The 143,627-nt window shown below is 36.8% G+C and overlaps 13 protein-coding genes and 2 non-coding genes across 25 annotated transcripts; 7 read left to right on the top strand and 8 right to left on the bottom strand.

The window, feature by feature from the left end:
* Positions 1-28,784: 28,784 nt before the first annotated feature.
* BDCG_16359 lies at positions 28,785-28,873 on the bottom strand. The gene has a single exon. It is a non-coding gene; the product is annotated as a tRNA-Asp (tRNA).
* A 1,760-nt stretch (positions 28,874-30,633) lies between these two features.
* Positions 30,634-34,654, top strand: BDCG_01437 (uncharacterized protein). Its single transcript, XM_045416939.1, has one exon. The coding sequence runs from the start codon at positions 31,530-31,532 to the stop codon at positions 33,801-33,803; it is 2,274 nt and encodes a 757-aa protein (XP_045273892.1). The 5' UTR covers positions 30,634-31,529; the 3' UTR covers positions 33,804-34,654.
* A 57-nt stretch (positions 34,655-34,711) lies between these two features.
* BDCG_01438 (small COPII coat GTPase sar1) lies at positions 34,712-36,913 on the top strand. The gene is made up of 5 exons (XM_045416940.1): positions 34,712-35,154; positions 35,411-35,514; positions 35,742-35,847; positions 35,966-36,265; positions 36,350-36,913. Exons 1-5 carry the CDS (start codon positions 35,136-35,138, stop codon positions 36,388-36,390), a joined length of 570 nt encoding a protein of 189 aa, XP_045273893.1. The 5' UTR covers positions 34,712-35,135; the 3' UTR covers positions 36,391-36,913.
* Positions 36,914-37,302: 389 nt separating this feature from the next.
* BDCG_01439 (serine/threonine-protein phosphatase PP1) lies at positions 37,303-41,271 on the bottom strand. 3 transcript variants are annotated; one of them, XM_045416943.1, is made up of 6 exons: positions 40,584-41,271; positions 40,079-40,449; positions 39,504-39,905; positions 39,078-39,377; positions 38,950-38,978; positions 37,303-38,847 (listed from the first exon to the last, which is right to left on the bottom strand). In XM_045416943.1, the coding sequence occupies exons 2-6, from the start codon at positions 40,256-40,258 to the stop codon at positions 38,832-38,834; spliced, it is 927 nt and encodes a 308-aa protein (XP_045279586.1). In that variant the 5' UTR covers positions 40,259-40,449; positions 40,584-41,271; the 3' UTR covers positions 37,303-38,831. The 3 variants fall into 3 exon arrangements, with proteins under 3 accessions (XP_045279586.1, XP_045279587.1, XP_045273894.1); XM_045416942.1 differs by having other exon boundaries at positions 37,389-38,850; XM_045416941.1 differs by having other exon boundaries at positions 37,389-38,978.
* Positions 41,272-41,994: 723 nt separating this feature from the next.
* On the bottom strand, positions 41,995-42,065 carry BDCG_16360. Its single transcript has one exon. It is a non-coding gene; the product is annotated as a tRNA-His (tRNA).
* Positions 42,066-42,316: 251 nt separating this feature from the next.
* Positions 42,317-48,906, bottom strand: BDCG_01440 (leucine Rich Repeat domain-containing protein). The gene is made up of 2 exons (XM_045416944.1): positions 46,269-48,906; positions 42,317-46,172 (listed from the first exon to the last, which is right to left on the bottom strand). Exons 1-2 carry the CDS (start codon positions 46,308-46,310, stop codon positions 43,791-43,793), a joined length of 2,424 nt encoding a protein of 807 aa, XP_045273895.1. The 5' UTR covers positions 46,311-48,906; the 3' UTR covers positions 42,317-43,790.
* On the top strand, positions 46,563-58,185 carry BDCG_01441 (patatin-like phospholipase domain-containing protein). 3 transcript variants are annotated; one of them, XM_045416945.1, is made up of 4 exons: positions 46,563-47,504; positions 47,590-51,608; positions 51,784-57,363; positions 57,422-58,185. In XM_045416945.1, the coding sequence occupies exons 3-4, from the start codon at positions 55,942-55,944 to the stop codon at positions 58,100-58,102; spliced, it is 2,103 nt and encodes a 700-aa protein (XP_045273896.1). In that variant the 5' UTR covers positions 46,563-47,504; positions 47,590-51,608; positions 51,784-55,941; the 3' UTR covers positions 58,103-58,185. The 3 variants fall into 3 exon arrangements, with proteins under 3 accessions (XP_045273896.1, XP_045279589.1, XP_045279588.1); XM_045416947.1 differs by lacking the exons at positions 46,563-47,504; positions 47,590-51,608 and adding an exon at positions 51,745-51,768 and having other exon boundaries at positions 51,892-53,580; positions 53,681-57,363; positions 57,422-58,184; XM_045416946.1 differs by lacking the exons at positions 46,563-47,504; positions 47,590-51,608 and adding an exon at positions 51,745-51,768 and having other exon boundaries at positions 51,836-57,363; positions 57,422-58,184.
* BDCG_01442 lies at positions 50,841-63,060 on the bottom strand. 3 transcript variants are annotated; one of them, XM_045416950.1, is made up of 6 exons: positions 61,697-63,060; positions 60,586-61,630; positions 59,664-60,531; positions 59,401-59,610; positions 53,703-59,339; positions 50,841-53,607 (listed from the first exon to the last, which is right to left on the bottom strand). In XM_045416950.1, the coding sequence occupies exons 1-5, from the start codon at positions 61,984-61,986 to the stop codon at positions 58,471-58,473; spliced, it is 3,282 nt and encodes a 1,093-aa protein (XP_045279592.1). In that variant the 5' UTR covers positions 61,987-63,060; the 3' UTR covers positions 50,841-53,607; positions 53,703-58,470. The 3 variants fall into 3 exon arrangements, with proteins under 3 accessions (XP_045279592.1, XP_045279591.1, XP_045279590.1); XM_045416949.1 differs by having other exon boundaries at positions 50,841-53,624; positions 61,697-63,058; XM_045416948.1 differs by having other exon boundaries at positions 50,841-59,339; positions 61,697-63,058.
* Positions 63,061-63,198: 138 nt separating this feature from the next.
* BDCG_01443 lies at positions 63,199-66,019 on the top strand. 2 transcript variants are annotated; one of them, XM_045416952.1, is made up of 3 exons: positions 63,199-63,504; positions 63,644-64,167; positions 64,235-66,019. In XM_045416952.1, exons 2-3 carry the CDS (start codon positions 64,048-64,050, stop codon positions 65,309-65,311), a joined length of 1,197 nt encoding a protein of 398 aa, XP_045279593.1. In that variant the 5' UTR covers positions 63,199-63,504; positions 63,644-64,047; the 3' UTR covers positions 65,312-66,019. The 2 variants fall into 2 exon arrangements, with proteins under 2 accessions (XP_045279593.1, XP_045273897.1); XM_045416951.1 differs by having other exon boundaries at positions 63,199-64,167.
* Positions 66,020-66,160: 141 nt separating this feature from the next.
* On the top strand, positions 66,161-69,766 carry BDCG_01444 (protein vts1). The gene is made up of 3 exons (XM_045416953.1): positions 66,161-67,301; positions 67,362-68,671; positions 68,731-69,766. The coding sequence occupies exons 1-3, from the start codon at positions 66,806-66,808 to the stop codon at positions 68,785-68,787; spliced, it is 1,863 nt and encodes a 620-aa protein (XP_045273898.1). The 5' UTR covers positions 66,161-66,805; the 3' UTR covers positions 68,788-69,766.
* Positions 69,767-69,890: 124 nt separating this feature from the next.
* On the top strand, positions 69,891-71,462 carry BDCG_01445. Of its 2 annotated transcripts, XM_045416955.1 has the most exons (3): positions 69,943-69,977; positions 70,048-70,317; positions 70,445-71,171. In XM_045416955.1, the coding sequence occupies exons 2-3, from the start codon at positions 70,243-70,245 to the stop codon at positions 70,799-70,801; spliced, it is 432 nt and encodes a 143-aa protein (XP_045279595.1). In that variant the 5' UTR covers positions 69,943-69,977; positions 70,048-70,242; the 3' UTR covers positions 70,802-71,171. The 2 variants fall into 2 exon arrangements, with proteins under 2 accessions (XP_045279594.1, XP_045279595.1); XM_045416954.1 differs by having other exon boundaries at positions 69,891-70,317; positions 70,445-71,462.
* On the bottom strand, positions 71,437-73,930 carry BDCG_01446 (MFS multidrug transporter; the record flags this gene model as incomplete). The annotated part of the gene is made up of 7 exons (XM_045416956.1): positions 71,437-71,565; positions 71,680-72,338; positions 72,496-72,886; positions 72,968-73,003; positions 73,065-73,077; positions 73,145-73,418; positions 73,549-73,930. The coding sequence occupies 7 exons, from the start codon at positions 73,928-73,930 to the stop codon at positions 71,437-71,439; spliced, it is 1,884 nt and encodes a 627-aa protein (XP_045273899.1).
* Positions 73,931-77,983: 4,053 nt separating this feature from the next.
* BDCG_01447 (SulP family sulfate permease) lies at positions 77,984-83,640 on the bottom strand. Its single transcript, XM_045416957.1, has 4 exons — positions 81,324-83,640; positions 81,112-81,257; positions 80,516-81,056; positions 77,984-80,409 (listed from the first exon to the last, which is right to left on the bottom strand). Exons 1-4 carry the CDS (start codon positions 81,625-81,627, stop codon positions 78,848-78,850), a joined length of 2,553 nt encoding a protein of 850 aa, XP_045273900.1. The 5' UTR covers positions 81,628-83,640; the 3' UTR covers positions 77,984-78,847.
* Positions 83,641-85,524: 1,884 nt separating this feature from the next.
* BDCG_01449 (DnaJ like subfamily A member 2) lies at positions 85,525-90,668 on the bottom strand. 3 transcript variants are annotated; one of them, XM_045416958.1, is made up of 6 exons: positions 89,887-90,668; positions 89,725-89,794; positions 88,831-89,646; positions 87,316-88,734; positions 86,622-87,246; positions 85,525-86,517 (listed from the first exon to the last, which is right to left on the bottom strand). In XM_045416958.1, exons 1-4 carry the CDS (start codon positions 89,920-89,922, stop codon positions 88,424-88,426), a joined length of 1,233 nt encoding a protein of 410 aa, XP_045273901.1. In that variant the 5' UTR covers positions 89,923-90,668; the 3' UTR covers positions 85,525-86,517; positions 86,622-87,246; positions 87,316-88,423. The 3 variants fall into 3 exon arrangements, with proteins under 3 accessions (XP_045273901.1, XP_045279597.1, XP_045279596.1); XM_045416960.1 differs by having other exon boundaries at positions 86,622-88,734; positions 89,887-90,557; XM_045416959.1 differs by having other exon boundaries at positions 85,525-86,523; positions 86,622-88,734; positions 89,887-90,557.
* Positions 90,669-133,167: 42,499 nt separating this feature from the next.
* Positions 133,168-133,458, top strand: BDCG_16361 (uncharacterized protein; the record flags this gene model as incomplete). The annotated part of the gene is made up of 1 exon (XM_045425604.1): positions 133,168-133,458. The coding sequence occupies one exon, from the start codon at positions 133,168-133,170 to the stop codon at positions 133,456-133,458; it is 291 nt and encodes a 96-aa protein (XP_045279598.1).
* Between the last annotated feature and the right edge of the window lie 10,169 nt (positions 133,459-143,627).

Here is a 143,627-nt window from a genome sequence, read left to right on the forward strand (position 1 = left end):
CAATATAGAGAGCTTTATAAGAACTATTAGCTAGAATCTGTAAGAAATTACTTATAAGAAGACTTACAGTAAAGAAAGAAACTGCACTACTTGAAGTCAGAGACTGATCTGAGAGAGACAGAGAGTTAATCACTGACCTGAAGATCAGATGTGATGATGAGACTGAAGAAGATGAAGATATAATTGTGAGTAGCAGCATCTCTGCTTCATCAGCCAGTAAAAAGTAATCAGAGAAGTTGTGAGAATACTTATAAGAAGCTTAGCAGTGATCAGACATTATTATAAAGATATTGAAATTGAAAAAATTTTTATTCTTGAGAAGTTCTTGAATCAATATGTGAATATTGTCAGAAACACTCTCTCTCTATTATCTGAGTGAAAACACTTCATGAATAGATGAGAATACTCACAGTTTGTAAGAATGAGAGTTATTACAGAAAAAGAGAAAAGAAGATGAGATTTTACAGACAGATCTGAGATATTTATACTACTCTAGAGAGGTTTACTTGCACTGTGAGTGATTCTGTGAAACAGTCAGATCACTCTAGTAAATAAGAGTGATTGTGAATTACAGGTCTGAATCTTTCTATATGACTACAAAGAGTGATTGCAGACTGTGAATATCTTGATTCTACAATTCTACAGTGTCAAAGAACAATGATTTGTGAGAATGAGTGAAAGATCAACTCGTGAATACTTCTCTTTAATGAAGATAATCTTACAGAGAGTGATTCATCTGTAAGATGAATCTATGTGATGATTATACAAGAACCTTGTGAAAATGATTGAGAGTTAACTGAAATTCTTCTATATGAAAGATGTGAGATGAATCTGCATGATAGTCAGAAAAGAATCTGTAGATTATAAAGAATTTCATAAAATAAGAAACTGAGTGACAGACTCTTTTCTCTTCATAGTAACAAGGGATTTTTCCTCACTGAGATTTTTTATAGATGTGAAGAGTTTTTAGTGAGTATTACTGCAGTGCTGAGCTGATTCTATGAAGTTACTCAGTGAAAGACTTCACAGACAAAGTCTTAGAGAGGGAAGAGTATATAAGAAATCTCACTTCTTATGAATTCTTTATCTCTATTTCTATCTCTTATATAATCAATAGAGCTAGCGGCCCTTGACTACACACAACTATATAGACTGAAGTTTGTGAATACTATTCATAACTCAGCTTGAATACTATTATACATTTAATCTCTACATTTTATCTTTCTACTGCAAATACTTCTAGTAGTTAACAGTACATATCACGCCAAGCTGCAAACACCTGAATAATCGCCTGCGAGCACTTATTCTTACACAAAGATAAAAACATTAAAGAAGGAAAGAAAGAGAAAGTGCAAGAATCAGTGATTGAGATGAATATTTATACATATATGTGATGGTGTACGCAGTGGAGCTTCAGAGTGAAAGAATATACATGCATTTATAGCAGCTAAGAATTGATGATTGAGAATGACTGAGAATCAGAGTATACACTGAATCTGTGAAGTGTAACAGAATAGTCTATATAATTGATTGAGATGGCGGCTGAGAATTGGCAATTGAGAATGGCTGAGAATCGGAGCATACATGAAATCTATGAAGTGTAACAGAATAGTCTATATAATTGATCAGATGCAGCCCGTCACATTAGCCCTCTCTTTCCAGAAGCAGTTCTCATCAGTCAAGAGCTGCTGTTTTGAATAACGCGGAACTCGGAGTTCAGATCAGTTGAGAAGGAAACAGATCAGTGACAGTGCAGCGGAGCAAGCTTGTGTAGAATACATTATGAATCTCTGATAATATGTCAAGACAGTAGTTGTGACAGATCTTCTATCTTATATTATTCAGTGAGGTCTCAGTGAACATTGATTTGATTCTCTTAATCTTGTTTCACAGTTGCCATGAAGGCCTCTGCTCAATCGCGGGTATCTCAGAGCTTCATTACTTTATTATCAGCAATCTGAATCAGACTGCAGAGATTCAGTGTGAAGTATTTAATAAGAGAATACACTGAAGATTATAATGTCTTACAACTGAAGATTTTATCATTGTATAGTAACATAGATCTCTGTCTATCATGACTTTCATATTATACATATTGTCAACTACAGTAGATGCAAGAATCACATTCATTATCATTTTCTCTTCAAATCATTGTTATTCAATCTCTTCAAGCTTCTGTTTACAAATTTGAATAGAAGCTAATCTTTTCTCTGTTTTATTGAGATATTCTTATAGTTATCTTCTGAATCTTTCTTCACTGCAATGTGGTTGACACTGACAGGCACTGATCTTTCTCTCAAGTGTGAAGACACATAGGTTAATCAGCAGTTGAAAGTAATGTATTCTAATCAGTTACAGTTAATGCACACTTTACATTAACATTAATCAGTGACTTCTTCAGAAGTGATTTCAGAGACTCAGAAGCCTGTTCAAATGACAGAGACTCTTACTTATGTATAGACATTTAAGTCTACTTAATTCATAACATCTGTATTATTATTATTTCTCAGTGCAGATGTATAAGTCACTGAAGTGTTTATCAGTATAGATATATAAATATAATATCTTCTATCACTGTTCTATATACTCTTGAGCTTGATAAGACAGTTATTTAATATTTATAGCTATGTGCAGAAATCTTTATAAGTTAAGTCTTTATTTATACTTATAAGAATCTGTAAGAGTTTAAAAGTTAATATCTTCTTAAGTATACTAATCTTTATTCAATTCTTTTAAGATTGATTATCTGCTTCTAAGATCTTAATATCAAAGTTAGAAATAAATGTTATAAGAGAAATATTTCTTTATCAGATACTCTGTAATTAATTTAATACTTTCTATTATATAACAGTATCTTAAAACAGAATATCAAGATATCTCATAATATTATCAGATATTTATAATGCTGATTTATATACTTTTATTCATAAATGAAACTTCTATTTTATATAATTTTTCAATTATTCATTAATATATCAATCTTGATTAATTAATAAATTAATAAAATCTTTATCTATACTCAGTTTTATAAGCATTTTCATTCTTCATAATGAGTAGAGAGTGAGATTAAAAGTATTGAAATATATAAAAGTATCTAAGTATTCTTTCAGTACTTTTATATTCAATTCTGTAGATATTGAAATTGTATGAGTTTCTTATTATAATAATTATTAAATCTCTTTATATTAGTATTATTAAGTTGCATGTATATTAGCTATTTATTATTATTATAGTTTCAATATTACTCAGAGTCACTGTGACACTGTATTTATACTTATATTCAGAGATTTCATATTATCATTAGATATAATTATATTAATTATTGAATGTGTAATTGTATTCTCATACATTTAAGTGTCAGAACTCTCAGATCTTTCACTGATATTCTCTTATAAGATTTTATTCTCTTCATAAGATCTTGTTATAAGATCAGAGTAACTGATGAGTAAGCTTCTATCTGAGAACTATCTAAGAACTCAGTGTCTGTTTAACTGTTTAACTGTTTCTCTATTTCTTATATATTATTACATATTCAGATATCTCTCAATAAATAATCATTTCTAATAAGAAGATAATATATGAATAATTATTTTTCAATAAGAAGACAATAAACATTTTTATAGTATAAGAGGCCTACACTGAATAGATTGATATAATATTATAGATCTTATATAACAAAGATAAAAATATTAAAGAAGAAAAGAAAGAGAAAGTGCAAGAATCAGTGACTAAGATGAATATTTATATGTGTATGTGATAGTGTACACAGTGAAGCTTCAGAGCAGAAGAATATACACATGTTTATAGCAGCTGAGAATTGATGATTGAGAATGACTGAGAATCAGAGTGTACACTGAATCTGTGAAGTGTAACAGAATAGTCTATATAATTGATGAAGATGACGGCCGAGGATCGGCGATTGAGAATGGCCGAGAATCGGAGCGTACGTGAAATCTGTGAAGTGTAATGGAATAGTCTATATAATTGATCGGGCGCAGCCCGCCACACTGTATTATTGATAACTATAAGAACAGTATTTGAAAATAAATTTTAAGACTTGTAGAAGTCTGAGTGTGATTGAGAGAATGTCTTATTAATCATTTAATAAGAATTGTCTTTGACATTTTCAACTGTTATAAGATGAGCAGCTCTGCATTTTTATATTCTGCAGTCTTCAATGATATTAGCTATATTAAAATCAGTACTGATATCATGAACTCTAGATATAATGTTCTATATTCAATTATCTATCATAGCTGAATGAGTATTAATATTAACATCAGAATCTGTTGACTCTGATGTTGAATCTAATACAGAAAGAATTGAAATGTTATAATGTTTATACTCATTATTTTTCTTCCTTATTTTTTCAGAGTTTTGAGCATTTTCTTCAGAGTAGAAAACATCAATATCTGCATCTATAATCTCTTTCAATTGATTAATAGAAGTCATCAATGAGTCTTAAACTTTCATATATAGAAGCTTCATCTTCTTAGATACTTAATCTCTTAGTTGTCTTTCAATGTAGAGATCTTCTAAGTTGAATTTTCTATTCTTATCAAACACTACATCTCTTACTCTTATTACTCATTCTAAGTATGAAATTCAAATTTGATAGATGTTTGTAGAATCATATTCAACTAGATATTTAATATATACTCAGAAATCTAGCTTCTGAGAGTGATTTCTATTTAGAACTTCATTCAGTATCTTTGCATAGATGTGATATCTGTAGATTCAAAGATAAGTGCAGAAGTGAGATTTAATTTGTAGAAATTCTTTCAATATATGTAGAGATAACTTTTAATCTAGAATTCTAGTAGAGATATAATTTACTAGATAGATAACAGTAAGTGCAATCTCAGAAAAAAGAGATTGTAACAGAAGAGATTCTATCTATAGAGTTCTTATCTTTATTATTAATATTACTTCTGCTCACTCTGCTGCATTATTTTATTCATGAATATACTCTGAAGAATACTTCATCTCTAGATCTTCATTATTCACTTAATTTATGAAGTCATCTACTTTCTTGACTGCAGTATCATTATTGATATGAATAATCTTTATAGTATAGTTGAATTGACATTTAATTCAATTAATAGCTTATCTAAGAGCTTTTCAGATTTCTGATTTTCAGATAACTGTTATAGCTATATGAAAACAGAGATAATCACACATGAAATGTATGAGATAACACTCATCATTATAGCACTGTGTAGAGCTATGTGTGATATCCGCGTGTAGATGTTTGAATGATATTTGAGATCTTGTAAGAAATCCCGCTTCTCGCGGATTCTTTACTTCTATTCCTATCTCTCATGTAACTAATAGAGCTAGCGGCCCTTGGCTACACACAACTATATAGACTGGAGTTTGCGAATACTATTCATAACTCAGCTTAAATGCAATTATACATTTAATCTCTACATTTTATCTTTCTACTGTGAATACTTCTAGTAGTTAACAGTATATATCATGTCAAGCTGCAAATACTTAAATAATTGTCTGTGAGCACTTATTCTTACATTTCAAGCTCAGACAGTCAGCAACTGCTCATTATAACTGAAAGAACTAGAAACTTGTATACTTCAATCTCTGCAAATTCTACTGCAGACACTCAGAAGCAGTCACTTGAATCATGAATAATTCTTATAAAAGAAGTCTCAGAGAACTTACTAATCACTTATAAGATATTATTCTCTACATCTGTGACAGAGAAACTCTCTGAATTCATGAATAAATCAATCTCAGTGAAAAACATTCTTGAGTATCTCTTATAAAACTAAGCTATTTTTCTATAAGAAATACTTACTATCTGTAAACACTCTTAAACTGAGTCTCTAGACATAATCTTTAGAGATATCTATAAACTGAAAAGAAACTTTCTTAAGCTGTGATTACTTAAGATCACTTATCAAATCACAATCTATAAAAGCTTTTATAAGTTTGTATTTGAAATTGACTTACAAGCTCAGCTGTGTGATATGAAAGATGAAGAAGCTGTTATCTATATAATAATAGATCTCTATTACACTGAAGTCAAGAACTGACTGAATTATCTAGAGAATAATTATGAGAGATCTCACTGATCTGTTCTCAAGATCTATCTAAAGAATAAGTTGAAAGACTCTGTAAGTCAGACAGAGAACACCTGAGCCATAATCATTAATATTAGAAAAAGAGATGAGAAATCTGATAAAGACTACTCACAGCACTTCATGAAATTATAATATGAATTAAAATCTGTGAAAACAGAGCTCTGAAACAAGATCTGAATAATGATATTTATAAAGAGACTGAATAAAGATATGCAGAATAAGTTTATTAAGTAAGACTCTAAGTTCTTAACTCTGAAGAAACTGATGACTCTTATTTATTACTTATAAATCACTGTGAGAGTTATAAACTTGTAGAGAGTGAATCACTGACTAGCTCTATAAGAGTCAGAACAACAGAGAATAGATTTATTAGAAAAAGATAATAAGATATAGAGAGATTTGTATCTGACTACTGAGTAGAGAGAGAGAGCTTTATAAGCTTCTGTGAATAGAGTGTATAATAGAGAGACTAAGAAAAAGAAACTCAACTTTATCTATTCTAAATCAGAATATCTCTGTGCAAACTGTCTGAATAAATCAAAATAGAAATTTGAAAAGTCATGAACAGAGTCAGTAACAGTCTTCTTAAGAGTCTTGAAGCTGACATCTGAATCTGTTACTTTCTCAATGAAAATACTTACTCATAGAGAGAGACTGTACTGTGATACTACTGCTCTGCAAGCATGAAAGTATTAATAAACTCAGAATCTCAGGTTACTATAATGTCTCTAAAGCTCACAGAGTGAATAAGCTGAAAGATAGAAACTGAGAATCTGCTCTTATAATAAGCAGAGTATGAGAACTCAGATCTGAGAGCTGAGAAACTTATAAGAGTCATCTTTGAATTACAAGATCTCTCTGAAATCTGAAGAAGATTTGCAGAAACTGTGATTATCACAGATATCACAGATGATATGTACTTAAAACTTATATAACTTCAAAGACACAATCTGTATATAGCTATTTATAAGTCAGGTTTATACTTCTGATCAGTGTTGACAGACTTACTTACAGAGATAGAATTAGTTAATACTGTAGAGTTGATTAGAGAAGATAAGCTCATCTATATAATAACTTTATAAGTATCTGAGAATCTCATGATCATGAAAACTGAGCTTCAGATATCAGAGAAATACTGAGATCTTGCAGAGATATTTAACTCAGTAAAGACAGCTGAGCTTCTCTCTCACTGTGAGAAGAATCTGATAATATTATTATTATTATTATTATTCTTCAATTATAGATGTATGCAGTCAGAGACTATGACATCTACCTGAGAATCTTTAGTTCTCAGGGTTTTTCCTATATCTATAGAGTCAACTATTATACATTTATCAATTTCAAATATGCAAAATCAGAAAATTCCAGCTCAGAATATAAAAACTGTTTACAAATTACAGTATTTCAACACCTTCTGATAGTTTGAAATCATTTGAAAATATTATGACAAAAGAAAAGAGAACATAGTCTTAAAGATAGACACATTAAATAGATAGAGAAAAGAACAGAAGGAAACAAGTACAGTAAAGAGAGACTATAACAAAACAAAATTATTAAAAGATGATGTATAGCTGTTTTAACAGACTATATCTAGTCAATTTCCATCTCTTCATATTCAGATACTTCTGAATTCAGCCATTTTCTTGTAGCTGCTCTAGTTTCTGATAGAAAGTCTATTAAGTATTTAGTTCCTGTCTCAGTTGAGAATAAGAACCTCATATTTAATTAATTTAAATCATACTTCTTCTTTAATCTGACTCTGAGACTAGACTGGCCGCCGGGACCATGAATTTCACATTTGATCCCATTTGGTCTGGTCCCATACATTTCTTGGCGTGAATCCCGCTGGGACTGGCTATCAAAAAAACATGTAAAGTGACTATATATCAGATCTTAAAATGAAACCATGACTTGAAAAAAATGAGAAAGTGGTCCCATTTGGTCCCATTTAGTCCCATTCTTGGCATAAAGTTACTATTTTTAGACGTTTTAAGGTTTTTTTTAGACTATTTTTAATTTTTTAAAAAGTAACGCTTTTTGGTAACGCTCAAATGAGATTTAAAGTCATTTAAAGCAATAAAAATAATTTAAATTGAGAAGTGGAAATCATGGTCTCATTTGGAAAATGTGACAAGAGTAGACAGTAAGTCTCACTGAGACAGTATGAAACCACTATCTAATGTTAAAACCGTGTAATGGGATCAGTCGAATTGGTAATGGGACTATCAAAAAATCTGGTCCTGGTCCCAGACACGGTCACACGGTCAGTCTATCTGAGACTATTGTATAATGCACAATGCATTACAATATGCTCAGGATTTTCATTCACACTGCAGAATGAGCACTCTGTTGAATCAAATCTATCATTAAATCTTTGTATATAAGATTTGAAATAACCATGTCCTAGTTTCAGCTGAATTATAGATGAGAATATTTTCTTTTTACATTTAATTGAACAAGATTTCCACTTTGGTTTTGTCTCAAATCTTGAATAATGTATACTCTTCTTTTATTTCTGCCAGCTTTCATTTCACTTGTTTAAACAAGATTCTTTTATCTTTCTCTTTATGAAAGACCAGAACACTGTTTTTTGAATAGATCTGCTTAATTCTGAACCCTTTTTTACAGCTGAATCAGCCAATTCATTGCCATGAATATTCATATGAGCAGGAACTCAATGCAGATGAATTATCAGTTTTGATATTCTTCTCTTTTGAATTTTCAAAACAGAGTTTAAAATCAGTTCAAGATTCATTTGATCATTATGAATCTGACTATTTCTAAGTCTTTTTAAAGCAGCTTGACTATCAGAGAATATTCATGTCTCTTTCAAATCATTTCCTCTTTTATAAGATTTTATTTCAATGAGTTTGAAAGCTTTCACTATTACAAATAGTTCAGCATCAAAGACTTCAGATTCACAGCCTAAATTTCAGAAATCTGAGATAAAATTAATATTATCTTCAGTATAAGCAATGCCTGCGCCTAATCTATTCAAATTCTCATTTTTTGAGCCATCTGAGTAGATCAGAATAGAGTCTTTTATATTAATTGTAGAGATCTTCTTCAAATGCTGTTCATATTCTCTCTCTTTAGATAGTTCACTTATTTGTAAGTCTATGAGAGATTTCAGCTTTTCTCTTCAGAGAGATATCTTCTCATGATCAATTTTCTCAATATTTAATGAAGAAAATTGATTCTTAATAAGTGAACATAGTCTATACAGTTGAGAGGGCATTTTCTTTAAAGTATTATTCTTATTTCAATCAAGAAATCTATTTCAATCCAGTTCATTTCCTGAGTTAACTGATGGAAATGAAGAAGAGACTCTTTCTCTGATTATATGATTTAAGCTCATCTTCATGACTCTCAGAGCAGAGTTCATACAGGCCTTTTCAAATTGAATAGCAGGAGATGGAATTGAAGCTTCAATTTCCATTGCTTTAATAGGAGATGACTTGAATGCACTCAGAATTCTTCTCAAAGCTCTGTTTTATAGACTTTGAAAGAGTTCAGTGAAGTTTCCTTGATTATTTCATCAAACTTGAACTCCATAATCAGCTACTGAGATAATACAGGCTATGTATAACTGTCTCATAGCCTGAAAGAATAGACCTCTCTCAGTATTTGATAGTCTGATTATACTATTCAGTAGTCACTCTGCCTTGATGATTCTTTGTTAAATATGATATTTAAAATTCAGCTTGGAGTTTAATCATACTTCTAGCCATTTGACATTTAAACCGGGTTTAATCTCTTTATTCAAAAGAGTTAGACTTAGTTCTTTCTCATTAAACCTGGGAAAAAAGTGAATTAACTCAGTTTTATTCATATCAAATTGAATTAGATTGATATCTGCTCTAACAAAGATTTTCTTTGCTGCTTTCTCAATCACTTCTAAGTTCTCTTTGATTGTCTTTGAACTGTAAAGTAGATCAATATCATCTATATAACTTGAAGATCTCACTATTTTCATCTCTCTATTCTTGAATAGATATGCAGTGTATATTGCAAATAAAACAGGTGAGATTGAAGATTCTTGTGATACTTCTATTTTTATCTCAGTTTTATCTTGTTTTCTTCCATCAAAGAATAGTTGTATAATTCTTTTAGACATGAAACAATTGACTCATTTTATTAGAGAAAGTGGCAGTTTTAACATCTTCAAAGTTTGAATCATCTTAGACTTTGACACATGATCAAATGCATCTTTTATATCAATAAAAACTGCAGTTGAGACCAGGCCTTCATGCTTTGCTACTTGAACATCATGAATAACTGAGAGAACAGTATCAATTGCAGAACATTGTTTTCTACCTCTCATTTATTCATTAAATAGAAGAGAATCACTAATAGAGCTTATAAAAGATAATCTAGTAGCTATTATCTTTTCTAGAATTTTTCTCAAACAGTTCAACAGAGATATTACTCTATATAACTTAGAAATTGAAGTCTTTCTATTAGGTTTTGCAAGGATTACTTCAGTAGCTTCTCTCCAGCATTCAGAATGATAACCATTTTTTAAGAGATTGAAAAAGAGCTCAAAATATTCATTCTTCAAGTAGGAATATGTGTTTTGAATAATTGAGTGATTAATTGAATCAGGCCCTGTAGCAGTTTTAATTGAACTTGAGAATATTGCTGACTCTAGTTCATCATATGTAAGCTCAGACCATTCCCAGTTATTTTCATCAACATATTCATGAAATGACATATTCTTCTCTTCTAAATGTGATGATGAGTTTTGGAAGAGAATTCTCATAAAAGCTTGACATTTTTCCTTAAAAGAATTTGCTGTATATAATTCATTCTGAAATTCATATTCTAAGGTTGGAAGCTTTGCTACACTTCTTGTTTTAGTATAGTTGAAGGCTTTGAAAACTTCTTTTTCTTATGCTTCTTCAAGAAATTTGTTTCAACAATCTGTTTTGGCTTTTTTAATATCTGAAAAATATTCATTTTGAATAGCTTTGAACTCTTCATCAGATATTAAGTGATTCTTTCAATCTCTCTTAGCAGTGGCTAATTACTTTCTTTTAGAAGTGATATTCTCATTTCATCAAGGTTTGAAATACTCAGAAGACTTTTTCTTTGAAATATTTTCTTCAATACTTGTTAGAAGAATAGATGTAATCAGCTTTGCTCTATTCTCAAGCATTTCATTTGATATATCTTGACTTTGATTTCAATAGAGCTCACTCTGTCTTTCAGATTTCAGCTGTTTTACTCTTTCTTCAACTGCTTTTCAATCAGCTTTTTCAAAGTTATACTGATTAGAGAGAAGAGGATTTTCACTTCTTTGTTTTTCACTCAGTTCAATATCAAATTGAATGATCTCATGACCCGATTCTGAGGTTTCATTTGAATCAATAAACCAGTTTATAAGTCTTTTTTCAATTAGATTTTGTGACATGAAAGTTAGATCTATAATAGATTTCTGTTTCATGTCTTTTCTAAAGAATGTTTGTTGATCAGACTTGTTAACTAAATCTATTGAATGCTCAAAAGTTCATTCAACCAGTTTATCTGCTCTTACTGCTCTTATGCACTCTGAGTTTCATCAGAGATGATGTGCATTGAAGTCTCCTGTAATTATAGAGTTTTTTAAGAGAGTTATATTCAAAAATCCTCTATCAATTGTCCAGATATTGTTGTTTTCTTTCAATGATTTTTCATTATAGATATTTATAAGTTGAATAGTATCAAACTCATTATCTTTATCTATAATGTCACTCACTAGAATGTCAGAGTCAGATATGATATCAAATCTCAGATTAAATTGATATCTTGATCTTTTTCTCTCATAGATTGCTACTCTTGATTTTATCTCAGATTTTTCAGGAAGAAAGCAGTAATAGCTTGAATGAGAAATGATGTACTTTTGCTCAGTATCAAAATTTAGTTCTTGAAGAAGTACAAAGTCAACTTTTTATGCAAATACAATCTGAAGACAAGAATAAATACAATTTGAGTTTCTATTCACATTATTTTGAATAAATGTGATTTTTGAAGAGTTTTTAAACTTTTTTTGTTGTTTTTGTTGTACATTCATACTAAAAGAGAGTGAAGATATAGTAGAATCTAATCACTATCACCAGATAGTAGATTATAACTATTTTGAAAAGCAGAAATCTTAACTGCTTACATTCTATCTAGTTTATTATCAGAGTCATTTCTCAATTCTCTAATCTTAACAGATGTTTGAGAATTCAAATTCTGTTTACATTTACCTGGAGAATTGAAGTTTGAAGATCTAGATAGTTGAGAGTTTCTTCTTTTTAAGCTTACAGTTGTGAATTTACTAGCTTGACTTTTCTCTTCAATTTTAGATTCACTTTGAGCTTCATCTTTTCTTCAGTTCTTCTGAGTTCTTGAAGTAAATACACATTCTTTTGAGCTAGATGCATGTTTTTCTTTGCAATTGAAGCACTTAAGCAGAGTATGTTGACATATTTCATCTCTTTTTGAGCATGTTTCACATTTATGCTCACTAGTTTTGTGATCTCTAGCACAGAATGCGCATTTTGAGTCTCTGAAACAAGAGATTGCAAAGTATTCATATCTTTGACAGTTTGAACACTGTGTTTGAGCTTTGAGATTCATTCTTGAATCTTTGTATTCATGAACTCTCATTTTCAAACCTGCTACTCTTACTTCAGAGATTCTTGATTGTTCAAGTGTCTTTGTATATACTAGAACAGAGGCATTTCTTCTGCTCTGTCTGAACTCAATTGAATTAAGTCATACAGGCTCTTTTCTCAGTTGAATAGAATTGTATTCTTCTAATTCATTTTTGAGAAGCAGCATTTCTTCCTCACAGTCAAAAATTTCAACTGGAATATCATGAAGAATGAATTTGTCTCACTTTTCATCTCTTTCAGATAGAATTGTTGTATTCAGTAGAGATTCTATTGCTGATTTCCAGAGATTCTCATTCTGAATGAGGAATTCTGCACTGAATTCAGGCATTGTAGTCAAAATAATAGAGTTTTCAAAGAAAGATGACTCAATTGAAGCTATAACTGGTTTTTGAACTTCAATATCAGTCATTAACTGAGAAAAGAACTGCTGATTAATTTCATTTCTAATTCTGAAAATGAGATTTGAGTTCAGCTTGTTTTTTTACAAGCTCTTCTGATTTGAGACTTTGAGAATAAGTCTTCTGTTTCTGAAGATTTGAAAGTTCTTCTCTTTTTGCATTTCTTTTTTTTCCTTTCTATGAACAGAGGTCTGAGAAATATTCTTCTCAGTTTTCTCAGAATTTTGAGCAGATTTTGAACTAGCAGGTTTGAAGACAGCAGATTCTGCTACTTGAGCATATGTTTTCTTCTGATTTGAAGAAGAAGATAAAGAAGTAGAAGATGAAAAAGAGTCAGTGACTGTACTGAAAGATTTCAATGTTTTTTGAATTGTGTTTGAAATTCCAAGTTTGAACTTGATCACTTCTTGTAGTTGTCTAGCCTGAGTATGAAGAATTAACAGAACTTCTTCATTCTCCTCACTCAGACACTGTTTTTCAAGAATTTTGCTTGCTTTTTTCAGTTTCTGTATTTCAAGAACTTGTTGTTTCTCTATTTCTTCCTTCTTTCTTCTCTTTAGAATTTCAATCTCAGGAATGGCATCTGGGAAAACATCTTTTTTCACATCAACTGAGTGTACTCTTGAACTTATTTTACTCACTGAATGAAAAGTTGATCAGACTGTTTCAATTGAGAGATTTATCAGTATATTTTCAAATGAAAAGTTGGTCAGACTGTTTCAATTGAGAGGTTTATTAATCTATTTTCAAATGAAAAGTTGGTCAGACTGTTTCAGTTGAGAGATTTATTAGTCTATTTTCAATTGAAAAGTTGGTCAGACTGTTTCAAAAGAAGAATGAAAGACTTTTATGTATAAAACATCTGATTTTTTTTCACACTAGTTCAGTAACTAGGTTAGATTTTTGAAGAGAATCTAATAAACTAAAAGTGATTTTTAAGATAAATCAATAAAATCTTTACAAACTCTTTCTTGGAATACAGTGAGGAAAAGTATGATATCAATTGATAATAAATCAGATAATATGACAGTTTTTGAGAGAAAAACTGACAAAAAATAAGTCAATTTTTTGCAGAGAAATTGATTAAAACTATTCAATTTTATTCTAAATCATTCAATTCTTCTCACACAATAAGTGTGCAACTCAAATCAGTCAATAAAGAGTGTAAAAGAGAATTAAGTATTAATGAAAGCTCTTCAGTTACTGAAAAAGTAATTCTTACTTAAAAGAATATGAAATTATGACAGAAAACAACTCTGTTTTTAATTCTTTGTAAGAATATTGTATAAAACTCAGAGAAAAACATCTTACTTTTTCAAGAGAAGTAAAAAACTATTTCTAAGATCTTTTTTTTTTGCATTAACTGCTGCAGAAGAATGAGATAGAAACTGCTAAGATATGCACTACTGTATATTCTCTATCAAGACTTTCCCTCTTCAGAGTCTTGATATTATAGAGAATATAAGTCTGTTTCTATATGATAATGTAAATATTGTCAGCAGGATGTAGAGAAACTGGTTATTTATATCTTAAAATAGAAGACTTTGTCAATGATTACATCAATATAGAGTTAATTCTCAAATTCAATAGAAACCTAGTATTGCTGTTCTCAATTTCTTGCAGAATCTATTGAATATTGAGGTATTAAAACTAGATTTAATATATCTCACTGTGCAGGGATCAAAGGCTCAGTCAGATCTTGAAGTATACTGATTTTATAGTTGTTGATGTGCTGTTGACTTGTTGTTCACTGATTATGTATTGAATGCTGTTGCTGAGGTATCTTTTTGTATCATTCTGCTGGGGATGGGCCAGATTGAGAGGGGTAGTACAAGGGTGAGACTTGGTGTTGAAGTCTAGATACACTGGCGACGGACTGTGGAGGTTGCACTTCAGAAGAGTCTGTTGATTATGTACTTGATATTATCACTGAGGTATCTTTTTGTATTTTTCTGCCGGGGATGGGCCAGATTGGGAAGGGCGGTACGAGGGTGAGACTTGGCGTTGGTGTTTTGGAACATCAAAGATGGACAGGGTTTTCGCGGAGGTCGCTCCTCGGATATCTCCACAACTACAGGTCGGGGATCTTCCAAAATCGAGAAGATTGGTGCATATGGCTAGGTCACTTCACCTTACAATTTGTATGGCACTCTGGCCCGGGGTTGTGGTGTGGTAGGGGAGAACGGGGGATAATCCCACACAGGAGCTTCGAACAACGTCCGGTTCACGTTTGGCTGGATAACTCCATCACCACACAGGGTATGCGGTCGGCGATGGGGTCAGAATGCTCGTATGATCGAGGGCTTTTCGATGGATCTATCGGCGGGTTCTTATTCGAAAAATCGAGCGAGTTCGTGATGGAGCGGTTTTTTGAGAATCTGATAATAGATTTAATAGAAGAATAGAAACTCTTCTGAGAATCAATCTATAAGCTCTCTTATTATAAGACAGAGATCTTGCAGATCTATGTGAAGAAGAATCTGAAGAATAACTTTATTCAATCTTCACAGATCTCTGTGAAAGTCTCTGTGATATTTATAAAGAAGAAGAATGAAGATCTCAGATTATATATAGACTACTATGACCTGAACTTCAAGATAATAAAGAGCTGCTATTCTCTATCTCTGATTGAGAATGTAATCAATCATCTCATGAAAGCTGTTATATTCACACAACTGAATATGATTAATATATATACACAGCTGTGAATACAGTCTGAAGATGAATAAAAGACTGTCTTTAGAACAGTACTGAGATTGTTTAAATATCTAGTAGTATCTTTTAATCTGACTAATACTTCTGTGACATTTCAGTCTTTTATTAATAAAATACTTTGTGTATATCTGAATATCTTTGTGATAATATATCTGAATAATGTGATAGTGTACTTTATAAAGAAGAAAGAACACACTGAGTATGTGTGAAGTATATTGAAGATCTTAGATAAGGCAGAACTGTATATTAAGCTTATAAAGTGCAACTTCAGTGTCTACTAAATTAATTTCCTAGAATATATAATCACTGAAGATGATATTCAGATGAAATCTTCACAGATTAAGACTATTCTATCATGACTGAAGTTAACTAGTATTCATAAGATTCAGATCTTTCTGAGCTTTATGAATTTCTATAGATGATTTATCTTTATATTTATAAGAATCTTCTTGACTCTTATAGATATACTGAAGAGTGAAAATAAGAAGAAGTTATTCTATGAATAGAGAATGAAAAGATTATTGAGAAGAGAGAACTATAAGAACTTTCTTATTTCAGAAGCTTATAAGATCTTTGTAAGATTAAAATAGATATTTATAGATACAGTGATAGTATTTTACTTTGATTTCTTACTTTTAATCAGATTGAAGATAGATGTCTTCTTCTTTATAATTTCAGAAATAGTCTTATAACTATAGTTAAATGAGAACTGAGTTTCAGTAATCTTTTTCTCACAGAAGATGTAATCTGTAGAGATTAACTATAATATCTATAATCAGAAGCTTCTTATAATAGTGAAATTCTTTCATCACTGATATCACTACTTTGAGAGCCTTGTGACAGTGATTACTGTTAGAACTGATTATAATAGCTTATAATAGTTTACTTTAATTAAGAAACTCTCATAGCAGCAGGTTTACTGAGTTTAGAGACTGAGTGAGTTCTGATTCAAGATAGAACATATTAAGAAAACTAAGAACTCAGCAGACAGACTCTCTTACAGATCAGACTATGTTAAGAAGATCAGAGTGATAGATATAGAGAGACTAGAGAAGATAGAAAAGCTTCACAGAATGCTCAGACTGAGTGTTATAAAGAGATTGACTGAAGAGTCTCTCAATTCTCTATGAGAGAAGAGAGAGAAGAGAGAGACAAAGTCTGTATAACTACTCTCTATAATACTGAGAGTTAACACTCTGAGAATCTTCATGAGAATTCTTGAAGAGAATATCTATAATCTAAAGAGTTTGCAGACTTTGAGAAGCACTGTGAAAGACCTGATGTAAGAGAAAACAGAGTATAAGTCTTTATAAGATCTTCTATTCAGATTGTCTGAACTGTAACTGAAGAATAAATATACTCAGTATATTCAGAAACTGCTCACAGCAGAGATTAATTCTACAGAAATAAAGAATTGAAGAGACTTAAATAATCTCTTACAAAGAGAGAACTGAATTTATATACCTGTAAATGAGTTTCTATACATAGAACTTATTAAAAGGTATTATGACTCTTCTCTAGTGAGTCATTTTACAGATACTAGAACTTATGAGTTGTTTGTAAGAAAATACTTCTAATCAAAGATATGAGAACTTGTGAAGAAGATAGTGAATTCTTGTACTATTTATCAGAGTTCATAGATAGTATAATTCAGACTATATAAAGAACTTACTTCTCTATTCATTCTGTGAGAATCTTGAGAATAGTTAGAAATAAATGCTCTCATAAGCCTCTCTGAAAGCAAGAATATATATAATGCCTGCTTTGATAGTATACTGATGATAGTGAATTACTTTATCAAGATAACATACTTTATACTCATCTGTAAGAACTTGAAGTTAAAGAATTTAACTTATATCTTTATCTGTGATATGATTCAGTTGTATAAGTTGTCTGTGAATATTATTTCAGACAGAAAATCAATCTTTATAGAAGAGTTCTGATCTGATCTGATAACTATACTGAAGATCTTGTGAGATCTAAGCATGACTTTTCATTAATAGACAGATGATCAGATAGAATATCTGATAAGTATATTAAAACAGTATCTGCAGTGCTTTGTTAATTACAATCAGAATGACTGAGTGTATTAATTATTATTTACAGAGTTTATATACAACAACTCAAAGCATATCAGTATAGATAAAACTCTCTTTGAGATACTTACTGAGACTCATCTGCAGATAATCTTGATGAATCTGTGAGAGTATACTATAGAGTGTAATAATATCTGTGAACAGGCTAAGAGAATTCAGAAGATTCAGAAGAAAGTCTGTGAATTCTTGAGAAAGACTTAAAAGTATCAGAAGAGATACTATGACTTTAAGTATATTATAAAGAGTTTTAAGAAAGATAATAGAGTCTGACTGAGTCTAGAAAATATTATTATATAAAGATCTAGTAAGAAGCTGAATCTCTTACAGACAGAGTCTTATAAGATTATGAAGAAAGTTAGTTTACAGTTCTATAGATTGAAACTGTTATCTGAGTTATAGATATATAATGTTTTTCATGTCTCTTTACTCTGTGAATATAAGAAATTCTTAGAAGAGAATTCTGTGACTCATCACTCTGTCTGTAAAGCATTAGAGAGTGAAAGAGAATATCAGATTAAAGAGATTATTGACTCAGAGAAGTGAGATTACAAGCTCTGATTCAAGATTCAGTGATAAGAGTATTCTGATAAGATGAATGAGTTCACTTGAAAATCATTCAGATAGATAAGATATCTGCAGAAGCTGAGATATGACTTTTATACTGTGAATTCTGATAAATCAGAATAATGTGATCTTCACTAAGAATCTGATTATAATAAAGATATTAACACTGTCATTTATAAACTCTAGTCTATAAGATGATGAGTTTCTACTGAAATGAACAGTCTGCAGTGTATATAAGAGAAGAAGAAATTATATTCTTATTAAAGTTAAAAAAAATAAGAAAATAAACAGGGCTGTGAACACAATTTAGAGATTAATAAAGAAAAAATAAAGAAAACTCACACTTATATTCTTAATATCTGTGACACTTAACTCTCTTTATAACTATCAATTTTCTTCTTCAAAGAAGCAGAGAGTATTATATCTGTGATACAGATAATTATTGTATTTGATATAAAGACTGTCAGAAATGCACAGACTTTAGAGAAGTCAGATATCAGAGTATATATAGTTATAGCAGAATCTTGAAGACTGATTATCTGTATGTGTGATCAGATACTTCTCACAAAGCTGTATCTACTCTCTCAGTTATACTGAAGTATTCAGTCTAGAAACAATTAAGATACAGAGAGAGAGCTTATCTACTCAGATTAACTTCTATTATAAATTCATAGCATTTGCATTGTCTTAATTATCTGAATTTTACAGATATCTGAAAACTCATCTCTCATTGATAATAGAATTGTGGAAATGCACTGCAGCGTGAGAATTATTGATAGAGAACCTAGGCATATTTGCATATATCTGATTAGAGATTGTGTGAGCAGAGAGAAGATGATTGTAGACTTATAGAACTATAGAAGACACTGATAACATCAGAAGCTTTATAAGAACTATCAGCTAGAGTCTGTAAGAAATTACTTATAAGAAGACTTACAGTAAAGAGAGAAACTGTACTGCTTGAAGTCAGAGACTGATCTGAGAGAGACAGAGAATTAATCACTGGCCTGAAGATCAGATGCAGTGATAAGGCTGAGAAGAATGAAGATACAGTTATGAACAGCAGCATCTCTGCTTCATCAGCTGATAAAAAGTGATTAGAGAAGTTACAGAAACACTTATAAGAAGCTTAACAGTAGTCAGATATTATTTATAAAGATATTAAAACTGAAAAAATTTTTTATTCTTAAGAAGTTCTTGAATTAATATATAAATATTATCAGAAACACTCTCTCTCTGTTATCTGAGTGAAAACACTTTGTAAATGAATGAGAATACTCACAGTTTGTAAGAATAAGAGCTGTTATAAAAAAAGAGAAAAGAAGATGAAGTTCTGTAGATAGATCTGAAGTATTTATACTACTCTAGAGAGGTTTGCTTACACTGTGAGTGATTTCACAGAACAGTCAGATCACTCTAGTAAATAAGAGTGATTGTAAATTACAGATCTGAATCTTTCTATATAACTATAAAGAGTGATTGCAGACTGCAGATATCTTGATTCTACAATTCTACAGAGTTAATGAAAGAATGAAAAATTCCTCATAATTCTACAGTGTCAAAGAACAATGATTTGTGAGAATGAGTAAAAGATCAACTTATAAATACTTCTCTTTGATAAGAATGATCTTACAGAGAGTGATTCATCTGTGAGATGAATCTATATAATGATTATATAAGAATCTTGTGAAAATAATTGAGAGTCAACTGAAACTCTTCTATATGAAAGATATGAGATGAATCTGTGTGATAGTTAGAGAAGAATCTGTAGATTATAAAGAATCTTACAGAATAAGAAACTGAGTAACAGACTCTTTTCTCTTTATAATAATAAGGGATTTTTTCTCACTGAGATTTTTTTATAGATGTGAAGAATTTTTAGTGAGTATCACTGCAGTACTGAGCTGATTCTATGAAGTCACTCAGTGAAAGGCTTCACAGATGAAGTCTTAGAGAGAGAGAAGTATATAAGAAATTCTGCTTCTTATGAATTCTTTATCTCTATTTCTATCTCTTGTGTAATTAATAGAGCTAGCAGCTCTTGACTACACACAACTATATAGACTGAAGTTTGTGAATACTATTCATAACTCAGCTTGAATACTATTATACATTTAATCTCTACATTTTATCTTTCTATCATGAATACTTCTAGTAGTTAACAGTACATATCACGCCAAGCTGCAAACATCTGAATAATTGCCTGCGAGCACTTATTCTTACAGATCTAATATAAAGATGTCTAGATATTTGATTTTTTGCATTAGATAGATGACAGAGTTTGCAAAGCTCAGTGATAAGCTTATTCACAATATCTTCTAGATTGATGATTTGAACACCAGTTGCATCATTTGTAAGCTTTTAAATGATGATTTTTAATGAATATTTCAATTTCTTATATCATGTAGACTGAGTAGCTATAGAGATCTTAGGTTTTTAAGAAGGTTTTATAGAAGTGCATTTTTACAGGTTGAAAGAATGATTTGTAGAAGTTGAAGAATTTGAAGATATTATTTTTTCAGATATAGTGATGTTAGAAGTGTGAGATGTAATAGCTGTATTAGCTTCAGTAGTGAATTTTTCTGATATAGTTGAGAAAACAGTTATATCACTATATTCTATAACTAGCAATTTCTCAAATACTTTAATATATGCAAAGATTGTATTATCTGCATGTTTTCACAATCTAAAGTCTTTTTCATCATAATAGATGCCTTCTATATAAAAACACAGTTTCCATGCAATGATATTTGTATGGAAATTTGAGATGTAAGCTGCATTGATGAGGTTGATATTGAACTGCTTTTCTGCTTCATTTATCATGATAGTTCTAACAGTTTCATAATCTTCAACTTTAGTGCTGGAATCGCCTGTATAGACTTCCGTGTTCGCAGGTGTAAAGAATAGAAAACATGTTTAATTATTACATATATGCTATTCCGCGCCAGTATCAAAGATTCAGAAGTTTCAGAGGTAGAAGTGTGAATTTGAAGAGTTCATTGATATTTTCCAGATCTGCTGATTGATGAATTGATGATTAAAGAATTAATGATTGAAGAATTGATAATTGATAGATTGATAATCAATAGATTGAGAAACTGATTACTTAAGAATTATTTCTTCTAGAACTGCTTCATTGACATCTATTATATCTGTATTTATGAATGAATCTCTACATATCACATGATTAACATATCTCTTCAATTCTTGATTTTTAAGAGCTTGATCAATCTGAGTTCTCTTCTTCTCATTTTTCTTTTATTCAGATGACTTTCTTGAAGAATTGAAATAGTAGCACCGAGTAGACTGGCCGCCGGGATCATGAATTTCACGTTTGATCTCATTTGATCTGATCTCATAGATTTCTTGATGTGAATTCTGCTGAGACTAATCATTAAACAAATATGCAAAGTGACTATATATCAGATCTTGAAATGAAACCATAACTTGAAAAAAATGAGAAAGTGATCTCATTTGATCTCATTTAGTTTCATTCTTAGTGTAAAGTTACTATTTTTAGACATTTTAAGGTTTTTTTTAGACTATTTTTAATTTTTTAAAAAGTAATGCTTTTTGATAATGCTTAAATGAGATTTAAAGTCATTTAAAGCAATAAAAATAATTTAAATTGAGAAGTGAAAATCATAGTCTCATTTGAAAAATATGACAAGAGTAGATAGTAAGTTTCACTGAAACAGTATGAGACTACTATTTAATATTAGAACTGTGTAATGAGATCTGTCAAATTGACAATGAGACTATCAAAAATTCTGGTTCTGATCTCAGACACGGTTACACGGTCAGTCTAGCACTGAGTGTATCAGTGACAGACTCTGCAGATGCAGTTTCTAAATATTACTAATAATAATTACTAAGATCTTTCATTAAGAATAGTGAAGTTTATAGATTTATCTTCTTTAAGAATACTTATTTCTCTATACTATTTCTTGAAGTTCTTAACTAACTTTATCAAAGATATGACATCTTTATCATATTGAATATTCTTAGCTTATACTTGTATATAATCTGCATCAATAGTGTGGCGGACTGCGTCTGATCAATTATATAGACTATTCAGTTACACTTCACAGATTCAGCATACACTTCGATTCTCAGTCATTCTCAATCATTAATTCTTAGCTGCTATAAACACACATATATTCTTTCACTCTGAAGCTTCACTGTGTACATTATCACATACATATATAAATATTTATCTTAATTGCTGATTCTTACACTTTCTCTTTCTTTTCTTCTTTAACATTTTTATCTTTGTTAAATAAGATCTATTAATATAATACTGATCTATTCAGTATAGATCTGTTACACTATAAAAATATTCATTATCTTCTTATTAGAAAATAATTATTCACACATTGTATTCTTATCAGAAATGATTATTTATTAAGAGATATTTAAATGTATAATAATATATAAGAAATAGAGAAACAGTTAAACAGTTAAGTGAATATTAAGTTCTTAAATAGTTCTTAGATAGAAGCTTGCTTATCAGTTACTCTGATTCTGTAATAAGATCTTATAAAAAGAATAAGATCTTATAAGAGAATATCAGTGAAAGATCTGAGAGTTCTGACACTCAGATATATAAGAATATAATTATACATCTGATAATTAATATAATTATATCTAATGATAATATAATAGAATCTCTGAACATAAGTATAGATACAGTATTACAGTAACTCTGAGTAATATTAAAACTATAATAACAATAAATAGCTGATATATATACAACTTAATAATACTAATATAAAGAGATTCAATAATTATTATAATAAGAAACTTATACAATTTCAACATCTATAGAATTAAATATAAAAGTATTGAAAGAATACTTAAATACTTCTATATATTTCAATACTTCTGATCTCACTCTCTACTTATTATGAAGAATGAAAATGCTTATAAAACTGAATATAGATAAATATTTCATCAGTTTATTAATTAATCAAGATTAGTATATTAATGAAAGATTAAAGAATTGTATAAAATAGAAGTTTTATTCATGAATAAAAGTATATGAATCAGTGTTATAAACATTTGATAATATTATAAAATATCTTAATATTCTGTTTTAAGACACTGTCATATAATAGAAAGTATTAAATTAATTATAGAGTACTTAACAGAGAAATATTTCTCTTATAATATTTATCTCTGACTTCAATATCAAGATCTTAGAAGTGAGTGATTAATCTTGAAAAAATTAAATAAAGATTAACATGCTTAAGAAGATATTAACTTTCAAACTCTTACAGACTCTTATAAGTATAAATAAAGACTTAACTTATGAAGATTTCTATATACAGCTTCAGATATTGAATGACTATCTTATTAAGCTCAAGAGTATATAGAACAGTGATAGAAGACATTACATTTATATATCTACACTAATAAATAATTCAGTTACTTATACACCTGCACTGAAGAATAATGATGCAGATATCATGAACTGAATAGATTTAAATATCTATACATAAGCAAGAGTTTCTGCTGTCTGAACAGACTTCTAAGTTCCTGAGATCACTTCTGAAGAAGTTATCAATTGATGTCAATATGAAGTGTGCATTAACTGTAACTGATCAGAATACATTGCTTTCAACTGCTGATTAATCTATGTGCCTTCACACACAAGAGAAAGATTAAAGGATGAATCAGTGCCTGTTCACACCAGCCATGTTATATTAGAGGAAGATTCAGAAGATAACTACAAGAATGCCTCAATGAAACAGGGAAAAGATTAGCTTCTGTTCAAATTTGTAAACAGAAGCTTGAAGAGATTGAACAATAACAATTTGAAGAGAAAATGACAATGAATGTGATTCTTGTATCTACTGTGATTGATAACAATGAAAGCCATGGTAGACAGCAGTCTATGTCACTATGCAATGATAAAATCTCCAGTTGTAAGACATCATAACCTCCAGTGTATCCTCTTATCAAATACTTCACACCAAACCCCCACAGTCCGATCCAGATCGCTGACAATATAGTAATGAAGCTCTGAGATGCCCGCGATTGAGCAGAGGCCTCCATGGCAACTGCGAAACAAGATCAAGAGGATCAAATCAATGTTCATGATGTATTCCACACAAGCTTGCTCCACCGCGCCGCCATCAATCCATTCCCTTCTCAACCAACCTGGACTCCGAGTTCCGCGTTATCCGAAACAGCGGCCCTTGACTGATGGGAACTGCTTCTGGAAAGGGGGGGCTAATGTGGCGGGCTGCGCCCGATCAATCATATAGACTATTCTGTTACACTCCACAGATTCAGCGTACGCTCCGATTCTCGGCCATTCTCGATTGCCGATCCTCGGCTGCTACAAACGCGCATATATTCTTCCGCCCTGAAGCTTCACTGCGTACACCACCACATACACATATAAATATCCATCTCAATTGCTGATTCTTGCACTTTCTCTTTCTTTTCTTCTTTAATGTTTTTATCTTTGTTAAATAAGACCTATCAATATAATACCGATCTATTCAGCGTAGGCCTCTTACAAATAGCTAGATTTGTATTTAAGAAATCTTTCTTTAAGTTGAACTGTTCAGCTATATCTGTCTCTTTGATATCATCTTTAATAAGAGATCAGTTATTTAATCACTTCTCTATATCTCTGTTTTTCAGTGCTTTGTAGAGATTATAATATCAGGTTCTCATATTATCTTGATAGTCTGTAGTTATAAGTGAGAGTTAATCTCTTAATGAATGAAGAATCTTCTTTATATTATTATTCTTACTGTGAATATGTTATAGTTCTGTGATATTTACTATTCTTTATATAACATCTTATATCTTTGTCATATCTTCATTTATTTTCTTATATTTCATATATTTGATTTTTCACACAGTGATCTTAATATTATATACTATCTTAATCTCTGTGATGACTTCTTCTGAATGCTCAGATTTCAGAGATTCTTTTAGTTCAGAGAAGATATCAGATTTGTCAAGATTAATAAAGTCTGATATCTTCTTATTCTTTGCATATTCTAGCATATGCTTGTATCAAAGTTTTCAATTTTCAGAAATGCTAAGATATACAGTTGCACTAGACATTGTTTTATCTGTTATATCAGTTATATTGAATGAGTTGAGAAATCAGTTCAAGTATTTGAGAATAGATATGATCAGAATTCAGAGTGTATAACAGTTAAGTATTTTAAAATGTATATAAGTCAAGATCTATCTTCTCAGTTTGAATGATAGTTATCAGTTCAAATAAGAATTGAAATTGATGATCAATTGTCTCAGTTTGAATAATAGTTATCAGTTTGAAAGAGAATTGAGATCAGTGTATCACACTTCTCTTCAGATGCTACTTACTGAGAATCAGATATGATATAATAGTTGAGTAGTTCAAACTGTATACAAATAAGAATCAATCATCTCAGTTTGAATGATTGTTGTTAAATTCAAATGAGAATTGAGATCAGTGTATCATGCTTCTCTTCAGATACTGCTTACTGAGCTTATAACTGTCAGAATAAGTGTCACAGATGAATATGTTGAAGACATATGAATCTTATATGTATCAAGATCTGCTTGTTATATTATTCATGCACTATCTAATATATCTATTTCATACAAAAGATAGAGCTATTTATAGTAAAATATATGTGCAAGCCAAGAGAGCTAGCATAAGCAAGTATTAGATGAGTATTGTAGTAAGCTAATAATGATGAGAAATATTGTAGTAATACGATGTTGATGGCGTTCAGTAGTGTATAACCTCTTTTTCCTGACAAATCCGTAACTGAGTGGATGAGAGATCTGCCGGTTTTCAGACCCTTTTTTGCCTTGTAGATGTATTGAGGTTACCTATCCTGTAGCATGTTCGCTGGAGAAGCAGGAAGCTTCGTCTCAGATGTATGCTGCTCCTCGGACGAAAATAATACCATACCCACGGAACTGACATCACTGCCTGCACTCGTTGGGCCCTGAAGGGAGAGTAAGTAAAAATCCTCCCTCCACCTGTTGAAAATATCACGGTGATGCGGAGAGCGGCAGCTCTACCGCATTCAAGATATCCAGAGGCACATGGTACTGTACCTTGGAATTGCTCCTGACTGTGCCATGCTCAGCAAAACAACGAGTAGAAGAACGGACCACGTTTCATGACCATCACCAATTCTAGCTGCATGACTGGCATATGGCCGGGTTAAAACCAGAGATGAACCAGTTTGGTCATGCCATGGCAGTTGTCGTCATGGTCGCCTTGAAGGCCAATATCTTCGGTGGTGAATCGGGATGGTTAGATCACCAAACCCCCTATTGATAGATTGCCAATGTTTTTATGGGAGGGTGGCTATCTTACTCCCCGCGGCCAGGGCTTTTTAACCACAAGCCACCAAGCCAACCCCGCGCTACATCAGTCGCGGGGTATGTAAGGCAAGGCAAAGGCAAGATTAGTTTCTCGTCAGAAACACTACTCCGTAACAGCTCGTGAACAAAAATCCCTCATACAAGAGCAACACTACCTAGGTATGGTATTATCTCAGCGGGCTCAGACCCTCTGGCTCGGTTTGAACGGGTTGCAGCATTATTATTAACTAATCCAGCATGACACTAACCTACTTTTGATACAAGTCATATGCTCAGAGCAATTCTCACCAGAGAGTCTGAGAAGAAACAGTTCTATCTTCAATGAAGATTTCTGAGATTTATAAGAATTTTTCAGATTCTTTAACTTTGACTTTCTATTACTATATACTCACATATCTTTGAGATTTGAAAATCACCTTATCTTATAACTAAAGAGAAGAAGAATAGAAATATTTCTTTAATATTTCAAAAAAATCTATATTTAAGATAGATATATACTCTTGAAAATAATCATATTTTTTAATCTCAGAATTTCTAAGAGCTTTTTTTTATATGAGAAATTGAATTAAAATTTCTGTATTTAAAAATATACTGATTAACTTTGAAATGATACTTCTATTCTAAGAACTTAAAATATGAATATAAAAATCAGATATATTATAAGAATATTATTATTCTAAGATTCTAAGATAATATAGAAATAATAAATCTATAAAGTTAAGTTGAAATTCTCTTTTATACTCACAGTACTGAGTAAATTATTTCTGTATTATTAATAATCAGAAATTATTTCTTCTCAGACACTTTATAAGATATTATTACTTATATAATCTGATTTTACTATTTAAGTTAGCTTATTGCTTATTTGAGATTAGCTTATAATATAATTATTAATTTAGTATTAAAATAGTAATAAATATCTGAAAAAGTATCTGAGCTTGCTGAGATAAGTATAATATAAAATAATCTCTTCTTATATATAATTTAATCTTAAATCTAGACTGACTGTCAGAATTATGAATTTCATATTTAATTTTATTTAATCTGATCTTATACATTTCTTGATATGAATCTCACTGAGATTAATTATTAAATAAATATGTAAAGTGACTATATATCAGATCTTAAAATGAAATCATAACTTGAAAAAAATAAGAAAGTGATCTCATTTAATCTTATTTAGTCTCATTCTTAATATAAAGTTACTATTTTTAGACTATTTTTAATTTTTTAAAAAGTAATGCTTTTTAATAACACTTAAATGAGATTTAAAGTTATTTAAAGTAATAAAAATAATTTAAATTAAGAAGTGAAAATTATAATCTTATTTGAAAAATGTGATAAGAGTAGACAGTAAGTCTCACTGAGATAGTATGAAACTACTATTTAATATTAGAACTGTGTAATGAGATCTGTTAAATTAATAATAAGACTATTAAAAATTCTGATTCTAATTTCAGACACAGTTACATAGTCAGTCTACTTAAACCAGCTCTGAAATACTTATTCAATAGGCTTTAAATTCATAGTCTGGTATCAGCATCTCACTTATACATTTTATATAAATTTGACTTTATACATATCACATAATCACGGAATAGAAGAAAAGAAATCTCGCGTAATAATATTAGTAAGAGTAGAATAGTAACAGCTAAGCAAGATACAAGCAGAGCTCAGAATTTCTAGTCTTATTATAAAAGAATTAATGTTGAAATATATGTATATATTTACTCTTATACAATACTTAATGAAGATAGAAGAAACTATACTCTGTTAATTCTCTCTATACAATATCAAAGTGACTGAAGCTTGGTCTAGATTAATTGTCACTGAACTGAAAGTATTAACATGAAAAAATGAAAAGTGAAAAAGAAAAAAAAAAGAAAAAAGAAAAAAAAAGAAACAATGAAGAAAGATCTCCCCGACAGGGAATCGAACCCTGGTCTCCCGCGCTTGGCAAATTTTCAATTGACAAGCGGAAATCATCACCACTAGACCATCGAGGATGAATTTCTGCTTTCCCGGCCCAGAGGCCAATCTGTTAAGTCTGCTAAGTTACAAGCTTAATACAGCTTTGTAGTAAAAAGTCTGAATGAGTTGATTTGAAGTAGAGATAATATATATCTATCATCAGGCTGCGAATCAATGACTGTTTCAAAGGGATTGACTGAATATCAAGCCTAGTTTGATCTCAATGCTTTTGCTTTGCTTTTGTAATTAGTTTTATTCTCTAGTCTGGCTAATTTAGTACTTGCTTTCAAACTCGTTTCCTCTCTTTCTCTTTCTCTCTCTCCCCCTCTTTTATTTTTTATTTTATTTTTTGTCCAATTAAGGTTATTTGTTTTGGCAAATGACCAGGAGGCTGTTGGGCATCAGTAGTGTTTTACCAATTATTGTCCACCTAAACGGGCCAACAAAACGACACCTGGACAAGCTACGGCTTAGCATTTTCGCATTGCATACGTTTGATTGTTTGGGGAAAACAGCTTGCATATATGGATGATGCAAGTCATCACAACACTTCAAATAAAAAGAAGCTAAGATTACCAAGCTAGTTATTAAATCCTCGAATGGTGGTGTGTGGCCGCGAATCTGGTTGTAGTTTCGTTTCGTTTCGTGTCGTTTCCTTTCAAGTATATAAATGCGCATTTGTTCGCGGTTAGGGACAAGGGATAGATGTTTAAAGTCGACGTTATATTTCGAGCCTGTATGCTGGACGACTACCCTACCATTGAAAACGAATGCCTTGCTTTCTCTTTCAGAATAACTTGTGATCCAGCGTTGATTCCGAATTATTATTGCAACAGTACAGAGTAAGTACAGAGTATTCCCATTATTGGTTATGGAGGGTTATGCAGGCTTTCCGGCCATGTAGCGCCATGCAGCACCATGCTGATATGTGTGGTATTATGGATCACCAACCATGGTCGTCAAATTGACCTGCAACTGCACAGTCTGCACTGCACGTCGTTCAATTTCGCGTGTTCTCGTTGGGTGGGGTGTTGCACAGCAGCCGGGTTAAACCCCCACCCAGCATATGAAATTCTTGGATTGCAGATAATTATGTCGAGCAACATTTGGTGCAACGCGTGCGGCTTGCGCGGATCACTCCCGACAATTAACTGACTTATTAACGATCTTCCAGCCAAGTCACCAGGGCATGTATACATGTACATGTACATGTACATGTAAATAATACCTAGGTAGGGGCAGTCGACTTGTGCTCGTTGCCCGACTTTCGAGGAGGTGTTGCTACAGGCTTTGTGAGCTTGAATCTCGATGGCTGCTCTTTGTTGATGGTAGCGGCTATGACGGAAACGACTCGTGATACATATAATAATTATTAAAGACTTGGTCTAATGGTTCGATCTACGCAGTATGCACCGGGAAATTGTTTTTTGCTTCGTTGTTAGGCCCCTTGTTCGCCTCGTAAATAGCAGGTTGTCGCGGTTGCTGTCGCTGTCGTTATGTGGATTAGTTCGCTGGCAAGACGGGGCCAACCTCCACCCGGTCTGGCTTCAACTGAGGGGTATTATTATTATTATTATTATTATATATTATAGTACGGAGTATGACAAAGCTAAACATCCTCCCTCCTATATATAAAATAAGAATCAAATCAATCCCAACTGTTGACTTATGGAATCAATATACTATGGTTCATAGGTAGGATTATTTATCGCTGCTGTGATTAGTTAGAGTTTGGCTGGGTATTTGTTGATACGCGGTAAGTTATCTATTATTATTAATACTGCGTATTATTATTACCGGATCAGGGCTTCAGGGCTCAGGCTCAGGGCGGCTTAGTCAACACGCCCCCATCGAGTCCCCCCTTCAAGAACTTCTCGCTTTCTTCCTCTTCTCCTCCTCGCTCTCTCACATTCTCTCATCTCTCTTCTCCCATCCCATCCTAGGCTCGTTCTATCACCTATCTGCTTTCTTGTTTCCATCAATTCCATCGTCTATCTTTCCCTTCTGACTGAATACTCTGTGTTGGTGTCCACAACACCGTCACGCCCCGTTACTGTGACTTGGTTCCCGTGTTTGTTTGCCCAACCCTGCACCAGGAAAATCGCAACGCCCTGTGGCGACTTACCTCGGCTTGGCGATTTTTACCGCCATCGCCCTCTGTCCCTCTGTCCGCCAACACGCCTAGAAGCCACTTGATCTAGCTTTATTCTCCGCCGTCTATTATTACCTCCGCTGTGAAAATATACCTAGATAGTTATTATCGTGCGGTCTCTACTACGACAGCCATCGACCTTGCTTTGGCTTCGTGCCTCGTCTCCTCTCCCCTCCGGTAATTTTGTTGACATTCACGGCCTCTTCCGCGTCCTTCAGGTCAAGATGACGATTTACCTCTTATGACAATAACTTTTTGACGGGCATTTCCCTTGCTCCTCAATAGTCTTCCAGAGGACAACAAAGCATCAACTCGACATTGCCCGGTTTAACTTCACATTATCAGCAATCATCTAGGTCGCGCATCACTTTTCCTTATTGCAATCTGGGAGGCCTTTCGATTTTTTTTCTCGTCGTTTTTCTCACTACCATTTACGATACGCCCTACGTTGATTTGCTCTTGTTTCTTTAAATTGGGACTTGATTAAAATACTTCAGCATCCGATCGGAAGGAACCCGCGCCTCTTGTGGTAGTCAGCTATGATCGGTGCCCTAACCAAGATGTTGCGTTTATCCAACACACCGGGCGCTCCCACAAGCGATGGTGAGGAGATTTCTGCCGACGCAGACGAACCACCAGACGATCGAAAACTTAAACTGTACTCGAATTTGCAGAATAATGCATCTCAACCATATGCCAAGGCGAAACTTATCATTCCAGATGCAAAGAAAGAATCACTGCTTACCCGAGCTCTGCTCAGCAGTCCCGAACCTTCACCTATTGATTCCCCACATCAGGCTTCACATTCGAATGACTTGAATAGAAATTACCCGCCTTCGACCTATAGCAACATCAGCGGACCTTCGACGGCAGAATTGACCAGCGATGGGGAAACCAAAACACCACCTCGGCCTGAGTCACCAAGCCCACCCATTCCCTCCGCCTTTACCCATATGGCCCCCACAACCCAGGGGCGTTTGCAATTTAAGGCTCTTATAGCCCCTCCTACCGACACTCCCGGTTCGGAAATCGAAGCCAATCTCGGACGGAAGCGCCTGATAACATTTGCTTGTGGACAGAAATTTGACGAAGAGACGAAAGCTTCCAGCGAACCAATGAAGGATACAAACCATGGGCCCAAACGTAAATCCATGCTGACTTTCGTTTGTCCTTCACGGCTGGCCGGCGATAGTGAGGGCAACCTTGAACGAACAAACCATCGCAAAGATTCTTTAAGCCAACGAAATGGAAACTCGCCTCTCTCTCTACGCAAGTTCAGTTCCGACTCCTCATCGTCGTCACAGGATAAGCCCGATAGAAGCGACCCTCCTTCAAAGAATGCACAGTGTGCTCCTCGTGTTGCGGGCCTTGGTGGGTTTGAACTTTCCGATGCTACTCGTTTTCACGAATTCGGGAGTTCTTTGGAAGACGATGATTGGGTAAACCAAAGGACGGATTATAAGGACAAAATGACGCTGAATGATTGCATGAAGAAGGAGCTTGCGATTAGAAAACTTGGCGAGGAAGCGGAAGAAGAAGCCCGACAAGACGAGGAGGATGCGGAAAATGACGAAGACGATGATGATGACGATGATGACGATGACGACGATGACGACGATAACGACGATGATGATGATGGGGACGATGGGGACGATGGGGACGATGGAGATGATTCTACACTACAGGATGGTTTTTCGGACGCTGGCAACGAGAGCGACAATGAGGCCGGGTTTGCAGACTCTGACGAAAGTGATAACGAATCGGAATACGAATTCTGGGCCCCGTCGATGGCAACCGCAGCTACAAGCGTTGACAATGTCGATTTCACTCGCCAAGATCCTGGACGACGAGGTTCACATTCTTCGATTGAGTCTTCAGAGGAACGTGAGAACGACCGCGAAAAAATGCCACCCCCTCCGCAACCCAGGCCCTGCCAAAGACGCCGTCGGTCGGGCAAACTCCAGAAGCATCGCCCTGGCACACCAAACCTTCCTGATAGCACCGACTTCGTATGCGGAACCTTTGACGAGGACCGTCCGTTGGAAGCGGCGTATATTTCCTGCATGGAAGAGCGTCGCCGGGCAAAACATATCCTTATTCCGCAGGACATTGACCCAAGTTTCCCCACCACAGACCCCGAGGATGAAGATGGAGACGATGATGACAATGACGATGACAATAATGACACCATCGAAAACCTAGATACGTATGACTCCGAAGGTCTTCGTGGAAGGCAGAAAGCCAGCAGCCGTAAGACCAGTCCAAGTCGCTCTCCAAAACGCCTTCAGTCGCCGCCTCCTCCTCGGCGAGTCTATGGGAATTCTCCGCGACGTCTACGATCGCCGCCGCCAACCATGAGATTGAAATCTCCTACCCTGTCGCGTCATCCTCCTCTCGCCACTGCAGCCCTCCACCCTGTCGGCATGAACATCACTGGCCTTTCACAGAGGACCAACCGGCGCCGTACCAGGTCGCTCCCTCGCACCCCGAATCCCTTCTTCGCTCGCCTAGAACGCCGTCGATTGTCGAAGGCAATGCATAATATAACCAGCACTAGTGATTCCAGCAGCCACGACATGCACACCCGCGGACCCATCGATATTGTTGTAGGTCTCGAAAAGAAACGCCAGAAGCGGAAAGAAAAATTCTGGCGCCAGCACTGCCGGAAAGCTGCAAAGGAAAGTCTTGAGCGCAGACCCTTACCCGGTAAAGGTGCCGAACGCATGAAAGAACTTGGACTCGAAGCCGCGGAACGCTTTAAGGCGTATGGCGTTGGCGTTGGACAAGGTGCTCATCTTGTGCTTTCGATATAAAATTTATCCATGCTGCATTCGTGTCGTTATTTTATTTTCCACCCAAAAAGCCCCTATTCAAGAGCATACTTTTTGATTTTGTATTTATGCTGTTTAAAGACAGTTTTCGTAAAATTTGTTTTTAGCTTTTCTTGCGTTACTCTTTCGTCTGTATATACCTTTATTTTATACTCACTACTGTTCTTTTTTATATATATCGTTTTCGATATCCCCTACATCCGGTACATATTTTACGAAAGATCATACTCGTTTACGATTTGATTTTTTTTCGAAACATGATTGATTCCCCTCACGCTATCATGTTTTTATTCTGCCTGGGAAGTACTCTTGTATACCTATTTCCATATCTCTAGCTTACTCTACAACTATTAGACTAGAAAGGGAAAGGCTTTCATTATTTCTGATGCATTTCGCGCGGCCGTCTTAACTTCGTTTATTACGCCCCCTTTCTGTTGTTGTTATTGCGTAACGAGATCATGAACTTAGCTTTATCTTTGCATTTTTCATTCACTACGTTCGTTACGTTTTTTTTTATATATTTTCTTTTTATATGTTCATTTTCTACTTGTACTTGGCGGATGTACTCATTAAAGGCTGTCTTCTTTTGAGTCGAAGAAAAGGCATCTAAAAGATTAAGGGTCAGGCACCTAAGAATATCAAATAATCGCTGATCAGGTGTTGCTTTTGACATCTATAGATATGAACTTTTCCAATATATAGTGTTTGGAAATGCATGCGCTTCATAAAGCCAAGACCAATCGTATATACTGCCAACATTCCCTGCTGCTCAATCCACACTAGCCCCAATAAGCATTTCAAGCGAGATCCGCGGCTCATGCAGTTATCACGTGTGTGCTGAGTCAGCATAAGGACACTTCTTTCTCTCTTCATCGTCAACATCAGAACGACGACGACGATGATGTTGATGTTGATGAAGAGAGACAGATAGCAACATCAGTACACACAATAATCGAGGGTCTCTCGCTATATATACCCACATATACCTTCGAGCAGCCACCAGCCAACAAGCTTCTAGCAAGCTTCCAACAAGCAAACCATCGCCTACCAACCTACCAAAAGCCGTGGATTCCCTCTCATAAGACCCTGTCCTTGTTCCAGGAAGCTCATCCAAACACAGATTACGCTTAGATAGAGGGAGAGCAGCTTCTCGATCCGTTGTCGATTCGATTTTCATACGGCTTGATATAATATAACTATTGAATCCGGAACCCCTCTACTCCACATTCGTCCTTCGATAGCTCCTTTTCATCCTGCCTTACCTCACCCTCACTCACCCTCATTCTCCGCCTCTTTCATTTGTCTGTTACCACGATGTGGATTGTTAACTGGTGTATGTATAACCCTTCACCATATCACTCGCCATGACCCAAATGCGGAAATTTGGCCAACTGGGGCAGTTTCTCTTTTCTCCTAACGGCCAACTGCCCAATTGCCTCAAGCTCCATCCACCTCTTGCTTTTTTGGGCAAATAGTCAAAACAGAAGAGGAGAGGGGGCCGACGGTAGCACCCATACTGGCAAACTTACTTCTACGGATATGTATAATGGATGATGATGGATAGCTGACGTGATGGTATATCTATACAGTTTATGATATCCTCGCCTCCCTCGGGCTGCTGAACAAGCATGCAAAGCTCCTCTTCCTCGGTCTGGATAACGCGGGAAAAACTACGCTGCTGCATATGTTGAAGGTGGGTTGACATATATGCATTTTGGTTTTGTTTGGATTGGCAGGCCTCGTTTTTTGTGGTTATGCGTGTGGGCGGAGCCCTTGTTGAAGGGGGAAATGTGTCGAGAAGATTGATATATGTGCTGGCTACATGAGATATAGGGGGCGGGTGGCTGCTCCGGGACTATTTGCGAAAGGTTGTCGTGTGGGGGAATAATTGCATTTCGCTAACATGTTACGTTTTCTTAGAATGATCGAGTGGCCATCCTCCAACCTACCGCACATCCCACATCCGAAGAACTAGCCATTGGTAACAACAGATTCACAACATTCGATCTAGGTGGTCACATGCAAGGTGAGAAACCATCGATTCCCTTTTGCTGTCTCTTCCTACAATACATATGATGAATGCATCTATCAGCAATTCTTCCCCCACAACCACTTACTAATATACCACGTCCGTTCCCTCACAGCCCGTCGTCTTTGGAAAGATTACTTCCCAGAAGTAAGCGGCATCGTCTTCCTCATCGATGCCAAGGACCCCGACCGTTTCCCCGAAGCTAGGGCCGAACTGAGCGCCCTCCTGGCCATGGAGGAGCTTGCCAAGGTTCCATTCCTCATCCTCGGCAATAAAATCGATCACCCGGGCGCCGTGCCTGAGGATGAGCTTCGGCACCAAATGGGCCTTTTCCAGACCACCGGCAAGGGCAAGGTGCCTTTGGAGGGTATCCGGCCTATTGAATTGTTCATGTGTAGCGTGGTTATGCGGCAAGGTATGTTTTGAAAGGAAACCCTCTCCAAAACGAAAAACATTTAGTTCCGTAGCTAAGCACCTTTTTTTCCCTTCTCCCCAATAGGTTATGGTGAAGGTATCAGATGGATGTCTCAATATGTCTAAATTGCGTAGAAAAGCCTTCGCGTTTGCATTATAATCGTATTATCATGCCTTGTCTTGTCTTGTCTTGTCCTGTCCTGTCTTGTCCTTTAACCAGGTTCATTTCTATGCCCGTCAAGTCTATGCAAATCTTGTTTTTTGTCTGTTCCACTCAGCCATCCAAAGCCACTTTTCCTTTTTATTTCACAACTCTCTATTTTAAGAAAAAAAGAGAGAGACCATCAACTTCCTCCGTCTCTCTCTTCGCTCATGATTTGTTGAATATGAGGGAAAAAAGGATAAATTTCAGGAACTAAGTTCCTCCCTTTCCCCAACCCCCAGATCAATCAATCAGTCAGATCTATCATTGCATCAATCCATTCACATTTCCCTACTCTCATCCATTTTTGTTTGTTGCTGTTTAGGCGTCCAGTACAGAAAAAAAACACAGAAATCTTTTCTTCTTTCTCTCCATGATGTACAGAACTCTCATGACAAACAGCTCCTTTCCCATTTGTTCTCCCGGTTTTTTTTTTTTTTTTTTTTTTTTTTTTTTTTTTTTTTTTTTTTTTTTTTTTTTGGGGGCCACAACCCTTATTAGCAAGCCCAAATTTATTTTTCCTTTTTTCCGCCACAAATTAAAAAAGCACACTCTCATCTACCTCAATGGCCGTCAGGGAGAGGGAATAGTCTTTTATAGTCTTTTAGGTCCCCCCCCCGGCCAAAAAATATAAAGTAATCAGGAAAAAAGATACAATTACAATTCGAATTCCCAGTCTCCGCTTTCGTTTATCGTTAACTTATTCTTACCCTCCTTCCCTCCCTCCCTATTTGTTACATGGGAGACAGACAGTTCATAAAGCATGGATAGACCTTTAGGAAGTTTCTCCGCCCTCCTCCTTCCACCCCTCCCCTCCCCCCCTCCCCCCACTTACCACCCCCAGTCCGTTCCGCTCTGGCCCGCGGAATAGCGACCAAAGGCATATACATATACATATCATACAGGCGCACATGGAGGCTTAAAATGGGCGAATGCGATGGGCAACCCTCTGCTCACTGTCATATATACAATGTTTTTCATTCAGCTTGTAAAACTGCTCTTTTGCTTGCCTGCTGCTAGCTACAGTATCTCACTGAAAATGACCACTTGACACTTGAGCCAGAAAAATAAACACTTCATGAACCCTGAGAATACGAATGCTGTGTCTAACTATCATCTCCTCCCCCCCCCCGGCCTTTTACCTAAGTACGATACCTTCAACCTAATTGAGAAGCCCGATGTCCTACACTGCAAAGCCCGCTCTACCTGTCGTCATGTCCCCTTGGAAGGAAATAAAAAGAGATTCCACAATCCCTCCCAAGTAAACCTTAACAGTGATTTTAATTTTATAATCCTTTTTTTTTTCTTTTTTTTCTTTTTGTTCTTTTTTTTTTTTAATGTTTCGCGCATCTTCCTACGGGTGACGGGCGAGGAATACAGGAATACAGGAATACAGTAGATGCCTAAGGAGGGGCAGGGGTAAAGGCAGGGAGAGAAGAAAAAGGAAAAGGAAACAAAACTTAATCGGATCTGGGAAGAGAAAATGGAAAGGAAACAAGAGATAGCAAGGAGAAACGTAGAGAGAAGAATACAATAAAAAAAAAAGCATTTGTTAAGAATTTTTGCTCTGTCAAACGGAAACGGAATGCGACCTAAATCAACGATCACCCGCCATGCTCGTCTCTTTTCTCTTACTCTCTCTCTCTTCATATATATATATATATATATCTGTCGTGGGAAAACGAAAAAATAGAGGTGAACAGGAAACGCAGAAATGGAACAAATAGAGAACAGTCGTATCTGAAAAGAGAAGAGGGTGCGTGGCCGAAAGAGAGAAGGGGGCCAGAGAGAGCAGAGAGGGGGATGATAAAAGAAAGAGGGGCGGGATGACTAGATCGAGGGAGATTCTTCTTTCTCAAGACGACTACGACGACGATTGACGGGAGCATTGATTATTATCAGCTACAGTATACGTTTTAAAAAGAATGCGCAGAGAGCAGGAAAAAAGGTAATTGAAAATAACTAAAAAAAGGGAAAAAGCAAGTACCGAATAGTTAAGTCGAGACCTATTACTGAAAGATAAAAGAGAAAGAAAAACAACCGTAGGAGCGTACAAGAAAAAAAGGAAGGAAACGGCCCTTGCGAAGTTCCAATGCTCTGTTCCATGTCGGTTAAGCTGGCGATGAAGGGAGAAAAAATCGAGGTGAAAAGACAAAAAGGTGGCAGGGAAGGCGGCGGCGCATACAAGCTGATACTATTATTACTGGTGTCGCGGTGTGTCGTGTGTTGAGGTTGGGTGTGAGGGTGGGTTGGCTGGTTCGTTTTTTTGTCGTCCCCCCCGCCAAGATTATCATCTATCTTTCTCTATCTCTCGCGCACGTGCGTGTTTTTGATATATCGTGGTCGGAAGTTTTGACTAGAGTTTTTATCTCCGCCCGAACCTGCTACAAATGGGAAAGCTCGTATGATTTCTTGATCACTTCTTCTTTTGTTTCCTAGGAGGAGTGATGGGTCTGCCACTGCTCATGCCACCGTAGACGTACTTTTGTTTTTTTTCGGCTGGTTTCAGGATCTGCAGGTAGGAGTTGGTGTTAGTTATCTGTGCGTCCTGTATGGTATTTTATGGCACCAGCGGTGACACCGCGGAACAGAGCGGCCGGGGGCATCATACCTGGAATGAACATAATAGGCTCTCATCAACGCTCATCATGGCTCCAGCATTGTCGAACTCTCCGCAATAGTTGGGTGCGCTAAAGAGTGTGACCAGCTGCCGTTTCGAGAAGAATTCATAGCCATCCTCGACAACCTGATGTGCACGACATATAAGGTCCATATCGTGCTTTTGTAGGAATCGTGAAACAACGTCTGGTCCGAACGTGAATGACACGCCTCGATCGTTTTCGCTCCACCCTGTTATATCCTTGTCTGGATCGGACCACAGAAGATCGCAGAGTAGACCGCAGTCCGGAATCTATATTGGTCAGCGGATACTGAGCCTCGCGGAGCTCGGAGACTTTTCATCGTGAAAGAAGCCCCATGAATTACGGACGCTAAATTTAGCAAGAGCGAGAGGGCAACGAAAAATGCGAGCACTTACATCAGTAGGGCGCATTACACGACGGATCTGTTCCATAGAGTTTAAGTCGGGACTTAGACCACCATGCATGGTGAAAATTTTTTCGTCAATGATAGCGGCAATTGGCAAGCAGTTGAAGCAGTCGGTAAACGTCTTCCACAGCTTGATGTTATATCTCCGTTTGCACTCATCGTAGAAACCGTAGATACGGTTGATCGACGCGCACTCGTGGTTTCCGCGGAGGATGAAAAAATTCTCTGGATACTTGATTTTGTACGCCAACAGGAGACAGATTGTCTCAAGCGACTGCTTACCTCTATCTACATAGTCTCCAAGGAAGAGGTAGTTAGCCTCGGGAGGGAAGCCGCCGTATTCAAACAAACGCAGGAGATCATAGTATTGTCCATGAATATCGCCACATATCTAGTTGTCGTTCACGTTAAAAAATTAGCCATATGCGCTATTACGTCGCATGGTGAGGTATGAATTTAAACGATTGGTGTTCCCCAAAGGTTTATAGCCACCACATTGCCAAGTTTTGATAGGAGAAGGGTGGCAAAAAGAGAACGAAATAAATTGTAGTGTCAGAAACGAACCTTAATTGGCGCTTCGAGCTCGAGAAGTATAGGCTGAGAGATAAAGATCTCTCTTGCCTTGGTGCAGAGATGGCGAATCTCAGACTCGAGTAATTGAACTTGCTTTCCTGGTCGACTGCCCCTCACCTCCAACAGCCGGTCGATGATGGAATCGAGATCGATTTCATTCAGGTCAGCCATGTCTTGCTGCCGCTAGCAAGAAAGTTATCCGAAAAGAACGTAACGGATGCAGAAAAAGCGGAACGAGGAGGACGAAACGGCGAGAGAAAAATGCGAGGAAAGGGGGTCGCGGCGGAGGAGGAGGGGGGAAAGGGAGGCGGGAAATTCGGGAGGCTTGGATGTATTGAGGAAGTTCACACAATCCTAGATATCTTAGAGAGAGTCAGTATACAAGTGCGACCCAAGATGGCTGTGTTAATGTTGGGTAGAGTTGGGATAAAGACGCGCCGGCGGCTTGGGGGTCGCAACATGCAGGGCGTTTAGCATGAAAAGGCGAGCGGCTTACGAAGAGGGAAAACCTAATATGGCAGGGAGAAAATACGGCCGTGAAGGACTGAGCCAACGTGCCTCCAATCCAGACTCCTCGCGCAGATACTGATTAACGGCCTAGATACTTATTCTGCGATGGCGGAGGGGATGGTGCGGGCTGCAGTCGAAGAGGGTTGTTGATGGAGCGAAGGGCTGAGTGAAAGGCCGTTCGTTGGTGTGTTAGATCAACGGATGAGGCTCTATCTGGGTTTTACCACAGCAGAATCCAGGCACGGTGTCGACAACAGCAAAGGCTCTGGCAATCTCTGGACCTTGCGATAAAAAAATAAAAAAAAAAAAAAAATATGGTTGTAGTCGACGAGAAAATCCCTATCGGGAGCGTAGTCTAGCTGGAGGTTTTCAAGTTGTGGTTTTTTTTTTTTTTTTTTTTTTTTTTTTTTCCGGGAGCGTTGGTGGATATAACGGTGGCGGTGGACGAAGGAATTGTTGCTAGAAAATTAGGGTGCAGAGCAGTCTGTTCTGGGTAGCCGGAAGAAGTCCAAAGGCAGTCTAAATCTTTAATAGCAGCAAGTCGACAACGAAGCAGGTCTTCAGCAGCGAAGAATAGCGATCGAGAGACACGGTTGGTTGGTGGTTGAGGCCAGAGGGGGAGATGGTTGCAGAAGGTTGTGGTTGACTTGGAATGGAGGAGGAGAGTTGAGACGACTTGGGGGACGAATACGTTATTACATACATACATACATACATACATACATACATACACACGGCGGTACGGTACGCATCTATCACTAATACGCAGCCCAGAAACTATCTTGCTCTTATTATTATTCCAGTGATTATTTCTATATTTCTATATTATTATTATTATTATTCCTCTCCCTTCTACGAGCAAAATACTTATTATAATGATAACAATCCATCGCCTGGCTGCCCGATTCTGTGTATCAATGAGGCGGCTGCTGATGTTCTACCTGGGCGATATTAATACGGATTTTTTTGCCTTGTTTTGCCAATAAACTCGCTCTTGAGCAAATGATATATGGTTATGCGCCGGAATCTTATGAGAACAATTATATGTGCGATACAATGAAACTCCTGCAATCGTACAACCGGCCAATAGGAGCAAGGAATAGCTAAAAATAGAGATATTTTGTCTGCGTTACGAATAAAACTGATCGGACTACCGTTGTACTCTGTATGGAGTGAGTGATTGTAAGAATTCAATAGCAAGCGGGGGGGAATGCAGCTTCATTTTGCCACGGCTTCCAAGAAACAAAATGACAAAGATAAATCCCCCCCTTTCCTAGCGCCTGACTTAATTTGTCTTGTTTTTTAAGAAAAGTTGAGACATCAGGGAACTGCATAAGTCTGCTGGGTGGAGAGGGAGGAAGAAGAAAAAAAAAAACCACATAAAAATTAATTACTTCTGACGGTGCTGGGAATCGAACCCAGGCTGGCACGGCCACAACGTGACGTCTTACCACTCGACCACACCGTCTATTTGTTATACGACGGCCAAGGCTTCCATTCATCCATCAAACTCATCGACCCTTGCCCCTTATCTACATTCCAATCCCTCTATGATTTTACAGAGTATGCTCGGAGTGATCTCCTTTTACTGATACTATTCTAATGTTTATAGTGGTGGTATGGTATGTATGTTATGCTCCTTGAACTCGAACCAAATATGTGAAAAAAAAAAAAAGAAAAAAAAGAAAAAAAAAAGAAAAGAAAAGAAAATCAAAATCAAAACCTCCATCTCCCTTTCCATACGTGCCCGGCCTATCAAGAGGGTAACGAGCTATATAGCTAATATTCACCACCAATGGGGCCTCATATGGGTATTTCGCACGGATGCATCAACGCAAAAGAATATATACACAAAATATATAACTATATAATAAGCAAAAAAGGCAGCACCCCGGCCTTCGAAATTGCCTTGCCCGCACGCTTGGGAAGGTCTGCCTCTGATCTCTGCCTGGCTGATGTAGGTGCATCCCTTAGTTGGATATCCCATATGACATCGAGTTCCGGATAGTGTTTTTAAACGGTAATAAGGATAGAGTTAGTGCAAGTGGGTGGTCCTCTTTGCCTACCCCCTTACACAAGGCCTCGATATACTACACCTCTATACGCTTACTATAATGGCCGGAGGAGAGCAGTGAGAAAGAAAAAAGCATCACAGCGCGAGTATATTAATAAAATAGAGCATGATCTGAGAAAGTTGCATTTAGAGAAGAGAAAGAAAATAGCATATTTTAATGTTGTTAACCAAAGTCTGTTAACGCAAAACCTCCCGCCCGACACACATTGATTGGGAAATCAAGAAAAACATTATACAACGCTATTAGCGTTTTCTGTTCGCAGCACCAAAGACCCAACCAAAAAATCGATACGAAAAAGAAGAAGGGAAAATAGCACAAAGAATAGAAATACTCGCTATGTGAAACGCCGGAGTGCTCGAAAATTTAGGGGAAAAAAGACGCAAAAACAAATAACCATGAAAAGGTAAAAACAAGCCGCCTCTCCAGTCCGTAAAAGTAGAGTACAAAAGCGGTCTAACAATATGAGCAAAAGGGAGGGATGATCCTCTCACTCATATACCTCCCTGGACGAGGCCTGAACTCACAGGGATAGGTAAACAACAACAGTGACAAAAGCGGAGACAGTAAGCCACCCAAAATCAGTTAGCGCCATACACATGCAAATAAAAGAACTAAAGCCCAAAAAAATTATCATACAGGCTGGAAACAACAGTGGTATATTTCATGCAAAAAGAAACGAACATGCAGACATATATCCCATTAGGGGAAAAGCACAAGGCTGCCTCGCAGAAGAAAGAAAGGGAGAAGAAAAGGGAAAATTTAAAGAGTTGAAAACGATTATGATGGGTTTCTGTGGAAATGGAAAAATCGCTCCTCAAAACACTTTTCTCTCTTTCTCTCACTTTTTGGTTTCTCAACTTTTTTGTGTGTAGAAGGGGGATGACAAGATATCTGCCCGCCGGGTTTTCGCAATTTATTTCCTCGCGATTTGGAAAATAGAGTCTATACGTCTCAAATCTTATATCGTATTTCGTGCAACAAGATCACATATGTGGTTTCGATTTTGGATTTTAGATCGGCGTTCTCGGGGGGTCTCGGGGGGCGAAGGGAGGTAATGTAGGAGAGAGGAGTGGAAAGAAGACATCCAACGTGAAGAAAAATATCGATTCGTCCGATATTTAGCCCAACATTCGACCTCCAGTGGCGATGGCTTGGCTACTAGTTCTAGCAATGAGCGCGGGTCGAAGTGACCCAACTGGATCGTATTCTGTTCCCCCCCCTGTATGAGAATTGATATTCTTTTGTGAAGTGTCCCAGGATTCATCGCCAAGCACTGTCAGCCAGTTTGTTCCAACTTCTTGCTTCAACGCTTCGAGTCGTTGACGATAGGAGTCCCCGTTGGCGCTCCAGTCGAGATTTTGGACAGCAGGAAGTAAGTGGGGATTCTTGGCGGATTCGAAGGCAGGACTGCTTTGCGATTCTTTTGGGGGTGGGATAGTAGCAATAGTGGTCTTCTGAAGCGGCTTGGGGTCAGAGATTCTGCTGTATATCCTATTTGAGCTTGGAGATTGCTCTGCTGTAGCTGCGGGGTTCGTAGCTGGGTGTTCGAGGATAGGTTGCTGGAAAACAGAACCGACGGTTTCCACGCCGCCAGTCACCATGTTAAAAGAAGGATCATCGTTGGAGAGCTCGACAATTTTTCGTCTGTGGACTTTTTTCCGCCTACTAGAGCCTATCGCATATTCTGCTTGAACAGGAGCGGCAGATGCTGATGTATCTGCACGAATTGCAGCGACTGACGAGGCAACTGAAATATCTTGGGTTTTATCCGCAAGTTCGTTACCAGGTTCTGGACGTCGAATAACAGGAGCCCCTTCCGGTTCTGCGACACGAGTCACAAGTTGTTTCTTTTCCGAATATCCGGGGCCCGTAGTATCAATAGTAATATCCTCAGAGAATCCTGGAGTTTGTCTGAATAGGTTGAATATGGAAACCCTGTATCCCGAAAATGTTTTGGTGAAAGGATTCCCAGATACCCAAATTTCGCGTAGGTATGGGATACCAGTGAGCCGGGCGATTTCGGTGGGATCACTTAGTTCATTGTCTCGTAAATCAAGGCGCTCTAAAGACAATAACCGTTCGATTCCTGCGAGTGATCGGAGACGGTTTCCTCGAAGATTAAGCGCAGTGATGGCAGGCAACGGGTTCCTAGAAAGAGAATGGAGAGAGTCTATCATGCAGTGAGATAGGTTTAAAGATCTCAAAGCTGTCAAGGATGCAAGGCTGTCGGGGACTTCGGTGAAAAGGTTCCAGGACAAATCCAATGAATGGAGAGTATTGGCAACAGGAGCAAGACTGGAGACACTGACACTAGTCATCGAGTTGTCTGTCAAGCTGAGGTGGCGCAGGAACCGCCATTTGGATGGAGGAAGGATGCCAGCAGCCAATAAATTCGACATGCTTCCATTCCTCTGGTGGGAGGAAGCCTCGCTAGAATTGGAACTCCCAGACCCAGATCTGCGTATTTTGGAAGACGTTCCTCTGCGATGAGACTGGTGTCTTGAACTAGTGGGGCGTGTGGGTGAAATGCTTTCTGTTCGAGCATGTCTTCTCCCACCCTCAGAGAAACCCCTGACCATGGAGGCGCTGCCTTTTGGGCTGGAACTTGTGCTTAAACTGGGCTCAGCTACTGGAGAACCAGGTGCCGACATGGGTTTCGCCAGGTCTGGTTTATTGAATGTCTGGGGGTTGGAAGAAGCCCCGAGAACTGGAGATGATTGATATTTGGAGGATCTCCGTCTCCGTTTGTCAAGGTCATCCAGAACGATCCCGGTCAAGAGGTCCGTAGGGTCATCAATACTGGCACGTTTAAGAGTAAGGGATCTTAACTGTTCAGCTAGACGATCCCAGCCATAAAAGGAACGGAAATCTACATCGATAATCTCCAGGGCGCTGAGGTTTTTAAACGAATGGAGTGGGACAGCTGTGTCAAAGGGGAATTCCTCGTATCCACGAATAAGGCGAGCTCTGTGATCCGGGGCAAGTCTCAAACAGGGGATTTTAGTAAAGGCCGAATACAAATATTTTAGGTCATTTTCAATGGCTAGTTTGGCTTTTTCCGATTTGGAGACAGAGTCTTTGGATCCTAGGCCAAATGAGGACCAGAGCGAGCTCATACCGGACATGACACTACGCACACTGGATACAGAATGGATCGAGTCTCTGTCTCCCTTGGAGCGACGTGGTTTGCTTAAGAAAGACACATATGCAGACGAAGCCTCTGTATTGATGTTTTCCAAGCGGATGTTCATGGGCCCCACGGGAATGGATATGTCCTCAAACCGGGATAAAAGGTAGAAAAGATGATGGCTAGTCAGGGTGAGTTTTGCAGGTTTAATGTTGTGGGATGTGAAACTCAGTGTCCCCAAGGATAACGCAGCAGCTAGTGTAGAGGAAGTAGCGGAACGGGTGGAAGAGTCTGATGCTTTGGAGGGTTGACGCTTCATCTGCAAAGCGTTGGCGAGGGCCTTCTCATGAGTACGGACGAAGCTGGCCAGGTTCTAGCAAGCACGTTTAACAAGTTAGGCATGTAAATTAACCACTTGATGAGAGAACCCGCTGCAATAGAGGGTTTTGGCGAGAAATAGGGCACTTACTTTGATGAAGAGCTGGCCATCTTCAGTGTTGAGTTTCTCCATAATGACGAGGTCGCTGCCCAAGGAGTTCTGGGTCCAGTCTAAAGGAGAAAGCGGGACTTGTTCACTGACAGAACGAGACTATATATGGATGAGAGGACATTTTGAGCGCATCCAAGAAGATATAGGGCGTCGTGGTGGGAGGGTGGGCTGAGGAAGATGCGGATGTTGCGGTTGCGAGACGGAAAGGAGGGAGAAGGCTGCCACCAACACCGGAGATTGTTTTGATGACAACAGGAGGCTCAAAATGGATGCGCACACCACAACAGTGACTTTGAAGCTTGAGTGACTCAAAATGCCCGCACTTTCCAACAAGACACTCGGGGCAAGGGCTTAAAAGGAACGAGTCAAGAACGAGGATTCTCTTTAAGGAAAATCAAATTGACTGCACAGGAATATTACGAAGCCCGTGGCGAAGTGGTCAAAGGATCACGTCTTTTGGGTTCATGTGCACGGAGAGAACTGGGCGGGGGGGTGTTTTGGGTTTGGTCACCGGGACAGCCCCAAGGGAAAAAAGGCAAAAAAGAAGGCAGAAACTAGAGACGGACTGTGGAAAACAGATACCCGTCTCCGACAAGAGAAGAATGAAAATCCACAATACAATACAAATAATCCCAACACGATGCTGCTGGGCTTTGGGGGAAGCGGGAGAGAGAAAAGACCGATGAGGTTCGTCGACTCAATTGGCCAGTCAACAGAAGGGAAGAGGGAGAGAGGGAGAGGGAGAGAGGGAGAGGGAGAGGGAGAGGGATAAGTGTTGGTCCTAGCACGATTCCTCCAACCGAGTTGTCCGCTGTTCAAAAAGAGACAGGGTAAAGGGAAAACAAAAGAGCAGAAGAGAAGAGAAGGGAGAAAGGAGGAAGACGAGAGGAAGAGGACGAGGTGGGAAAGATAAAGAGGTGGGTGTGCGGGATAGGAACCACAGGGAGGAGGAAACTACCCAGAGCGGAAAACACTGAAAGGGATGATGGGCTGGTCAAGAGCTGATATTTCTTACTGTGTATTTCTCCATACTACGTACATAATTCACCTCGCCGCCGCCTCTGATTGGGGAGGGGCAGTCAGCCAAGGGCAAGCCTGCACCGTGCATGGGACCGGACTGCCAGACGAGGGATTTGTAGTGGATGCAACAGGCTGCATACGGGCATGATAGCGCCAGAGGACCGCCCCCTTCACACTAGCTGCTGCACGCTCCCAGTTAGTCTGCCTGCCCCGGTTTGCCCCTCGGAAACCCTTGCTTCCTCAAATCTGTTCCCAGGCCCATGCTTACTACTGTGTACAGACTGTTATTTAACGACTGGCACTCGGCCTCCCTCACCCAGCGCAGTGTTACGGCGCGGACTTTGCTATCTTCGGAGCCATTCTCGGAGGGGCCCTCGTAGGCTGGTTAAGCCTATCTTGGGAAGGAAACAGCGAGCTGGTGGGGCTTGCTTGGCCTGTCTTGTCTGCCCTCGGGCCTGCGCGTGTGGTTGGTGGCTGGCGAAATTAAGAGTTCTTAGGCTGGTAGTTGAACGCCGCTGATGTACCGCGAGGTACCCATCATTATTTGACGGAATTCTTCCCTTCATGTGGCACAAATCACCCACATTCACGCGGCCAACCACTAAGAAGGTTCACGATGCAGATGATCACTCCATGGATTCAACATTCACCCAATTGTTCCTCACTTCAACTCCCCCTCGTTCCCACATGGCCTAGGAATGACGATATATATCATACATATTTAATCACCTGGCTCATGGGAAGCCCTGGAATAACCCTACAATGTGTTGATCTGTTGGCCACCCTTCTGTTTCCTGTCGTCATCCTCATCAGAGTCATCACCCCCCCTCAAAATCATTAGATGTGGTGGTTATTGACTGCGTAAAGAGCTGGCGAAACGACGGCTCTTTATCCTGGTCAGACAGTTTCGTTATTTTCCCCTGGCGCCGGAACTGTATACGGGATTACCCAATTTGGTCAGTCTGGGAGTTTACTTACGGTCATTCCCAGACTACCAGTAACTTTTCCTGTGAAACGGGTTTCGCCAATTCAGAATAAACATGCTCTCTTCCCAGTGGTTGACATTAAAAAATATCAATCCAACTCAAAGAGAGAGAAACAAAACAGCGAAGCTTCGTTCGAAACTTGTCCCACAAAACCGAGGCCGTACGAGGGTTGAGGTGAAAATTAAAAAAAATTGGGAAGCTGTCCCGTCAGTTTGGTTTCTTTCTATTCATGAAAAAACCTAACTAGCCAGTCCAGCACACCCATTGAAACGAGACTTCCATGGGACAAGATCATCCTGCACTCCCTGCACACTACGCTCAGGTGAAATTGATACTACTAGTCGTGCCTAGGGCTACATGGTTCGGTCTTCGAAGTCATCGAGCTGGTGAGTGGTGACACCTACAATGATGATACGATTTGATAAGGTTAAAATTTTTATAATGGATCCATGCTCCTCAATCGTTCAGGGAATAGATAGTCCGTGAGAGAGTGGAGATTGCTGTTCATGATTTTCTTTTTCGGACTTCTGAGGACTATATTATTCTTGCCGAGTTGGTTTGTCTTCGCTTATCGGGTTCTTGCTTGAATCGGCTGGCAGATACAATATTCGTAATCCTGTTTTCCAACTGTTCGACCTAAAAAGGAAAAAGAAAAAATATATTATCCGATGGACGGGACGGACGTGAGCATGTTTGAGTTCACCAAAGCTCTGGAGAGAGCCCTTGTTGCGAGCGGCTGTGGGCCCGCTAACTCTAAGCGCGCCTACACTTCAACCCACCTTTTGATGACGTTATTGGGGTTGGTTTTGCGGCTCAATCCTTCCCATCCCCGCTTAATCAATCAATGATGTTCCGATAAGAGGAACATATCATCCCGCCGGGACAAGTGGCATGTCTCCAATAAGTTTCGGTCAGAACAGAGGCGCCAATAATTAAGTTAGGGTAGAAAAGACCCAACAGACCAATTTTACACAATATGGGTTCCGGAAAGAGAGACAGGAATTTGTCTTAACCACATAACTTTCAGCAGAAATTTGGAGTTACATGGAGGTACATGTACAAGGGCCTCAGTAACAGCTTTCATCGCTCTGAGAGGAGATTCAGGATACACTCAAAACTAGGCATGTAAGAAATCATACTGGTTGTTTCCAACCCGTGGTGGTTTGACATCGATTGATTAATCCTGCAATATTCAGCTTACCTCGCGCATTCAACACAAACCCGCCCTCAAACCACCAGTGGTCCCTCTTTTGGGTGTCACAAGGCTACTTTTATGCTGCGACGATGAAGGGACCGGTGGCGAAATACTGTTCCTCAAACGTCATTCGTCGGCGGTGGTTGCTATTCTCGCTAAGGCTAACATGAGGATAGCTAGGTATCGCCGACGTTGGAATAAAGAACCATGACATTGGTTCATTTGATTGGGAACACTCCCAAGAGCCAAATACACGGTAAATTTATTCCATCAAGTTTGACAAGAGACGAAGAGAGTTGCAATAGTAATACTTTACCTAGGTATGTTGTCCGGTTAATAATACCAGAAGCACTAATGTGATATCATGCCAGGAGATCGCTAATAAGCCGTCTACAAATTTTCGCAATTTTTTTCACGAGTCTCATGAATTATGCAACATGTCAGACAAGCCACAAGGCTAGGGCGCTTACACTGATTTAATTCGAGGCTGGGTAGCCAAAGCGCTCCCACTCACAGGCTGGTCGATCCCCGTAACTAGTGCATAAATTATCAGCACCTCATCGCCATATTGTGCCGCATAAATACATACAACCGGAATTGATTCACAACTAATCGCAGTGAGAAAGTCATGTTGCGCTAATTTTACGTGCAGAATAACACCCCCGTCTGATAATTATAATAATTATAATAATAATACACAATACTAAATTCCGGCCCTTGATTGAGTCTGACATTTCTGCATATGCGGGCGGAATAGATATGATCCGCTGCGAATGGCAGTCCCGGTTCCCTTGTCCTCTTGTTCTACCGTTTTACCCCATTTGTCAAGGCGCAGCTGCGTCCGAGGGCAAGGCTGCGTGTCAATAATCAGAACATTAATAATAGATTGAAAATGCAGTAAGCAGATATCAAAAGCTCCCTTCTTTATTTCTTCACCGCTATTGCTCCGCACGGCGGTGCTGGTCTTCCACTTGCTGCGATTTGATGACCACACCCATCAAATTGTGCCCCTCTCTAACACATCCGACCCTTGTCTCCATGGATGCGGGATATCCCTCCAACAAAGACAATATTATTTAAGCTTTTGGTGCACACTGACATCGGCTAACTATAATGAGCAGTGCGTAAACGAAGGCAACGAAGGGGGTCCGAAATCGCTGCTCACTTTCCAGTACCCACACCCACAATGTCTAATAATAATTGGACTCGTCAAGCTAGTCCGGCGGTTGCATTTTCACAAAATGTTGTGATTTTCCAGAAATCTGGATGATCCGACAGCCAAGGTATATAATATTAATTTAATCAGATAATCCGTTTTGCACGGCTCTGTTATTAGTGATATTGGTTGATCAGGCCGTGCCATACCTTGGGATGGCAGGAAGAAATAAAAATAAAAAGAAAAAAGAAAAAAGAAAAATTGAAGGAACGAGAAGGAAAGTTCTCAAAAGCCAAGATTGATAGTTAACTAAGTTAACTACCTAACTACCTTTTTGACTAGTGACAAACACACTCATGTGGATTATCAACAACCCAGTTCGCCAGAGCCACACACGGTTTCTGTTCCATGGCCTTATATCTTTCAAATCCCAGTTGGTTTCCGCTACCTCCAATAATTAATTAAATAATGGTTATCTCGCCACTTTAAATGATAGAGAAAGACGCCATAGACTCATCACCGTGCAATTTCTATCAAACTCTCCCAGGACAACTACTCCAAACCCGAGAAAATCCACCAGGGCCACCACACAACAATCGCAAACAACATGATCTCAAATAGTTAACCTATTGGCTAATTTATCTATTGTGGAGCCACGCCCATAAATAGCTTACAGCGCCAGGGAAGTTTCTTCGCCCTCTTGTTCATATATATCTACTACTCCGGTGTGGCTTATCTTCCGCCATTTTACTACACATGGCTTTGGTCCGTGCCATAGAACAGCGGGGAAGAATCAACAAGAAAAGGGCACAAGAAGGATTTTTCCTTTTGTTCCCCTTTTTCCTTCCCACCTTCTTCTCTTTTCACCAGAGCAGGAAACGTTTGGTCCTGAAATACGGAGAAAATACAGGATAATGCAACAGGGCTATATTCTGCGGTTACCGCGGCGCGCTAACCAATAGGTTGGTCACCCCTCATCCACACTCCCACACCCGAATTCCTTGCATTGTCCGTCGTGAGGGATCAAAACAGGGTCCTCTGATGATGTGACCGTGTGACATTTTCTTTTATGTATTTCCCTCCCACCAAGAAGGGAAAATATACAAAAGGAAGAAGCTAAAAGTAGGCCGAAAAAAGCGCTTCCACCGTTCAAACTAGATGAAATAAGCCCCACCCTAACCTTTTCAAGATTTTCGACACCAAATCCTGCGGTTCATCCTTGCTGATTTCTGCGCTATTGCTTAGTGCATACATCCACATCCACATGCACATACATATGTACTACTGCGCAGCAACCCGGCATTCGAATATCTTACCTCCTTGGTCGCGGGTTTCCTGTCGGCCCGCGTGGCCCGGAAATTAGCGCTAGCTCATCTGCCAATACGCCCCCCTGGGCAACTATAAAAGAACTTTCAAACCAGCACCTCCGCTCTCTGCACATAACGACATACCATTAACTCTGGGCAATAGTGGAACAAGCTATGAAGGGAGCTCGAGCCCTCCGAATCCTGCTATATACAGACAAACTGCCACTCAATTCATTGTACGGAGTAATGCAGCGCTGGTTGTTGAGAAGATCTAAGGTTGGATCGGGAATGTGTCTTGCAGGAACTTAAGGAGACAGCACGATTGTTGACCTAGGCATACTAGTGCTTCCAACATCCTCAGGAATATCACTAGCCTTCAAAATAATGAAGTAGTATGAACACATGAAATGGCATATCGTTCCACAACATGGCTCATCATTTGGTTTTTGACTCGTTCTCACGCCCAATTATCGATTTCCGGACACATGTTTGCTCAATATATCCAATTCCGAAAAATTTCAGACACGAAATTTATGTCCATCCCAATATATCTAGACGATTTCCCCCAATCATCCCACGTGACAGCCATGCCAACTTCCAAGGTTTGACCACACGCCATGCTTGAATAGTTGGTGAAATTAGAATCCTGGCGCTCCATCCTTTACTCACGTGGAAGAAGGAAAAATATAAAATTTGAGAGAACTGTAACATGTGTGCGTACGCATTCGCACAGTAAAACGTATCGGATTTTATGCAAGCAGTGGTTCAAACTGTTTTGCCTGAATGATCACGGTTGGAAATCCCTGACACCTTGGCTATTTTGGCCCCTGTTGCCTAATTTTTCCGAGAGGCCGCGACCCCCCCAGCTGCTGTGCTTAGCGTTGTCATCCTGCCTCTGTACATGATGCGCCCCTCTGGAAGTCTTCCCCGGCAATACTACAGCGTAGGTTGACGTTTTATCAGTCTTGGGAGTCTGAAATGCACTCCTTTCACCCCACCTACCCAAGATAGAGGCGAAGGGAGAGTCTTGTGTCCATTCACCTGGGCGTGGAATTTCGGATTGTGCGAAGCCTAACCGGTGTTAGTTTGTGGGAAGAGGAAGTCTGACTGGTATCTGCCCTGAGACTGTGGCTGGGATATCATGCTTATATTGGATTGAAGTAACCACCGAGCGAGCTGCCTTGGCACTTTCTAGTCAGGAGAGAAAATCGACGAAAAATAAAAATATGAAGACAAGGTACTGGTGAAGAAACTTCCCAATCATGAATTCAGGACTTTGTCATTTTCACTGGCAACGTTGCCCCAACCCCCCCTATCTTTGCCGATGATATTCGATTTTCCGCATTTTCATGCCCTTCTCCCCCGCTTCTCCTTCACTAGACTTGTGATGAGATGACCTGGGGGTCGTCTCCCCCCGGTCAACCAACCTTCTTCTCTAGTGTGGGGTCAATTTTCGTCCACCCACCCCGCTCAAAACGACAAGTGGTTGCTAGTTGGTTGATTGTGTTTCATTGCATGGAAATCATTGAGGCTAGTCACTAGTAACTAAGTGAGGAGGATGCAGCAGTAACTAATGCAAACCAGTTAACATTCCTTCTTCAGGAATCAGCACGGTGTGCTGCCCGGTGTGCGTTTGATGAGACTCCACTATTAACTAACGACGTTCAAAATCTCTCCAACGTTAGTCGGAGTTTAACTGGATTGAATCTTACTAAGTGTATATCCAGTTGAATATGATAAACAACCTACTTGATCTACCCCACATCATTCTTTGAATTCCGTGCTTTTGGCAGCTGGATGATCAGCTCTCAGAAACAACTTTCCGGTGGCATTGTGTGATATGGAAGTCTTTAAGGAATAGGGCAAAAGTTTGAATCTCGAATACATGGCCATTTCGTCTATCGCCGTTTCTGACTACCTACGGAGTACTTTATCGTTGAGATGGGGCCAACATTAGGGTTGGAGGGGTTGGCGTTAATCCTTGAACTTCGGAGAAAACATTTTGCCCCATCGCGAACTTCACCCTCTTTGACCTTGGCCCCCACGGGGAAGCAGATGCCAAGCCGACCCGTGTGTTAAAGGCTGACCACGCTTCGCACTCGAATTGCAGTCAGATTTTGTTGGAATGGTGGGGGGGGGGGGGGGGGGGGGTATGGGGGTATGCGAATGGCATGGATAGAGTGGTGGAAATATATTTATGGTTATTGGCGGCAGGGTAGTTAGCCTCTAAAAGCGTCACGGCGAGAGGTTGTTGGCTAATCCTATGATTCATCGTGAGATTAAATTGATTGACATTGCCTTAGCCGGTAGTAAGGGTTTTGTTCATCATTTTAGCTCGTCGTTGGTAGTAAGTTATCGCGGATATTCGTCATGTGAGAATATCACCTTCGATCAGGACTATTGTGATAGGCCAAGTAATATATAGTTATGACGGTCACCATCCGACCTGAACCAAAGCTCTCCTTCACCTATCGCTTTGCGGCCTTCTAAGGCTATCTCTCAGAGATATTATGGACCAATTTATCGAAAAGTTTGCGGCTTCCCATTGATTAACGGTGAGCACTAAGCCCCATAAAATCTAAACCTGCGGGTATGAAAATATCGAAAACTTGTGCGAATCATGACGCTATCCCCGGATCACAAGTGTATCTCAACTGCGCGATGACGTCGCAAGCATATCTGTCAATGTCCCAATTGAGCAATTTGGCCATCTGGTATTTCGTATTAGGTAAAACCGGAGTGAATGCGGGCACATATATCGTTATTAAACATCTGCGGTTGGCAATATCCTCTTTCCATTGTGCGACACTCTTTTTCATCGGTAACTTAGCAAACAAACGGACGTTACCTAGTAGAGTAGTGGATAAATACTATGCTTCCAATACTTGGGGCCTCAGCATACAATGGACCCGCAAGTACTAATTTTAAAAATTGTGAACTTGGATGAAAAGGAGTAAATATGCTTTTGGCACCGAACATTGTTGGACTGAATATAGGTGGCGCAAGGCTTAGCTGAGCTGTAGTTAGACTTTTCTCGCCGTCTGTCTTTTTATTCTTATTATTCGCTTCCATAGGGTATGATCATTTCTTCTCAAATGCATGTATCAAAAATGCAAGTATGCAGGCTCTGCCTCTCATATTTTGAAGGATGGTGATCTGGGAAGCTCGCAGGACAGGGACCTAGGTGGCTGGCTGTGTCCTCTGTCCCGATTTGAAAAATATTCCAGGCCGCACTTTATCCTCCCTTCATCTGTATTTTCTTTTTCTTTTCCTTCTTATAGTTTTTAAAGCTTTGCAATCAGCATTCATTTGTGATTGTAGTCCTTCTCTCATTTTTGACGCGACAGATATCTATTTCGCTGACATCATTGGCACGGAATACCCTGTGGAAAGCTAGCCACGGGCAGGTTAAACCTGCGACAGCGGAGCTTTGTTCACCGTCTTTTTATATCTTTGCCTGCATCTGCTCCCCGTTCATGTCGATAACTGAGTTTGATGTGTCACAGCTGTATATCAATGAATGTAGTGGACAGACCAGTGGCGACGACATCCTGAAATCGGTCAAATATGTAACATCTCTCTCGCCCAGGTTATGTATACGCAGCGTAAAGTATGAGCGGCTTTAATAGTTTCCTGTTGCAATTCGGTTTATACCACCTGTAATGGGATGCTCACAGCTAATAAGCTTCAACGAAGGGATTATAGGCCCATATTAACATTGGGGGGGATATGACAGAGGTCTCGGCCTTGATAATAAAGTTTCATAGAGCGGTAATAAACATTCGGGCTGCAGGCATGTCACGTGAGATAGGTGGCTGAAATATGAAATGACGCTGAGCATACTCCGTTATGACTTGACGTGGCTGTGCACTTCAACCTCGATTTTGAGAAGCTATCAGCAGTTTTTGACGTTACGTTAGACCTGCAAAAATGGATTGATTCCATTTTGAGAAATAAATTTTGGATCGAGTGTACGTGCGAAAAAGGGATGGGTTCATCGCAGGAGGATGAGGAGACCTATGGGCTTCCCGACTTCAACAAGAGGTTCATCAAGGACGAGGAGCTCGAGCACTTCGAGAACGCCCTCAGCGCGCCGGAAGCTGCACCTCTCGTTGCGATTAATGACTGGCGCCCCATACATCAGAGAGTGCGGAAACCAGGACAGCGTCGCAAGGCCAACAGAACAGTTGACGAAACGAGGGAAGGGTATTTGTATACAATCCTAAAATGGCCCTTGCTTTCGCTCGCCTTGGGTTGGATTTCGGTTCTCAGCGTTCTCTACATTCTCACTCGGCTATATATTTACCTCTACGAGCATTTAATCACTTGGAGAGGAAAGAGGCAAACGTTGAGAAGGCAGATGAGAACTACAAGAAACTATGGCGAATGGAAGGAGGCAGCCAAGAAGCTGGACTCCTATTTGGGGAATGACAAATGGAAAGACGTGAACGAGTATGCATATTACGACCATGGAACCGTCAGTAGGGTCAAAAGCCAGCTGGAGGCGCTAAGGGCCAAGGTGGAACAATCGCAAACAAAGGGCGATGATTCTGTAAAGCTCGGCCCGTTGCTGGAAGACCTCCGTGTGTTGCTGGAAGGATGTGTCAAGCATAATTTCGCCGGTGTTGAGAACCCACGTCTGTACAGCGAGACATATTTTGGAACCAAGCACCTAGTTCAACAATTCATCGACGAAGTACATGCCTCGTTGCAGCTCATCCTTAGAACCAAAGATATCCCTCAGGAGACGAAGGAAGCTTTTTTCAAGCACCTGGAGACTAACTATGGTCGCACGGCGTTGTGTCTTTCTGGAGGAGCTACATTCTCATACTATCATTTTGGGGTCGCCAAAGCTCTCCTTGATAATGGTGTGCTCCCTGATATTATTTCGGGGACTTCTGGAGGTGCCCTTGTAGCCGCGCTGGTAGCAACTAGGACCGATGAGGAGCTTAAAAAGTTACTTGTACCAGAGCTGGCCTATAAGATTAAGGCCTGCGAAGACCCGTTACAAGTTTGGATACGGCGATGGTGGCGAACGGGAGCTAGGTTTGACACGCTCGACTGGGCTGAAAAATGCAGCTGGTTCTGCAGAGGCTCTACTACATTCTTGGAGGCGTATCAGCGCACCGGACGGATTTTAAACGTCTCATGCGTTCCGTCGGATCCTCACTCTCCTACAATTCTGGCAAACTATCTCACATCGCCCCATTGTGTCATATGGAGCGCAGTCATTGCCTCCGCAGCTGTTCCCGGTATACTAAATCCTGTCGTGCTGATGATGAAGAAGCCTGATGGAACGCTCGCCCCCTATTCCTTTGGCCATAAATGGAAAGACGGTAGTCTCCGGACTGACATACCGCTGAAGGCATTGGATATACATTTCAATGCCAACTTTCCTATCGTGTCTCAAGTAAGTATTTAATTTGCCCTTGGTGCCATGCTAGAATGCTGGGACTAATTCATTCTAGGTTAATCCCCACATAAGTTTATTCTTTTTCAGTTCCAGGGGGAGCGTTGGCCGTCCTGTCACACATCGTAAAGGCCGTGGTTGGCGCGGGGGTTTCCTAGGATCGGCCACAGAACAATACATTAAATTGGACCTCAACAAATGGCTCAAAGTCCTCAGACATCTCGAACTTCTTCCTCGGCCACTGGGTCAGGACTGGAGTGAAATATGGCTGCAACGGTTCAGCGGAATTGTTACTATTTGGCCAAAAACTAGTCTCTCTGATCTATATTACATCCTGACTGACCCTACCCCGGATCGATTATCGCACATGATACAAGAAGGCCAACATAGCACCTTCCCGAAGATACAATTTATCAAGAACAGGATGAAGCTCGAGAAGGTAATCTCCGAGGCGCTGAAGCGCGATGGTCGTGCTTTTGCTCGCCATATTAATACGCCTTTGCCACCTGAAATTGACGCATCCGCCAACGACGGTGAATTGGACCAACAGGTTGGTAGCTATTTGCAGGAAGACTTGGATAAGTGGCAGGATGGGTATGGCGGCACAGGCAATGCACGAGTTCCAGAGTCAGATAATAGACCGCATCTAAAACGTCGCAGCAGCGTTCTTGAAGAGATTCGACGGCAGTCAGCTGTTTTTTTCGATGACCTTGACGAGGCTGGGCCGAGTGAGGATTGAACAGCTGCTAAGAAGTCAAGAAAGAGGGATGAGAGTTGGATGATTGATTTTTTACATCCTGTGGGACTGTCTGAATTTTTTTTTTTTTTTTTTTTCCCCAATGTCAGCAAGCTGGGCCAATTTGGAGAGCGATTCTAATGTCACAGTAGGTGTCGAATGTCTGGCATATACGCTTGATGCGGGATTGGACATTGATATTTAGCATACCTGTGCAGTCCGTTTTTGAGTATATCTATATACCCCACAAGTCTTCAGGCTATTTTGTTAACGAGTTAGAAGAGTAAGTCAAGAACAACTTATTCCATCGTGGCGTCATATATTCTGGCGCGTGAGATTCGTGTACCATATCATACAATGAGATGCTATATTCAAATGACAAGCCACCTATCGGTAATCTCCTTCGCCAGTTTTGTTTCGCCGTTGAATGAATAGAGGCATTGCAAAGCAAAGGAAGCTTCACGAGTAAAATCTTCCACCCAGACGCGCTCATCTGGACGCCCGCCGCCACCAACAACCGCCGGCATATTTTTCCGCTTCTTAAATTTCTCTCGCTCAGCCTCTATCTCCCCACTGAGCGCAAGACATCGCTGATAACCCTGTACAGCCAGATGCGTCAGACCCAGCATCTGCCAGACCCGCGCGAAATTGAATTCCACCTCCTGCCGCTCTTGTGGAATTGGGCTTGTTTCTCTCACACGTCGGTATTCTTGCATGAACGAGAGTCCTTGCATGATGAGATAGTGTCGGTTGTCAGATTGTCGCTTGAGAGAGTGGTGGATGTAACTCAGGCCGATAGATAAGAGTACGACGGGGTTTTCTGGTGCTAGCGCATATGCGCGGAAAAAGTAGTTGAGCGCGTTTGTGAAACTTGTCCCGGCGTAGAGTATATGTCCGTATAGCACTAGGAGTGGGACATCCATATCCTCTGCAGGAATGGGTTGACCAGATTCGTCTTTGGTGGTAAGAGTGGCACGCTCTTGGAAAACAGAAGCTCGGGTGCGGCGGGCTTGGGTAGGCCGCAGGGGGTCATCCGGGAGAGTATAGTCAATCGCTTTTATTTGGCGCAGCATGAATTTCATGCTGGGGGACGAATGAAAGAGGGATTTTCGCGGGTCACCACAAAGTCGGCTAAGTGTTGCGAACAGGCGGTATGTGTCAGTTACGAATTGGTACTCTTTCATGAACCAGCGGGAGATGTTGGAGAGCGTTTCTTCGTCCTTGAGCCGGAGCGCGCAAGCTGTTACTGGCAGTTAGAGTCATACGACATAAAGTTTGAGGGCCGAAAGTAATCTACGTACTGAACCAGCAGGTGTAAATTTGGAATTTGTTGTGTTTGGAATGATACCAAACGCTAGCATCGGCTGCAGCAGAGAGGGTGTCGTAGACTTCTTCTGATTGGCCTTGCCCTGAAAGGACAAGAGCATACTCCAGAAATATATCCAACCACTGATCGAATGATATAGAGTGATAATCATTTGGGATCGTCGCAGGATCAATTTCGGGGGTTCCTAGATCTCTAGTCAATGGTATTTCAGCAATATCAAACGATGGTAATGCTCACCTAATGTGGCTTGAAGCCGTCCAGCCATTTCCTCTACTTCATCCATGATGGTTGTTGATTTCAGGCGTCCAGCTTTCCGTTGGGCTTCTCTAGAATATCCCAGAAACATCATATGTCTTTGCATGGGGAAAAAGACGCGATTTGACCGAAAATCCCGCAACAGAGCATCCGCGATATCCAACCAATCCTCGGTCGCATCCTCATGGCCTTCTCTCATTGCTGCTTCAAGATCTAACAATTTAGAGTACAAATACCTTATATGGTCGGTGCTGACATACTCTTCTTTTGCTTGCCTCCGTTTCTTAGAAAGGGGTACAGTAGAAGTCATAAGTCCACCAGACACACTGGGAGAAGGGGTGGGAGATCTCCAGCCTTCGTTTTCTGCCCCAATCGGGCCCTCATACGTTGCCATCACAGCCCCCCCAGATTCCGTTGAGCGAAACTCTCTCGCAAGCTGTAGAGCTCTGGAACCAAACCTTCGCCTTCGCCTTGGCATCGACTCCTGCCTTCCTAATTCAATCGCTTCGTTGACATATTTCAAAGCTTGTTCAATCAATCCTAAGTTTTCGTAAAATTTTGCTAATTTGGCACGGGCTTCAATATCGTTTTCATCATATTCAACCACTGTTAAGTAACAGTTCTCGGCTGCTTCATCATTTTCGCAGGCGATATAACATTCGGCCATGGACATAAAAAGACTAGTATCTGCGTATTCACGGGTCCTCTGAAGTGGCACGTAAAACTGTAGTGCATCTTGATATAATTTAGCATCTTTTAGCGCATCTCCCACCTCCCTAAACAGATCACCGAAATCATAGAGCAGAGCGCCTTCCGAGGAGTCATCCGGGTTTAGCCACGAAAAATGAGACTAATTGGCAATTAGCTTCGCTACTCGAGAAAACGACTAAATAGGAGCACTTACCAACGCCTCTTCTCTATACTGGAGGCCCAATTTTAACCTATATATCCCAAGTTTCACGCGAAGCTCCAAGGGTAGACCCGCCCCGTAAACCTCGATGGGATATTGATTTGGGACAAAGAATGTGATGTCTGCTCGACGAGGGGAGTCTTCGGCATCAAACTCCCGGTCGTCTTCAACAATATTGTCCCACTCCGCATCTTCTTTCCGGCCCAGCAGCCACCTAGAAAGTGATTTTAACATAAATATTCCTTGTTCATAGTCGTTCAGATAGCCAAAAAATTCAACGTAAATGTTCACATCGGACCAGGTAAAGTCGGTGGCTTCCTCCAAACTTAGGGACATGTAATATGCGATGCTTTCGTCGTATCGACTTTTTGCTTTATCGACTTCGTTGAGATCAATATATGTCTCCGCGAGAAGACGGAGCGCTGTTGTATTGTGCGGTAGATCCTTTAGTAATCTTTCATACTCCTGAGCAGCCTTCCCATTATGACCCAATTCGCGGTATACCGCAGCTCTTTCAAATCGGATATCGTAATTTTTTTGATCGATCTCAATGACACGGCTATAACAGTAGATTACATCTTGTAATGCTGATGTCCGATCTTCCCCCGCTCTTTCTAAGATCAATTTCGCAACTTTCATCCAGACGGACGGATCTTTTGGTCGCGTATGTGCGCCACTGAATAGTGCAGCAAGAGCCTTATCCTCTTGGCCTTGCGCAAGAAATATTTCCGATAAGAGAGAATGGGCAGCAAACATTTCAGGATTTATCTGAATGGCCTGCTTCACAAGAACGGTGGCTCTCTCATAGTCGGCATCAATAAACGCCGATGTTGCCTCAGAGTGTAAATTTTTGAACTCCAAGCTGGGTTCTAACGGCTTCCTGGGGCCTCTTTTGATGCCTTTCCCACCTCGTGCACCGAAATTATATGGCCTGCCAATAGATTGGCGGCCCCTTCTTCCCCTACGGCCATACAACCCCAAGTCGGGGTCGACATCTTCCCCGAAATGATCGGGTTCTTCAAGGCTTTCAGATTCACTCCTACCAGATCAAGTTAGTTTAACATATAACTGTGCAAGGGTTTTCAACATGTATCTATCATCTTACAGGCTTTGTTCAGAAATATGAAAGTCTGGATTGTCCGTGGGCGGCTCTAGTTCACTTGAATACCTCTGGTGTCTCCTTCTGCTGAAATAATCATGGCCTCCATGTCCGTAAGGTGTATCGCTAGCAGAAGGTTCGGATTCACTCCCCGAAACCATGTCAACATCTTCAGCCCCAGCCACGGCGTACTGCATATTTGGTGGCAGCGCTTGTGGAGAACTGGAGGAGATATCGGGATGGGTGCTATGATATCGATGCTGCTCAGTTGTATTATTACTCTGGGTACCCTCCATCACTAATACTTTAAGCTATTCTGGGATATTCAGTATCGTGTCTTATCATCCTCCTTAGAAGGATGACCATGCTACTCCTGAGAAGAGTTCAGTAGGAGCGGAGCAGTAACAAACGGAGAACTGAGATAATAGGGCAGCTAAGGGGCATAACCCCGGGCACTAGATAAAAAAGGAAGTTAAATCTCTGATGGACGTGAATAGCGTTAGCTCTTATACATGTTACTCCGTACAAGTGCAAGAGTCGAGCGGAACCTGATGAAGTCCGCGCCTGTTTCGGAAGCTCACCGATCACGTTACCGCGCCAGACTTCCAAGGAATTTCTTAGCTCCGCGCCAGCACGCAAAGGTGAGAGAGGCTGCGAGGCCACAATTTTATACGCTGTATAACTAACTATGTATATTTTTATTTGCGGAGCGAAGCGAAGCAATATGTTAGGTGCTTTCAAAACCTGATTAGAAGAGAAGGTGCGATCTTGCAGGCCCCCTACCACTCTCTTCCACCCCGTATCACCTCTATCACCATCATCAGATTAATCAGAGCCATACAGAACTGCAGAGCCAGCTGTTCAATCCCATCTGAATTCAAAGGGGTCAACATGACATCACATGAGATCATGTTACAGAGAATTTAGCAGTGCATGCCATGAATCACAGAGATCAAAAATAAATATAGAGAAAAGTATAAGGAATGTAAATACTGTAGAGAATGTATGAAAAGAGCAGAATGAAAAAACGAATGAAGATTTGAAGATTGATCTGAGCTGTATGAGTCAGAGCATTCAAATATTTTTGATGGGGTGCACATGGAAAAGTTGGTTTTTCTATAATAAATAGATAGAAGAGATAGAGAGATAATAAATGAATGGAGGCTGTTCAAATGCACTGAGAGGATGAGAATTCCCACGCACTGAGCAGCAGTGCATGAAATGAGTATATTAATGAATGTAGAGAAGAGTACTCCGTATAAAGAATGTAAATACAGTAGAGAACATCTGTAAAGGAAAGAATGAAGATTAATAGAGTCTTACAGCCACACATTACAGGGCATTTTGCTCAGAAAAGTTGGTTTTTCTATAATATATAGAGAGATATATACGGAGTAGAGAGAAGAGAGAGAGCTATTGCGCTGGTGGTGGTGATCACGTGCAGGCAAGGCGATCGCTGGCTGTTGGCAACAACTGGCTTACGCAAGAACAGTGAGGTGAGACATTTCTTTAGCGGCGTGCCAACTAGGCCTATATAGGAAGGCGGTGCGTACTAAAAGTTCCATGTCACACTTCACTTGGCGTTGCAGGATCCCTGCCCTGCTCTGCTCTCATATCACACACAATTCTACTCCGTACGCAGTTTCCCGTCCTGCCTGGGCTGGGAGGCGGCTTGTCTTTGCTGTGTCCTCAAGATCCGAGTTGTTTTTGATCCAGAGTACTCCGTACGGAGTATGCTTACAGCGTAGGACGATTTTGCTCGTGTCTTCCTGGGCGGGTAAAGTAGCCAAGATGAAGAGAGGATCATTTACAAGGTAGGTTGTTTTCAAGTTCGTTGAATTTTAACCCGAACTATCACTCCTCCTCATGTACGGAGTACAGAGAGAGAGCAAGGATCCCTTGAACTCAAAAAAATACACTCCTAAGACATCCGCCCTGGACGCATTCTTTTAGGCTGTCATCGAATTGAATGATACTCAGACGGTCTTCATTTGGCCTTATAAATCGTCCCTGTCAAACCATGTCTTGATGAATTGGATACTTGTGTATGTCCGATCAAGAATCCTGGTCAATTTCCATTAGCCGCTGAGCTACCAATCCTGACCAATTCAACCAATGCCGAGATTTTCTTCAAAGGTGGTGGTGGTGGTGGTGGTGGTGTGTGGCTTGCACTCCGTACAGATTACTGGCCACACTACACCGTAACGAGCCTGGAGGCTACGCCGTGTAGGGGCTCAACTGGGAATTTCTCTCCCAGGATCAGAAACACCTCTCCCAAATTCACCCAGAGGAGCCAACATTTTTACTTTTGGCCAAAGAAGGACGTTATCGATGATCGGTCATTTATAATCGAAATCATGAGATGGCCTCTCCGCGGCCTCGTGCTTGCAGCAATCCTTCTCGTTACAATAACGCTTTTCTATTTGCCTCAATGGAGACAGCCTCTGGTTCACACTGGCGTCCAAAAATATTTCACTGTACGGGCACTTCCATGCTCATGGATAATGGATACGGTTACGCTGACTTTTTTGCGTAAATTTATAGTGGGATAACCCAGATTTCGCATATTTCAATAATCAGTTCATCCTTCACCTTGCATCGGCAGTTAACAACCCTCTTCCAACACGAAGACTGCTCTCGCCGGGAATTACTTGTCCGGCTGTCCGAGGTGTTGCTACATCACAGCTGATACCCGTCACTGATGTTTTCGACGCAGCCGGGCTTGAAAAACTGGGATACGATGCGAGGCCCCAACTCGCTACCAGTTTACAAAACGCATCTACTCTGGTCGTGGACTTCGCGAGCGAAATCACCGAGGCGCCAGAGCAAGTTGTACGCATTACTGCTCCAAGTGAATCATACTGGCAGCGTTCTGCGTTCAACTTTGTACGGGACTCGTTCATTCTTCCACTTCGAGCTGGGCCATGGAGAAAGGCCGCACGCTTCTTCAGACTTGCAGAGCCTCTCGATGCCTGCGTGAAGGACATGCTACCTGACCTTCTCCCCCAGGCAGTTGCGTTGCATATTCGAACTTGGCCGTCTGACCTTTCCTTTGGCCAGAAGGATCCTTGTCATCAGAATGAAATTCCCGTGCTCCGCAATGTATTTGGCAAATGCGATTGGACGGGCTCCTACCTTTATGACAATGTGAAACGTACCCAGCTAAACCCGGACCAACCTGTGGTTATTGCGACAGATGATCGTGAAGGTGAAGTTATCCGCGACCTCGTCAAATTACTAGATGGGCGAGCGCATTTCATGGAGATGTCACACAAATGCAAGGAAGCCATTAGGGCGGCACATCCGGAGGAGGAACACGACTGGCGCTTGGCAACTTACTGGCCGATTATTGAGGCAACGGCTCTGACACGAGCTGAGTCTTTCGTTGGATCCTTTTGGTCGACCCTCTCGCAACTTGTTGCTGTCCGTCGAAGTACCAAACGCACCTTTTTTTTCCAAACACGTTTGCAAGCGTTTATCTGGGATTCTCGAGTGGCCCTTGGTATACTTGTGATCGTCGGGATAACATACGTGGGATACACGTATTCCCGTCGTATACTGACGAACCGGCGGAACCGTCTGGCAGCTGCTAGGAAGTCCGAGTTTGCTGCTTCTCCGTAGTACACCGTTTCGGGGATATTCTTTCGGACACATTGGGTTTTAGGGTTGACTTCTTGGAGTTGGTTGGATATATTCATTTTTGAGGCATATTGGTACATATCAACCCTATCATTTTGCTCATCCCCGTTCTAATTCGACAACCGGCATTATTTTCGGATATTTTTCGGATATTTTTTCGTTTACGGCGTTGACGTCATTTATAGCATTGTTGGGATGGAGTTATGTATTTCATGACCTGGATATTTCCTCTTTGTTTAGAAATCTACGTTGGGCATATATGACATGTAACCACCATGAACAAACGAAGTATATAGACAGGAATAAGATGTTACTTGACCCGATTTGCTACAGAATTTCTATATCTCTACGTGACTGCTTATTTTGCCAGCCTTAATTCCGTGGACTGTAAGAGATATCCATATGGTATCTGTATCTATATTGCTTGCTGGAAGGTGTGCAGTAACTTTGCCCGTTGAGTTCAGCATCCCGCCAAATGTATATAGTTAAAGTTTCCATTGGACTTTCGACTTTCCCATGGTTTGACCTGATAGACAGAAAGCCCTAAGAAGGAAAACTCGATCCTATCTTCACTCTGTAGAACAAAGAATTGCACATATCTGTGAATTAAAATATAACAGCAGCGATGTCAAAGAAAAGCAACGATCATGCGTTTGCCTTGAAATTAAAAGAGGGTCTTTTCTAGGTTGGAAGTTAACATGAAAGGTTTCGTTTCTCTCAAACTGGAGAGTCAGCTGATCCAGGCACTAAACTTTATCGGGAAACCAGGCATCTGGGTCCACCTGGACTTAGTCAGCAGGGCCAGTTCGCTCCACCAAAATCCTCATCTCGATCAACTTCAACTTTCAGTGTCAACCCCGTCCCTTTCCAGCTTCATCCTCTCCGTCTTTCCCTTCTCCCCCTTCTTCCATCCTCGTTCGTTCTCCGTCCAGCTTCACTTCTTTCTCTCTAATTCCGGACTCTGCTTTTTCTGGTGGCTAACCTTCTGCCTGTCTTTCGCTGCTGTGTTTGACACACTGCTGTCTGATTTCGTATCTTCTCATTCGCAGCTTGCTCCACCAAATCAGCTCTTAATCACCCTTCGTCTTCCTTCTATTTCCACATATTTGTGCTTTTTTGACAACTTTATCTCCGTTGTATCCTTTACCTCTTACCCCCAATCAGTACAGCCACTGGACTGGCCTGTCTTTAATCCCTAGCCCAATCGGAACTATCTTGTTCAGCGTCGGCCTGAGATTGGAAATCCGTCAGCCTCCTTTCTTCTCTCCCTCCGATTTCCCATCAAGCGACTGGTAAATCGGTGAAACCGTTTCTTGGCCTCGAACGTAATATACATACGCAAAGTCAGCCGGTGCTGCAGGAGCTTTGTACTAATCACACTTGTGCTTTTAATAATTCTTCCGTCTAATCACCCCTCCCAAAACCGTCCATTCACTAGAGCGCCCAAATTCCCCACAACCGCTCTTACATTTAGCTATGGCTAGCCACATTATTGGAAACAGAAACAGTACTCCAGAAGCATCAAAATCCTCGCTCCGCCCTCCATCCTCCCGTGCACTTGGTGGTTCCCATCAGCTGCGTGCTTCCGCCGACATGTCATCATTTGCTTCGCCTCTTTCTGCTCGGAGCATTCGGCCCTCCTCCGAAGTCTTCTATAACCAGCAATCTCACTCTCAGAATAATGATGACATCGACAAGGCTGCCCAGCAGTGGATCGCAGATATTGATCAGTATGAGACAACTCTGGAGGAGATGGCGGCTGCTACCTTGGATCAGGATTTCAAAGATGAATTAAGCGCTATTGAGCAGTGGTTCCGAGTCCTCAGTGAGGCAGAGAGAACCGCTGCTCTTTATGCACTTCTTCAACAAACGACTCAGGTCCAGATCCGCTTTTTCATCCAGGTTCTTCAGCAAATGTCGAAAAGCCACCCAATGTCGAGTGTCTTGTCCCCCGCCAACTTCGGTGAAAAAGGTAAAGACCACCAATCCTGTCACGTCTAAGTATCAAAAATAAACTAACACATTTTCCCAGATCCCATGAACAACCGGCTTACTGATGCAATGTCGAAATTGAACGTCGAGGGTTCTCGTAATTCTTTTAGCCGCCCGCCTCTTTCTCCTGGAAACAAACGTAACTCAGGGCTAGATTCATCCACAATCAATGCCATGTTCCCAGATGCTGCTGCAGCTATTGCAAAACAGAAAGCTGAATTTACTCAACAAACTGGAACTGCCCCTTCTGCGAATCGGAATAGTGCTGTATTTGGGGATCGTTCTTCCCTAATTGCACCAACAATCTCGGCGCCGGATAGTGGTAAAGATAATTTGCCTCAACCACCGTCATCTCCTTGGATTCAACGTACCCCTGAGCCCCAACCTCCAATTGCGCGACCTAAATCATCCTCTGGGCAACAGCACCCACCCATGGGTCAATTTGTTCAACCGCCTCAGTCAGCAGGCCTTCGGTCTCCGCGATCCATGCCTCCAGGCCCATCTAACATCCAAAGCACCATCGTGACTGCTCCGGATCTTTCGACGGAACCGCATTTCTTTTCTCCATACAACGGCGCTAGCTGGGCGTCAATGACAAACACACCCAATGTGGCGGCCTTTAACCAACAACAGAATGCCCCATCCCAAGCAGATATGGTGGCTAATGCGACAGCTATGAAGCTGGCGGCCTTGTCCACCGTAAATAACCGGATTGCATTAGATGATGCACGGAAGTATCGCCGTGCACGTTCTAATGATGGACAGGGCAAAAGCCCGAACATGAACCAGCAACCGCTCTCCCCTGGCATCCCTAACAATAACCTGCCGGGGACAAATCTGATCATGGTCAATGACGTTGGCCAGATATTGAATGCCCAACAAATTGCTGCTTTACAGGCCCAGCAACAAGCTGCCATGGCTGGTCGTCGGTCCCGCCCCAATTCTCCAGGGATCGCGATGCAAGGAGGTGGCATGGGCCACATGACTTTCGCCCCTCCACAGAACAACGGATTTCTGGCTGCGTATGATACGAATGCATTGTTGAACAATGGTTTCGGTGGGCTCAATATGGCCCAGTTTAGTGGCAATCCCGAGGGCTATCTCTCTGATCACTCTGAGATTGCACGAGGCCGGTCTCCACGTGGAAGACGAGGCAGCTCCAAGCCACCAGAGGATCCGACTGATCCTCATCTGCTTCAGGATATTCCCAGCTGGCTTAGGTCCCTTCGTCTTCACAAATATACAGAAAACCTTAAGGACCTCAAGTGGACCGAGCTGATCGAATTGGATGATAAAGGGCTAGAGGAACGAGGAGTGAATGCTCTTGGAGCAAGAAATAAGATGCTTAAGGTCAGTTTTAGATATAATACCGTAAACATCACCGGCGTTTGAATTAACCCATTTCATAGGTATTTGACCAAGTCAAAGAAGCCAAGGCGGAGGGCAAACTCAATTCCGCTCTTTGAATTTTTTGACGCCGTGCGGATAGGTGAATCCAGAATCACCGGTACGGGAACGTATCCCAATATACTTTGTTTTTGAATTGCGATTCTTAATGCACGAAACGGCTTTGGCTTTTACATGAGGTAAAAAACGGTTTTGTTATTACGGAGCAGATCATACTGCTAAGATAGTTTGGTACTAGTGTTAGTTTTCACACTCAAATTTCCTTGCCTTATGGGCCATATATTCTATTTTATCTTATGTCCAGCTTGGAAAAGGATCACCGGATGAGTGACTATCGATTAGGGAAGCGACTGAGGAGCATGAAGAGAGAAAGTAATTCGTTCTTATCAACTGTGTATTGTTCTTCTCAGTGGATGTCCTGTTCTAACATTTTGCGCAAAACTCCTTTATATCGTGTGATTTTCAAATTTTACCCCTGAATTATTTCCTGTTCTCCTCACCTTTGTTATTATGTTGTAACGTTGGTTTCTCCCCTCCTTATTTCCGTCCTTGTTTGTGCTTCTTGCCATGTCATGATTGTGTATTTACCTAGCTACGAAAGTTTAGAGGCTCATTTTTATTTTCTTTCTGTGCTTCTTTGGCTTCTCATCGCCTTTCTCGGCTATTTAAAAAAAAAAAAAAAAAAAAAAAAAAAAAAAAAAAAAAAAAAAAAAAAAAAAAAAACCCGAAAGCAGCTTGCCATTCTTTAATCGTCGGTACGATGGACGATGGCAGGGATAGTTGTGCTTGCCAGTGCTATTTTCCTCAAGCCTCTATAAACAGTAGCAAATTCGTGGTAAAACATCTTGACAGAAAGAATCAGAGAACCTCCTTGGCAGCCTGAGAGAAAAGTGGCTGTGATTCTCAGCTTCACCATCTTACACCATACTGTTAAGAAATGTAATTGTTCCAATTTATATAACAATAACCCAATGCAATGAGAGTGTGCAGGAGACAATTCGATGTAGGGTGTGGGAAATCACATGACACGATGGCAACCTGGGAACTTTCTGTAGGCTACTGGGGCAAAAGAGCTCAGTTCACCAACCAGCGCACTGCTGGTAGAAAGGGCCAACCCCCGGGACCCCCAACACTTTCCAAGGTTTGATCCGTCCTACTGTCGTCATGTGATTTGATACCAATCTCGAGCCTGAATCTCTTGCTTCTGGCGCATACTGCATCCGAACAATTTACAGCACATCTGTAATAGGTGAGAGCGCATCCGGAATAGGGAGGCTACTATCTAATGTTGTTATTGCGCATGCTAACGCCATTATTAGTTTTTTTTGATGATTGCTATGTGCTAAGGAGACGTCGAGGAGCTCACGAGGACGTGGCACATTTTCGATATCTAATTGCAACGAAGGCCCAATCTAGGATCGCCTGGACATAATTGGGAGTGAAAGACGAAAAGGGACAGCAATATTAGTAGGACAGAGGGGAGAGGAAGCGAAAAGAAACCTAATACCGCCACAATGCCTCCAACACCACAAGAACTCTCCCTCCTCATAAACCCTCTCGTTCCGGACTCAGTCATACATAATAACCGCGTGCGTATTGCCCCAAGCTGCCCAAAGGGGAGCCAGCTTATTGCTGCACCCCTTTCTCTTCGAGCTCCTCCAAAACCTAAAAGGTTAAACAACCAAACCCTAAACTAAACATATCTATGCCCACCAGACTCTCTCAACCCTCCACTCCCTAACCGCTTTCCTCCTCGGCATCTGCGCCGGAATCCTCGGCCTGCAATCATCGTATGGCTTCCTCTTCTACCTCATCGGCACAATACTCGTCTCCTTCCTGTTCCATGCGGTTTTAATCGGGTTCGGAAACAGCGGGATGGGAGTTGGCGCATACTTCCCCGGCACAGGAGAGATTACTACGGAGGAAGTAGATGGATCTTCGGGGGGGGATAAAAGGAGTCTGCAGTCGAGAAAGGGTGCTTGGAGGGATCTTTGGTTTGGCGGTGGGGTTATGGGAGAGGCGCTTAGTGGCTTTGTGCTTGGGTGGGCTGGGGTTGGGGGTGTGTTGAGGTAGTTTACATCCGGATTCCTCTGTCTCTATATTATGTATCGCGTTGAAAGGAATATATGTATGACTTTTTTGAGCTCGTATAGCCGTATATATCGCGGTCAGCTCTCGTGAGCTGTCTGAAATTTTCAAGTCCTCGGGCAGCATCTGTTCAATTCATATTTTGATGCAATAGTGACAGCATCTGGGATTGAGCTCTTTTTGTAATCATATGGGAGTGATATTTTCCCTGCTCCACTACAGTACCTCGCTACCGTTTTCAAAAAATTTCTGCACGCCTAGGCCGATTTGGCTTGCGTAGAGGTTTCAGAAGAAATGGCCGAAGCACTAGATCCACATAGAATAACTTGAGCAAGGGGCATATTCACTACTGTGGACGTAAAACATATATCTACTCTATAATGCATCAAAATATCGAGAAGAAATGCGGAAAACATGTACAAGAAGGGATATATGTGTGTGCTATGAATACGCCCATAACAAGAAAAAAGTCGTAAGGCTGAAAAGGGGGACGGATGAAAAAAATAATCGGAAACCAAATTCCCACTTAACATACGGGGATAGGATAAAAACTGGACTGTTTGACAAGAACCTAAGAAGAGGCAAGGCGCTGATGAGGGTTGGGAGTAAGCATGTGATTTTCAACGTCTGATGGTTCGTCTCTGAGCTTTGCCCGCTGCTGTTTTTGCTTCGAGCAAGGCTGCAGCCTGTCTTTGCTTTTCGGCTTTGGTAAGGGGTCTGGTGATGCGTTTTTTCTCGTCTAAGGTTCCCTGTTGGCTTGTAGGTTAGAATACTTGATATATTTGCTCAATTAAGCTTGACTATAATTTGAAGAAAGAGAGAGGAGAAAGTGTGAATTTTAGATAGATGAAAGGAAAGCATACCGTTACCCGTGCCCAAAGGTACGAGACGTACACAACCTCATTACTTTCGATATCTTCGTCATCGTCAGCTGGAGAAGTAGAAGCGTCTTTCCCGATCTGGTCTTCGCTTCCTCCGCCCTTCTTTTTAATCCACACATTACCCAGAAAGATTCCGGTAACAAAGCTAATCGCCATAATCGGCATTATCGATATAAAAGCCCACATAACCGCGTCTTTTCCTGTAGTACGGATATGCTCTTGCACCTCTAGCGGAAGCTTGCTGATATCATCCAAACTCTGGCTCGATTGAATGTCAATACCACCATTTTGAGACTCCGAATTTGGATGGAAAATGCTAGTCATCTTGTTGTTGAAAACACTACCCATGATAGCGAGTGCCAATGTGCCTCCAAAGGGAAGACAAAATCTCATGATGGACATGGCGGGCGCAATTTTGTCTGGCCAGATCCCAGCTGCGTGTAATGAAGAGGGCATGAATCGAAGACCCGTCCCCGCACCGGCGACAGCCATCATTCCATTGACCAGAGGTATATTGCGTGTGGTGACAGCCCAGGTGATAAGGGCAACGCCCACGGTTTCGATTAATGTACCCGCACTAAGCGGTGTGAAGGTTTGCGCTGGCCAGACATTACACGCGAACATGGCCAAGTATACACCGACTAGAAATCCCGCGTTAGCACGTAAACATGACCTCGGAAAGGCGTTGATTTTTGGAGGGCGGAAAATCTGATATTACCTCCGATACCAGGGATATAGAACAGTAGTTGGATACCCGCCTTCCCGGAGGGGTAAGCTTCGACTCTCCAATCTTCTTACCTGCTCCGGTAGCGAACTCAAGAATAGCTAGAAGCGATGTATCCTTTACTTTGAACATGGGGAACGGAACCATGGGAGTTTGTTGTGGGAAGACCCTTGAAAGTACTCGTCCCGGTTCGAGGTAGTACTCATAAACAAAAAAGAGCGAAAATAAAATCGACCCAGAAATCAAGGGAACAAGAACAGCGGCTGAAGTCCATGGGTACGTTGCGCCTCCCCAACTAGTGCCTAAGATGATAAGGCCGATTCCAAGAATGAACAGTACGGTACCGCCGGAGTCAATGGTGGCGAGTCCTGATAAAATGGATGAAGAACTTCTCGCGAGATGTGTGCCCCTGACTAGCTCCTTACGGAGTAAGAAGAATATTGCGAAATGGGCAAAAACAGCGATCTAATCAACCAAGCACAAAGCAAAGAGACATTAGCGTATTGATAAATAATAAATTATATTAGAAGAACTGATCAGACGTACTGGTATACTTATAACAAAACAGTAGCGCCAATTAGCCTGTTGACTGTTAGGGAACTCTCATACAATACCGACACAAGATATTATAGGGTTGTTATACATCAGTTAAATACCTGAAAACTAGTTAGTTGAGTATCTTCGACAAATGAATAAGATTTCGCTAGATGAAGTGTAGCTTACCCTCCAATGACTGGGCCCACACCATAACTGACCCCAGATACGAATTGAAAAATAGTGGTGTTCTTCGCATTCTCTTTCAGTGACACATTATCCGCCAGTACGATCTCAATCAAATTCATGATTCCCGCAGAGCTTGTTCCCTGCAACGCTCTGCCAAAAAGTAACATCCCCCAAGTCCGGGCCGCGGCGTAGAACACACTGCCAACGAGCATTAAGAACATGGCGAGTTGCAGAACAAAATGGCGGCCATAAACATCAGCTAGTTGGCCGAAAGCTAGGATGAACGCCGTGGAAGTCAATGTAAACGAAGTGACGATCTAGTTGAGCTGGTCTAGCTTATCTGGTTGGGAATATCAGACACGACCAAAATCTTAGCCACGAAAGGATGAAGGGTGTTTACTTACTGAAATGGGAAGCTATGAAAGGCATTGCAGACGCAACGATAGTCAAATCGACTGATGCGAGAAAATATGGGAATACCAGACCGGCAATCAACTTTGAACGGTAAACCCTCGCATCGTGCTTCTCCTTTTTGCATTTCTCACATGGTCCATTTGAGGGGATTTGTTCATGGGCCGGATCTGGGGGTGAAAGTAGATTTGCGCTTGTCGGATCATGTTGATTTCTAGATTCATCAAAAGGAACAGGATCCAACTCGGTTGCCTGGATTTGATTTCGCCTTTGGTGCCGACATGGGCGCTTTTGCTTCGCCTTTTCTGCTTTGTCGGCCCTTTCTTCTGGGTGCTGTCTGGCACGAAACTGCTTTTTTATAAAGTAATATAACATTACGCAAATAAGTGAATAATTTTGGAAGAAGAAATAGAAAATCTGACCTCCGATGGATGTTGGAAGCTAGAGGTGATGCCATAGATTTTATAGAAGTTCACAGGATACAGATCTAGCTCGAAAATTCAAGCCCTCGTTCCACAGCCACACCAGCAAGCTAGGGTGAGAGAGCTTGGCCTTGGGCGATCTCCACCCCGTATTCGGTGGATTCTCCCCTTACCGAAAGAGGGAAAAGCATCGTTTTCGTTTGAAGCAATACAGCGTAGTACAGCAGTTGTTGTGGGGCTGCCTGATGCTGGGGAAATAATCGAAAAAATAACAAGGTAAGTTCAGTTGAAACTCAATGCCTTATTGTTTTGCAAACCCTGAAACCATTATCATACTATTTAGGGCCGCGCATGACCGACATGAAAAGTCGGCTCGACTTTAATAGTTCTGATGTTGCAGAATGTTGATCAAAAATGAGTCAAGCAGTCAACCTATGTGCAAATTCGTCTGTAGCTCAATGGGTAGCCCGATTCTGTAAGTCATTCCTTCTTAAGTCAGCAGCGGAGTGTCCAGTGAGAGGCACACGCTACAGACAGGGCTAACCTGATTGGACAGCTTAGAGACGTTGATTTGAGCTACCGACGCAGCGCACTGCCTCTCCGTTTCTACCTCAGGCGAACCCAACTTCTCTCTTGGTACTTAAATATCGCAACTGCCATACTTTCATGTAGCATTCAAATCCAATGACCCCGCAAATTGAACCTTAGGTCTCCGCTAGGTAGGTCTTGTGGCATCAGATGAAAGTCCATCCCACTGCAGGGAGTTGGATCTGATTCACCCATCAATGCGGCAACCCAATGTCCCCAATCAACAAAGCCAATATTCATTGTACTAGGGTCTTTTTCAGTCGTGATATTTCCTGGTAAAGGCCCATAGGGTAGAGGACCTCACTCATGTATACCATGCTCATTTTCCAGCACAATTGTTCCGGATTGCAGGGATATAATTTTTGACGGCTCCGTGCTTCATGGGAGATTGCTCAGGCATACTTTTTAACGATCGACACTAGCGAAAAATGTGCCTTATTCAACCCGTGAAATTTTGTAGATTTCTACAAAGGCCAATTTCACACAAGGCAGTCAATAGTGCTCAGCAAGACTGAGACACATTCGCATAAGAGTCTGGCCTGGCGCCCCGTTAGCAAACAGACAGTATTCCAGTGCGGAAAAAGGAAAATTTTCCATGACCAGTGCCCTTTATGTACAGTAGTAGTGCGGGCTCTTTTGATATCCGAAAACCCCCGAGGTTGGTGGTCATGTAAAAACCCCCGTGGTGGCAGCTTCAGAGGATGTCTGTTCAGCATCCAATTTAACATTGCAGGAAGGGTTAATTCACATAGGCTAGGTCATGGAGCTATTGGAAGCATCACATACCGATGAATATGGAATCATCTAAAGGCAGAGGGTTTGTAGGCGTAAGGGCCTCGGATGATTATCGCAATTTGGATTCCATTATCCTTCCATTTTGCAGTCGTAGCAGACACACGAAGATCATGTAATGAGGCCAGATGTCAATCAGCCAAGTGTATGTATTCACCTGCTTCACAGACCGCCAAGCGACGCCCACCAACACCAAGGGAACAGATATAAAATAGATGTCCAGCTTGGTGATGACAGCAGCCAAGGTGGACAACGACACGTGACCGATCAGACAAATTGTTCCACAGATAGGGTTCTCGGTGGTTGAGGGTGAGACACCTATGAGGAGTACAGAACAAGACGTCCTCAATCTCAAGCAGTTCCTCCAAGGCTACTAAGTGCGAAATCATAACCTAAAGTGGAAAGAGAGGCATTGGACAGCATTGCCTAGGTGGGCACCAAGCATTATTATCGTCATTGATGTTCTGACCGACAGCACCGCTTCGCAGGGCTGGAGTGCGGTATGGTCCTGGCTTTGTTGCCTAAAAAGCAACCAACAACATGCTCACAGAGTAGAAGAGCCCAGTTTCGAGGATCTGCTTGACGTGCAAGTCGAGGGATGGTGTTGTGGAGGTCTCTTTCTCAGCTCCAGCTTCCCTGTAACTTATGCCGAACAAGCCACAATACCACCAGTCAACATGCCAACTTCGAGGCCAATTACCTCGCAAAAAGATAGGCATTGAGTCTGGTATGCGAGGGATTATTCTTATTGGTAAGATTTGATATGCTTGCTGTTGTCATGCTAAACAATGGCGAGATGCCCCGAGAACGTTCACAGAGCGGATGTGATGTGTGTGCCACCACTCGTTGAGGTGGAGAGGAGTTGATATTGGCGCCAAGATCACGCCTTGGTTAGCGCGGGGCCCCACTCGCGCGCTAAGCCCAACACCAGGTAGGGTAGAGTGCTCCTCCAAGGACCATTATTCACTTAGACGTGATGCGGCTACCAAACCCGTCAGCAAAATGATTCCATATTAACCTCCAAAATGATGACCGTACCAGATCTAGCCGAGCCTGCCCTTTCATCATTTGGCTAGAAATATGGTATTAGCCGCCCTTCGTTTAGGTATCTGAGAGTATGAGTGAATCGCTCTATACTAGCACATATTCCGCAGCCCGGTCTCCGCTAACTATATCTTCGTCCATTCTCAGACTTGAAGTTCAGAACGGACGATGTTATGGAAGTAGTGGAGCTGGAATCACTTCAAATTGGAACGAATTGAAGTTAGCATACTTGATAGATGTCTAACCCCTTGCTGACCACATAGAGAAGCATACAGGATAAATTGACGTTAGGGCAATATATAACATACAAAGTTCCCAATGCTGAATCTTCATATAACCGGATGGGTCAGTCTGGAGTTTGGATTGTTAGACTTTTTCCGGAAGTTGTTGATGATTTATGGTGGCAAGGGGGGTAGTATACTGTACATACCTCCGGTGCGATATCGACATCTGGATCAGGGACGATACATCTCTCGCGGCTCTGCGAACGACTGTGTGCGCAGTTGCGGCTTCCGTCGTGATGTGAGATGGCCGACCTACTTCTGTTTGGAATTGACGTCCATCCTGAGAGAGAGAAGGGGGAAGAGAAGGGAATCCTACTGGAATTCGATGACTGAGACTAATCATATAACGCAGGTTTACTCAACTCTTGGGGCTATATATATGTACCACTCACATGGTAGATGATTAACAACATCCGTCATTCCTATGCATGCCTCAACCAACGTTGCAATACATCATCGCCTGGGCTTCCGTGCGCTATTGTTAGGCACACGCCAAAACGGCCGCCTACATTTCAGCAGCTTGTCCCTAGTCCTTGACACAATTGTTAGCTCGATCTCTGGCATGATTCATCTGGTTAGCGCGCGGAAGGGGGAATAGTTCCCGGAAGCCGGCGCTACGCATACATAGTACGTTGCGTGAACGATTCGATAATCCCTTTCATACCTACAGTTAAAAATTCGGGTCGGGCGAATAAGCAACAAAGGGAAAACATGGCAAAGATGCCTGCAGATGACAGTGTTGCGGGGAGCGGGATGAGCGCGGGAATGAATGTGGTTCAAGGCACGACCGTGCATATTTTCCTTAACTACCCCTGCACTCAATCTTTTTTCGACAATTAAGTTAGTGAAAAAAAAAAAAAAAAGTATTTAACTAACGTTATTTAGTGGCGTGTCAGTACTGCGTACAAGACCGAACCAATGTGCTGAAGAGCATAACAACAGATCGAACCATCACGGCTGAAAACAACACGTACATTACATGGATACCGCGCCTGCTCGATTTTCCTCCAATCTCTAGAAATTCCATAGCGCACGAATTCACCGCAGGAAAATTCGCACCAGAGAGCTTCGCTAAGTAAAGCTGGAAACCGCTAGCAACATTGAACCCCTTCTATAACTCTATGTACAGTCCACGCAGCGCAGCCTCTGCATTTCAAACACACAAAGTGCTAATGATACACACGCAGCGGTTCCTGATTTTCGAATGGACACAGATGATCTCCGATTAATGTGACTGCTCTTTGCACATAATATTTAATCCCCAGATTGACGTGATTTTGCTTCATGAGTCTCTGTATGTATGTATGTATGTATGTATGTATGTATTTGTCCGTGCGATGTAAGACTAGATATTTTGAATTGCCTGAAGAGAGCATGACTGACTGACAGACGTAGGTGGAAATTGAATAAGAGGCAGCGCCAGCTTGTCCAGGAATAACTATTGATAGCCAAGGGAGAGAGGTGCTAAAAGTAAATAGATAAATAATAAGAAACCATAACGCAAAAACTAAATATTTTATAAAGATGGTAAAATTTTTATCGTCTGACGATTTCTATCAATAATGACAGACATATAAGACGGCGCTCTAATTCTAGAGGAAGAAGATTAACTAAACACGTGGAAGGGAATAAGGCGAAATGATCACCGATATCTTGAACCAGGGTTGGGGGGGTTGCAGGGTTCCGTTTCATGGATTGGAGGAGTTGGAGAGGGAGTAAAGATAACGAAGAAAGAAATATATGATCCCGAAATTCAAACTCATCTCCCAAATATCATAATATAGAAATTGCTATGAGCCACTTAGAGAGGCCCTCTCTTACTTCAAAAGAGGCTCTGTGTCAACGAACAGGTGCAAACAAACAGAAGGATAAGTAAGTAGTGGCGGCAACATCATTCAATCAAATCAAAGTTATAATGTCACCCCGAGAAAGCATCGAACAGAACAAAGACGCAAAAGCCAAAGCCGCCCCACCTTCTATAGGCGCTGACTAAAAAATATCAAAGACCAAATCACAAAGGATAGAGGTGGATATGGGGTGGGTATTGAGAAAACAAAAACAAGAGAGAACCCTTGCATTCGAAATATTGGGTATATTATGCCACTCCCTCCGACGCCTACCTCGCTCATAAATTTTTAATTCATAATGCGCATACTCCACATTCATTCTTCTCCTGAAACTTTGTTTTCAGCGGCAGTGGCCGCAGAGTTTGCAAGCGCACTCTGAAGTGCACTGGTAAGGTCCATATGGAAAAGGGGCCTATTGAGACCGTGGACCGCAACAATTCTCCGGCTGGCAACGTTGTACACTTTACTAGAATTCAATTCCTTTCCAAGCTCATTTCCAGACTCGGTGCTGGAAGTCTCTTCGACGACATCCTCGGCGCCAGTTCTATGGGCAGTTTGCTCACTCCTCGCTTGTCCTGCCGCCGCCTCGACATCTTGTTGAATTCTGGAACTGGATTGTTCCGATTCCCGTCGTCTCTCAAGCGCCTCATGGGCAGCAGCGGAATTACTACCACCCAACTCCGCGACGCTGAAGATCGCTTTCCATCGTGTATTTCCCCCAGGGCTGGGTGTTGGATAGCCAAAGCCAGCAGAAACAAGAGCGCGTTTGGCCCACCGGTTGTTGATATGAGCAAAGTGCCAGTGGACAGGTTGCGGAGCAGCGTACCTATCGAGCTGGTTGCGAACATCGATTAAGTTTTGAATAGAAGTGACGTCAACGTTGTTAACGGAGGAGAAGTCAAGAATGATAGCTTTGAGAGTGGAAAGATGCGAACGATCCTCTTCGACCTGGCCCTTACGAGGGCCGGGGTCACACCATGGCCGGTCACCCAAACGAGGGTAGCTGTCGAGGTTTGTTCGTCGTGTATGCTTGTAGATTGTAGAGACGAGGTGATCCAAGTAGTGATTTGCGTTAGGATAATTGAACCCTTCGGAGAATTGATAGATAAAAATTCCTGGAGAAGGTTGTTCAACTTCGATCTCAGGGTTTGAACCGTCGTTATGGTTAATCGGAAGGAAAATGTTTCGGGCTGAAGATGGGTCATTGGCTCTGGAATCGCTGAACTCATTCGCTTCAAATGAATGACCATGTTTCCCATCGCTTCCTTGAACATGGTCTCCAATTACAGAATGGATTTTGACTCTTCCAAGGAACTGCCCCTGGGCTTTAACGACACGGAAAAGCAGAATGGCGAGCGATATGCAGACGGTACAGTAGATGCCGTTTTCAATTGAGGAAAAAACGGTGACAAAGACTCCGGCAAAGAAAATCAGGACTTCGAGAGGCGAGACTCTCCAAAATTGATAGATGGTATTTGGTGGTGTGATCAGATCTCCCACAGCGTGGATAATGACAGCCGACAAGGACGAGTTGGGGATGTAGAAGAAAACTGCGGGAAGGGCGTAAATAGCAAGCAGAACAACAACAGCTGTGATGACTCCAGCAAATGGTGTACGCACTCCCGCTTTAGATTTAATAGCCGTTCTTGAGAAGGATCCCGTGGCAGGATACCCTCCAAGGAAAGGTCCAAGAAGGTTGGTCACGCCAATAGCAACCAATTCCTGAGACGGGTCAATGGTGTAATTATTGATGCGTCCGAAAGACTTTGAAATGGCAATATGTTCAATTAGAAGAACAATGACCGCTGCGGGGATTTCGCCAGCAAAACTTTTGACGAGTTTGGTATTCATTTTCGGCACAGCTGCGTTTTGGAACCCTATTTATTCCCTTTGTAAGTAAATGTCATTTGCGATATTTACACGGGTAAACAGAGTAATGGAACAGAACGATCGCTATTATTAGGAGAGATGGGTATTACACACCTCTAGGAACTGAACCCAATATTCTGAAGATTGGCTTCTCGCGATGGTTTCGATTGGCTAGCCAGCTGATCATGACGTATAGAAGAATGACGAACGCGGTCCGCAAGGTAGACAGGAAGAAAAAGAGCTTTTGCTTGTTCGGGTTTTTTCTGGCACTGAAATTACAGGCCCAGCGGATGAGGTAGAGGAGGAATAGGGCAGTCAAACCCATTGCGGCATCTATTTTTGTGTCCGGTAGATGTTTGAAAGTATTGATGATCACCATGAAAGTAGCATCACGAGTGTCGAAACCACGAATGCCCATCATAGAAGGAACTTGGCCGGCAGCAATGCTAATGGCAGAGCCTGTCATAAAAGCAGTGATGGCGGTCAAGGGGATGAAATCCACGATCCAACCACATCGGATCAGGCCGATGAAAGTGATAATCCCGCCACAGATGATCGCAAGGGCACTCGCAACAAAATGCGCTGGGATCTCCGGGTTATTTTCCTTGACCCTGAGGACAACCTGGCCAACCAAAGTTGACATTACCGCGACAGGCTTGGATCAAATTAGCTTCTAGAGTAGCAAGCAAGCGACATGGCTAAAGACTCACTCCGATTGTAATATCCTTCGAGGTTGCAAAAAACCAGTAGATTAGTACGCCCATGAATGACGAATACAGGCCAAACTGAGGTTCTAATTCAGCTAGCTTTGCGTATGCCATGCTTTGAGGCACGACAACTGCGCCCACAGTGATGCCTATAAAAGGGTTATTAAAATCACATACGTTCACTTATTATGGTATAGTATGGTAACGGAACTTACCAGCCACAAGGTCTCCAATCAACCATTGAAGGTTGTATCGGGTAATCCAGCGCAAAAAGGGGAAGAGATTGATAAAGTATTCTACAACCTGCTGACCAGTAGGGAGCAATTCACGCAACCAATCTGCCGAGGATGGTTCTTCTTCGACATAGGCATAGGTATCCGATGTGCCAACAGAAAACGTTGATTCCCCGCGGGTAACAGGGTCTGCGTCGATGGGGTCCCGATAGTTCTTTTTGATACCCACCCATTTGGCAAGGGTATTTCCAACTTTAATTGACGTTTTACCCTTAGAGTCCGCCATGCCGCCGTTTTCGAGACAAGTATGAGGAACGAGCAAACGAATTGGGCTCCTGGAGATTGGGTCGCGGATGGACGAATCTCTTGGAATGGTAGACTCGAAGTGAGTGTGTAACCTGAAGGTGTGTGCGGACCTAGGTATGTGTGTGTAGGTATGTGTGTCGACTTAAAGTAATGGGAACGACAACCGACAGGGTAGCAAAAAGAAACAACGAAGCGAGAAGAGTAAATATTTATATGGATATGAAAGGGCTTTGGAGAATGGTATCGAATCGATTAGAAATAAAAAAGAGAAAAAAAAGCCAGCTTTAAAAGGAGCAATGGCTCACAATTTCAGGATATCAGAATCAGGAGTCCATTTTCGGCTTGGAAGGAATATATGGAAGGAGTAAAAAGGAAACCAGGCAGTAAGTACACTTGGGTTCTAAGAAAATAAATATCAACCCTACTAATGCCGGAATTGATGACAAAAGGACCCCCTTCAAAGAGAACAAGTAGGATCTGTAAACTCGGGAGGGAATATGTAAGTGTAGAAGAGGGAGTATATTAGAGAGCGTGTCGAGAATGAAGAAAACCCGAGATGAAGAGTTTAATTAATATTCTTTCCTTCTTTTTTCCTTTCTCTTTTCTCTTTTTATTTTTTATTTATTTTGTATTTGTATTATTTTCCCCGTTCGAATGGTTGTAAATTTGTGATGAGACGATATGGTTGACAAAGCAGACTCGTCAGGCCAGGGCAGCATCACGCAATCGTCAGCGAAGTGGAGAGAGCGCCGCAAATTCCAAGCTCCTTGACGTTACCAGGGTCGAGTCGGTGTTTTTTAGAAGCTGTTGCCCCAAGACAATAGATAAAGTTAAGTTCAAACTTTGGGAGAGGAACCAACTCTGAGCTCCAAAAAGACTCTGAAGCTCCCAGCCAAGCGATCAGAAGTTAAGGCCCGAAAATAGAGGAGGGAGGGGGGGACAGGATCGACATTCATATATATATATATACCTATTTATATATATGTCGTATTTTTTGCACCGCTTTTCCTTTCTCTTTTCTTTTTCCTTCCTGGTTCTTTTCCTCCTGGCATTTCTGCCTCTTGCCAGCGCTGACCCGCGGACAGGGTAAATGTCCATCTCAACCGCATCCTCAGCATCCGCATAAATTGTCATTGGTTAAGCTAAACCTGCCGATGATGATATATATGCCTGTTGAACATATGGAACACGCACGTGGGAAGCAACGGGGCCAACTCAAAAAGAGATACTGCAGTGTGGCTGGAGGAATCTCAGCTATGTGCGATGTTATCATCACCCGGATAGAGATATATTCATCGACTGGGGTTAATAAATCTACCCGTCCGAGGATTATTCTTGTCGCGTTTTCCGCAGCCTATGAAAAATGGAAGCCACCGGCAGCACAGCACCCCAGCACCCCAGCACCCCAGCACCACACCATCTGACATGACTGTGGGATCCAAGCTAACCACAGTAAAGGGCTCGGGGAAGGAGAGGGGAGGGTTATCCCGCCAAAAGGCTTGGGGACCCTTCACACATGCGAAAACCCTTGTCATACATACCCCGTCATTCATATCAAAATCCCGAGGGCCTACAACAAGCGTAACAAAGCACAAACCGGGATATGTTAGTGTTTGTTTGCTGGATGCTGGCGGGCTTGGAATTATGATATCATTTGTGTCGTCAACAACCTAACTACGGAGTACTCCGTACTGTACTTGTGTAGGAAGTTGTGTGGAGAGGGACAAGGGTTGGCACCGACTGCGACCGGATGGTGTGGCTAGCTAGCTCCCAGCTCAGCCCTCATGCTTGGTTTGAGGGATGATTTTTTTAGGGATCCGAATCAAAATTGCAGCTGAGTTGTCAGAGAACCACGCAGCAGCAATAGTAGTAGCCTAAATAATGGTAAATGTTTTGATATCTCTCCCCCCCGTCCACGAAGCCATAAACGCATAAAACCAGCCGCTTCCGGCTGCAAAGAACCTTGGAAGCCGTAGTTCGCTTAGTGTTCCGTAATTGGACTAGCGACCGCCATGGCCGGCGGCCAATCACAAGCTGATGGAAAGACGCCATATCAACCTGAGATGATGAGGAAATGCATACTATCTCTATCTACAAAAAAATATTAGAGCTGAAGGACTTGAAGAAACCAACCATCCTGCAACAATTATCAATATAGTTATCAAGAATTATCAGTTATTATTGATTTCAAGGGTGTGCCGCGCTACGCTCCCTCAGGGATAACTCAGATCGGGCCCGGGATGCCAGATAATCTCGATCGACAGCTGGTTACCGGATTCTCGCCCGGAAGAATGGCATTGTCCGTCTAGACTACATAGAAGATGATTCCGCCAGCTCTACGGAGTATTGCGTATGAGAAATATTTCCAAAATAAATTCAGAATGATCATCTCTCTCTAACCCGTCCCTGTCGTCATCACTCTTCCTCTTCCTTGCGTTCTCTCAAGGCCAAAGCACCAATGATTGCTCATCCCAAAAAGCCACAAAAAATGATTTTTGAGGCTTCGAATTGCGAAACAGCTGTGCAAGTAAAACGCATAGCGTTCGCAAGGCCCCTTCTCAAACTTCAGGTCCCTTTCCCGCGGCCAATCCTTGCTCGTTCTCGTGCTTGGACAGGCGTGCTGGGAACGGCTCTTCTTGCATACGCCCCGCCTTGGCGGCCCCTTGCCCTGGAAACAGATATGATTGACACAGTGAAGATGCCATTCTTCTGATGATCACGAAAACAGAGACAAAAAAGCGATGCCGAAATGACACCAATTGACTAGTTACCGTCGCCAAGTCCCGAAACCATCGCACCTTTCTGCTAACTCGCCCTCCGGATTATCTCTCATCGTCCTGTAACCCCTCACTTGTGCCGGACCTTATCGTGACAAGCAATGGCCAACCATATTGATTCTTCATCTCCAACTACTTTTTCTGCTCTGTCATATAGCATATATCTGTGTTGCATGAGGTGGAGCTGTGAGACCTTTTCATAACAGAAGCTCTCTCTCTCTCACTTGTCCTTTTTCGCATGGCAATGGCAAATCCCTTCTCGCTTGACAACCAATATCTCTCCATTATCGCTTACAGGCCCGAGATTGCCTCATAGAGCCATATTCTGTGTCAATTGGGAGCATGTTTGTCAAACCTATACATGCAAAACTAAATTGAACGGGTTAGTTGAGGAGATTCTATCCATTTGATCTTGAACACATGACACAACAGGAATAGGAATGTCGATCCCAAGGTCGCCGTTTCATCTCACTACCCCGTGCGACGTGGGATGTCGATGGATGTTTCTTGTATATGCATTTTGGCTCTAAGGTGCCGCCTCTCTCTCTCTGCATCCAAGTTGTACTGTACAACATCTTGGAAACGGAAAATTGATCAACTTCTCCCCATTTTCGGGACCACCGTCGCAGCATCTGCTACTACGGAGTCTACACAGAGTCTACAATTGGAGATTAAATGGTGCAAAAGGGCCACAGAACCAAATTTTTCATGCTGGAAGAAATTTCTCTCTATCCTATGATCTCCCACCCCCGCATCCCTACCATTTGTTAGGGTTTGGCAATGCTGGCACTTCCTAACTCAAGGCCAAACACTCCAATTATATAGGATTAGATAATGCTGGCCAGCAACGCTGTCAGAGGAATCATACTCGATACACCTGGTACACTCATGTCGTCCAATTGCAAAGAGATGAAAAGAGCAGCGGAGGGAAATTACTATTGGAGATGCAACGGTTTCATTTTGATAGCTATTTGATATGAAAAGAACCAATGCTGGCCCTCCGCCGACATAACGCTGTGCGACGAATATCAAAACTCTGCTAGGATGATAACCCGTTAAAAATAAAAATAAAATAATAAAAAATAAAAATACTAACAATCCTTCCATGTATCTAAATCTTAAGTAAAAAGTGTTCTAAACTCTAGCATTCCCACCACATAGCTTCTCTCCTCTCACTATCCAACCATAGTCTGTCATACTCCCTTCTGCCCTACAGATATCCCTCAAAAGGAACCAGGCCATCTGTCGTATCATGGTTTCTCTGTTTGTAAATTCCTAATCGATCGTATCTGAACCACCACCACCACCCCCCCAGGGCCCATCCGGACAGAACCACCAACCCATCATCCCCTCACTCCTCCTCATTCCCCTCTTCACCTCCTCTCCCCCTCTCTCTTTATCTATGTGCGTTCAAGATCCACGTCAAATTTCAATTTGCGCAACCTTCTGCTCTCTCCCCTCTCTCCCCCGCCCCCTTTATACGACATCCAAGCCTTCCCTCAAAATCCCCCTCACCCTCACCTCACCACACATTACCCGATGAAACCCTCGATCAAAAACCCGGGTTGAAAAGAGGGGATCTAGATCACATTTTCTACGCACTGTCATACATGTACATGTACAGACAAACACTTATATATATATATATATACATGTCGCAGTAGCAGCTTAGATCCCCACCCGCCATGCCGGCGAGTAGAAGGGAGGAATGAAGAAAAAAGAGGAAGGAGAAGAAACGAAGGAACGATCAGATATGTAAGGAAGAAGAAGAGGAACGGATAGGGTAAAAGAGGCGACATTGTACACCACCAGTCGAGTGCAGTTCACAATTCTCTCTGTACGCGGTAAAAGAGAGCAGCATGTGTAGTTATTTATCGTATCATTACACAACAGGTTGTGAAGGGAATCCAACGCTTTTTTCCCCTTTCTAGAACCCTTCCAAGGGCCCTTCCCCTGCCGGATTCCGAGCTGGCCGCGGAGAAAGATAGAAACGGCGCTTCTCCTGCTTCTATTTTCATTTGCTCTATTTCTCTTTTTGTAAAAAGCACTACTGGCAGTGGTGGTGGTGGTGGTCCATGTAGTAGTAGCCTGACCTAATACTGCATCAGTTCAATATCACGCTCAGGAGGCGATCAGGGAAAACCATGCGGTTCTACTGGTCGGATATCCACGTAATACATAGTTCCTATATACACACCTGGATACTTAAAGTACTCATATGGATCAAAAGAAGTAAAACTCCCGCCCGTATCATATGGCTTTCATTGGTTTGAATGACAGCCGGTAGAACTCTAGACTCCAGTTTTATAGTCGGGCATACATATTTTACATCCATATTAATTTTGCTCTTCACAATACAATCCTAGCATTGGAAATCAATATATAGTTATACCTAGGTATATATCAACCCCCTTGTTTTACATTAACTTCTGTCTCCCATTCCTTTAATTTTTCTCTCTTCTAGGCTCCCATGCCAAGTGAAAAACTATATTTACATATATATATCCCTCTATTTGTTCCCTAAGATCTTGATGTGAGTCAATCTCATACGATGCTACCATGCACTGTCCATCGTGCCTCTGTACGCCATGCTGTGCCCGATCATTCATTCATCCATCTCTCTCGAGGTTCTGGACACATAGGAACAGGGGCGGAAGGGAAAATGAAAGAATGAAAGAAAGAAAGAAATCTGGAAATGGCCGCCATATGTATATATCTATTCTATATTACGAAGATGATAACAAAATTGGACTGGAAGGAAACTAACAGCTAAAAAAAAATATTCGATGAAGCACACTCACACTCTCTCTCTCACACACCACCTGTTCCGTACAACGTTCGTTAGCTAGCCAGAAACGACCAGACACATACTGACCTACAAATATACTGACCTACATATATAAGGCACCGAGCACGAACGAACAAATGAAGATGACCCGGGGGCGCGCGGGGTAATCATGAAGTGACATGAAATGTTAAAGGGCTAGACCAACGCAGGTGGGAGACACTTTGGCCTTCTTAAACCTGGATTTATTATTAAATATTGGTTTGGTGGAAGGGAGGTGTTGAAGGAGGAGAGGAGATGAGGGGGGGATTAAGATATTAGAGAGGAGAGTACTTTGCACAATCCAATCCGCCATTTGGTGCAAGAATATTTGCTCCGGTTAGCTCCTTTGTTCTTCTCTTGTTTATTGTTTGTTGTATTGTTTTAGAATAAGGATAGGCAAAGAATAAGAAACGGAGCGGAACTTTTTCGTCATTTTGAGCAATTGTAAGTTTTCTCACTGCTGCTGCTTGCTGATTTTGGGGTGAATAACGGCTGAACGGAGGGCAAGGATTTTTTTTAAGAACAGGAAGACGGATAAAAAGTTATGAGAATAAAAAGGTAAGTGAAATGAAATTAAAAAAAAAATCGAAAAAATCGTCTAATCCATCCATTTCATTTCAATCCATCGTTAAACCAGTTATATAAATAAAAAAATTTGCAAAAAAAGGGAAAAAAGGGAAAAAAGAAAGGATAAAAAAGCCTCTCCCCACGTGCAGTGCGGTGGACGTTATGTGATGATGATGATGATAGCAATAGGAAAGGAAATATAGAAAAAAGTTATGAATAGAAGAACAGACATAGAAAAGAGCATGAAACTAATCGGAGGTGCTTCGGAAGACAGAGGGATGAAGTATAAATAACGGGAGAGAAAGAGACGATTAAGAGATTGGATAAAAACAGCCCTAACCAGCTCTTGTAGCAAAACATGGTAAAAAAGGAAGAGGATGAGGGAAAATCATTGGATGGGAAGCGGGCGTGGGATGATAAGTATTAAACCAGCCAGATGAAAAGGGTGGGAACCAGGAAAATAAAAGGAGCAGAAGAAATGGTTTCCCTTTTTCTGACGCTAAGTCCGCTCGACTCCCCTTTTGCATTACTGGAAAGCCCTCCTAAAAAAATGCAAGCCTCCCACAAACTCCAAACTCTCCCGCAAAATGTCGGGAAGAAAACTTCTATTGAGACGCGCACTGCATCCGCTCAGCACCGGGAGGAATATCATCATCGTCTTCATCACCCATGTGTACAGCTCCATGCGCTCTCGCCCGGCCACTATCCTCAACATCCTCTAGGTTGAAATCTTCCACCATCGAGTCCGCAGGGGGCTGCGGTTGTAGGGGACGGGGCGGCAGCACCTGCTCGAGAAGTTCTACGTTACGAATATCTTCCTTTTCGGGGAACTTGACGTTGAATTGGATGTATAAGTTGCCGAAATCGTGGTGGCGGAAGGAGGGCATTCCCTGGCCCTTGATAACTTTGATTTGCCCTACAGAAAAAAAAAAAAGAAAAAAAAAGGTTAGCTCAAGCCATAGATGAAGGAAGTGGATGGGAGTAGATCGGGAGGGTTGTGGTGGAAGCTTACCAGGCGTGATTGGTTCGCCGGGAGCGATTTGTACTGTCAGCCATCGGTCGTCCAGATGTTCGACATTGATTGTGCCGCCAGCGAGAGCAGTTAAGAGATCAATATCAGCCTGGTAGAAGAGGTCGTCATCTTTGCGCTGGAATCTTGGATGTGGTTGCTGGTCTATTTCGAACTGAACATCACCCGTTATAACGCCTGGCGCCTGGTCACCTTCACCACGGAAATCAATCTTGTGCCCTGGCTTAACACCCCGGTCGATATGCACATGTAGGACTTTTCTTTCAATAATGACTTTGTTGCCTTTGCACTTCTTGCAACGATCACGTTCGTTGATGACCTGTCCCGTCCTGTCGCAGTCCGAACACTCCACAACGAATCGCTGAATCATAGGCCCCATCTGGCGCATCATGGTCCGTTTACCCGTACCACCGCAGGGACCACACTGCTTGACAGATCCTGGCTTGCCGCCAATTCCATCGCATCCCGGACAAATAACGGATTTCTTCAAAGCCAACTTTGAGATCTTGCCTCGGTAGATATCCTCCAGAGAGACTTTGAGGGGATGGACAATGGTGCGCGCCTTCTTGGGGCCCGTGTCTCTCATTCCACCACCAAACATACCACCAAAGGCGCTTCCACCAAAGAACTGGGCGAAGAGGTCTTCCGCCTGCATTCCACCTCCGGCACCGCCTTGCTCCAAGCCTTCTTCGCCATACTGGTCGTATATCTGCCGTTTCTGGGAATCTGAGAGAATTTCATAGGCGTGAGAGAGATCCTTGAATTTCTCTGCAGCTTCGGGATTATGGGCATTCTTGTCTAGAAGAGTGAAAATGCATCAGAATTAAGTTAAAAGAAAGGCTACATCGTGTAATATAACAAACAGTTGTAACGCACCAGGATGATGTTTCAAAGCACCCTTCTTATAGGCGGTTTTCAGTTCCGCATCAGTAGCGTTGGGGGACACCTAATCGTTTCAAAGTTAGAACGCCTTTCCATATCTTGAATGTGCACGCTGCAACACTTTTCCTCAAGGGAAATAGCAAAGGTTCCACGTACCCCTAGGATATCATAGTACTTGGTTTCCTTCACCATGTTGGCGCAAGTCCAAAAATATGCTTTTCAAATTGGGGAAAAGGGAAAACGGAGGAGAGGAAGATGAGGGATGTAGTCAGGTATTGAGGCAAACAAGCCGTTTGTTATCGACCTGCTTCTTTAATTTTCAGAGGGGCGAAATCTCATACGGCTTGAATGAACGGTTACAAGGAGGAGCGTGGTGTGGTGAATTGGTGTGGATTCGGCTAAATAGATGTGATGAAGGGAGGTAATTCTTGAGAACAGGAACAAAGGGTATCTCAACAGAAGGTTTTACTTTGCACCGCACTGGTAGCAAGGGATCAAAGATAATGAGGATGGGAGCGAAGTGAGGAAGATGGGATGGTGTAGGTGGTTGATCTCAGAGGGGGAAGACACGACGAAGAATAATAAATGTTGGTTAAGGAAAAAAAAAAGCTCTGGGGTGATAGACCTTGATGTATTGGGCTGGTAACAGGGCAGATTTTTGCCTGGTACCGTACAACGGTAATGGCAAAAGAGCGTAAAATTGAAAGATTACACACAAGGTATCTCGAAAACACCGCCGACTACTTTCATTTTCATACAGTAACGATATCACCCTCTTTTCCTTTGAAACTGAAGGAATATGAGCTTTAGGTTAAGGGGATAAATAGTACTGGTTATATCTAACATTTGCTCTTATCTTACATTGCTAGGCGCTTCTATCCGAAATATAGATGGTGTTTATTGTATTCACAGTATTTGCGGTACCTGAAAAATACCAAATATTCCAGAGCCCCAAACCGGGGTCTTACTGCATCGGGCAAGGCGCTCCCTTCTATACGGGGCTTAGCGCCGCCGAGCGCTGATTCCGAAGCTTTCGAAGTGTTTCCATCGCTGTTGGGCGCTGCTCCAGGGCTGTCTCTAGCTAGATCCACGCGTTTCTGCGGCCTTCCATGATCCCGTCGCCCACTGTTGTTGCCTTGGCTGAGCGAGAAAGTGGAAGAATAATAGAGAAGAAAACAATCAACGCAGAGTACGAGTGGCGACGAGGAAGGGATTGAACACTACCACATAACTCCTTTTATATTTTTGTTATTTATGTTGATGATCTACAGCCAGGATGTTATTTTACGCCGTATGTATTTTTGATTGTCTAGCCTCGGTATTAAAGTAGTAGTCTAATCGTGCTGCTTACTCACTCACCTCTAGTGAGTTGTGCCATATCAAAACTTGACCTCGCTAAGTGCGCCACTTGACCTCGTTACATAATCATGACCCTGACCTCGCACAATACAGTAATAATTGTTGGCCCTTACGGCCGTTGCGGTTAGCGATCCCACTAGATCACGTGACCCACCACTATATTATGTTCCTGTAGATAGATCTATCAATACAATCTTCAACTATTCTACAGATTATAGCCTGAATGACATGTTTTTCTTTTTAGAATGTTGTACTAACATATTTTTAATATGAATAGTTCATCTTTTTTGAAAAGACTCTTACTCTTTATTAGAGATATTTCATTTTCTCTGAATCTGCTAATCAGTGAATTTATATACTTTATTTTTTTTAAGAAAGTATATTCTTCATTATGAAGAATATCACTTTTTATCTCTTTTTTTTTATATATCTAGAAGAAGCAGAGTTATCTTGATATAAGTAATATATCTGTTACTTCAGAGTTCAGCTCAAGGCTCAGAATCACATACTTCACTAGATAACTCATTGATAGAATAATTACTTATTATAAGAAGACTTCTGACTTATAAGATAAGACTGAGATCAGTTTTTATCAGAGTATAAAATTTAATAATAAGATAATGAAGAAACTTCAGAATAAAGAAAAGCAGAGTTAATATTCATCTATAGAATCTGTTTATTTCAACTCTTTAAATTCTTCATTATCTCTTATTCTCAGAATACTGACTTTTAATGATAATTTGAATCAATCTATCTATTACACTGCAGGCAATCTTATAAATCTTATATAGATAATACTATGAAATCAGATAACTGTAGCTGAAACAACTTAATATCTTACTATATCTGTATAAAGAGACACTATAAGAGATGAGTTGTGAGAATATCAGAAGAAAGTTAAATATACATTAGATATTAAATCAGTGATTATATTTGATAACTCTAATTATAAAGTCTGATATATTAATATATTGACTGATATAAAAGTTATTGATAAAACTGATATTCTATTAAGAACTTAATGAGAATTTTCTTTTATACATTATATTAACTCTGAGAAGTGAAGAATCTGTTTTAAGTCTCTATATAGATATATGCTATTAAGTCTTATTGAAAATGTTTGAATCACTATTAAAATCTTGAAAGCTGATAATACTGCAGCTCTGTAAGACAAGATTAATATTGAATATATAATATCACTGACAGAAGAACAAGTTAATATCTTTAAGAAATTGATAAAATTATAAGTTAAGAAGAATGATTATCTTACTTTTCAGAGATATTTTCACTATTTTATTATCTATTATAAAGAGCTCTGTCAGAGTACTGAGAATGTATATCATAATCTTTTTCTCAACAATCTACAAGATTATCAAAGACTGTTTGTTAAGATACATTTGAATAAGTTTTTCTTCACTAATCAGAAACTCATTATTAACATTGATATTGATAATTTGATGAAGTAACTGACTAATTATACATTTAAGAAGATTACTACTGAGTAGAAAAAGCAGTCTTAGACTGATTCTATGACTGTGAAGAAGAATAAGAATAAAGATAAGAATAAAGATAAGAATAAAAGTATATCTGTATAAAAGTGTATTCACTGCAGAAGATATGAATATACTGTTAACAGATATTTCATCTTACACTCTGATAAAAAGAAAAAGAAGAATGACAAGAAGAATGATAAGAAGAAAGAGAAGAAGAATAACTTAATGAGTTCTCAATCAGCAGTAAATATAGTAATTACAAAGATTGAGTTCTATTTCTCTTTCACAGTCACTGAAAAATCATTCTCTAGATCTTAGTATTTGAATATATATGTAAGTCTGAATATAACAGATGAGCTTCATTCTTTTTCAAATATTAAATCTTTTAATAATAATATCTCTGTTAATTCTGTGACTGAGAGAACTGAGTTTATTAAGAAGATTGAGACTGTTATCTTGAAGATTAAGAGTGATAATATTAACTTACAGAATATTCACTATATTTCTAATATTACAGTTAACCTGCTCTCATTTGCAAAGCTTGAAGATCAGAGATTTCAATTTACATTGTCTTTCACTATTCTCTCATTTTTCATTTGCAGAGCTTCAAACAGTGTTATTTTTCATACAGTTCAAACTGCTTAGAATAATATATATAAGATTGATGAGCAGAAGTTCAATGAGGATTTCAATCATTTAAACAGAGCAGTCAAGTACATTGTGATGATATCTCATAAGTATAATTTTGATTAAAAAGTTGATCTTTCTGTGACTGCTGCTACTACTGTTAATAATATTAATTCTGTGAATATGAAAACACAGACATCAAAGATATCAAAGACTCTTTTGAATTAATATTATAATCTCAGTCACATTCACACTGATGCTATAATTACTATAGCTAAGAATTCTCATACTGAAGTCACAATTAAAGATTCTAAGACTAAGTTCTTTTGTGAGAAATGTGTTAAGACTGATATGACATGAGATTATTTGAAATCACTGATACCTAAATCTATTCAATTCATTGAGAAGATTCATATTGATCTTATAGATAATAAATGTATATTGAAAGACCTCTCTGATCACTTCTTAGAGTTCTGTCAGAAAATGAAATACTGAATGCTTATTATCTGTGATGCAACTCACTATCATTAAGTGTATTTTTTAAAGTTCAAGAATGAGGCTGTTCAATACTTTGAGTTATGACTTAGATTTATGAATAATCTCAGATATACAGTCTTTGCTTTTCTACAGACTGATATTGATGATGTTTTCTAATTCACATGTATACACACAGTTATGAATTCATATAATATTAAATAAGAATCAACAGTATTACATTCATTACATCAGAATAATGTTTCTGAATATGAGATCTGTACTATTATGAGATGAGTTAGAGCTGCTCTTTTAAAAGATAATCTTTCTAAGAAGTTCTGAACAGATATTCTAGAGACAGTGATTACAATAATCAATAATACTCTCATATCTACAGTTCTTTACAACTCAAAATTTTGATCCTCTACTACAGAGATTTCTGTGATTTCAAGTTCATATAAGATTTCTTGATATGCACTTATGAATATCTCACTGAATGTAAGGCATTTTCACTGATTAAATACAGAGGTTTTTATTCACTTGCATGAATCTCAGCAGTCTGCAGATAAGCTTTCTTCATGTGCTAATTTCTATCATATTATTGAATTCAGTGATACATTGATATATTGCCTATGACATTCTGAATCTGATAAGATTATTGTCAGTAGTGATGTGAGATTTCTAATCACTGAAAAACTGGTTATCACATCTGTGACACTCATTAATAATGCTGATGAACTGAAATCAGAATCAGAACCTGATATTTATCTAATTGATAATAAAGATGCTTCTGATATTGATAATTCAAATTTCATATAATTGTGACCTGTGAAATCGCTGACTACTTACACTCTGAGTCTTATTACAGATAACCTTCTGAAGTTCTACAAGAATGTCACATCTCAGTCAGAGAGAGTAGAAGATTATTGAAAGAAGTTCATACAATGCAAGATTACTGATCTGAAGAGACATAATATATAAAGTTTAATTTCTAGATCTGACATTCTGAGAGATGAATTAATTACTTCAGACTGTTGAGTGTTTCTTAAGAAAGATAGACCTGTGAATCTGAATACTGATTCTAATGATATTCTTAGAAAATCACATTAAGTGATTTGTGATAACTGACTTAAGAAGAATTCTAGAGAAGAGATCTATACTTCAGTTATCACTGATACTGCTAATTATATTCTTTTTACAATAGCAGTACTACATGGTTGAACACTCTGTCAGATGAATATAGTGATAGTATATCTTTATAAGCATCTCACTAAGAAGATCTATATAAGACAATTCACTGAATTTAAGACAGATTTACTGAAAATGCTTGTCTGTGTGATTGAGAGTAGTCTATACAGTCTGAACTCTGTGATAAAGATCTAATATAATTACTTAATAGCTCTGTTGAGTAATCTTGAATTTATAGTCAGTGCTCATAATCTGACACTCTGATATTATATATTTAGATATCATCTCTATATAATAATCTATGTTGATAATCTCAACATCATATTTAAAGCTTCTGAGAATGCTGATTGACTAGTGAGTATACTTAGTGAGAAATTGAAAGTCAAGAATCTACATCAGTTAATCAAGTATTTGAGTATAAAGATTAATTGTTTAAATAAGAAAATTGATTTAATATATTATCAATATATCAAATGCCTTGTTGAAGATTTCTATCTTGATGATACAGCTGTTGTCAGAATATCAATGAAGAATGAATTCTGTATTGATGATTTCTCTATATCTGAGAAAGAGGCTGATTTCATAATTCAGTGATATCAACATAATGTGAGTTACTTGCAATATCTCACAGTTAAAACATATTCTGATATCACTCACACTGCCTCACTACTCACTCAATGAAACATTGATTCAACACCTCAATGTTGAAAGGCTCTATTACACATTATACATTATTTGAAAGAGATCATGGATCTGGGCATTTTCTACGAACGCGGCCCATATGAGGGGTCCGTTCCTTCCGTTTCTTTCATTTCTACCGTTCCTTCCGTTTCTACCGTTCCTTCCGTTTCTACCGTTCCTTCCGTTCCTACCGATCCTTTCATTACCCCTGATTTCCCCGATGATTCCTACCTACCCTTCAGCTACTCGGATTCTGATTGAGCCGGCCTCTTGAATGATGATAGGAAATCAACATCCGGCTATGTTTTTAAGCTTGCAGGCAGCCCGATTTCATGGTGTTCAGTGAAGCAACCTTGTATATCTCTAAGTTTCAATGAGGCTGAATATGTGGCTCTTAGCAAGGCAGTCTGCAAGGCAATATGAATCTGAAATCTCATGATTGAGCTTGACTTCATTACTACATCTCTGATACAGATTCTCACTGATAATAAGAGTGTCATAGATCTCACAAAGATGACAGTCATTACAGTCTGAAGTAAGCATATTGACACATGTTTTCATTTTTCATGTTGACAGTTGAATCAGAGAGTCATTGATTTAGAATATATTCTCACTACTCAGATGATAGTAAATGAACTCATTAAATCTCTAGACAATGTGATATTTGCACAATTCATGATTTTACTAGGTCTTACAGATGTAAAAGTTGAGAATATTTAATTTTACATTTGTATTTAATTTTGACAGACTATCTTGATGATTTGAGTGTTTTTATATATAATTCTTGTTATCTCAAGAGAGAGTGTTAACTCTTACAGCTGTTACAGTTAGTAATCTCACTAGATCATGTGACTTATTACTATATTATGTTTCTGTAGATAGATCTATCAATACAACCTTCAACTATTCTATAATAATTAGTTAATAATTAACTTTCAATCTTTCAATTCACTCATAGTCTTATTCATTCAGCTTATTAATCAATCAAAGCATGTATAGCTGATTCATAATTAATTAAATAAATAGATAAATTCATATAGAATATAAAGAGATATTTTACAGAATTTTAAAATATATCAAGATAAAAATATTTAATAATTAATTTTAAATTGATTTTAAATTGATTCTGAATTGATTCTGAATTAATTATAGTAATAAAAATAGATTTAATCTATATATTTAAGTAATTAATAATTGATTGAAAATCAGTTAATAATCAATTCAGTATAAATTATATAAATACTTACTTTATTATTAAATTCAAGAATAATTTTAGTATTAAATTGATTTTAAATTGATTTTAAATTGATTTTAAATTGATTCTGAATTGATTATAGTAATAAAAATAGATTTAATTTATATATTTAAGTAATTAATAATTGATTGAAAATCACTTGATAATCAATTCAGTATTATTATTAAATTCAAGAATAATTTCAGTATTAAGTTAATTTTGAATTGATTTTGAATTGATTCTGAATTAATTATTAATTAATTATAGTAATAAAATAAATTCAATCTATATATTTAAGTAATTAACAATTGATTGAAAATCAATTAATAATCAATTCAGTGTAAATTATATAAATACTTACTTTATTATTAAATTCAAGAATAATTTCAGTATTAAATTGATTTTAAATTGATTTTGAATTGATTGTAGAATTGATGGTAAATAATTAAGTGGTTTCAAATTACAAGAAAAGATGTATTGAGTGAGATCAGATAGTGACACGGGTCACATTTACAAGATCAGCTTACATAATGAGGTTAAGTGATGTACTTAGTGAGGTCAAGTTTTCTATATACACTATCAAAATAATAAAAATCTTGTAAATTCTTAATCTGCATCTTCATTAATTAATTAATAATCATCACAATATTGAATAAAGATAAAAATATTAAAAAGTGTATTTAACAAGCTATTACTATCTGTAAGAGATCTACACTAAATAGATTAGTATAATATTTATATTATTATTATTATTCTTCAATTATAGATGTATACAGTCAGAGACTATAATATCTACCTGAGAACTTTTAGTTCTCAGAGTTTTTTCTATATCTATAAAGTTAACTATTATATATTCATTAATTTCAGATATATAAAATCAGAAAATTCCAGGTCAGAATATAAAAACTGTTTATAAATTACAGTATTTTAACATCTTCTAATACTTTGAAATCATTTGACAATATTATGACAAAAGAAAAGAGAATACAGTCTTAAAGATAGACATATTAAATAGATAAATAAAAAAGAATAGAAAGAAAAAGTAAAGTAAAAAGAGACTGTAATAAAATAAATTATTAAAAAATAGTATATAACTGTTTTAATAGACTATATCTGATCAATTTTCTTCTTTTTATATTCAGATATTTTTAAATTTAGTTATTTTCTTATAGCTGCTTGAGTTTCTGATAGAAAGTTTATTAGATATTTAATTTCTATCTTAGATAAGAATAAGAATCTTATATTTAATTAATTTAAATTATACTTCTCTTTCAATCTGACTCTGAGACTATTGTATAATACACAGTGTATTATAATATACTCAGAATTCTTATTTATATTGTAGAATGAGTATTCTATTGAATTAAATCTATTATTAAATCTTTATATATAAGATTTAAAATAGTCATATTCTAGTTTTAACTGTATTATAGATAAGAATATTTTCTTTTTATATTTAATTAAACAAGATTTTCACTTGAGTTTTATTTTAAATCTTGAATAATATATACTCTTCTTTTATTTCTATCAGCTTTTATTTTATTTATTTAAATAAGATTCTTTTATCTTTCTCTTTATAAAAGATTAGAATATAATTTTTTAAATAGATCTGCTTAATTCTGAACTCTTTTTTACAGCTGAATCAGTTAATTTATTGTCATGAATATTCATATAAGTAGAAATTTAATATAGATAAATTATCAACTTTAATATTATTCTCTTTTCAATTTTCAAAACAGAGTTTAAAATCAGTTCAAGATTTATTTAATTATTATGAATCTGTGACAGACTGCATCTGATTAATTATATAGACTATTTCATTACACTTCACAGATTTCAATCACTTCATTCTCAAATACATACACTCTAATTCTCAGTTATTCTCAATTATCAATTCTCAGCTGCTATGAATATGTATAGATTCTTTCACTCTGAAGCTTCACTGTATATATTATTATATACATGTATAAATATTCACTTTAATTACTGATTCTTATACTTTCTCTTTCTTTCTCTTCTCTAATGTTTTTCTCTTTATTATATAAGATCTATCAATATTATATCAATCTATTCAGTGTAGACTTCTTATACTAGAAAAATGTTCATTGTCTTCTTATTAGAAATGATTATTCATATATTATCTTCTTATTGAAAATGATTACTCATCAAGATATCTGAATATATAATAATATATAAGAAATAGAGAAACAGTTAAATAGTTAAGTGAATACTGAGTTCTCAGATAGAAGCTTGCTTATCAGTTACTCTGACTCTGTAACAAGATCTTATAAAGAGAGTAAGATCTTATAAGAGAATATATGACAGGCTGCGCCCGATCAATTATATAGACCATTCTGTTACACTTCACAGATTTGAACTGCTTCATTCTTGAATATATATACTTCAATTCTCAGTCATTCTCAATTATCAATTCAACTGCTTCATTCTTGAATACATACACTCTGATTCTCAGTCATTCTCAATCACTGATTCTCAGCTGCTATAAACACATATAGATTCTTTCACTCTAATGCTTTATTACATATATTATTGTATATATGTATAAATATTCACTCTGATCACTGATTCTCACACTTTCTCTTTCTTTTCTTCTCTAACATTTTTCTCTTTGTTATATAAGATCTATCAATATTATACTGATCTATTCAGTATAGGTCTCTTATACTAGAAAAACATTTATCATCTTCTTATTAGAAATGATTATTCATGTATTATCTTCTTATTAGAAATGATTACTCACTGAGATATCTGAATGCATAACAATGTGTAAAAAAGAGAAATAATCAGTTAAAGCAGATACTGTCACGCTCCCGGCCATCTCAAGACTCTGCTGCGGTTTCACACAGCTCATCACTTTCATACGGATGATTTCATTTCATTTGAACTGGTTTTCAATCACTCTATGACATCATTCAGATATATTATAGAAAGATCTGATTAATGAATATAAGAACTCTGCTTCTATATAAGATCAGCAGATTACTCTTTCTTAGTAACAAGATACTGCTGAGATATCACTTCAGCTATTCTTACTTATGAAATGAGAGAAGAGTATCTGCTCATTATCTATATAGAATAGCTAGATGCTGACTTCTTATTAAAGAAGTCAGTGATTTGTTTCTTTTTCTTCTACTGAAATATATACAAGAGTTACTGTGTGTCTTATACAATCTTCTTAATATACTAAGTATTATATCTGTGATATTCTTACAATAATTCTGTAGTCTATAAGCTCACTATTCAAGCAAGATAATCAAGTCTACTTATATAGCTTTTTAAACAACTATCTCTATATAACACTGCTGACTAGTTATCACTGTGATTTCATTATATTACAATTCAAATCACTTAATCTGATTATAAGTTTAAATCAGTTAAGCTCTAACAGACTGATATAATTTCATACACTTACACTGAGACTGATCTGATCTCACTCTCTGAGAGAAATATTACATTATTTTCTAGAGTGTATACATCTCTACTCTGACAGAAATCTGAGATTTATAAAACTGCTACACATTTTAACATAGGCTCTTTAATCACTCTGTCACTGTCACAGCCTCTACACATCTATATCTATCATGAAGATAGAGAGATTAAGATCAGAGATTCTTCAAGATATAAGAGAAATATTTTATCTGAATTTCACAGCTTTATCTGTACTCTTAAATAGAAATTTCATCTTAATCTGAGCCAGTATAATACTCATGAGATATAAGTAATATACACTGTCAACCTTCTTAAAGATATCTCTGCAACTACTTAAGTTATCAAGAAGAGAAAGCTTAAGTGTATTAATACTATTATAACTTGAGAAGAATTCAAGAACTTTCTACTGAATCAAATTAAAGATTACTGCAATCACAGCTTCACAGTAATGCAGTGATTCAACTTATTATATTAATGAAATGATAAGAATTCTTCTGATTTCAATGTAAGATTTGAAGAATACTGAGAGAAATTGACTGATGATTTGAATTAATTAAAAACACAGCTTTATCTTATAAAGCTGACTTATAAGATGTGAATAATAATATCATAATATCAGAGTTCATTAATTAATTATACTGAGCTTGTCAATCTGACTTTCTGAATCTATTTGAATAATCAATTCTCTGAGAAAAAGGTCAATAAGATCTCTTCTAAATAATTAATAACATAATCTAAACAGCACTGTGATGACTTCAGTGTGAAGAAAGTAAAGAAGAATTTTAAGTATTCTGATTCTTCACTCACTGTAAAGAAATATTAAAAAAGATTTGACAAAGATCTCTGTTTCAACTGTGAAGCTGATAATCACTATATCAGTGATTACAAGAAGTTAAAAAAGAGAAGAAACTGAGAAGATATCTTCTTAAAGTTAACTTCTCTTCTGACAAATGTATCTGCAGAAGATAAAGAAGAGAAAGAAATGAAGAATTAACAATTCTCATATTTTCAAGTTTATATTACAATCACAATACATATTCTGAATGAGAAGATATTAGTGAGATGCCTACTTGACTTCAGAGTGAATATCAACTTCATATTCTATTTCTTTTCTTTGATGAAGATTTGAAAGAAGATAGATCTGTCAGATTATATAAAATTTACTGATGAAATGAAATGTCACTGTTTTAACATAATTCAAGTGAAGTGTGTGATCACAGACTTAGAAGAAATCTTCAAGAAGAGCAGTCTGCTTCTTTATACAGTTAATATTATAGATGAGAACATTATTCTAGATCTTCTGTGATTGAGAGAAAACAATTCTCTCATTGACTGAGTCATTCAGATATGATGATACTGTCTTACTAATAAAGAGACAGTGATAGAGAAATCTGAAGAGTTTTATTAAAAGAATCTTGAGAAAAAGATAGAGTTGATATACTGTATAGCAGATGATTGAGACTTGAGAACAGATGAAGAGACTATCACTCTCACTATAAGATTAGCAGCAGTATTCATCATTGAAGATGAATATATATAATATCTCTTTACAGATTTTAAAAATGTCTTTTTGAAAAGAGAAGTGATGAAGTTTTCTGATATCAAGATATAATATAAGATTTATCTTGAAGACAGTGTAACAGTACTATACAAGTCTCTTTATAACTTATCTATAAAGAAATTAAATATTCTGTACAAATATCTTGAAGAAGTACAATCAAAGAACTGAATATATTTATTAAAGAGTTCAGCAGAGACATCTATACTCTTTGTACTTAAGAAGAATGATAGACTATGTCTATACATAGACTACAGAGGCCTTAATAAGATGACAGTTAAGAATTACTATTTATTATCATTAATTAATGAGATGATCAATTGATTATCTAAAGCAAAGATGTTCTCAAAGATTGATATATAAGATATCTATCATAGAATCAGAGTTAATGAAGACAATATTTGAAAAATGACTTTTTATATCAAGTACAGTAATTTTGAATATCTTGTTTTATCTTTTAATCTTTATAATACTTCAGTCATCTTTCAGATCTATATAAATGAGGCACTGCAGAGCCTTGTTGACATCTTCTATATAGTATACTTAAATAACATTCTAATCTTCTCAAAAACAGAGAAAGAACATGATACTCATATTCAAGAAGTATTGAGTCACTTAAGACAGTATCAACTCTATACAAACACTGAAAAATGCTTATTCTACATGCAGAAGATTGATTTCTTAGATTATATTATTAAGATAAATGACATTTTAATGAACAGAAGTCAGGTCTTTATCATTGAGAACTGATCAGTGCTGTAGATATACTGTGAGATGCAGATATTTCTAGAATTTGCAAATTTCTACAGATGATTTATCTATGCATATTCACAGATTACTGCTTCTCTTACAGATCTGTTAAAGAGAAGTATGAAAGACAGAAAAATAAGACTGTTTACTCTCACTCAAGACACTGTGCAGATGTTTATAGAATTGAAATAAGCTTTCATAGATATTATAATACTGAATCACTTTAACTCTGACTTATTCAGTCAGTGTGAGACTGATGTATCTGAGAATGAAGTCTGTGAAATCTTTTCACAGTTAATACTGAAGATCTTTCAATATTGAAAGAATCAGAGAATAATCACTTCTGAGAAAACAGATAATGAATTATCTATAAGAGAAGACTTTTTCATAGAGTTTATAAGATACTGTAAATGAAGATCAGTGATCTTCTTCTTCAAGAAGTTATTACTTATACAAAGAAGATATGATATTCATGATCAGAAGATATTAACAATTATTAAATTCTTTAAGATCTGATAACATTATCTTCAGAGTAGTAGATACTCAGTGTAAGTTCTCACTAATCATGCAAATCTGCATTACTTCTTGACAATAAAGAGCTTAACAGAATATTAAGTCACATGAGTGAAGCTGCTTTCAGAGTATGATTTCTATATCTGATATTATTCAGATTGACTTAACTCTATCAATGTGCTGTTTAGATAGTCTGATTATAATATTATTAATACAGAGAAGAATTCTATAAAAGAATCTCTATCATCACTGCAGAAAAAGCTGACTGTAGAGAATTGAGATTCTCTGAAGCTTGAGAACAGTACTGATAAGACAGCTGTGCAACTCAGTATAGAAGATGAAAGAAAACTCAGATTCTCACAGAGAACTGACACTGAAGATTATGAGTTTCTTATGTTATATCTTACTATCATTGAATTGATAAAGAATAAAACAGTCTACAATCTTTCAATCTGACTACTTTTGAAATTTATTAATAAGTTATAGAAGAGAGATGTCTCTACTGCAGCTTGAATTCAGAAGTTGAAGAAAAAAGAATCTGATTTAAACTTGAAAGAGATAGACTCTGAGCAGAGCAGTGCTGCTAAGAAATCAAGTCATTGATAACTAGAAGAATATGAACTTCTACTGTTAAATGATTCAGTCTTCATTTCTTATAGTAGAATAATACATCAGAAGTTATTGAGAATTCATTATAATAATTCTTATATAGAGCACTTCAGATTAGAGAAGACTGAGAAGCTTCTAAAATACAAATACATTTGAGACAAGCTTCAGATAGATGTCAAAGAGTATATTAAGACTTATAATATCTGTTAAAAAATAAAGATTCTGTAGTATAAGTAATGCAGTGAGTTGATATCACTGTCTGTTTCAAAGAGTTTATAATAGAATCTATTGATGAATTTCATAGTTGATCTACTGAAGTTAACAAGAGTCAAAGAATATAACTCAATTTTAATTATTATTAACTACTTTATAAAGATAATCAGATATATTTCTATTTATAAAAAGATTAAAGCCTCTGAATTGACTGATCTGTTTTTAGATATTATTATTTATAATTATGATACTCTGAAATTATTGATAATAGATGAAGAATTCCTCTTCATCAGTAAATACTGATCAGCTTTTTACTATTATCTTATAATAAGATGTCTTCTCAGTACTACTGTGGTTCGGAAGAACGTACGACCGTCAGATAATAACGCGGCCGCTTCCGAACTAGCGTACGAATGTAAAGGGGGTCATAGCAGCCACTAATTAATTTAGTGTATGATATTACAATATATAAGAAGCCGGTGTACATCTGTAATCATACACTAGCTTAAGCAATCTTTGAATCATATCTGATAGCATGTCTAAAAACTGGTGAGAAGCACAGACTTCTTCAGAGTATGATAATTTCATCTATGAAGTGATTTATAGTTATCATGTCAGTGTGGTTCTAGAACATCTCAAAAGATAGTATATAAAGAGCAGTGAGTGAAAGAGCATTTAATTGATACTGCTTTGCTTATTGAGGGAAAACTTCACACTCAGATAAATGCCATGTATGAGACGCGAACAGATGAGATGTGAGAAAGAGAATAGAAGCAGTGAACCAGATTCAAAGAAGTTCACTCTCTACTTAAAAGAAGAATAAAAAGAGAGAGATGATTATCACCAGAGTCATACAATGATAACAGAAATTATATAATAATATAGTGATATAATAATATAGCAATAGAATGATATAGTAATATAATAATATAGTGATATAATAATAGACATTATATAATTAATAAGAAATCATTAAAATAAATATCTTCTCTAGCTAATATAAATAACATTCTTCTCTGTTATCTGAATTGAAAGATATGCAGAATCTCTCAGAGAGTTTACTTAAAGTAGTAAGAAAAGTGACTGAAACTGCTGAACTGAAATTGAAGCTCTGTATATGTACAAGAATTCTAAACAAGATTGAGATCTTGCATACACAGTGGCAGGCTGAGGCAGAAGTCAAACAATAATTGACATTTGCTGCAGATCAAGCATTCACTATGAAGAGCTTTGTCAATGCAATTATTATTATTAATAAGAATAGAGAAAATCAGATCTTAAATCTACAGCAGAAGATTGAATGTTTACACAGATAGATAACTACACTGAATCTGAAGATCTTACTATAATTATTCATGATCTCTTCAGAAGTGTATATATCATCAGAGATCACTGTGTAGAATGAGAATTCAAGTATAAAATACATCAAGCTGAGAGATCTGCTGAAGTCATTAAGCTTCAATGACAACTGAAAAAATAATGCTGTAATTAACTGACTAAGTCAGATATAATTATATTATTGAATTGAATATGAACTCACAGACAGATAGTTAATGAAATTTTAACAAGTCTTAAGATCTGCTGTGTTTCTACACAGAAAAGTGAAGTTATTATAAATGACTGATGAAAAGATAAATCTTACAGACTCAGAGTGATATTCATTTTCATGAATATGAAATGAGTTTTTCAAATGAATCTTGCACAACTTTGAGAAAGTGAATGTATAAGATAAGTGTTATAAATACTTTACTGAATGTAGATAAGTGAGTAATCTTATATTATACTTTACACACTTCAGCTTACACTATTTCATGTTAAATGAAGAGCTTTTAACATCTTTCTATTTACAGATCTTCATTCATAATCTTATATCTAAGTTGAGAGTGAAATGAAAATGCTTAATCTCACAATCAGACACAGTGAAAGAAGTATACAATATTCTCATTATACAGAAATAAGTAAGTCAATTATAACAGAAAATACTGTAATTAAGTATATCTTAGCAGAGAATGAGTAATCAGACTTTTACAACATAAGTTATACACTCAGATATAACAAATCTAGATCTGAATATCATTGCTAAAGCACTGAATTTCTCAAAAAAGAAATTCTCTGAGTGAAAATCTTGATATTATAAGTATTGAGCTTACTTCAACTGCAGACATTAAAATCATGGTGTAAAAGATTGCACTCAGTGTGTACAGTTAAGAGAAGTAAGAGAGTTAAAAAACTAGCAGAATCAGTGAGCTTGAAGACACTTACTGATATTCTATAAAAAGTCTTCAAAGTGAAAGAGATGCTCATATTAGATGATTCTCTGAATTCTGTGAATGTAAAGAAGAAGCAGACTTCTGAATAAGATATAAATAAGAATGATGAAGTGAACACTCATCTCAATATCTTAAGACTCAAAATGTTAATGTATAGAGAGCACTTAAGTAAGAATTAAGAGATGGCTGTAAAAGTATTAGCAGATACAGAAGTTTCTATACAATATATTAGTGATTATATAATCTGAAGATTGAAAGAAGTCTGCTAAGTGAAGAATTCCTGATACATAAGATTATCTGATAACTGATATTTAATATTATCTGCAAGAGTAAGAGTTCTCTTGCACTTTGAAGAATGATCTTGCTATATTTAAGTATGAGAGCTGCAGAACATGAAATACAATCTTATTCTCAGACTTGATTAATTTCAAAGATTCAATTCACAGATTCAATAACATACATGTCATATACAGTTGACTGATAGAAAGAAAACAGTTCATACAATTCTATCAACTGATATGAGAAGGACATTTCACATCTCTGATATAGAAGAATTAAATCTGCTTACACATCAATAAGTAAAGAGAATAATTCACAAGACCTCATCTGAAAGCATTCTGTATATTATATAGAACTCAGAAGTGAAGAAAATCAAGATAAAAGATATATAAGAGAATAAGTATATGAAGAAGCTTCTGAAGAAGTATGAGAAGGTCTTCTGAACAGATCTTTCACTGGAATTACTGCCAGAACAAGAATTCATACATGAGATTGACATGAGAAATGCAAAACCAGTCAATCAGAATGTGTATTCTCTGTCACAAATGCATCTCAAAGAACAGAAGTGTCAGATCACAGATCTTCTAGAATATGGTCTCATACAACTCTCATCAAGTGTGTGAGGCTTTTCAGTTCTATTCATGAAAAAGACAGGTGAGAAGTGATGAATGTGTATTAATTACTGAGCACTCAACAAGCTTACAATCAAGAATGAATATTCACTATCATAGATTCAATAACAGTTGAATATGATTGAAAATATCTGATATCTATCAAAGATCAATCTTCTCTCAGAATACTGACAGATCTGTGTAGATAAACTGTCAGTTCTGTGAACTGTGTTTAATATATAATAAGAGAAGTTCAAATTCCTGACAATACTATTTAATCTGACAAATGTGCCTGCTATCTTTTAAATAATGATGAATATAATTCTTCATAAACAGAATGAAATCTCATGTCTTATATATCTCAATAACATTCTAGTCTTTTCAAACTCATATAACAAATATCTGAAGTATCTTAATGAAGTACTTACAACTCTGGCAGAGTATAAGCTCTATGTCAAATCAATCAAGTGTGTGTTTGAAACAGAAGAGTTAAAGTTTGTAGAATATGTAGTAAGTGATGACTGTATACACCTCATTTCAGAGAAATTGAATGTCATAGTGAATTGACCGCAGTTAAGAAACATACATCATGTATGACAGTTTCTTGAGTTGATCTTATACTATCACAGATTCATCAAGGATTTCGCATGAATATCTGCATCACTCTCAGATCTCTTAAGAGAAACAGATGCAAATCTGCTGTCATACTTTCAGCCGCGCCAAGGCCCCGTTGCGGTTTCACACGGCTCATCACTTTCATGCGGATGATTTCATTCTGTCTGAACCAGTTTTCAACTACTCTATGACATTATTTGAATATATCATAGAAAGATTCAATTGATGAATATAAGAACCTCACTTCTATACAAGATTAGCAGATTACTCTTTCTTGACACTGAGATACTGCTGAGATATCACTTCAGCTATTCTCACTTATGAAATGAGAGAAGAGTATTCACTCATTGTCTATATAGAATAGCTAGATACTGACTTCTTATCAAAGAAGTCAGTGATTCATTTTTCTTCTACTGAAATATATACAAGAGTTACTGTATATCTTATACAATTTTCTTAGTATACTAAGTATTATATCTGTAATATTCTCACAATAACTCTGTAGCCTACAAGCTTACTATTCAAGTAAGATAGTTAAGCTCACTTATATAGCTTCTTAAATAACTATCTCTATATAATATCACTGATCAGTCATCACTGCAGTTTCATTATATTACAATTCAAATCACTTGATCTGATTATACATTTGAATCAGTCAAGCTCTAACAGACTAATATAATCTCATACATCTGCACTAAGACTGATCTGATCTCACTCTCTGAGAGAAACACTACATTATTCTCTAAAGTGTGTATATCTCTATCTTAGCAGAAATCTGAGATTTCTGAACTCACTGTATATTTTAATATGAGCTTTTCAACTGCTCTGTCATCACTACAGTCTCTACACACCTACATCTATCATGAAGATAGAGAGATTAAGGTCAGAGATTCACTGAGATATAAGAGAAATATCTTGTCTGAATTTCACAGCTTTATTCATACTCTTGAACAGAAATTCCACCTTAATCTGAGTCAGTATAATACTCATAAGATATAAGTAATATACACTGCTAATTTTCTTAAAGGCATCTCTGCAACTACTTGAGTTATCAAGAAGAGAGAGCTTGAGTATATTAATACTGTCATGACTTAAAAAGAATTCAAGAATTTTCTACTGAATTAAATTAAAGATCACTGCAATCACAGCTTCATAGTGATGCAGTAATTTAACTTATTACATTAATAAGATAATGAGAATTCTTCTGATTTCAATGTAAGATTTGAAGAATATTGAGAGAAATTAACTGATAATTTGAATCAATTAAAAACACAGCTTTATCTTACAAAGCTGACTCATAAGATGCAGACAATGATATTATAATATCAGAGTTTATTAATTAATTACACTGAGCTTGTCAATCTGACTTTCTGAATCTATTTGAATAATCAATTCTCTGAGAAAAAGGTCAATAAGATCTTTTCTAAGTAATTAATAATAGAATTTAAACAGTGCTGTGACAGCTTCAGTGCAGAGAAAGTAAAGAAGAATTTCAAGTATTCTGATTCTTCACTCACTGTGAAGAAACATTAAAAAAGATTTGATAAAGATCTCTATTTCAACTGCAGAGCTGATGAATACTATGTCAGTGATTATAAGAAGCTAAAGAAGAAAAGAAACTGAGAAGATATCTTCTTAAAGTTAACTTCTCTTCTAACAAATGTATCTGTGAAAGATAATGAAGAGAAAGAAATAAAGAATTGATAATTCTCATATCTCCGAGTTCATATTATAATCACAATGTATACTCTGAATAAGAAGATATCAGTGAGATGTCTACTTAACTCTGAGATGAATATTAACTTCATATTCTATTCCTTTTCTTTGATGAAGAATTTATTATTATTATTATTCTTCAATTATAGATGTATGAAGTCAGAGACTATGACATCTACCTGAGAACTTTAGTTCTCAGGGTTTTTTCTATGTCTGTAAAGTTAACTATTATACATTCATCAATTTCAGATATACAAAATCAGAAAATTCCAGCTCAGAATACAAAAACTGTTTATAAATTGCAGTGTTTTAACATCTTTTGATACTTTGAAATCATTTGACAATATCATGACAAAAGAAAAGAGAAAAAGAACACAGTCTCAAAGATAGACACATTAAATAGATAGATAGAAAGAAATTGAAAGAAAAAGATAAAGAAAAAGATAAAGTAAAGAGAGACTATAATAAAACAAATTATTAAAAGAGAGTGTATAGCTGTTTTAACAGACTATATCTGATTAATTTCCTTCTCTTCATATTCAGATAATTCTGAATTTAGCCATTTTCTTATAGCTGCTTGAGTTTCTGATAGAAAGTCTATTAAGTATTTAATTCCTGTCTCAGTTGAGAATAAGAATCTCATATTTAATTGATTTAGATCATACTTCTCTTTCAATCTGGCTCTGAGACTATTGTATAATGCACAGTGCATTACAATATACTCAGAATTCTCATTTGTATTGCAGAATGAGTATTCTATTAAGTCAAATCTATCATCAAATCTTTGTATATAAGATTTGAAATAGCCATGTCCTAGTTTCAGCTGTATTATAGATGAGAATATTTTCTTTTTACATTTAATTGAACAAGATTTCCACTTGGGTTTTATTTCAAATCTTGAATAATGTATACTCTTCTTTTATTTCTGTCAGCTTTCATTTCACTTGTCTAAACAAGATTCTTTTATTTTTCTCTTTATAAAAGACTAGAACATAATTTTTTGAATAGATCTGCTTAATTCTGCACCCTTTTTTACAGCTGAATCAGCCAATTCATTGCCATGAATATTCATATGAGCAGGAACTCAGTGCAGATGAATTATCAGCTTTGATGTTCTTCTCTTTTGAATTTTCAAAACAGAGTTTAAGATCAGTTCAAGATTTATTTGATCATTATGAATCTGACTATTTCTAAGTCTTTTTAAAGCAGCTTGACTATCAGAGAATATTCATACCTCTTTCAAACAATTTCCTCTTTTATGAGATTTTATTTCAATGAGTTTGAAAGCTTTCACTATTACAAATAGTTCAGCATCAAAGACTTCATATTCAGAGCCTAGATTTCAGAAATCTGAGATAAAATTAATATTATCTTCAGTATAAGCAATGCCTGCACCTAATCTATTCAAGTTCTCATTTTTTAAGCCATCTGAATAAATCAGAATAGAGTCTCTTATATTGATTGTAGAAATTCTCTTTAAATACTGTTCATATTCTTTCTCTTTTGATAGTTCACTTATTTGTAAGTCTATAAGAGATTCAAGCTTTTCTCTTCAGGGAGATAACTTCTCATAATCAACTTTTTCAACATTTAAAGAAGAAAATTGATTTTTAATCAGAGAGCATAGTCTGTAAAGTTGAGAAGGCATTTTCTTTGAAGAATTATTTTCATTTCAATCAAGAAATCTATTTCAATTCAGTTCATTTCCAGAGTTAATTGATGAAAATGAAGAAGAGACTCTTTCTCTGATTATATAATTTGAGCTCATCTTTACAACTCTCAGAGCATAGTTCATACAGGCTTTTTCAAATCTAATAGTAGGAGAAGGAATTGAAGCTTCAATTTTCATTGCTTTAATAGAAGATGATTTAAATGCTCTCAGAATTCTTCTCAAGACTCTGTTTTGCAGACTTTGAAAGAGTTCAGTGAAATTCTCTTGATTATTCCATCAAACTTGAACTCCATAATCAGCTACTGATGTAATACAGACTATATATAACTGTCTCATAGCCTGGAAAGATAGACCTCTCTCTGTATTTGATAGCCTGATTATGTTATTCAATAGTCTTTCTGCCTTGACAGTTCTTTGTTAAATGTGATATTTAAAATTCAACTTGAAGTTTAATCATACTTCTAACCATTTGATATTTACACTGGGTTTAATCTCTCTATTTAAAAGAGTTAGAGATAGTTCTTTCTCATTAAATCTAGAAAAGAAATGAATTAACTCAGTTTTATTCATATCAAATTGAATTTGATTGATATCTGCTCTAACAAAGATTTTCTTTACAGCTTCTTCAATTACTTTCAAATTCTCTTTAATAGTTTTTGAGCTGTAGACTAGACCAATATCATTCATATAACTCAGAGATTGCACTATTCTCATATTTCTATTTTTGAATAGATATGCAGTGTATATTGTAAATAAAATGAGTGAGATTGAAGATCTCTGTGATACTTCTATTTTTATCTCAGTCTTGTCTTATTTCATTCCATTAAAGAAGAGTTGTATAATTCTTTTAGACATAAAACAGTTAACTCATTTTATTAGAGAAAGTGGCAGTTTTAATATCTTCAATGTCTGAATTAACTTTGACTTTGAAACATGATTAAATGCTTCTTTTATATCAATAAAAACTGCAGTTGAGACCAGACTCTTATACTTTGCTATTTGAATATCATGAATCACTGAGAGAACAGTATCAATTACAGAACACTGTTTTCTATCTCTCATTTATTCACTGAATAAAAGAGAATCATCTATAGAGCTTATAAAAGATAGTTAAGTAGCTATTATCTTTTCTAAAATCTTTTCTAAACAGTTCAATAGAGATATTACTCTATATGACTTAGGAATTGAAGTTTTTCTATTAGATTTTATAAGAATCACTCCAGTGACTTCTCTTCAGCATTCAGAATGATATCCATTTTTCAAGAGATTAAAAAAGAGCTCAAAATATTCATTCTTTAAGTAGGAATATGTATTTTGAATAATCAAGTGATTAATTGAATCAGGATCTGCAGTAGTTTTAACAGAACTTGAGAAGATAGCTGACTCTAATTCATCTTGTGTAAGATCAGGCCATTCCCAGTCATTTTCATCAATGTAGTTGAGAAGTAATATATTCTCTTCCTCTGAATCTGACTCTGAATCTGGTGAGTTCTGAAAGAGAATTCTCATGAAAGCTTGATATTTTTCCTCAAAAGAGTTTGCTGTATATGATTCATTCTGAAACTCATATTCTAAGGCTGGAAGTTTTGCTACACTTCTTGTTTTAGTATAGTTAAAAGCTTTAAAAATTTCCTTCTCTTATGCTTCTTTAAGAAATTTATTCCAGCAGTCTGTTTTAGCTCTTTTGATATCTGAAAAATATTCATTTCTGACAGCTTTGAACTCTTCATCAGATATTACATCATTCTTTCAATCTCTTCTAGCAGTAGCTAATTCTTTTCTTTTAGATGACATATTCTCATTTCATCAAGAATTTAAATACTCAGAAGATTTTCTTTTTGAAATATTATCTCTAACACTTGTTAGAATAATAGATGTAATAAGCTTCACTCTATTCTCAAGCATTTCATTTGAGATATCTTGACCAGAATTTCAATATAGCTCATTCTGTCTTTCAGATTTTAACAGTTTTATACTTTCTTCAACTGCTTTTCAATCAGCTTTTTCAAAGTTATACTGATTAGAGAGAAGAGGATTTTCACTCATTTGTTTTTCACTCAGTTCAATATCAAATTGAATAATCTCATGATCTGATCCTGATATCTCATTTGAATTAATAAATCAGTTTACAAGTCTTCTTTTCATTAGATTTTATGATATGAAGATTAGATCTATAATAGACTTCTGTTTCATGCCTTTTCTAAAGAATGTTTGTTGATCAGACTTATTAACCAAATCTATTGAATGCTCAAAGGTTCATTCAATCAGATTATCAGCTCTCACTGCTCTCTTGTACTCTGAATTTCATCAGAGATGATGTGCATTGAAATCTCCTGCAATTATAGAGTTTCTTGATAAAGTTATGTTCAGAAATTCTCTATCAATTGTTCAGATATTGTTATTTTTCTTCAATGACTTTTCATTATAGATATTTATGAGCTGTATAGTATTAAACTCATTTTCTTTATCTATAATATCACCCACCAGAATATCAGGGTCAGACATGATATCAAATCTTAGATTAAATTGATATCTTGATCTCTTTCTTCCATAGATCACTACTCTTGACTTTATCTCAGACTTTTGAGATAAAAAGCAGTAGTAGCTTGAATGAGAAATGACATATTTTTGCTCAGTATCAAAATTCAGCTCCTGAAGTAGTATAAAATCAACTTTTTATTCAAATGCAATTTGAAGACAAGAATAAATACAATTTAAGTTTCTATTCACATTATTTTGAATAAATGTGATTTTTGAAGAGTTTTTAAACTTTTTTTGTTATTTTTATTGTATATTCATACTAAAAGAGAGTAGAGTAGAATCTAATCACTATCATCAGATAGTAGATTATAACTGTTCTGAAAAGTAGAAATCTCAACTGCTTGCATTATATCTAGTTTATCATCAGAGTCATTTCTCAATTCTCTAATCTTAACAGAAGTTTGAGAATTCAAGTTCTGTTTACATTTAGCTGGAGAATTGGAGTTTGAAGACTTAGATAATTGAGAGTTTCTTCTTTTTGAGCTTGTAGTTGTGAGTTTACTGGCTTGACTCTTCTCTTCAGTTCTAGATTGACTTTGAGCTTCATCTTTTCTCCAGTTCTTTTAAGTTCTAGGAGTAAATATACATTCTTTTGAACTAGATGCATGTTTTTCTTTGCAATTAGAGCACTTAAGCAGAGTATGTTGACAAATTTCATCTCTTTTTAAGCATGTTTCATATTTATGCTCACTAGTTTTGTGATCTCTGACACAGAATGCATATTTTGAGTCTCTAAAATATGAGATTGCAAAGTGTTCATATCTTTGACAGTTTGAACACTGTGTTTGAGCTTTGAGGTTCATTCTTGAGTCTTTGTATTCATGAACTCTCATTTTCAAACCTGCTACTCTTACTTCAGAGATCTTTGACTGTTCAAGTGTTTTTATATATACTAGAACAGAGGCATTTCTCCTGCTTTGTCTGAACTCAATTGAATTTAGTCATACAGGCTCCTTTCTCAGTTGAATAGAGTTCTATTCTTTCAATTCATTTTTGAGAAGTAGCATTCCTTCTTCACAGTCAAAAATTTCAACTGAAATATCATGAAGAATGAATTTGTCTTACTTTTCATCTCTTTCAGATAGAATTGTTGTGTTTAGCAAAGATTCTACTGCTGACTTTCAGAGATTCTCATTCTGAATAAGGAATTTAGCACTGAATTCAGGCATTGTAATCAGAATGATGGAGTTTTCAAAGAATAATGACTCAATTGAAGCTATAACTGGTTTTTGAACTTCAATATCAGTCATCAACTGAGAAAAGAACTGCTGATTAATTTCATTTCTGATTCTGAAAATGAGATTTGAGTTTAGCTTGTTTCTTTGCAGAATGTCCTGATTTGAGACTTTGAGAATAAGTCTTCTATTTCTGAAGATTTGAAAGTTTTTCTCTTTTTACATTTTCTTTTTCACTTTTCTATGAATAGAGGCATGAGCAGTATTCTTCTCAGTTTTCTCAGAATTTTGAGCAGATTTTGAGATAGCAGGTTTAGAGACAGCAGATTCAGCTGCTTGAGCATATGTTTTCTTCTGATTCAAAGAAGAAGAAGAAGTAGGAAAAAAGAAAGAAGAAGAGTAAGATGAAGAGTCAGTGATTGTACTAGGAATTTTCAAGGTTTTTTGAACTGTATTTGAGATTCTAAGTTTGAACTTGATCATCTTCTGTAGTTGTCTAGCCTGAGTATGAAGAATTAACAGAACTTCTTCATTCATCTCACTCAGACACTGCTTTTCAAGAATCTTGCTTGCTTTTTTAAGTTTCTGTATTTCAAGAACTTGTTATTTCTCTATTTCTTCTTTCTTTCTTCTCTTCAGAATTTCAATCTCAGGAATAGCATTTGAGAAAGCATCTTTTTCCACATCAACTGAGTGTATTTTTGAACTCATTGTTTTCACTCAATGAAAAGTTGGTCAGACTGTTTCAATTGAGATATTTCTAAGTCTGTTTTCAATTGAAAAGTTGATCAGACTGTTTCAAAAGAAGAATAAAAGACTTTTGTGTATAAAACATCTGATTTTTTTCACACTAGTTCAGTAACTAGGTCAGATTTTTGAAGAGAATCTAATAAACTAAAATTGATTTTTGAGATAAATTAATAAAATCTTTACAATCTCTTTCTTGGGATACAGTGAGGAAAAGTATGATATCAATTGATAATGAATTAGATGATATGACAGTTTTTGAGAGAAAAACTGATAAAAAATAAATCAATTTTTTGCAGAGAAATTGATTAAAACTATTCAATTTTATTCTAAATTATTCAATTCTTCTCACACAACAAGTGTGCAACTCAAATCAGTTAATAAAGAGTATAAAAAAGAATTAAGTATTAATGAAAGCTCTTCAGTCACTGAAAAAGTAATTCTTACTTAAAAGAATATGAAATTATGACAGAAAACAGCTCTGTTTTTAATTCTTTGTAAGAATATTGTATAAAACTCAGAGAAAAACACCTTACTTTTTCAAGAGAAGTAAAAAACTATTTCTAAGATCTTTTTTTATGCATTGACTGCTGCAGAAGAATGAGATAGAAACTGCTAAGATATATACTACTGTATACTCTCTATCAAGACTTTTCCTCTTCAGAGTCTTGATATTATAGAGAATATAAGTCTGTTTCTATATGATAATATAAATATTGTCAGCGGGATGTAGAGGAACTGGTTATTTATATCTCAAAATAGAAGACTTTGTCAATGATTATATCAATATAGAGTTAATTCTCAAATTCAATAGAAATCTAGTGTTGCTGTTCTCAATCTCTTGCAGAATCTATTGAATATTGAGATATTAAAACTAGATTTAATATATCTCACTGTGCAGGGATCAAAGGCTCAGTCAGATCTTGAAGTATACTGATTTTATAGTTGTTGATATGCTGTTGACTCATTGTCTGTTGATTATGTGCTTGATATTATCACCGAGGTATCTTTTTGTATTTTTCTGCCGGGGATGGGCCAGATTGGGAAGGGCGGTACGCGGGTGGGACTTGGCGTTGATGTTTTGGAACATCAAAGATGGACAGGGTTTTCGCGAAGGTCGCTCCTCAGATATCTCCACAACTACAGATCGGGGATCTTCCAAAATCGAGAAGATTGGTGCATGCGGCTAGGTCTCTTCACCTTACAATTTGTATGGCAATTTGGCCCGGGGTTGTGGTGTGGTAGGGGAGAATGGGGGATAATCCCACGCAGGAGTTCCGAACGACGTCTGGTTCACGTTTGGCTGGATAACTCCACCACCACACGGGGTATGCGGTCGGCGATGGGGTCAAAATGCTCGTATGATCGAGGGCTTTTCGATGGATCTATCGGCGGGTTCTTATTCGAAAAATCGAGCGAGTTCGTGGTGGAGCGGTTGATGTTTGATGAAGAATTGAAAGAAGATAGATTCATCAGATCATATGAAATTTACTAATGAAATGAAATATCACTGTTTTAGCATAATTTAAGCAAAGTGTGTGATCACAGACTCAGAAGAAATATTTAAGAAGAGCAGTCTGCTTCTTCATACAGTCAATATTATAGATAAGAACATTATTCTAGATCTTCTATAATTGAGAGAAAACAATTCTCTTATTAACTGAGTCACTCAGATGTGATAATACTGTCTCACTAATGAAGAGACAGTGATAGAGAAATCTGAAGAGTTTCATCAGAAGAATCTTGAGAAAAAGATTGAGTCAATATACTATATAGCAGGTGATTGAGACTTGAGAATAGATGAAGAAGTCATCACTCTCACTGCAAGATTAGCAGCAGTATTCATCATTGAAGACAGATATACACAACATCTCTTTACAGATTTTAAGAATGTCTTTTTAGAAAGAGAAGCAGTGAAGTTTTCTGATATCAAGATATAATATAAGATTTGTCTTGAAGACAGTGTAACAGTGCTGTACAGATCTCTTTATAACTTATCTATAAAGAAATTGAATGTTCTGTGCAAATATCTTGAAGAAGTGCAATCAAAGAACTGAATATATTTATCAAAGAGTTCAGCAGAGATGTCTATACTCTTTATACTCAAGAAGAATGATAGACTACATCTATATATAGACTACAGAGATCTTAATAAAATAACAGTTAAGAATCACTATTCATTACTGTTAATTGATGAGATGATTGATCAATTATCTGAAGTAAAGATGTTCTCAAAGATTGATATATAAGATATCTATCATAGAATCAGAGTTAATGAAGACAATATTTGAAAAATGATTTTTCATATCAAGTACAGTAATTTTAAATATCTTGTTTTATCTTTTGATCTTTGTAACACTTCAGTCATCTTTTAAATCTATATAAATAAGACACTGCAGAGTCTTGTTAATATCTTCTATATAGTATATTTAAACAACATTCTAATCTTCTCAAAATCAGAGAAAGAACATGATACTCATGTTCAAGAAGTATTGAGTCACTTGAGACAGTATTAACTCTATATAAACACTGAAAAATGCTCATTCTATATGTAGAAGATTGATTTCTTAGATTATATTATTAAGATAAATAGCATTTCAATGAATAGAAGTTAGATCTCTGTTATTAAGAACTGATCAGCACTGTGAATATACTGTGAGATGCAGATATTTCTAAAATTTGTGAATTTCTACAAATGATTCATCTATACATATTCACAGATTACTGTCTCTCTTACAGATCTGTTAAAGAGAAGTGTGAAAGACAGAAAAACAGAATCATTTATTCTCACTCAAGACACTGTACAGATGTTTACAGAATTGAAACAAGCTTTCACAGATATCATAATACTAAATCACTTTAACTCTGACTTACTCAGTCAGTGTGAGACTGATATATCTGAGAATGAGATCTATGAAATCTTTTCACAGTTGATACTGAAGACCTTTCAATGTTGAAAGAAATAGAGAATAATTATCTCTGAAGAAACAGATAATGAATTATCTATGAGAGAAGACTTTTTCACAGAGTCTATAAGATACTGTGAATAAAGATCAGTGATCTTCTTCTTCAAGAAGTTATCACTCACATAGAGAAGATATGATACTTATGATTAGAAAATGTTAGTAATTATTAAATTCTTTAAGATCTAGCAACATTATCTTCAGAGTAGTAAGTACTCAGTACAAGTTCTTACTGATTATATAAATCTGTATTATTTCTTAATAACAAAGAGCTTGACAGAATATTAAGTCAGATGAGTGAAGCTGCTTTTGAAGTATAATTTCTATATTCAATATTATTCAGATTAGCTTAACTCTGCTGACATGCTATCTAAGCAGTCTGATTATAATATCATTAATACAGAGAAGAATTCTATAAAAGAATCTCTATTATCACTGCAGAAGAAGCTGACTGCAGAGAGTTAAGATTTTCTAAAGCTTGAGAATGATACTGAAGAGACAGCTGCATGACTCAGTATAGAAGATGAAAGAAAACTCAGATTCTCATAGAGAACTGATACTGAAGATTATAAGCTTCTTATATTATATCTTATAATTATTGAATTGATAAAGAATAAAACAGTCTATAATCTTTTAACTTAACTACTTTTGAAATTCATTGATAAGTTATAGAAGAGAGATATCTCTACTACAGCTTAAATTCAGAAGTTGAAGAAGAAAGAGTTCAGTTTAAACTTGAAAGAGACAGACTCTGAGTAGAGTGATACTGTTAAGAAATTAAGTTACTGATAACTAGAAGAATGTGAACTTCTACTGCTAAATAATTCAGTCTTTATTTCTTATAGTAGAATAATGTATCAGAAGTTATTAAGAATTCATTATAATAATTCTTATACAGAGCACTTCAGATTAGAGAAGACTGAGAAGCTTCTAAAATATAAATATACTTAAGACAAGCTTTAGATAAATATTAAAGAGTATATTAAGATTTATAATATCTATCAAAGAATAAAGATTCTGTGATATAAGTAATACAGTGAGTTAATATCACTGTCTATTTTAAAGAGCTTATAATAGAATCTATCAATGAATTTTATAGTTGATCTGCTGAAGTCAACAAGAGTTAAAGAATATGACTTAATTTTAATTATTATTAATCACTTTATAAAGATGATCAGATATATTTCTACTTATAAAAAGATTAAAGTCTCTGAATTAACTGATCTGTTTTTAGATATTATCATTTATAATCACAGTGCTCTGAAATTATTAATAACAGATTAAGAATCTCTCTTTATCAGTAAATACTGATCAGCTTTTTACTATCATCTTATAATAAGATGTCTTCTCAGTATTATATTTCATTTACAGACTGATGATCAGACTGAATATCAGAATCAGATACTAAAATAGCATCTTTAAGTATTCTATTTATATTATCAGAATGATTGACTTAAATATCTTCTAATTACTAAATTCATATATAACAATATAAAGAATATAATCTTAAAGATATCTTCTTTCTATACTTATTATAAATATAATTCTTTATTATTCAGTGATATCACAGACAATATTCTGAAGAGAGAAATAGATAGTCAGAATATTAAACAGATATAAAGAATAAAGTATTTCTCAGTATTAGAAGTAAAAGTAAGATTGAAACTTTTAAATAAAATTCATGAGAAGATAATGAAAAGTATTTATTATACTCAGAAGTAGTAGATAAAATACTATAATTAAAAACATCTTCTGATAAAGTTCTTAATAGAGAATTAAGTACTACTTTCAGTAAAGAATATCAAGATAATGAGACTATATAAGAAGCTCAGTGAGCAGTAACTAGAATCTTTTCTGATAATAAAAGTAATGAATAAGTAGATATATAAGTTGAAATTACTTATAGAATTGAAATTAATTCATTCTATTTTTCATGTTTTCTATTTAAAGCTCTATAAATAATACTCTGAGACAGAGCTATCTTAGCTGAATAATATCAAGATTAAGAGTGATACTGAATATCTTATAAAGAAAATATTGAATAAGTAAATATATTATAATAAACTTTAATATCTTATTAAATGAGAAGATTATTTATTATCAGAGAATTTATAAGAATTACTTAAGTATTTGAAAAATGCTGAGAAAGAGATTGTAAGCTATAAGATAGCTAGTAGAGATTACTCTATTATATATCAGAGATATTAAGTAAGAAATATTACTTAAGACTTCTCATTTTTCTTAAAGAGTTTTTTAAAGATAATCTTATAATAATAAGCTGATATTTTATAGACTCTGTAGCACTCTTCTTCTATCTTCTCTCAAAGAATTTTTTAGAAGTTTAATAAGACTATACAAGTGTAAAATTTCTGAAGTAATTAGAGAAAAGAGATATTTAAAATTAATAAAAAAGATTAATATTATCAATCTACAGACTGCTGCTATTCTAATAAGACTGCAGCTCACTGAAAAAGTAAAAAGAGAGAATCTCAGAGTTTACTTACTAATAATTATATTCTTATTAAACTCATTCTTCACTGTTAAAGTCTCTGATACTGATATCTTTATCTGCTAAGAAGTTAGTACTATAGTACTGCAGAGAAGCATGCTACAGAAGAGTATAAAAGATACTGAAAGTATTAATTTATTAACTTACAAAGTATCTTAGTTATCTGCTTTAACTGAAGTGAGATTCTCTTTAATCAGTGATTAATCTTTATAGTACTTTTAATAGTAGTATCAGTTGATCTCTTCTTAAGATCAGTCATTCTGAGATATTTTTTCATCTCAGAGACTTATACTTTTATCTTCTTTTACAGATAAGTAAGAGAGATCTCTTCAGTCTTAATAAAATCTGTTAATACTTAAAGCTCTGAGACTTTTACTCTATACTGCTTGAGTATCTGAGCTTCTTATCAGAGCTGATATAATGTCTTCTTATAGAGTAGATAATACTTACAGAGAGATAGAAGTTATTATTACAGATATAATAAAAATAATAAGAGTGAAAGAAGAAATAAGTGTATAAGATTCTTCTCTTCTTCAGCTGCTTAGTACAGTATAGATAAGTGATAGTACTGATCAGAGACTGCACTGAAGCCTTCTCACAGAGAGAAGATGAAGAAACTACAGAACTCTGCAGATCTAACTCAGCAGTATTCTGAGCAGAGCTTGAACATGCAGAAGAGAAACTATGAATTGAGCTTCTTAAAATCACTGTTTTCAGAATCAAGCTCTTCTCAGATTTCTCTCTGAATGATCACACAGAGTTATATATCACTGTATTGACTGAGAGAGAGGGCGGTGTTGCGACAGTGATAAGAGAGGCAGAAGACAGACTGGACACAGACGCATCAGCCAGCAGAAGGAATGACATCTCACTGCACAGTGCGGCTACTATCACCACAGCTGCAAGAGATGCAGGAGAAGAAGAAGGTGTGACAATGAGAGCAGTGCTCCCGCGGCTCATTGACACTGTCTCTGCCTTCAACCTGGCTTTATTGACAGCTACAGAGGCTGCAGCTGCATCACAAAGACATTTATTACTTACTAGAAAATGTCAGAATAAGTCTCTTATTATCTCTCAAGAATGATGCTCTCATGCACTCACTATTACAGATGAGGGAAAGAGGGAGAAAAATGTGTCACAGAGAGAGAAGATCTTTTTGAAAAAATCCTGTCACTACTGTTAGCTTTGTCGAATTAGAGTCAGCTATCTTCTCAAGTTCTGTTAAAACTGCTGCAGGTCCTGATTCAATTAATCACTTGATTATTCAGAATACATATTTCTACTTAAAGAATGAATATTTTGAGCTCTTTTTCAATCTCTTGAAAAATGGATATCATTCTGAATGCTGGAGAGAAGCCACTGAAGTGATTCTTATAAAACCTAATAGAAAAACTTCAATTTCTAAGTCATATAGAGTAATATCTCTATTGAACTGCCTAGGAAAGGTTTTAGAAAAGATAATAGCTACTCAACTATCTTTTATAAGCTCTATAGATGATTCTCTTTTATTCAGTGAACAAATGAGAGATAGAAAACAGTGTTCTGCAATTGACACTGTTCTCTCAGTTATTCATGATATTCAAATAGCAAAGCATGAGGATCTGGTCTCAACTGCAGTTTTCATTGATATAAAAGAAGCATTTGATCATGTTTCAAAGTCAAAGTTAATTCAGACATTGAAGATATTAAAACTGCCACTTTCTCTAATAAAATGAGTTAACTGTTTTATGTCTAAAAGAAGTATACAACTCTTCTTTAATGAAATGAAATAAGATAAGACTGAGATAAAAATAGAAGTATCACAGAGATCTTCAATCTCACTCATTTTATTTACAATATATACTGCATATCTATTTAAAGATAGAAATATGAGAATAGTGCAATCTCTGAGTTATGTGAATGATATTGATCTAGTCTACAGCTCAAAAACTATTAAAGAGAATTTGAAAGTAATTGAAGAAGCTGCAAAGGAAATCTTTGTTAGAGCAGATATCAATCAAATTCAATTTGATATGAATAAAACTGAGTTAATTCACTTCTTTCTGAGATTCAATGAGAAAGGACTATCTCTAACTCTTTTAAATAGAGAGATTAAACCCAGTGTAAATGTCAAATGATTAGAAGTATGATTAAACTCCAAGTTGAATTTTAAATATCACATTCAACAAAGAACTGTCAAGGCAGAAAGACTATTAAACAACATAATCAGACTATCAAATACAGAGAGAGATCTATTCTTTCAGGCTATAAGACAGTTATATATAGCCTGTATTACATCAGTAGCTGATTATGAAGTTCAAGTTTGATGAAATAATCAAGAGAATTTCACTGAACTCTTTCAAAGTCTGCAAAACAGAGTCTTGAGAAGAATTCTAGAAGCATTTAAATCATCTTCTATTAAAGCAATGAAAATTGAAGCTTCAATTCCTTCTTCTGCTATTAGATTTGAAAAGACCTGTATGAACTATGCTCTGAGAGTTGTAAAGATGAGCTCAAATCATATAATCAGAGAAAGAGTCTCTTCTTTATTTTCATCAATTAACTCTGATAATGAACTGAATTGAAATAGATTTCTTGATTGAAATGAAAATAATTCTTCAAAGAAAATGTCTTCTCAACTGTACAGACTATGCTCTCTGATTAAAAATCAATTTTCTTCTTTAAATGTTGAAAAAGTTGATCATGAGAAGTTATCTCTCTGAAGAGAAAAGCTTGAATCTCTTATAGACTTACAAATAAGTGAACTATCAAAAGAGAAAGAATATGAACAGCATTCAAAGAGAATTTCTACAATCAATATAAAAGACTCTATTCTGATTTATTCAGATGACTCAAAAAATGAGAACTTGAATAGATTAGGTGCAGGAATTGCTTATACTGAAGATAATATCAATTTTATCTCAGATTTCTGAAATCTAGGCTCTGAATGTGAAGTCTTTGATGCTGAACTATTTGCAATAGTGAAAGCTTTCAAACTCATTGAAATAAAATCTCATAAAAGAGGAAATTGTTTGAAAGAGGTATGAATATTCTCTGATAGTCAAGCTGCTTTAAAAAGACTTAGAAATAGTCAGATTCATAATGATCAAACAAATCTTGAACTGATCTTAAACTCTATTTTGAAAATTCAAAAGAGAAGAACATCAAAGCTGATAATTCATCTGCACTGAGTTCCTGCTCATATGAATATTCATGACAATGAATTGGCTGATTCAGCTGTAAAAAAGGGTGCAGAATTAAGCAGATCTATTCAAAAAATTATGTCCTGATCTTTTATAAAGAGAAAAATAAAAGAATCTTGTTTAGACAAGTGAAATGAAAGCTGACAGAAACAAAAGAAGAGTATACATTATTCAAGATTTGAAATAAAACTCAAATGGAAATCTTGTTCATTTAAATATAAAAAGAAAATATTCTCATCTATAATACAGCTGAAACTAGGACATGGCTATTTCAAATCTTATATACAAAGATTTGATGATAGATTTGACTCAATAGAATACTCATTCTGCAATACAAATGAGAATTCTGAGCATATTATAATGCACTGTGCATTATACAATAGTCTCAGAGTCAGATTGAAAGAGAAGTATGATCTAAATCAATTAAATATGAGATTCTTATTCTCAACTGAGATAGGAATTAAATACTTAATAGACTTTCTATCAGAAACTCAAGCAGCTACAAGAAAATGACTAAATTCAGAATTATCTGAATATGAAGAGAAGGAAATCAATCAGATATAGTCTGTTAAAACAGCTATACACTCTCTTTTAATAATTTGTTTTGTTATAGTCTCTCTTTACTTTATCTTTTTCTTTATCTTTTTCTTTCAATTTCTTTCTATCTATCTATTTAATGTGTCTATCTTTGAGACTGTGTTCTTTTTCTCTTTTCCTTTGTCATGATATTATCAAATGGTTTCAAAGTATCAAAAGATGTTAAAACACTGCAATTTGTAAACAGTTTTTGTATTCTGGGCTGGAATTTTCTGATTTTGCATATCTGAAATTGATGAATGTATAATAGTTAACTTTACAGACATAGGAAAAACTCTGAGAACTAAAAGTTCTCAGGTAGATGTCATAGTCTCTGACTGCATACATCTATAATTGAAGAATAATAATAATAAAGTTAGCTTTGTCTTTAAAACACACTACTTTTACAGAGAATTTTATATATAGAATGAAATATATTGAGAGATCTGTAAGTCACTTATTAACTACATTTTTCATATTTTAAATTAATATATAAGAAACTCACTTATCACACATTTGATTTGAATGAAGATGAGAAAAGAAAGATTTATACAGTCAGTAGAATAACTCATCTATTTCTTTATACAGTATATATACTGTTAATCAGTTGATAACTGTTACTATATAACAAAGATAATTTCTAATTCAGTAATCTTAAGAGCATCAGAACTATACTTTTAAAGAGAAGAGTATTATCATACTTCTGACTGTGTCAAGACCTTATTACAGTTTCACACAGCTCATTGCTTTTATACAAATGATTTCATTCTATTTAAACTGGTTTTCAATCACTCTATGATATTATTTGAATATATTATAGAAAGATCTGATTGATGAATATAAGAATTTTACTTCTATATAAGATCAGCAGATTACTCTTTCTTAACACTGAGACACTGCTGAGGTATTACTTCAGCTATTCTCACTTATGAAATGAGAGAAGAGTATCTGCTTATTATCTATATAGAATAGCTAGATGCTGACTTCTTATTAAAAAAGTCAGTGATTCATTTTTCTTCTACTGAAATATATACAAGAGTTACTGCATATCTTATACAATCTTCTTAGTATACTAAGTATTATATCTGTGATATTCTCATAATAACTCTGTAGCCTACAAGCTCACTATTCAAGTAAGATAGTTAAGCTCACTTATACAGCTTCTCAAACAACTACTTCTACATGACACTGCTGATCAGTCACTGCTGCGGTTCCGCCACATTATATCTGTAAAAGAAGAAGTTTCATTCAATCATCTGAAATGCCGCGTGTGAAGAGACTTTTCTCACACTGAGAGAATGTGTAATAACATTCTCAGTGCTTATTCAATCAGATTGTAATAAACCTTTCTACATTGAGATAGATGTATCTGAATGAGCTATCAGAGATACTCTTCTATAGATAAGCAAGAATGATAAGCTGCATCTGATGATGTACAATGATAGAAAACTATCAAGTATCAAGCTCAATTACTCAGTGTATGAAAAGAAATTACTAGCAATTAAGCACATACTGATGTTATAAGATAGATATATTAATAACAGATATACAATAATAATGATCACAGATTATGAAAGTCTCATCTATCTACAATTAATAATAAAATCTTTTAAACACTTAGCATGTTAAATCTCAGAGTTTCAAGCATATAATCTTCATATCAAATACTGAAAGAAATCAGATACTGTGATATCTGATACAATTAATTACAGATCTGATTTCATAAGTGAGAGCTCTGTGAATCAGACATAAGAAATATTCACATTAAATATGCTGAGAGAATGCAAGAAATCAGAATGAGTGAATATTATAATCTCTCACTTAAAGAATAGTAAGATATCAGATAATAAGTATTTCATAAAAGTAGTAGAAGAGATACTTTCAAACTTCAAGCTAAGAAAATTGAAAAACAACATTGTGCTTTACTGTGATCTAGAATATATAGAAGCTCTCTATCTAGAATCTTCATTTCAATATAACTTAATAACTCACATATATAAGAAATTCAGTTACTTAGAAAGTTCTGAACTCATGAGTATACTTAAATCAAGAGTATACTGACTAAGCATAACTGAGAATATTCAGATGTATACTTACAAGTGCCTGAATTGTCAGATTACAAAAGAATCTAAGAAAGAATTAGAACATAAGAAAGTATAATATCAGATAAAGTGTATAATACAACTGTTTAAACAATGAGAGATGCATCTCATAGACATATTATCACAAACATTAAATGAAAATTGATGAATAATCACTGTTATTGATTACACTACTGACTGATTAGTTATGAAAGCAGTTTCAGAGATAATAGAGAAGATGATAATGAAGTTTCTACATAATGAGATCTATATTAACTATGAAATGCTGTGTGAGATTCTAACTGATAATGATGTGAATCTCATAGAAGAAGTAGTAAGGCATTTCATAAGTCAGTTATAGATAAGATATTGTAGAACAACATTATATCATCTGCAGATAAATGAGAAGATAAAATACTTGAATAAAATCTTGAGTAACATGCTGATGAAATATCTAGTGAGCAAGTCTACAAGACTATGAAATGAATATCTCAGATAGGTACTACTGATCACATGAATTTAACAGTATGCAGTTTTCAAGCATTCATCATTCTATCTGTTGTATGAATTGCATCCGCGCATCCTGAAGAATGCTTCAGAAAAGATGAGAGAGAGAACAGCAGTTGTGAACACAACAGTTACAGACACAACAGGCGTGGATGCAACAGTCATGAATGCAGCAGGAACAGCAGTTACAGACACAGCAGTAGCAGTTGCAGATGCAGCAGTCGCGGACACAGAATCAAGATTGAAAGAGATCAGTCACACACACACAAAAGCTAACAAGTTACTTCTGAATCAAGCAATTCAATTGAAAAGAATACAAGACTCACTAGTTAAGAAATCAAGTCTTAAGATGAGAATATAAGTTCTTATATATAATAAGAGTTCTGAGAAGTTTCAATCTAGATGATTTAAGCTATATAAAATACTCAAATCACATTCTCTGAGAATATATGTATTGAAAGAATCAGAGAAACAGATCTTACACAACTTAATCAATAATTTATAACTTATAAAAGTAAAGATGTAAGATCTGAGCAGATTATAATTATTCACAGCACTATTATCAGTGTTGAAAAAGAAGAGACTTACAATTAAAAAGTCTTATGAAGTAAGAGAAATCATAGACACTTATAAATCAGATAATCTCACTTATTTCAATCTTTTCATAATTATAACAAAAGAATGAGAAGAAATGAAGAAATCAGATGAATATCACACTTTAATAAGTAATGAGACTGTAGCTAGTTATATGATAATGCACTGCAGACAGTAAGTGTAACACAGTAAAGAGCAGTCTCAGAGTAACAGACTTACACATGAGTCAGATCACAGAAGAAAAAGAAATTCAGAGTTGAATTCAACTATTTATATCAGTTTAATTGCAGAGATCACAGAGAATGAACTATCTGAAACATTCACAAATACATGAAATCAAGTCATCTCAATCTCTGAGAATGCTCAGAGATCAGATGAGATTAGTTTTAATAAGCTATTCACTGTAGTGATCTGAGCAGGTAAAGAGAGACAGTATAATATATAAGACAGAATCATAAAAGATGAAAGCTGCTGAATCTAGTTACTGAACACTGTATTATATAGAGATTGTGTAAGAGTAGTGACTAGCAGATAAAGAAAAAGTATAAGAAAAGAAATAATGAATTGATCATCAATTATAAGAGTCAGCTGTAAAAGATAAATATTATCATATATATCTTATTCATTTTTATACATCATATATTTAATCTATTTTCAACACCACATCATCTGAAAAATGTTAAAAATAAAGGAAATCTTAAAACTTGAGATCTGTAAGAGATTCAAGAGCTGTAAGTCACTTTTATAACAACACTGTATACATCTCTGATTCCTCTATCACTCTGTATATGACATTAATGTCATTTATCACAAGATTGACTGGAATGCTAATATAGAAATGTGTACATGTACATGTAGAAAAATTGAAGAAGAGCACAGAACCCGCAGAATCAGAAGTCAGAGCAGAGAGAGTGAAGATAGAAGAAATGAAAGAAGAAGATGCAGAATTAGATAAATAACAGTGAGAGTCATCTGAAGCTGAATACTTATAACTCAGTGTACACACAATCTTCTCTGCAGAGAAGGGAGAGAAAGTGACAAGAGAAGCTTGAGAGTGAGAGAGAATAGTCTCAGCAGTGTTATCATCTTCAATCAGAATAATCTCTGACACTGAAGCAACTAAGAATCATTGTTAGCATATGAAAATCACAAAATCAAGAATGAGAACAGTTACTGAATGAACACTCACTGATCTTAGAGTTGTATATACAATTACAACACATACAAGGCTTCTCAGAAAGAAAGAGAGAGATATGAAGAAATGCAGAAAGCAGAACACAGCATATGAACAGCTCATTCTCATAATAATACTTCAGACAAGATATATAAGTCTCACACTTATAAGTGTAAAAGAGTATAACATTCATATTCTCATTCTCAAAAACACAGATATCTTTCACCTGCATTACAAAGTCAGATGACAGATATCAGAGTATAGACTGATATAGATCTATCATTTTAAAGAAATTCATTAGAGTAGATATCTCTGTGATATTAAACTTTACAGTTATAAAAAGCTTCTTGATATCTGTAAACACTATAACTTCATACACAGTAAAACTCATAATGATTTCTTCTAAGAATAGAAAAATCAGTATCAGAAAGAAAAGATGAAAAAGAAAAAGACTTATAATCTTAACACTGTTGAGAAGAGAGATGATTCTCTGATATGAATAAATAATTATCTTATTATGAATATTTAAAATAAATATAATAATCAGTATCTGTGACTGAGCTTCAGATAGTCATGTTATACACAGTCTTTATATAATAAATCATTCTGAGAGTCAGTAAGAAGAGTGAAAGTGTACATGCTGAGAGATGTAATTCATTAAGTCTATACAACATCTTCTTGAAATGAGAAGAGCTGATAATGAAAGCAGAGACAGTAAAATCAGAAGTAGCAGAAGTAAGAGTCACAGAAATAGAGATAGCAGAAGCAGGAGAATCAGACACAGAGATAAGTGTAGAAGATTAAGAGAGAGTAGCAGGAAAAGAAGCAGCAGAAGAGATAGAAAAAAACATGAGAGACTCAGTTACATATAATACAGACAATTTCTTCATTATTATATTCTTCAAGTTCTCAATCAATAATTTAGTATCAGATTCACTATCATCAGTGAACACAGATCTGTCAATATATGAAGATTCTATATAAATAAAAACAAACATATCAGCATCTGCATTCATATAAAATTATACCAGAAAACATGATCAGAAACTCACTGAAGAAAATAGTCAGAGATGTATAAGAAGATGAAGAAGATGTGTCATTCATAATAGTACATTCTGGCAATTATTAGAAGATAAACAAGTTCTGGCCATATACATTTCACAACATATTACACTTACTGTTAATGAACTGCTCAGTATGAGCACTATAATAATGCTTATTATAAGAACAGAGAGTCATTATCAGAAACACATACTATTATTATTATTATTATTATCCTTTCATTATACTCATATGCAAGCGGAGCTTATAATAAGTCCTTGCGTGATGTTAAATACAGGTTAAGTGTTGATTATACAGGAGGAAATACAGGTATTGAGATCACATCAAGATAACAAGAACATAGAAAATACAAAGAAGTGACAATTAAATACATGCGATAATAACTTCTCAGCTCAGAAACATAGAGCAATTTTATTGAAGCGATTTGTACACCTTGTATTTATTAGAAACCTGAGGTGCTTGAGTTCCGGATTTAATGTATTCTCTGCGGGTTTCGAACCCACACGCCCTGGTTTCCCACGCCAAGGCGCTACCGGGTGGCCGCATTAACCATTCGGCCACCGGGGCAGAAACACATACAATGTGATAGATGAACAGATGAAAAGAGTTGAATAGAAGAAGAAGTAGAAATCTTGAATAAGATAGTGATATTTGATAATAATGATAATAAAGAAGATGATTGAAGAATGAGAAAAGTTAGTAAATAAGTAATGTAATATAGTGAAAGTTTCTTTATAAGAGTATATACAGAACACTAGTCAAATCAGAGATAGATTACATAATTATAAAACACTAGTGACAAGCTAATCTGCATGAAGTTAGAGTGTATGATATGATCATATGAGTGTGACTGAATCTGATGAGAGAGAATATGATTCAGAAGAATGTACAATTATCAGATAATAATACAGCTACTTCTGAACTAGTGTATAAATGTAAAGAGAGTCATAGCAGTCACTAATTAATTTAGTGTATGATATTACAATATATAAGAAGCCGGCGTACGTCTGTAATCATACGCTGACTTAAGCAATCTTTGAATCACACTGCATTTCATCTGCAGACAGATGATCAGACTGAACATCAGAATCAAACACTAGAACAGCATCTTTAAGTATTCTATTTATATTATCAGAATGATTGACTCAAATATCTTCTAATTACTGAATTCATATATAACAATGTAAAGAATGTAATCTTAAAGATATCTTCTTTCTATACTTATTATGAATATAATTCTTCATTACTCAGTGATATCACAGATAATATTTCAAAGAGAGAAATAGATAGTCAGAATATTAGATAGATACAGAGAATGAAGTATTTCTCAGTATCAGAAGTAAAAGTAAGATTAAAACTTTTAAATAAAATTTATAAGATTAAAGAAGGTGATGAAAAGCATTTACTATACTTAGAAGTGATAGATGAAATACTATAATTGAAAACATCTTTCAATGAAGTTTTTGATAGAGAATTAAGTACTACTTTCAGTAAAGAATATCAAGACAATGAGACTGTATAAAAAGCTTAATAAGTAGTGACTAGAATCTTTCTCAGTAATAAGAGTGATGAGTAAGCAGATATATGAGTTAAAATTATTCACAGAATTGAAATTAATTCATTCTATTTTTCATATTTTCTATTTAAAGCTCTATAAGCAATGCTCTGAGATAAAGTCATCTCAGTCAGATAGTATTGAGATTAAGAGTGATACTGAATATCTTATAAAGAAAATATTGAATAAGTGAATATATTATGATAAGCTTCAATATCTTATTAAATAAAAAGATTATTTATTATCAGAGAATTTATAAGAACTGCTTAAGTATTTGAAAAATACTGAGAAAGAGATTGCAAGCTATGAGATAGCTAGTAGAGACTGTCTTATTATATATCAGAGACATTGAGCAAGAAATACTACTTAAGACTTCTTGTTTTTCTCAAAGAGTTTTTTAGAGATGATCTTACAGTGATGAGCTGATATCTTATAGACTCTGTAACACTCTTCTTCTATTTTCTCTCAAAGAGTTTTTTAGAAGTTTAATGAGACTATACAAGTGTAAAATTTCTGAAGCAGTTAATAAGAAAAGAAAGAGATATTTAAAATTAATAAAAAAGATTGATATTATCAATCTGTGAGTCACTGCTATTCTAATGAGATCACAGCCTGCTGAAAAAGTAAAAAGAAGAAATCTCAGAGCTTACTTATTAATAATCACACTCTCATCAAACTTATTCTTCACTGTTGAAGTCTCTGATATCAGTATCTTTATCTGTTGAGAAGTTAGTACTGCAGCACTGTAGAGAAGTATACTGTAGAAGAGTATAAGAAATACTTAAAGTATTAATTTATCAATTTATAAAGCATCTCAGTTATCTGCTTTAATTAAAGTGAGATTTTCTTAAATCAGTGATTAATCTCTGTGATACTTTTAACAGCAGTACTGACTGATTTCTTCTTGAGATTAGTCATTCTGAGATGTTTTTTCATCTCAGAGATTCATGCTTTTATCTTCTTTTACAGATAAGTAAGAGAAATCTTCTCAGTCTTAATAAAATCTATTAATACTTAAAGCTCTGAGACTCTCACTCTGTACTACTTGAGTATCTAGACTTCTTATTAGAATTGATATAATATCTTTCTGTAAGATAATACTTATAGAGAGATAGAAGTTATTATTACAGATATAATGAAAATAACAGAAGTAAGAGAAAAAGTAAATGTATAAAATTCTTCTCTTCTTCAGCTGCTTAACATAGTGTAGATAAATAGTAATATCAGTCAGAGACTGCACTGAAGTCTTCTTACAGAAAGAAGACAAAGAAACTGCAGAATTCTACAGACTCAATTCAGCAGTATTCTGAGCAGAGCTCAGACATGCTGCAGAAGAGAAACTATAGATTAAGCTTTTCAGAGTCACTATCTCTGAAATCAAGCTCTCTCTGAGTTTCTCTCTGAATGATCACACGAGTCATATATCACTGTATTAATTGAGAGAGAGGGCAGCATTGCAATGGCGATGAGAGAGGCAGAGAATAGACTGAATACAGATGCATTAGCTGGCAGAAGAGATGACATCTCACTGCAAGGCATGACAACTACTGCCACAGCTGTGAGAGAAGCAGGAGAAGAAGAAGAAGAAGAAGATGTGATAATAAAAGCAGTGCTTCTGCGGCTCATTGATACTGTTATCTTCATCTTCAACCTGGCTTTCTTAGCAGTCACAGAGACTGTCACTGCATCACAAAGATGTTTATTCACTAGAAAATGTCAGAATAAGCTCTTTATTATTCTTCAAGAATGATACTCTCATACACTTACTGTTACAATTGAGAGAAGAAAAAGAAAAATATTTCATAGAGAAGAAAATCTTTTTGAAAAAATTCTGTCACTACTGTTAACTTTATCTCTAAAATACATTACTTTTGCAGAGAATTTTATATATAGAATGAAATATATTAAGAGATCTGTAAGTCACTTATTAACTATGTTTTTCATATTTTAAATTGATATATAAGAAACTCACTTATCATGTGTTTGATTTGAATGAAGATGAGAAAAGAAAGATCTATACAGTCAGCAGAAAAACTCATCTATTTCTTTATATTATATACAGCACATGCACTGTTAAATCAGTTGATAACTATTACTATACAATAAAGATAATTTCTAATTCAGTAATCTTAAGAGTATCAGAACTATACTTTTAAAGAGAAGAATATTATCACACTCTCAGCTGTATTAAGATCTTATTATGATTTTACACAGCTCATTACTTTCATGTGAATAATTTCATTCTATCTGAATCAGTTTTCAATCACTTCATAACATCATTCAGATATATCATAGAAAGATTCAATTAATAAATATAAGAATCTCACTTCTATATAAGATCAGCAGATTACTCTTTCTTGATAATAAGATATCACTGAGATATCACTTCAGCTATTCTCACTTATAAAATGAGAGAAGAGTATCTGCTCATTGTCTATATAGAATAGCTAGATGCTGGCTTCTTATCAAAGAAGTCAGTGATTTATTTCTTTTTCTTCTACTGAAATATATATGAGAGTTACTGCACATCTCATACAATCTTCTTAGTATACTAAGTATTATATCTGTGATATTCTTGTAATAATTCTGTAGCCTATGAGCTCGCTATTCAAGCAAGATATTCAAGCTCACTTATATAACTTCTTAAACAACTACCTCTACGTGACGCTGCTGACTAGCCACCGCTGCGGTTCCGTCATGTTACAGATACTGAGTTCTTAGATAGAAGCTTACTCATCAGTCACTCTGATCTCATAATAAGATCTTATAAAGAGAATGTCAGTGAAAGATCTGAGAGTTCTGATCTCAGATGTATAAGATATTTATATAATTATACATTCAATAATTGATATAATCATGTCTAATGATAATATAAAACTCTTGAATGTGAGTATAGATATAATGTCACAGTAACTCTGAGCAATGTTGAAATTATAATAATAATAAATAGCTGATATGCATGCAACTTAATAACATTAATATGAAGAGATTCAATAATTATTACAATAAGAAACTCATGCAATTTCAACATCTACAGAATCAAATAAAAAAGTACTGAAAGAATGCTTAGATACTTTTATATATTTCAATACTTTCAATCTCACTCTCTACTAGACTGGCCGCTGAGATTATGAATTTCACGTTTGATCTTATTTGATCTGATCTCATACATTTCTTGACGTGAATCCCGCTGGAACTGGCTATCAAAAAAACATGTAAAGTGACTATATATCAGATCTTAAAATGAAATCATGACTTGAAAAAAATGAGAAAGTGATCTCATTTGATTTCATTTAGTCTCATTCTTAGCATAAAGTTGCTATTTTTAGACATTTTAAGGTTTTTTTTAGACTATTTTTAATTTTTTAAAAAGTAACACTTTTTGATAACACTCAAATGAGATTTAAAGTCATTTAAAGCAATAAAAATAATTTAAATTGAGAAGTGGAAATCATGATCTCATTTGAAAAATGTGATAAGAGTAGACAGTAAGTCTCACTGAGACAGTATGAAACTACTATCTAATGTTAAAACTGTGTAATGAGATCAGTTGAATTGATAATGAGACTATCAAAAAATCTGATCCTGATCTCAGATACAGTCACACGGTCAGTCTACTCTCTACTTATTATGAAGAATGAAGATGCTTATGAAACTAAGTGTAGATGAAGATGTCATCAGTTCATTAATCAATCAAGATTAATATATTAATGAATAATTAAAGAATCACATGAAACAGAAGTTTCATTTATAAATGAAAGTATATGAATCAGTGTTATGAATATCTGATAATATTATTAAATATCTTGATATTCTGTTCTGAGACACTGTCATACAATAGAAAGTATTAGATTAATTACAGAGTGTCTAACAGAGAAATACTTCTCTTATAACATTTATCTCTGACTTTAACATTAAGATTCTAGAAGCAGATAATCAATCTTGAGAGAATTGAATGAAGATTAGCATGCTTAAGAAGACATTAACTTTTAAACTCTTACAGACTCTTGAAAGTGTAGATAAAGACCAGACTTATAAAAACTTCTACACACAGCTTTGAACATTGAACAATCATCTTATCAAGCTCAAGAGTATATAGAATAGTGGCAGAAGATATTATATCTCAGTCACTTATACATCTGTGCTGAAGAATAACAATGATGCAGATGCTATGAATTAAGTAGACTCAAATGTCTATATATAAATAAGAGTCTCTGTTATCTGAACAAGCTTTTAAGTTTCTGAAATCACTTCTGAAGAAGTCACTGATCAATATTAATATAAAGTATGCATTAACTGTAACTGAACAGAATATATCACTTTCAACTGTTAATTAGCTCATGTACTCTCTTAATCAAGAGAAAGATCAGTGTCTTCTCATTCAAAGAATGAATCAGTATCTGTTCACATCAATCACATTGCAGTGAAAGAAGATTCAGAAGATAACTATAAGAATGTCTTAATAAAACAGAGAAAAGATTAGCTTCTGTTTAAATTCATAAACAGAAGCTTGAAGAGATCAGATAATAACAATTTAAAGAGAAAATAACAATAAATGTAATTCTTATATCTACTGTGATTAATAACATGTATAATATGAAAGTTATGATAGACAGCAGTCTATGTCATTATACAATGATTAAATCTTCAATTGTAAGATGTTATAATCTTCAGTACATTCTCTTATCAAGATCTTAACTTCTCACAGAATTTGATAGTTTAAAAGATATTCACACTCATTACATGATGAAACTAAATATAGATATTTGTAAGAAATCCCGCTCCTCGCGGATTCTTTACCTCTATTCCTATCTCTCGCATAATCAATAGAGCTAGCGGCTCTTGACTACACACAACTATATAGACTGAAGTTCATGAATACTATTTATAACTCAGCTTGAATACTATTATACATTTAACTTCTACATTTTATCTTTCTATCATGAATACTTCTAGTAGTTAACAGTATATATCATGTCAAGCTGTAAATACCTGAATAATCGCCTGTGAGCACTTATTCTTACATTTCAAGCTCAGTCAGTTAGCAACTATCTGTTATGACTGAAAGAACTAGAAACTTGTATACTTCAATCTCTGTGAACTCTACTGCAGACACTCAGAAGCAGTCATCTGAATCATGAATAATCTCTGTGAAAGAAGTCTCAGAGAACTTATCAATCACTCACAGAACATCATTCTCTGCATCTATAACAGAGAAACTCTTTGAACTCATAAATGAATCAATCTTAGTGAAGAATATTCTTGAGCATCTCTTACAGAACTAAGCTATTTTTCTATAAGAAATACTTACTGTCTGCAAACATTCTCAAACTGAGTCTCTAGATATAATCTTCAGAGATATCTGTGAACTGAAAAAAAACTTTCTTAAGCTGCAATCACTTAAGATCATCTATTAAATCACAATCTATAAAAGCTTTTGCAAGTTTGTATTTGAAATTGACTTACAAGCTCAGCTGTGTGATATGAAAGATGAAGAAGCTGTTATCTATATAATAACAGATCTCTATTACACTGAAGTCAAGAACTGGCTGAATTATCTAGAGAATAATCATGAGAGATTCTACTGATCTGTTCTTAAGATTTATCTGAAGAATAAGTTGAGAGACTCTGTGAGCTGAACAGAGAATATCTGAGCTGTGATCATCAATATTAGAAAAAGAGATGAGAAATCTGATAAAGACTACTTATGACACTTCATGAAATTATAATATGAATTAAAGTCTGTGAAAACAGAGCTCTGAAACAAGATCTGAATGATGATATTTGTAAAGAGACTGAATAAAGATATATAGAACAAGCTCATTGAGTAAGACTTTAAGTTCTTAACTCTGAAGAAACTGATGACTCTCATTCACTGCTTGCAGATCACTATGAGAGTCACAGACTTATAGAGAGTAGATCACTGACTGATTCTGCAAGAGTCAGAATAATAGAGAACAGATTTATCAGAAAAAGATGATAAGATATAGAGAGATTTGCATCTGACTACTAAGTAGAGAGAGAGAGCTTCATAAGCTTCTGTAAATAGAGTGTATAATAGAGAGATTAAGAAAAAGAGACTCTGCTTTATCTATTCTAAATCAGAACATTTCTGTGCAAACTGTCTGAACAAATTAAAATAGAAATTTGAGAAGTTATAAACAGAGTCAGTAACAGCCTTCTTAAGAGTCTTAAAACTGATATCTGAATCTGTTGCTCTCTCAATGAAAATGCTTGCTTATGAGAAGAGACTGTGTCACAGTACTGCTGTCTCACAAGCATGAAAAGCATTGATGAACTCAGAATTCCAGGTCACTGTAATGTCTCTAAAGCTTGTGAAGTGTATAAGCTGAAAGATGAAGACTGAGAACCTGCTCTTATAATAAGCAGAGTGTGAGAACTCAGACCTGAGAACTGAGAGACTTATAAGAGTCATCTTTGAATTACAAGATCTCTCTGAAATCTGAAGAAGATTTATAAAAACTATGATTATCACAGATATCACAGATGACATGTATTTGAAACTTATATAACTTTAAAGACATAATCTGCACATAGCTGTTTATAAGTCAGGTTTATACTTTCAATCAGTATTAACAGACTCACTTATGAAGATAGAATCAGTTGATACTATAGAGTTGATTAGAGAAGACAAGCTTATCTATATAATAACTTTACAAGTATCTGAGAATCTCACAGTCATAGAAACTGAGCTTCAGATATCAGAGAAATACTGAGATCTCATAGAGATGTTCAGCTCAGTAAAGGCAGCTGAGCTTCTCTCTCACTGTGAGAAGAATCTGATAATAGATTTAATAGAAGAGTAGAAACTCTTCTGAGAATTAATCTATAAACTCTCTCATTATAAGACAGAGATCTTGCAGATCTATGTAAAGAAGAATCTGAAGAATGACTTTATCTGATCTTCACAGGCCTCCGCGGGAGCCTCTGTGATGTTTATGAAGAAGAAGAATGAAGATCTCAGATTATATATAGACTATTACAATCTGAACTTTAAGATAATAAAGAGTCACTACTCTCTATCTCTGATTGAGAATGTGATCAACTATCTCACAGAAGCTGTCATATTCACACAACTGAATGTGATTAATATATATACACAGCTGTGAATACAGTCTGAAAATGAATAAAAGACTGTCTTTAGAACTGCACTGAGATTATTTAAATATCTAGTGATGTCTTTTAATCTGACTAATACTCTCACAGCATTTCAGTCTTTCATTAATAAGACACTTTATACATATCTGAATATCTTCATGATAATATATCTGAATGATGTGATAATGTACTTCATGAAGAAGAAAGAACACACTGAGTATATGTGAAGTGTATTGAAGATCTTAGATGAGATAGAACTGTATATTAAGCTTACAAAGTGCAACTTCAGTATCTATCAGATTAATTTTCTAGAATATGTAATTATCATAGATAATATTCAGATAAAATCTTCATAGATTGAGACTATTCTATTATAACTAGAGTTAACTAGTATTCATGAGATTCAGATCTTTCTGAGCTTTGTAAATTTCTATAGACAGTTTATCTTTATATTTATGAGAATCTTCTTGACTCTTACAGACATACTGAAGAATGAAAATAAGAAGAAGTTATTCTATGAATAGAGAATAGAAAGATTGTTGAGAAGAGAGAACTGTGAGAACTTTCTTATCTCAGAAGCTTACAGAGTCTTTATAAGATTGAAATAGATATTTATAGATACAGTGATACTATTTCACTTTGATCTCTTACTCTTAATTAGATTGAAGACAGATATCTTCTTCTTTACAATTTCAGAAATAGTCTCATAACTACAGTTAAATGAGAACTGAGTTTCAGTGATCTTTTTCTTATGAAAGATGTAACCTGTAGAGATCAACTATGATATTCATGATCAGAAGCTTCTTATAATAGTGAAATTCTTTTATCACTGATATCACTACTTTGAGAACCTTATAACAGTGATTACTGTTAGAACTGATCATGATAGCTTATAATAGTTTACATTAATTAAGAAACTCTCACAGCAGCAGATTCACTGAGCTCAGAGACTGAATGAGTTCTGATTCAAGATAGAACATATCAAGAGAACTAAGAACTCAGTGAACAGATTCTCTCACAGATCAGACTATATTAAGAAGACTAGAGTGACAGATATAGAGAGACTAGAGAAGACAGAAAAGCTTTATAAGATACTCAGACTGAGTGTTATGAAGAGATTGACTGAAGAGTCTCTTAATCTCTTATAAGAGAAGAGAGAAGAGAGAGAGAAGAAGTCTGTACAACTACTCTCTATAACACTGAGAGTTAACACTCTGAGAATCTTTATAAGAATTCTTGAAGAGAGTATCTATAATCTGAAGAGTTTACAGACTTTGAGAAGTATCACAGAAGATCTGATGCAAGAGAAAACAGAGTATAAGTCTTCATAAGATCTTCTATTCAGATTATCTGAACTATAACTGAAGAATGAATATACTCAGTATATTCAGAAACTACTCACAGCAGAGATCAATCCTGCAGAAATAAAGAATTAAAGAAACTTAAATGATCTCTTGTAAACAGAGAGCTGAATTTATATACCTGTAAATGAGTTTCTATGTGTAGAACTTATTAAAAGATATCATGACTCTTCTCTAGCAGGTTATTTTACAGATACTAGAACTTATAAGTTGCTTATAAGAAAATACTTCTGACTGAAGATATAAGAACTTGTGAAGAAGATAGTGAATTCTTATACTATTTATCAGAATTTATGAGTAGTGTGATTCAGATTATATAAAGAACTTACTTCTCTATTCATTCTGTGAAAACCTTGAGAACAGCTAGAAATGAATGCTCTTGTGAGCCTCTCTGAAAGTAAGAATATATATAATGCCTGTTTTGACAGTGTGCTGATGATAGTGAATCACTTTATCAAGATAACATACTTTATACTCACTCACAAGAACTTGAAGTCAAAGAATTTGACTTATATCTTTATTTGTAATGTGATCTGATTGCATGAGTTATCTGTGAATATTATCTCAGACAGAGAATCAATCTTCACAGAAGAGTTCTGATCTGATCTGATAACTATACTGAAGATCTCATAAGATCTAAGCACAGCTTTTTATCAATAAACAGATGATTAGATAGAATATCTGATGAGTATATTGAAACAGTATCTGCAGTGCTTTATCAATTATAATCAGAATGACTGAATACATTGATTATTATTTACAGAGTTTATATACAACAACTCAAAACATATCAGTACAGATAAAACTCTCTTTAAGATACTTACTGAGACTCATCTGCAGATAATCTTAATGAACCTGTGAGAGTACACTATAAAGTATGATAATATCTGTGAATAAGCTGAGAGAATTCAGAAGATTCAGAAGAAAGCTTATGAATTCTTAAGAAAGACTTAAGAGTATCAGAAGAGATACTATGACTTCAAGCATATTACAAAGAGTTTCAAGAAAGATGATAGAGTCTGACTGAGTCTAGAAAACATCATCATGTAGAGATCTAGTAAGAAGCTGAATCTCTTACAGACAGAGTCTTATAAGATTATGAAAAAAGTTAGCTTACAGTTCTACAGATTGAAACTGTTATCTAAATTGTAGATATACAATGTTTTTCATATCTCTTTACTCTGTAAATATAAGAAATTCTTAGAAGAGAACTCTGTGACTCATCATTCTGTTCATAAAGCACTAGAGAGTGAAAGAGAATATCAGATTAAAGAGATTATTAACTTAGAGAAGTAAGATTATAAGCTCTGATTCAAGATTCAGTGATAAGAGTATTCTGATAAGATAAATAAGTTTACTTGAGAATTATCTGAGTAGATAAGATATCTGTAGAAGCTGAGATATAACTTCTATACTGTAAATTCTGATAAGTCAGAATGATATAATCTTCACTAAGAATCTGATTATAATAAAAATATTAACACTGTTATTTATAAATTCTAGTCTATAAGATAATGAATTTCTACTGAGATGAACAGTCTGCAGTGTATATAAGTGTAAGAAATCCCGCTTCTCACGAATTCTTTACCTCTATTTCTATCTCTCATATAATCAATAGGGCTAGCGGCCCTTGACTACACACAACTATATAGACTGGAGTTCACGAATACTATTCATAACTCAGCTTGAATACTATTATACATTTGATCTCTACATTTTATCTTTCTATTATAAATACTTCTAGTAGTTAACAGTACATATCATGTCAAGCTGTAAACACCTGAATAATTGCCTGCGAGCACTTATTCTTACATTTCAAGCTCAGTCAGTCAGCAACTGCTTATTATGACTGAAAGAACTAGAAACTCATGTGCTCTCATCTCTGCAAACTCTACTACAGACACTCAGAAGCAATCACCTGAATCATGAATAACTCTTATGAAAGAAGTTTCAGAGAACTTATTAATCACTTATAGAACATCATTCTCTGCATCTGTGACAGAGAAATTCTTTAAACTCACAAATAAATCAATCTCAGTGAAGAACATTCTTGAGTATCTCTCACAGAATCAAGCTATTTTTCTACAAGAAATGCTTACTGTCTGTAAACACTCTTAAACTGAGTCTCTAGACATAATCTTCAGAGATATCTATGAACTGAAAAGAAACTTTCTTAAGCTGTAATCACTTAAGATCACTTATTAAATCACAATCTATAAAAGCTTTTATGAGTTTGCATTTGAAATTGACTTGCAAGCCTGACTATGTGACATGAAAGATGAAGAAGCTATCATTTATATAATGACAGATCTCTATTACACTGAAGTCAAGAACTGACTGAATTATTTAGAGAATAATTATGAGAGATCTCACTGATCTGTTCTCAAGATCTATTTAAAGAATAAGTTAAGAGACTTTACAAGCTGAACAGAGAACATCTGAGCTGTGATCATCAATATTAGAAAAAGAGATAAGAAATCTGATGAAGACTACTCACAGTGCTTCATGAAATTATGATGTGAATTGAGATCTGTGAAAACAGAGTTCTGAAATAAGATCTGAATAATGATATTTATAAAGAGACTGAATAAAGACATGCAGAACAAGCTCATTGAGCAAGACTCTAAGCTCTTAACTCTGAAGAAACTGATGACTTTCATTCATTACTTGTGAATCACTATGAGAGTCACAGACTTATAGAGAGCAGATTCTCAACTAGCTCTGTGAGAGTCAGAATAACAGAGAACAGATTTATCAGAAAAAGATAATAAGACACAGAGAGATTTATATCTGACTGCTGAGTAGAGAAAGAGAGCTTCATAAGCTTCTATGAACAGAGTATATAACAGAGAGATTAAGAAAAAGAGACTCTGCTTCATCTGTTCTAAATCAGAACATCTTTATATAAACTGTTCAGATAAATTAAAATAGAAATTTGAGAAGTTACAGACAGAGTCAGTAACAGCCTTCTTAAGAATCTTGAAGTTAATATCTGAATCTGTTACTTCTCTGATAAAAATGCTTGCTTACAGAGAGAGACTGTATCACAATACTACTATCTCACAAGTATGAAAAGCATTAGTGAACTCAGAATCTCAGGTCACTGTGATATCTCTAAAGCTTGTAGAGTGAATGAGCTGAAAGATGAAAACTAAGAATCTGCTCTTATAATAAGCAGAGTACAAGAACTCAGATCTGAGAGCTGAGAGACTTATAAGAGTCATCTTTGAATTACAAGATCTCTCTGAAATCTGAAGAAGATTTGTAAAAACTGTGATTATCACAGACATCACAGATAACATGTACTTAAGACTTGTATAACTTTAAAAACATAATTCATACATAGCTGTCTGCAAGTCAGGTTTATACTTCTGATCAGTGTTGACAGACTCACTTACAGAGATAGAATCAGTTAATACTGTAGAGTTAGTTAGAGAAG

This window comes from Blastomyces dermatitidis (assembly GCF_000003525.1).
Source record: "Blastomyces dermatitidis ER-3 genomic scaffold supercont1.2, whole genome shotgun sequence".
NCBI classification, from domain to species: Eukaryota; Fungi; Ascomycota; class Eurotiomycetes; order Onygenales; family Ajellomycetaceae; genus Blastomyces; species Blastomyces dermatitidis.

Excerpts from the sequence above, each read along its gene's own strand:
- BDCG_01443 (XM_045416951.1), top strand. The coding sequence starts at position 64,048 with ATGAGATGGCCTCTCCGCGGCCTCGTGCTTGCAGCAATCCTTCTCGTT. Across the intron at positions 64,168-64,234 it reads GCGTCCAAAAATATTTCACT|TGGGATAACCCAGATTTCGC; the intron begins GTACGGGCACTT and ends GTAAATTTATAG.
- BDCG_01438 (XM_045416940.1), top strand. Across the intron at positions 35,515-35,741 it reads CGCTGCTGCATATGTTGAAG|AATGATCGAGTGGCCATCCT; the intron begins GTGGGTTGACAT and ends ACGTTTTCTTAG. Across the intron at positions 36,266-36,349 it reads TAGCGTGGTTATGCGGCAAG|GTTATGGTGAAGGTATCAGA; the intron begins GTATGTTTTGAA and ends TCTCCCCAATAG.
- BDCG_01444 (XM_045416953.1), top strand. The coding sequence starts at position 66,806 with ATGGCTAGCCACATTATTGGAAACAGAAACAGTACTCCAGAAGCATCA. Across the intron at positions 67,302-67,361 it reads CGCCAACTTCGGTGAAAAAG|ATCCCATGAACAACCGGCTT; the intron begins GTAAAGACCACC and ends ACATTTTCCCAG. Across the intron at positions 68,672-68,730 it reads CAAGAAATAAGATGCTTAAG|GTATTTGACCAAGTCAAAGA; the intron begins GTCAGTTTTAGA and ends CCCATTTCATAG.
- BDCG_01437 (XM_045416939.1), top strand. The coding sequence starts at position 31,530 with ATGATCGGTGCCCTAACCAAGATGTTGCGTTTATCCAACACACCGGGC.
- BDCG_01449 (XM_045416958.1), bottom strand. The coding sequence starts at position 89,922 with ATGGTGAAGGAAACCAAGTACTATGATATCCTAGGG. Across the intron at positions 89,795-89,886 it reads AGTACTATGATATCCTAGGG|GTGTCCCCCAACGCTACTGA; the intron begins GTACGTGGAACC and ends TGAAACGATTAG. Across the intron at positions 88,735-88,830 it reads CGGCGAACCAATCACGCCTG|GGCAAATCAAAGTTATCAAG; the intron begins GTAAGCTTCCAC and ends TTTTTTCTGTAG.
- BDCG_01442 (XM_045416950.1), bottom strand. The coding sequence starts at position 61,986 with ATGGAGGGTACCCAGAGTAATAATACAACTGAGCAGCATCGATATCAT. Across the intron at positions 61,631-61,696 it reads CATATTTCTGAACAAAGCCT|GAGTGAATCTGAAAGCCTTG; the intron begins GTAAGATGATAG and ends TTGATCTGGTAG. Across the intron at positions 59,340-59,400 it reads AATTTACACCTGCTGGTTCA|CTTGCGCGCTCCGGCTCAAG; the intron begins GTACGTAGATTA and ends TGCCAGTAACAG.
- BDCG_01445 (XM_045416954.1), top strand. The coding sequence starts at position 70,243 with ATGCCTCCAACACCACAAGAACTCTCCCTCCTCATAAACCCTCTCGTT. Across the intron at positions 70,318-70,444 it reads CAGTCATACATAATAACCGC|ACTCTCTCAACCCTCCACTC; the intron begins GTGCGTATTGCC and ends TATGCCCACCAG.
- BDCG_01441 (XM_045416945.1), top strand. The coding sequence starts at position 55,942 with ATGGGTTCATCGCAGGAGGATGAGGAGACCTATGGGCTTCCCGACTTC. Across the intron at positions 57,364-57,421 it reads ACTTTCCTATCGTGTCTCAA|GTTAATCCCCACATAAGTTT; the intron begins GTAAGTATTTAA and ends AATTCATTCTAG.
- BDCG_01439 (XM_045416941.1), bottom strand. The coding sequence starts at position 40,258 with ATGGCTGACCTGAATGAAATCGATCTCGATTCCATCATCGACCGGCTG. Across the intron at positions 39,906-40,078 it reads AGCTCGAAGCGCCAATTAAG|ATATGTGGCGATATTCATGG; the intron begins GTTCGTTTCTGA and ends AACGACAACTAG. Across the intron at positions 39,378-39,503 it reads GTGTAATGCGCCCTACTGAT|ATTCCGGACTGCGGTCTACT; the intron begins GTAAGTGCTCGC and ends TGACCAATATAG.
- BDCG_01447 (XM_045416957.1), bottom strand. The coding sequence starts at position 81,627 with ATGGCGGACTCTAAGGGTAAAACGTCAATTAAAGTTGGAAATACCCTT. Across the intron at positions 81,258-81,323 it reads GATTGGAGACCTTGTGGCTG|GCATCACTGTGGGCGCAGTT; the intron begins GTAAGTTCCGTT and ends ACCCTTTTATAG. Across the intron at positions 80,410-80,515 it reads ATTGGGTTCAGTTCCTAGAG|GGTTCCAAAACGCAGCTGTG; the intron begins GTGTGTAATACC and ends GGGAATAAATAG.
- BDCG_01440 (XM_045416944.1), bottom strand. The coding sequence starts at position 46,310 with ATGGAGAAACTCAACACTGAAGATGGCCAGCTCTTCATCAAA. Across the intron at positions 46,173-46,268 it reads ATGGCCAGCTCTTCATCAAA|AACCTGGCCAGCTTCGTCCG; the intron begins GTAAGTGCCCTA and ends CGTGCTTGCTAG.